At 42.0% G+C, this 131,622-nt stretch overlaps 9 protein-coding genes across 12 annotated transcripts; 5 read left to right on the top strand and 4 right to left on the bottom strand.

Moving 5' to 3' along the window:
- Positions 1–7,368: 7,368 nt before the first annotated feature.
- Positions 7,369–8,475, top strand: LOC308132094 (EF-hand calcium-binding domain-containing protein 10-like; the record flags this gene model as incomplete). Its single annotated transcript, XM_080499054.1, has 3 exons — positions 7,369–7,471; positions 7,975–8,139; positions 8,381–8,475. The coding sequence occupies 3 exons, from the start codon at positions 7,369–7,371 to the stop codon at positions 8,473–8,475; spliced, it is 363 nt and encodes a 120-aa protein (XP_080355180.1).
- Positions 8,476–9,524: 1,049 nt separating this feature from the next.
- Positions 9,525–14,027, top strand: imp4 (IMP U3 small nucleolar ribonucleoprotein 4). The gene is made up of 9 exons (XM_080499030.1): positions 9,525–9,580; positions 10,723–10,831; positions 10,920–11,003; positions 11,091–11,200; positions 11,908–12,040; positions 12,393–12,547; positions 12,632–12,726; positions 12,846–12,919; positions 13,760–14,027. The coding sequence occupies exons 1-9, from the start codon at positions 9,578–9,580 to the stop codon at positions 13,870–13,872; spliced, it is 876 nt and encodes a 291-aa protein (XP_080355156.1). The 5' UTR covers positions 9,525–9,577; the 3' UTR covers positions 13,873–14,027.
- Positions 14,028–16,485: 2,458 nt separating this feature from the next.
- On the top strand, positions 16,486–32,071 carry araf (A-Raf proto-oncogene, serine/threonine kinase). 2 transcript variants are annotated; one of them, XM_080500052.1, is made up of 16 exons: positions 16,486–16,505; positions 20,956–21,175; positions 21,828–21,931; positions 22,729–22,831; positions 22,939–23,093; positions 24,441–24,539; positions 25,040–25,184; positions 25,259–25,286; positions 25,375–25,505; positions 26,152–26,354; positions 26,545–26,721; positions 27,772–27,818; positions 28,479–28,597; positions 28,738–28,869; positions 30,398–30,532; positions 31,833–32,071. In XM_080500052.1, the coding sequence occupies exons 2-16, from the start codon at positions 21,065–21,067 to the stop codon at positions 31,971–31,973; spliced, it is 1,830 nt and encodes a 609-aa protein (XP_080356178.1). In that variant the 5' UTR covers positions 16,486–16,505; positions 20,956–21,064; the 3' UTR covers positions 31,974–32,071. The 2 variants fall into 2 exon arrangements, with proteins under 2 accessions (XP_080356178.1, XP_080356179.1); XM_080500053.1 differs by lacking the exon at positions 24,441–24,539.
- Positions 32,072–37,788: 5,717 nt separating this feature from the next.
- LOC308132967 (leukocyte surface antigen CD53-like) lies at positions 37,789–43,951 on the bottom strand. The gene is made up of 8 exons (XM_080500201.1): positions 43,888–43,951; positions 42,436–42,521; positions 41,667–41,855; positions 41,017–41,091; positions 40,454–40,561; positions 40,263–40,367; positions 40,088–40,171; positions 37,789–39,653 (listed from the first exon to the last, which is right to left on the bottom strand). Exons 2-8 carry the CDS (start codon positions 42,496–42,498, stop codon positions 39,582–39,584), a joined length of 696 nt encoding a protein of 231 aa, XP_080356327.1. The 5' UTR covers positions 42,499–42,521; positions 43,888–43,951; the 3' UTR covers positions 37,789–39,581.
- A 2,246-nt stretch (positions 43,952–46,197) lies between these two features.
- Positions 46,198–74,577, bottom strand: pnpla7b (patatin-like phospholipase domain containing 7b). The gene is made up of 34 exons (XM_080499579.1): positions 74,388–74,577; positions 72,964–73,004; positions 72,727–72,801; positions 70,915–71,002; positions 70,759–70,838; positions 69,720–69,814; positions 69,418–69,558; positions 68,284–68,443; positions 67,343–67,423; positions 66,465–66,593; positions 65,659–65,739; positions 63,416–63,536; positions 63,236–63,313; positions 62,448–62,554; positions 62,222–62,371; positions 62,042–62,119; positions 60,326–60,531; positions 60,108–60,239; positions 56,496–56,809; positions 55,524–55,673; positions 55,081–55,144; positions 53,784–53,952; positions 53,499–53,681; positions 53,283–53,401; positions 51,176–51,332; positions 50,955–51,071; positions 50,526–50,595; positions 49,557–49,673; positions 49,216–49,364; positions 48,976–49,128; positions 48,071–48,187; positions 47,492–47,576; positions 47,236–47,366; positions 46,198–46,434 (listed from the first exon to the last, which is right to left on the bottom strand). Exons 2-34 carry the CDS (start codon positions 73,000–73,002, stop codon positions 46,375–46,377), a joined length of 3,996 nt encoding a protein of 1,331 aa, XP_080355705.1. The 5' UTR covers positions 73,003–73,004; positions 74,388–74,577; the 3' UTR covers positions 46,198–46,374.
- Positions 74,578–75,856: 1,279 nt separating this feature from the next.
- mrpl41 (mitochondrial ribosomal protein L41) lies at positions 75,857–77,865 on the top strand. The gene is made up of 2 exons (XM_080499704.1): positions 75,857–75,939; positions 77,452–77,865. The coding sequence occupies exon 2, from the start codon at positions 77,453–77,455 to the stop codon at positions 77,858–77,860; it is 408 nt and encodes a 135-aa protein (XP_080355830.1). The 5' UTR covers positions 75,857–75,939; position 77,452; the 3' UTR covers positions 77,861–77,865.
- A 53-nt stretch (positions 77,866–77,918) lies between these two features.
- On the bottom strand, positions 77,919–82,812 carry dph7 (diphthamide biosynthesis 7). 2 transcript variants are annotated; one of them, XM_080499873.1, is made up of 10 exons: positions 82,776–82,812; positions 82,343–82,512; positions 81,693–81,826; positions 81,485–81,572; positions 80,900–80,994; positions 80,651–80,808; positions 80,412–80,484; positions 80,246–80,311; positions 79,977–80,149; positions 77,919–79,891 (listed from the first exon to the last, which is right to left on the bottom strand). In XM_080499873.1, the coding sequence occupies exons 2-10, from the start codon at positions 82,472–82,474 to the stop codon at positions 79,491–79,493; spliced, it is 1,320 nt and encodes a 439-aa protein (XP_080355999.1). In that variant the 5' UTR covers positions 82,475–82,512; positions 82,776–82,812; the 3' UTR covers positions 77,919–79,490. The 2 variants fall into 2 exon arrangements, with proteins under 2 accessions (XP_080355999.1, XP_080356000.1); XM_080499874.1 differs by having other exon boundaries at positions 80,651–80,805.
- Positions 82,813–83,168: 356 nt separating this feature from the next.
- sh3glb2a (SH3-domain GRB2-like endophilin B2a) lies at positions 83,169–105,128 on the top strand. 2 transcript variants are annotated; one of them, XM_080499587.1, is made up of 12 exons: positions 83,169–83,285; positions 84,578–84,719; positions 87,514–87,642; positions 90,485–90,618; positions 92,087–92,179; positions 92,303–92,314; positions 94,942–95,004; positions 97,350–97,373; positions 98,284–98,373; positions 99,445–99,545; positions 102,843–103,035; positions 104,557–105,128. In XM_080499587.1, the coding sequence occupies exons 1-12, from the start codon at positions 83,223–83,225 to the stop codon at positions 104,662–104,664; spliced, it is 1,152 nt and encodes a 383-aa protein (XP_080355713.1). In that variant the 5' UTR covers positions 83,169–83,222; the 3' UTR covers positions 104,665–105,128. The 2 variants fall into 2 exon arrangements, with proteins under 2 accessions (XP_080355713.1, XP_080355714.1); XM_080499588.1 differs by lacking the exon at positions 92,303–92,314.
- A 19,331-nt stretch (positions 105,129–124,459) lies between these two features.
- Positions 124,460–127,390, bottom strand: LOC308132744 (lymphotoxin-alpha; the record flags this gene model as incomplete). Its single annotated transcript, XM_080499926.1, has 4 exons — positions 124,460–124,872; positions 125,985–126,053; positions 126,158–126,188; positions 127,130–127,390. 4 exons carry the CDS (start codon positions 127,388–127,390, stop codon positions 124,460–124,462), a joined length of 774 nt encoding a protein of 257 aa, XP_080356052.1.
- Between the last annotated feature and the right edge of the window lie 4,232 nt (positions 127,391–131,622).

Below are 131,622 nucleotides of genomic sequence, written 5' to 3'. Positions count from 1 at the left end.
CTGTTTCGCCTTAACGTAGGTCAAAGGTCAACGCGTGGGGAAGAACCATGTGACGTGTTCTTACTGGGAACCTCTCAGGCAGCTCGGTGGGGTCTCACTGTGGTCTCGGACCCCCGTCGGGGGTGGGGGCGAGGGGGGGTGGGTTCTGTGTTGCTCTTTAAACCTGATGTACGATTGCAGTGAATCGGCACGTTTGTCTAATATTACTTGTTCCATTCTGGCGGGGGAGGGGAGAGGAAATGAGTTATGTTGATATTTCTCTGTAAAGTTTCCTCCATGACTTATTTATTGCTTCCTTTGTTTGCAAAGTGTCCGCGTTGTGTCTTTTTGCGTGTTTCGTTTTTGGATTTTGTTTCTCCATCCCAATGGGTCATCTCATTTCTCCCGCAGCCCAGCGCCTCGGCCTCTTTCTCGAAAGCTTACAGATACAATATGGATCTGTTGTCAGTGTTTGAATGTGCGAATGCTATCGGGACGTTGGCGCGAGAACTTCAGCGGATTTTTTTATTTTTGTTTGTTTTTTTTTTTTTGTGACCTCACCAGGTATTTGGGCTTGTAATACCACTTTGTGCCACAGGATGGTGCAGTGAGTCGCTCCCTTCTACATGAGCCTGAGGTAAATGGGGGGAAAATAGCCAACATTTAAACATGAAAACATCATCTGACAGAAATATACCCACGTGATAAAGCTAGCCAGCTAGCGTGATCTATCTTTTAATACCATTTTGTTTTTTGCCACAAGATGGCGATGTGAGTAAAACGGCTTTAAGTTTAAACCTTAAACATCATAGCTTGAGAGTTAACTGTCCAGCAAAGCCCAGGAATCTTGTAATACCGTTTTGTACCTCAAGAGGGTGCGGTGAGTCGGCGTGAATTAGCAGGTAATTTTGTAGACTGTTCACTGCTCGAAAGCAGTCTTGCAATACCGTGTTTGAACACAAGATGGTCCAGTGAGTCAGTTTGACTCTTCCTGAAAAGAAGAAGCAGCAGATTTTAACTCCGGCAAATAACAAGCAACTGCAACAAAAAGAGACTGAGGTTAAAAAAAAAAAGTGACTCATTGCTGCCACCCGGTGCACAAAAGTGGTATTACTGAAATCTTATGTACTGTACCTTTTTGAAAACATGAAAAATCTTCACGGCTTCGGTTTTTAAAGACGTTTTGGTTTCATACATCTCAGACACACACACACACACACGGTTTACAAAGAAAACACTGTTTGATATTCCAAAGTTGAAACTATGCAGCATTGATCCTGAATACTGTTTCCTGTTTACGGTTTCTTTCTTTCTTTTTCTTTCCGTCTCGTGTCGTCGTGACGACGCGGCGACGTGTCAGAGCCACGTTAGAAAAATGTGTATTTTTCCATCCGCTGTTTAAAGTTGACGTGATGCAATAATGGCAAATATTTTTCCATATTTTTATTTTTTTTTTTGTATTCCGGCGTCATTAACAAAAATGATCTTTTTGTCTTTGTTAAAGACAAAAAGTTGTTTGTTAAAGTTCTCCTTGACGTTAACTTTATTCCTCTCATCTTGTCCTCAATATTTCAACATTAGTTCCAATTGGTTTATATTTTTTTTTGTATTTCTGGTGATTTTTTTTCTTCTTTTTGATCAGAAAAGAAAAAAAAATTGATCAATTTAAAAAAAAAAAAAAGTAAAAAAAAAAACGTTTCTCCTGATTTGTCATCTTTGTTGTTGTTTTACTCGATTTTTTTTTAAACCTGATTAATCTTTTTTTTTTTTTACACTTTATTCTCAATATTTACACTTTTTTTTTTCTAACATCAACTTATTTTTTAACCTGAATTCACAATATCAGGTCCTCTCTCATAATTCTTTGATTTCAGTCATATCACAAGTTTTTTTGTTTGTTTTTGTTTTATAATTTTGACTGCTTCCTCCAAATTTCAACTCTAATGTGAGTTATTTTTGACGGTATTGTATATAATTCTTCGTCTTTATCCTGTTTTCTCCACATTTCGACTGTCTTCTTACTTTTTTGACTTTGTTCTAAATGTAGTTTTTTTGTTTTGTTTTGTTTTTGTGGCCTTGAACACGTCGTCGTGCATTGAGGATGAATGCTGACAGCACAGTTTCAAAGCAAAAGCACGAGACTTTAAATGTACAGCAGGAATACAGAATGTATAAAGAAACTTTAAAAAAAAGAAAAGAAATGAATCTATATAACTGAAGAGCTCCGTTCCAACGTCGCGTGAAGTCTCCTGGAACGAAGGTTTATTTTTCACCCCATGACATGCTCCATCTTTACACTGTGTGTGAGTTTGCCGACGTTTTGGTCTGTCCAATAAACGCAAACTTATTTCTTCATAAAAACACTTTCGAGAGGCTTTTCTTGTTTTTCTTGTCGTCGTCGTGCGTCAGCGACGTGGTTCCGCTCTGCTCGCCGACACGTCGTTCAAATCCTGGGGGAAAGTTAAATAACAAACTATACAAATACTTTAATGGAAACCAGACTAGAAATGCAATTTAATTTTTTTATTTACCTTGCTAGGGGATTTTGCTGCGACTGTGAAACAAGAAAAAATGGAAGACGATTTACACGACGATTCACTATGATGGATCTAAAATCTCATTTCACTGGTGTTTTTGGCTCATTTTAGGAAAATTAATTAGGTTTCATAATTAAAAAAAAAAAAAAAAGTTTGGGTATTTTTTTTACTACTTTCAAATATCAAAACGGGTCAAATTTAACTCAAAGATACAAATGTATGTTTCCTGGAGAAACTATCAAGACGCCATGTTCCATTGAGCCGATTTTAAAAAGGTTCGTAAAAAAGTAGAACAATTAAAAAAAAAAAAAAAAAATGTCAACCTACTCCGGGAGTAGATGCAGTTCATCAAGATGACCATGAGGGGCAGCAGAGGCAGCAGACTCCAGCGGGCCATGCTCCACAGGTAAGATCCGCGCGCTGCGGGAGGCGACATATGTAGCAACATCTGTAATTTGCAGGTTTCCCCTACTGATCTCAGCGTTTCCATGACGACAATTTACTGTTTCCGTACAAGCATTTTCGAAAAGTTCCACCTTGGGAGCCATTTTTAGCGGCTGCAGGGCCGCCAGACCACCGAGAGTTTCGCGTTCTCACTTGAAAATCATTGTCGCTTAAACGAGTCCTTTAGCTGCTTTATGTGCCGAATGTTGAGACTTAGATTGGAAACAGACGGCAAGTCGTTCCCTAAAACACGGTTTTTGATTAAAAAAACAAGCTACAAATAAATGAAAAGACGAGACAAACGAGTGCTAAAAAAAAATTCTAGTATAAAAAGGCTTTCCGAGACACAGGGGCCGATTGGGCCGGCACTTCTCCCTGGTTTCCATGGCGATAAGTGGGTGAGACGCCGGTCCATCGCAGGTTACCGGCGTATGAAATGTAGACTGGAACCTTGCTCAAGGGCACAAAAAAAAAGAAAGACCAGGAATTGAACTAACAACCCCCAAGTTATAAGTCAGACACACTAACCGTAATGTAATGAGTCACTATGTGAAAAGAATAATTTCACTGCTCTATAAATAAAGTTGAGTTGAATAGTGTAATAAGATATATGTAAGTTAAATATAATTCGTAATTACATTAAAGTGGCCTTTGATGCAATGATGTTTCTTGGAAATCAAAGGGGGTTTTTTGTAAGTTTTGTGCAATTTATTGATTCAAACTAGTCTGATATTCGTCATATTCACACCTTAAGGATAAAAATCTCTGCAACACTCAGTTGTGCTTATAAAAAAACAAAACACGGTTGTATTATATTATAGGGAAATAGTTGCATTAATGGCTTTATTAGTGTGAATGCATGGCATTCACACTCTTGAGATTCAAATCTTTATTCTGTTTATTCTGCACGTTTTTCAAATCGCTTCTACGCTGGCAATCTTCACCCATTCGTAATCATTCAAATATCAAATCGTGCAACTGTTTTGGCACTTTCCGGCTAAGTTCTAGCTTTGTGAAATCTCGTCAACTTTTTGAAATATTTCAACTTTTGTGCAACTTTTTTCCAATGTTAACGGATGGAGACATTTTTACACTCGCAAATCTTAACCGATTTTAACCATTCAACTTTTAAACTGTTCCACTTTTCCAACTTTATCAACTGTTTCAACTTTTTGAAACTTGTGCAACTTGTTGAAACTTTTTCAACTTTTTGAAACTTTTTCAACTGTTTGACACTTTTTCAACTTGTTCAACTTTTTGACACTTTTTCAACTTGTTCAACTTTTTGACACTTTTTCAACTGTTTCAACTTTTTCAACTGTTTCAACTTTTTGAAACTTGTTCAACTTTTTGAAACTTTTTCAACTGTTTGACACTTTTTCAACGTATCAAAAAGTTGCAGTTTTCAAAAAGTTGCACAAGTTTAAACTCTCACTCCAGACCAGAGACGGGCCGGCAGGACAAAACATTACAGTTTACCTGCCGCAGTTAGCATTACAGTTTGCCAGCAGCATTCACACTATCATGCATTTGCCATGGGAAATTGAAGCTTCCACTCACAGCTGTAGATGTATCGTTGGGCCAGCTTGACGATGGTGCCGTTCCCTCCCGCCCGGCCGCACCAGTACAGCCCCTCCCTGGGGTTTGGCTCCAGAATCTCCACGGTGAAGGCGTCCGGGTGGCGGCTCACGCTCAGCCGGCCCCCGTCCAGCAGGGCGGCGCCGGGGCTGAAGGAGACCCCGCGGCAGCAGTCCCAGGAGGTCCGGCGGCACCAGACCACCCGGAGGCCCCGGTGCTGCCGCCCCCCCTCCCCCTTCAGAGGACACGTCAGCGTCCGCCAGGCCTCGGCGCCACCAAGCCCTGGGAACAAAAACATTTTTGTCCCACCCGGCGGCACAGGTTTTTTACTCTACGTCCGACAAATTATAGGTTTAAAATTTTTGTGTTCACACGCTAATTTGCGAAAGGATTCTTAACTCTTGGCTAAAATGGAATTTAAAAATAGGTGCGAATAAATCTGTGGTGGGAAAAAAATAGCTAAAACCACAAGAAATGGGGGCGGGTGGTAAAACTTCTTTTAAAAAAAAGAAAAAAAAACATGAATTGATTGCTATTTTTTTTAAAAATTATTAAATGAGGGGAGAGAAATGTGTAAAAATGGTTGAAATAGAAATGAGCTGAAAACGAGGAGCGGAGCTGCTAAAATCCGGCGCAAAAACAAGTCAAATGTAAAGAAATACTGACCGTCCTGAACTAAATGTTCAAGAATACAACATCTGAAACTTTATAAGGCGTGTTTGCCGTATTTTAAAAGTTCAACGTGTTTTGCTCAGTTTTGTGGGCAAATTCACAAAAATGTCTGTTTTGGACATAAAAGGTCTTTTTCACTTCTTCATTTAATTATTAAAACGTCCCCCAACAATGTGTTGAAATCATTAACGTGTATTTATCTGTCTCCACGGACTTTATGGAACTTTTCACCACAGACAAAAGGAGGATTTGCACTCGGAGGAGAGAAACATGAAGAACGTTGTTCGGGAAATCAACGTTTCTGTTCCGGTCGTGAATTTTAGAAAAAAGTTGCAAAATGTTCATCCCGGCCATTTCTTCATTTCTTTACTCGGGTCAAAATGAGGAAACTTTCTTTTTTTCCCTGAGTCCAGGTCAACCTTTGGTGGACGTCAGAAATCTATGACCGATTTTGTTATTTAGTTAGTTAGTTAGTTAGTTATGTATTTAGTTAATGATTTGTGTATTTGTTTGTTTATGTATTTATTTAATTATGCGGGTAGCTATTCATTTATTTATGTAGTTGGTTAGTTGGTTATGGATTTAATTAATTATTCATGTATGTGTTTGTTTATTAATGCATTTATTTAATTATGCAGTTATTCATTTGTTTATGTATTTAGTTAGTTGGTTGGTTAGTTAGTTATTTATTCATTTATTTGTTTATTTATGTATTTATTTATGCAGTTAGTTATTTGTTTATTTATGTATTATTTACTTCATTATTTATTTATTCGTGCAGTTAGTTATTCATTTATTTATGTATTTAGTTAGTTAGTCGTCTATTTATGTATTATTTAGTTATTTATTTATTTATTTGTTCATGCAGTTAGTTATTCATTTATGTATGTATTTAGTTAGTCATTTATTTATGTATTTATGTATTCCTTTAGTTAGTTTGTTCCTCAGTTAATCATTTTATTTATTTATTTCTTGCTTTATCTCAGAACTTGTATAGAAAAAGAAACAAAGAGACTGAAATAACGACAAACATCCACATAAGTAATCTGGCGTTCGCACGACTCCAATTTTACAACATGTGTGTTACACGTCTGAAAAAGTGGAGCGTGAAGAAGGATAACTTATTTAATCCTGCTCCTTTTACATCTTTATCATTGCGTCACGCCATAAACAATGTTTTCCCCCTTAATTTTCATCAGTGTTGTTATATCCTACGTCCAAATAACAAAAAAATGACAATTTATAGAGACAAATTAAATCAAAATCAAACTAAACGTGTCGCGTCCCCTGGAAAAATGTTCCTCCTCTGAGTTTGATTCAAGCTGCTTCAAACACACAACCGAATAATGAAGAATCGTTGCACTTGTTTGTTTGTTTTTTTCCAATAACTTATATCACAATATTTCACAATAAGAGTCGTACTGCTTTTGTTGAAGCTTTCAAACACGTTTTGTTCAGTTCTCAACACGCTCACACTTACCCGCAGCCAAAAGAAGCACTGAGACGATAAACAGCATAGTCCAAAAGTGTTTGAAGGCTCCTGGAGCCTGACACATTTGAAGAGGAAAACAGAGTGAATTGTGGGTAGTTGGCTTCCGGCAGCGACTGCCCACAGAGAAGATCTGATATCAGGCTGATCGAATCTAAAGCGTCAGAAACCTGCAGCGCCTGCAAACATGTTTCACGCTTTAATCGAAGCAGTCCACGAAAGGACGTGGATTTGTTTTAGTTTTTAATAGTTTAATCCATGTCTTCTCCTCTGTTAGAGACTTAAAAGCAGCTAATTGTCCCTATTAATATATAAAAAATATAGGATATTTGTTGATTTATGACTACATTGGATTATGCGATATTAATTAATTGGACAATATAGGCGGACCTGCGCTGCTCTGCCATCACTGTTTCACTTCGTCATTCCTCACTTAAAGAAGAAGTTAAAGAAGATCTTCTTTAGCTTTATATTTTCCATCGGTTTGTTTTGAGGCTGTTTCCCACGTGCGAATGCATTTTGTGTTAACTTAAAGACGGATCTCAGTACCTGCCTCGGCGCTGCTTGTCCGTGGATCTCAGGTGAGATCTCAGGACCGACGCGTCCCACCGGTGTGTGACGTCACCGTATCGTAGCAACGGGTCTGTCTACTCTACACAAACGTCCACGATGTCGACGCAGAGGGAGAAAGACGCCGCCGATTATCTGCAGAAGCACAAAATATTGGAGTTGATGGAAACCCTGACCAGCAGCCTCTTCTTCCACAGGCCTGGTTAGATCCACCTTCACCCTCCGGTCGCTCTCTGTGCTGGTTTGGACTGTTTTATTGTCAATATAGTTCCACTATCAGTCCTAATTTCTTTAGTTTTGTTTTGCAAATTGGCTGACTGGATGATTATTTGTGTAGTCGCCTACGTTGTGTTTTATTATAACGTGTTATAAGTTAACTGTTTAGGGTTTTTTTCTTTGAGTCATTTTGTGTCATTTTCATAACTCATATTGTCCTTTACTTTTAATGTATATGAATAATACGACAACTTATGTGACTTGTGTTTGATAGATTATCTCTATTATGAACATACTGGCACTGCTGTTCATCCCACAAATGCACAGTTTTAAAGATAAAATAAAAAAGAGATTTCCTTTTCAAAGTTTTACACTTATTCACAGGAAAAAAATAGAAAGAAATAATCTACCAAATTTAAATGTTTTTATTATTATTATTTATTTATCTTTCTCTCTCTCTCTGAGCACCATGTGTTTCGTTTCCTGCAGACGATCCCAGAGAGTTTCTCATTGAGCAGCTGGAGCTGTTGAAAAAGGCTCGGCAGGACGGTTGTGAAGCACCAAATCTGTTCGACCACTCCAACCTGGACGCCATATTCGGGATTCTTGACGTCGCCGATCAGAAATACATCACGTTCGCCCAGTATCAGCAGGGTGAGCACCGAATTACACTGCCTGTATTTTTAATGTAAATTAATAAAAGTCCAAACTCACAGGCGACCACGAGCATGTGAGCATCTAATGTTGTTAAAGGATGTATTTTCACAGTCATCTATTCTTGTTCTTTTTGGTAGAACCATGGATCATATGATAGTCTAAACATAGTTGTTGGTACTTTTATTTTACTTAAATAAGATGACAAATGGGACTTGTATTTTGTGTTTTACACCTTCAGCTCTGGCCACCCTGGGAATAAAAGACATCAACGAATGTCCTGAAGGTGTAAATGAAGACAGAATATCTCGTGAGACGTTCAAACAAGAAGCGTAAGACTTGTTTAAAAACAGTCCAATCGTAAAAGCAATATTTAAATATCTTCATGAATGATTTGTGTTTGTTGCAGGATGCGAGGCCTGAAGAAGATCTCAGCAACATACGCAACCCTCTGAACTTTGATATTTACTGTTAAACATGATTTTGGCATACGTTGTGTTTATTTTTACTCACCAAATCCCAGGTATTTCACATTGGGGGTTTTTTTCCCCCCAAGTGATTCTTCTGAATATTCTGAGTTATTCAATGCATCTATACCCTCTATTGTTCATTTTCTATCCCTGTTTTTCATTGCATTAAAAACTAAAATAGAAAAGGAAAAAAAAGTTGTTTGTGTTTCTATCTTCTTCAAGTAATGGATTTAAGTATGGAATAAATCTTTCATGTCTGCATAAGGAACTTCTCTGGGATCGATTTTTCTTTTTGTGATTGTTCTCTACGTTTTTGGATATTTGCTTTGCTTTGTAGGAGATTGCATGGACTTTAGGTGTCCTTGTGGTTGATTGGTTCTTTTTTGAAATTCTTTTTTGTTGCTTTTTCATATATTTATGATCATTTCGCATTACTTTCGAGTTGGACTTGTATGCCTTTGTGGTAATCTGTCATCCCATTTGAGTTGTTTTGTGTCTTTTTTTTTCTGATTTTGCAAATCTATGTATTTGTTTTCTTGCAGCTTTGACCCACTTTTATTCCATTTGTGCTTAATTTGAGTTCCTTTGTGGTGATTTGGCCGGATTAATTCAGTTTATCATTGTAGTTAATTGAGTCTCTTTATACTCATTTTGCATTACGAGACATTTAATTTGTGTGTCTTTGTAATGATTTTGCACAACCATACGGTTGATTTCTGACTTTTTTTTGTTTAATTTGCATTCTTTTACTATTCGGAAATCAATATTTACAACTTGTCATCGTCGAGCTTTTATATTGAAATCCAGCAATGGTTCCGTCAGCACGGACCGCTCTGATTGGCCAGAAGCCTCCATTCACGGAGTGCTCTGATTCGTCCGTTCTTCGGCCAGTCAGAGACGCTCTTGTAGGCCGGCTGGTTTGTCTACATGTGAGTTAGCCACTAGCTGCACGGAGCTAACAGAGAAACATGGTGAGTAAATCGATTACGTGCAACGTTACAATAAGCGTTCATTGTCCGTGTGGCTTGGCTAACAACGTACAAAAGTAATTTATTTACCACCCAAGTTAATATTAGATGTTTGTACGGTTATAGCTCTTGTTTCTACCTCCTCGTGTTAGCCTTCAATGGGCTAATTGCTAATTCTTCCGAGTCTGCTTGCAATGTTTGGTTCTAGCGATTACTTACACAATTTTCCATCAGTATATATTTAATCCCCAATGACCTCTGAATGTGTACTTTAATTAGTACGTGTTGTACATCTCAGCAAAAGTGACTTTGGATCCACACTTCGTCTGTTAACAAACCAAAACAAACGTGGGAATCTGCTAAAAACAGCTAAATGCCACAAAATAAACCATCAACTCCTTTAACAGTTAAATTCCACACATTAGGGCTTTCACATTGTTCCCAATGTTGTGTTTATAGAGTAATTGTTTGTAACGTGATCGTTAGACCTTGTACACCGTGAATCCAATCACACAGCTCACTTTCTGTCGGTTTTAGTCCATTTCGCCAACTTTATAGCCATTTTATCGTCACTTTGGACGTCTTGTATCCGTTTCACTGGTCTGTATTTTAAACATTGGTTACTGTTTCAATTTCCTTCTGTGTTCCCAAATTATTGAATATGTCTGTCTGTGTCTAACTCGTCAACGTCAAAGTAAAGTACCTGAAGAACTTATACCCACAAATATTAAACTGTGTATTCTTTCCTATTCATTTTACATCTAAGTTTAATGTTTTTATTTTTATTCATCACCTTTAGTCTTTTTGAATCATTTCATATTAGTTCTCAGTCATTTTGTATAAATTCTGAGCTACGTTTTAATAGTTTTGAGGCAGTTTGATTTAAATTTGAGTCATTTTTTAAAATTATTTCAGGTAATTTTATTATTTTGAGTCATTTTGCAATCATTTCATAGTGTTATTGCATTTGTTGACATTGCTTTTGGGCCTGTATCCCGTTGCTCGTTGGCCATTTTAAATTCTTCGTCACATTTCATTACGGATCTTTAAGAGCATTTCACTGTGTTCTTTTTTAAGTTACAGTGGAGCCTGCATGTCATTGTTTTGAGTGATTTTTGATCACTGTGATTTTTGGTGTTTTCCAGCTGCGTCGGGAGGTGAGGTTGAGGCGGGAGTACCTGTACAGGAAAGCCCAGGAGGACCGACTCCGGACGATCGAGGAAAAGAAGCAAAAGATTAAGGGAGCGCTTGATGGTGAGACGCCCCACTTAAACACAAAAAAACATCATTTTTAAATCCATGTGCAACATCTAACTCAGCCTGTTTCCTTCTCCTTTTGTAGAAAATCGCCTTCTTCCCACCGAGGTGCGTAAAGACGCCCTGCAGCTCCAGAAGCTTCTCGAATATGACGACGAGGGAGCGGAAGGCACGTCTCCACGAATCCCCGCGGTCAGCAGCTTTTACATTTGTGTTTTACCGCTGCTTATTAAGCGTTGTGTCCGTGGCTCTGCAGGCGTCAGCTCGCACATGGACGACGAGTACAAATGGGCCGGAGTGGAGGATCCTAAAGTCATGGTCACTACGTCCAGGGACCCCAGCTCCAGGCTCAAGATGTTCGCTAAGGTTAGCCCGCTTCCTCTTGGGTCTCAGGCCAGGAAAAGGATTGAAGTGATCCAGGCGAAGATCTCGCTTACAGCTCTTTGTTTGGGAAAAATGTGGAAGGAAACACGAGGTTTCAAGTGAAAAACGCATCATTTTTGCATGCGAGCTCTGAGACTTGGTCCAGCCGCTGGCAGCAGTTTACGGTTCAGTGTCTTGCTCAAGGACACTTTGATGTGTGGACAGGGGGGAGATGGGGAATCGAACCTGAGACCACCACTCTACCAACCGAAGCAACACATCCCAAAGACAAAGGTTCAAATCTAACCGCAGGCTACCGGAGCCTAACTTTCAGTGTTTCTGGCGTTTCTGTATAAACGGACGACGTTTTCAAAACATTGACGTTTAAACAAAAATGATGCGTTTTCGCTTGAAATGTTGTCCCGTAGAGGATTCCAAAACTTTCATATCTATGAGGTGAAAATTAATGACAAAGAAGGCTTTATTTCCTTATGTGGGAAACTGTTCAAACTATCTGCATATATGTGCCTCTAATTTAGAAACTTGTCTTTGGGCAGTGGAGCTTCAGGGTTGGATGCTGTGTCACTTTAAAAAAAGATTTTAACTCGTAAGAGGACAGTTGTTGTTTGTTGATTCCCACAAGAAGTCAGTGTTTCTTCTTATTTTTATTTGAATATTAATTAATGTGAGGCACGCCTGTGCTCCTCCAGGAGGTGAAGCTGATGTTCCCCGGCGCTCAGCGCATGAACCGAGGCAACCACGAGATCAACGCGCTGGTCGGCGCCTGCAAAGCCAACAACGTCACAGACCTGGTCATCGTGCACGAAACACGAGGGCAGCCCGGTACGCACGCTTTGCCATGCTGGGATTCCTCACTAATCCAGGCTGGATGTCGGATTAACTCCACTCTTCCCACGGCCGTCAAATTCACCGTTAGTCTTCACAGGGGAATCGGGACCAATGTGCAGCACATTTTCAGATGAGCTTCAAAAAACGCACAGTGTCATCAGTAAAATCAAAAAATATACAGTAAAAAATAAAAAAAACGGGATTGAAATTGCAGATTATTTGACAGTTCTGCAGCCAGAACATTAAAATAAATCCAGGAGTCTATGTTATTAAAGTGCTTTCAGAGATCTGGTGACCCACTCTTGTTATTTTCTCTCTGTGTGTGTGTGTGTGTGTGTGTGTGCAGATGGCCTGGTGGTCTGCCACTTGCCGTTCGGCCCCACGGCGTATTTCACGCTCTACAACGTGGTGATGAGGCACGACGTTCCCGACATCGGCACCATGTCCGAGGCCTTCCCGCACCTCATCTTCCACAACTTCTCCTCCCGGCTCGGCAAGAGGGTGAGCCGGCGTCCCGCACGGCGGCCATGTTGGCCTTTCGCCACGCGCGAGTCTGCTCCGAGCTAATTATTCCTGCTCACACAGGTGTCGAATATCCTCAAGTATCTGTTTCCCGTCCCGAAAGACGACAGTCGCAGAGTCATCACGTTCGCCAATGAGGAAGACTTCATCTCCTTCAGGTGTGTGAGTCTACCTGCGTGTGCGTGCGTGCGTGTGTGTGTGTGTGTGTGTGTGTGTGTGTGTGTGTGTGTGTGTGTGTGTGTGTCAGTCACTCAGTTATTTCCTGTGTTTCTTCCAGACATCACACCTACAAGAAAACAGACCATAAAAACGTGGAGCTGACAGAAGTGGGTCCTCGGTTTGAGATGAAGCGTGAGTCCAGATCTATTTCACCTTCTTACAATTTTGAGATTAAAGTTTTCTTCTGGTGAATATTTGCTAAATCTCCAAACCAGACATCTGTTAAATACTGAATCTTCTGCATTGTAAGCCACACTTTCTTTTTCTTTTTTTAATTTATTTGTTTGACCAATCATTTCAGTTTTGTATAACAAAATATTTGATGCATACCATGGTGGACCACTAGAGGTCACTGTGACACTATTGTAGCCTCTTGATCAGTTGGTAATCTTCTGTGCTCGTTTGTGGAGGGACAGTGGTCATATTTCATTACAACGCTTTGAAATGCAAAGTTTCCATTGTGTTGTGAGGGCTCTGGTCAAACAACGTGCCCAATGCCAACTTTTCAAAAACAGTGGAGGTGGAAGTTTTTCTCCTGGGACTTGGTAGCTTCCTTTTGACGGTCGCCATAACAACAATGGAACCTGGTCGCCAGCCCATACGAATGTCTGTGTGTCTCCCAGTGTTGATGTTTATAGTGTATTGTTCTCTGCTGCATGCGAGTGTGGCTTCATTACAAACAGAAACGGCGCCGACTTGTGTCCCATCATGTCAATTACATCGTTTTCAGTGTTTCTGTAAGTGTTTTTCAAAATGTTGCTGTATAAATGCAAAACTTTTCTGAAACAAAAACGTGGCGTTTGTCACTCTAAACATCGTCGTGGAAACGATTCCTCAAAGTCCCCAGTTCACGTCGCTGATCACATGCCGTAGTGTTCTGTGCAGAGAGTCGAGGGGAATACGTGCTTAGTAAAATTAATAATAAGCCCTCGTGAACCCGACGGGACTGAATAGATTTCTCGTCTTTTCCAGTGTACATGATCAAACTGGGCACGCTGGACAACGAGAGCACGGCGGACGTGGAGTGGCGTCACCACGCCTACACTCGCACGGCCAAGAAGAGAAGGTTCCTGAGCGTGCAATAAGAGACCAAACCCAACCGGACCTGCAGCTTCTGTACTGATGAACGTCGACAATCCGTCACGTCTGGAACCAAACAGAAACATTCTACAAAATGAGCGACACACACCAAACGCTCATGTAATACTCGGTGTATAACAGCTGTTATTGTATTTCCTAATAAAAGTGTTTATACTGACATCTAATGGCTTTTCATATTCGTCTAACATTGGGTAATGAGATTAAAGACTAAATACGTCCTTAGAGACTAAATTGTTTTAACTAGAAGCAGATACCTGAAATTCTGACATGTCAACAAAAACATTCAAAATGTAGATATACTGTATATAAAAAGGAAATCTATATTTCTTTCCATTCATATATTATACTTTAATTTTTTTCCAAACGGTTAATCATATTTTTTTACCAGTTGTTTTGCTGGTCTTATTGAAGTGATTGTATATCCAAAACACCATATATGACCACTAAATATCACTGTGTGACAGCAGAAAGCTGCTACAGTACCAGAAAAACCTCAGTTACTACTGTATTTAACTGACAAGGTGAAAAGAAAATTGGTTAATTTACACAGCAGTGTTTGACAGAATGAGTGAAAAATAGTCTGACGTTTTCCTCTTCAAATACTTATCCATTGCTTTCTTTTTTTTCTTTTTTTTTTGTTAATATTTTTATTAGGAGGTAAGGCACAAATTAGAACAGAAACCAATGTTGTAATTACATTGAGTATCGCAACATAACTGTATCACAATTGAAAATGTAAACATATCGATACGGTAGAAATACTGTGCATTCTGATGAAGAGCAAGACATACAGTCTGCCTCCTAGGGTGTTTTCTTGTTTAATATGTATAGCCCAACAGGAACATATTCGGGCAACAAACAAATAGTGTACAAAAAAAAAAAAACACAAACAAATATATAATAATAAAATATATAAAAATAAAATAAGCAAATAAATAATAATAATGCTAAGATAAGAAGAGAAGGAAAGAAAGGAGGTTGGGGTCCATCAATCAGGAGGTATAGCCTGAAGAGAGCGAAAGAATGTTAAAAAGGGAAGCCACTTATTATAAAATTTATCAGAGTTACCTTGCACCGAATATCTAATCTTCTCCAGCTTTAGAAAAGACATGGTGTCATTGAGCCACTGAGTGTTAGATGGAGCTTTAGTTGACTTCCAATGAAGAAGGAGCTGGCGCCTTGCCAGTAAGGAGGTAAAGGCTAAAATATCTAATTGGTTAACGGTAAACCGGTTGTGGTCTTCTGGGAGCCCGAATATGGCGACATGGGGGGAGACTTTTATAGTCAATAAAAATATTTTTGACATGGTATCAAAATAATTCTGCCAGAAACGAGAAAGTGACGAACAAGAGTAAAACATATGAGTTAAGTTGCAAGGTGAAGCATGGCATTTGTCGCAATTGTCGGTGATACTGGGATAGATTTGTGACAGTCAAGTTTTGGAATAATGGACTCTAAACAATACTTTAAACTGTATAAGTGTGAGACGAGCGCAGGCTGAGCTAGTGTGAATTTTCTTAAGAGCAGAGTCCCACCAGTCATCTCCCAGATGTAGACCCAGTTCTTGTTCCCAGTCAGTCTTAACTTTGGTAACTGGTGAACAATCAAAAGACAGAATTTCATTATAAACTTTAGAGATGAGTGACTTCTGAAGTGGATCATGGGATAGAAGGTCCTCCCACTGTAGACTTGGTGGTAAAGAGGGAAAAACTGGAAACAAAGCATTAGCACTATGTCTAACTTGAAAGTAACGAAAGAGATGAGAGGGTGGGAGATGAAATTCTCCTGAGAGATCTGAAAAACTGCAAAAAATACCATCCTTGTAAAGGTCTTTAAAACATTTCAGGCCCTTATTATGCCATGCAAAAAAGGTTGAGTCTGTAAATGCAGGTTTAAATAAATGATTTCTCAATAAAGGAGCTAAGGTAGATGCTGACTTAAACTTGAAGTGCCTTCTGAATTGATACCAAATTTTAAGCGTGGAGCGAACCACTTGGTTATTTGTAAAGCCAGAGGGGTTGGATGGAATAGAAGAGGTAAGTAAAGCAGTTAGGGAGGATGAAAATCCATTGCTTTCTTATCACTGCATCCTCTCCTGTGTGTCACTTCTTCTTTTAGTAGCTGGCGTGCTCACTGTTGCACTCCTCACTCATTTTATTGTCTTAAATCAACAGGGTCGGTATTAAAGTGCTACTTCCTGCAACCTGCTGGCAAGGAACGGTGTGTAAATTATTTTTACATTATTCACAGACACTCAACAATATCAAATCAATGCCAGTGACACTGCACTTTTTTAACAATTAAATGAAATTGGATAATTTTTCACGGCACACCTGATCTGATATAGACATTAATAAATGGCCGAGGGGGGCTTATCGGGGCCCCCTGGCCTTGTCTCTGTTCTCACCGCTCCTGGGTACTGTTGTAAAACGCAGCCGTTCATTTACGTGACAGAACCCTCACAGTCCCCACCCTCTTTCACCAAGCGGTCCAATCACAGTGGGCCTCCGATCGCCTCATCCAATCAGAGCAACGCATTCGAAAGGTTTTTCCGCCTTCCTCGAACTTCTTGACAGATCCGACTTCAGATTGAGAGAATTCAAGATGGCTGCTACAGGTAAGAGTTGAACTTTTATCCCCAAAAAACTGCTTAAAAATTCCCCTTCGCGAAGCTCCCAGCGCTTCCGCGACGGGTAACCGGACCGACCCGCGAAGAGAGTGCCGTTTTAATGCGCGTAAAGACAGCAGAAGTAGCTTTTGACTGTGAAGTCAGCTAAAGTGAGTTAGCCGCATAATCTCCTCTCCCACTGCAGCTAGCCCCGTTAGCACCGCGAGCTAATGGCTTTTCACCCCAGCTTCACTAACTTCCAGCGCCGCTGTTTTCCTGACACCTCTCCGCGCTTCGCCCGCCGCCGAGAACTGTCCCAGCAAGAACTAAACAAGTCCCCGCGAAGTCGGTTAAAGTGGCAGCTCCCGTTGGAAAACATGGCCTCCCCGAAAATGTCATGCAAATCCCGAGCTAACGTCAGCTAGCGTTAGCCTCCAAATGTCAGCTCCGTGTGAACACACACGCACACACACACACACACACACACACACACCTCTGTTTCTGTCACTTTTACACTTCTTCAATCTAGTTTTTTATTCAATTAGATATTCAGGCACAGCTGTGACTTGGGTTTGTGATGCAGAAATTTGCAGATGAAGTATTTTTTTTTGCTTCTGGTGGATTTAAGGATCGACTGAGGTCAATAACTGCAGAAGTGTGTATATTAATGAATTGGTTTGTGAAGAATGTATCACTGAAATTCAAACAAAACTAAAGTGGGAATTTTTGTTTTTTATAGTAATACTATTGCAATAACACACAGATGGGTTTGACGTTGTTAAAACTCAAATTTCTCAAATCAAATTTCTCAGGGTAATTGTGGATGAAAAAAAAGCTGTAAATCTCAAGCGTGTACTATAACTGTCACGAAGCATTTTGATATTTGGTGACACTCTGCACTGCAGTTGGCTCCACATTCTCTACTGTACACTCATTTTGCCATATTTAAATGACTGTGCAGATACTTGGAGTAATACCAACACATGGTGTCAATATTTACTGCCTGTACTGCAAAAAAGGGGCCATAAGGATAATTTAAAACACTTGTTACAGAAATCACACTAATCCACTATTCTTACAGTCCAAATAATAGGAGAATTCACTGATCTGGTTTGTTTTCAAACAGCACAAACTTTGCAAGTTATTTCGAGGGCGCATTCAGAAATTGGTGGATATAAATTAAGGGAAAGGGGGGGAGAATTTACACGGAGCAAAAAACTGTGATATTGTAATATATTTAGGCTTTTCGTTTACATGTAAATAAAGCTACAAGTCATTGCAAATGATTACAAATGAAAACTCTGGCCAAAGTAGAGGTTTTTAAAAAAAAAACCCTTGTCCTAAATTTTGCATGTCGACACCAAGGGAGTTTCACATCACAGTATGCATCATATGTGTGATCTGTGTTTACATTTTCCCAGGGCTCTGATTGGCTAGTATGTCTATATGCTTATACTGCTGCCCTTAAGTATCCACAGTAGCTCTGAACCAGGTTTTTGCATGGCTTTGTGGGAATATGATTTTTATACATACACATATAAAGGGAAAAATATCTGTTTTTATGAAAACCGGGCTCTGTGTAAACGTGGCCTCAGACGTCCATGTGCAGGCAAAACCTGGAACAAACTTTAGTGTTTCAATCTGTGGAGGGAAAGTGTGGAACAGACCGTCTGGGAGCTCGGGCAACGTCCAACCATCAACCAGTTCAAACACTGGTACAGGGAAGAAAAAGGCCGAACGTGCACTTGGTATTTATATTTCTTACATTCTGTTTATGTACTTGCTGGTTTTTTGTTTTGGGATTATTTAAGTTTATGAAAGGTCATGAGATTGTGAATAGCTGAAAAGGTTGAGCACTGACTGACTGGAGAGGGGAGAGGATTTTATATACTTCTGCTTCTTCCTACTCTGTTAAGTTTGATTTTCATTGTATTTGTTTTAGAAATAAAATTTAAAGAACATGAGCTAACATTAATAACTGTCAAACGGCCCAATACATGTTCTCAATACTACAAAAAAGTATATTTCTAATGTTTACACTTATTATAATACTGAACTGATGTCATGCATATTAATAAGTTGGGGAAAGTAATAGTCAGTTTATTGTGATTTTGTTCCTTTTGTTGGTAATAATTGTTGACTGTGTTAGTATTTACTTTGAATAATGCAGTTGGTTTGCATCCAAGTGGTCAGTTGCTTTTACCTCTGAGCAGTTTGACCCATTTTCTGTCATTTTCAGCTTTTTGTGGTTATTTCATTTTCCCACATTAAACAGGACCATTTGCATTTACTTTTGGTCGGTTTAGCGCAGTTTTAGTAGTTTTGTATTATCCAGTGCTTGTTACTGGAGCCAATAACATCTAACACTGGGCAAAGGCTTGGTGCCTGCTGGACACCTCTTTTGCACTGGATTGAGCTAATTCCCATTTTTTGGGTCTTCATGTTTGGATATATTTAACCTAGTTTTATCATTGTGTATGTTTTTTGTGTTAATTTAGGCTTTTTTTGACAATTTTGTTTTGATGAGTCTTCATTTCACCAGCCTAGCAGTTAAACGTGGTTTAGGGTAAGATTTAATCATGATAAATTTGTGCTTTGAGATTTTAAAGTTACTCTACCGGAATCCAAATGGGGAAAATGCAAAATTTAGGGCCCAGTTTTAGTTGTGGTTTTTTAACACTATTCTATTCTCGCAGCTTGAAAACTCTTTCTTTGAGAAAGTCCTGCCTTTTTTCGAGCTCAGTGAACAATTAAGTGATCTTGTATTTGTTTATTCTTTGTGCAGAAGTGAGACCTTTTGTTGAAGTATATTTTAAAGATTCTTTTCTGGTAGTGTCACTTTAACCACCCAGAATGTTGGGTTTTTTTGTTTGTTGTTTTTTTTTAGAATTGCGGCAGTTGTTCACCTTGTTTTAAGTAATTTTTCCTCATTTTTGTGCTGCTGACTTCTGGCCTATTATAGCCTCTGATGTAATCTTGAAAAAATGACATGAAATACAGCCGGGCTTCATCTGATTAGTCAGATATGTTGACATGCAGAGCCTGACTGCTCAGTACGAGGAAAGTCTATTTCTTTCCTCTTCAGTCAGCTCTACAATATGCATATTGCAATTGTTGATATTGGGACAAAAATGCGTCGTCCTGCTCTCCAGATAATTTCACACCACCTGCTTCAGCACTTTCCCATCTCCGAGCCACTTTTGATGGAACCTGAAATCCTCAGTTGTCCAGTTCAAAATCAAAATCCGGTTCCACCTCCTACTCCCATAGAATGCCACTGAGATGCAGAGTTCTGTAATGTTGGACTGGCACTTATGACTTGCTTGTTGTACCTCCATTATAATCATTAAGGCCCCATTCATTGTGCACACCTTTGTCTGGCTCATTCAGGTTTCACATCCAACACGTTGCTCTCATTCCCGAGAACTCAGACCTGAATAATCGCACGCCATTTATAAGATCACTCCAGTTTATCAGGCCCATTTTATAACTTTGAAACTGATGCATTATTTAATACACATTTTACAGCACAAGTGCCTTTTTTACTATTGCAGGAACAAAGCATCAGTGGTGTGAAACTAATCCGTCTCACAACAAAATCTAATACAATGATCGGAAGAGCCGACATGGACGGACCAGAAAGCAACCTCGCTATGAACGCCTGGCCACCACAAGCCAGTTGATCTCTGTGGTAACTTCTCTGAGTCCTTTTTTTTTTTTTTTTATTTTACTGTTGAATACACCCAACGAGGAAATGAAAACCGTAAACAGAAATTTAGCTGCCAGAGGCTGCTGGTCGCTTGTGTAAAGGGGAAACACGGGCAACCCGGACAACTGCGCCCCACGTATTCATACTGCAAATCAAGATCGAGTGAGCTTTTTGTCCTTCAGCTCCACGGCAGGTTTCTGTCCTTGCCTCAGGTCACCTGCGTTTGACAAGTGTCCTGCCCCAAGTCCAACTCCCCACCTGCCACCGTTGGGGCAAAAGACACTCGACTCACCGTAGGGCCCGGCCTTTGCAATGACCTTTCAAAGTATTCAAATATCAATGTATTTTTCCCGATGAAACTGACGTCATAAGGGCCGATTTATATCGTTATGCCCAAATAATATTGTTAATAAAGTTTAATTCGGGCCAAAAGCTTTATCAAAGAGATTAAAGTGAGTGATGTGGTGACAAAAGCCCTGTAAGGCTACTTGGCGTGCATCGAACCACTCTGGTCCAGTGGCGGAATCCTTGCTTGCCGCGCTGGAGGCCGATTCCCAATCGATACGACAGTTATTCCAGGAATCCATTCAGTTATTTTTACTTGATTTATTTATTTATTAACTATCCCAGTAGGCGCCTCCTCCTCGTCAGTGTCTTGTACGTGACGGTCCAGGACGGAGCGGGTCTTTTTTCACCAGCTTGTTCCACTCGCCGCCGTAAAGTTGTGTCCTTGCGCTCGCTGTGCTGCAGGTTCTGAGTAAAGCGCCAACTCCTCCGGATCACGCGCTGCATGAAGCTCTCCTGAGGCGGTTGCCGGCGTCTACGTGCTGCGTCCTCCAGCTCCCTCCCGTCTCCCATCATGTCCTCCACCTCCTCCTCCTACTCCTCCTCGGGGGAGACCAGCCCGGAGGATGTGCCCCGGGGTGGGGGTACCATCCGAGTCTACCTCCCCAACAAGCAGAGGACGGTGGTAAGACACTCCGCTCTTCGCCTTTACAGTCAGAGGACGATGACACGTTGGCCAGTTTCACGAGCAGCGGTCACAAATCGTCGCCTCCGTCATGAAGTCATGTGATCGCTGCCGTTTTGTAAGTGTGACTCTTCACACAGACTCTGACATGTTGTTAGCGACTCTTTTGATCTTCTTCCCATCCGACCTGACACCTTTTCTTCAGTTGAAGAAATGGTGGCTGATCTGTTCTGATACTTGATCACCGTGTCTCATTAGGGCTCGTCGTGATTGTGGAACCTCCTTCCAATTCGTTCATGAAGAACTGTAAAGTTTATGTGTTTATTCCAGTGAGATCTGCTCTGACGTCTTCAGGCGTTTAAAGAAAATGACTGTGTGGTTGTCATTAGTTGAACTTGGGACCGTTTTCAGATTATTGCTGTACGACTTGAATTAAATAACACTTGATAGGTGAAGTTGATGTTAAGAAAAGTAACTCATATTGATGTTTCCTGTTCAGTTGATTCTTAAAAGTGATTTTTTTTGGCACTTTTAATTTGCCTTTTAAATGCTTTCCCCCACCTTTTATCCTCCTATGATCTTCCCAAAGAAATCCTTGATGTAACTTCTTAGTTTCTCCCCGGCCCGATCAGACACGTGGTTTGTGTTGCAGGTGAACGTCCGCCAGGGGCAGACGGTGCACGAGAGTCTGGACAAGGCGCTCAAAGTGAGAGGGCTGAGCCAGGACTGCTGCGCCGTGTTCCGCCTCCTCGAAGGGTAAGGCTGCAGTGGTGTCCGCCGGCCGTCCGTACCCCCCCCCCCCCCTCCCCCGCCAACCCATACGATGGATTGAAGGGAGACGCCGAGCAATTATCATGAGGCTTGTTTTCATGACATACACACTCATGAGAAGTAGCAGGCATTTCATAGATTTAATCTTGAAAAGTTCATGTTAAAAGTTGGACGAGTTTGAATGATTTACATGCAATGGCGGAACAAAAGTTTTTCGACATCCTTAAAATTTTACTGTATCTCAAATATTTGTGGAAAAACTTTTTGTGTTTCACAAGGAAAAGAGGAAGGATCATATTTTATAACTTATTTTTAAGAAAAATATGAATAATTAAACCCAGACAATCCATCCACCATGGAGATTTTTCACGATATTGCAAAACATCTTTTTGTTCTTTCCTGCATAGGAAATCAAGTTTGTTCTGGCTTTTCATTGTACTTTAAAAATGAAAGAGCTTGAGAAACATGCTTTTTATTTACTGTGTGAGTGCATTTCAAAAACTACTTGATGCGTGATTTTATTTGTATTTTGTCAGTTGATTGTACTTCCAAATGTTAATTTGGCCTTCTATTATTAAAAGATGACCATCCGATTGTATTTAATATTTAAAGATATTGTATTTTTTGTTTTCATAACTAAACTATAATGAAAAACTTTAGCTATTTGGAAATAAGCTAGAGTTTCACTTTTCGAGTTAAATTATCAAGGAAAAACATTTTCCCCGACAGTTAATATTTTTTTTCCTGTGTTTTTAATGTCGTCATTGTTCCTTCCTCTGTAGTCGTAAGAGGCTGACGGACTGGGACACGGACATCACCCCTCTGGTTGGAGAGGAGCTTTTAGTGGAGGTGCTGGATGATATTCCTCTCACCATGCACAACTTTGTAAGTAGGAATCCTCCTTTTCTCCCTTAAAACACCTCGTATTTCGACGTTTGCGCTGCAGAAGTGACCAGCACAGACTCTCATTCATTCTGCGACTCTCTGTGCAGGTACGGAAAACCTTCTTCAAGCTGGCGTACTGTGATTTCTGCCACAAGTTTCTTTTTTACGGCTTCAGATGTCAGACGTGCGGCTACAAGTTTCACCAGCACTGCAGCAGCAAGGTCCCGACCGTGTGCGTGGACATGGACACTGTGAGCAAACGGTGAGTCTCGGCAGGCACGGCTCCAATACGGCCGCCTCCACCCGGTACTGGAGTTTTATTACTATTGCTTAGCCCGGGGGTGTCAAACATGCGGCCCGGGGGCCAGAAGCGGCCCGCCAGAGGATCTAATCCGGCCCGACGTGTGATTTATTTATTTTTTTTTAACTTTATTTTTATTTATTTTTTTTATAATAAACATGAACATGAGAAATCACATTACAGAACCTTCCTCGACAGCAAGAAGGCATATACATGACAATGTAAGAAAAATAACAATAATAATACTATGACAACAGAACCGATATGAGACAAATACATAAAAAGATGGGCAATTAAGACATTACCGTGTCGTGTAGGTGACCATTCAGTTCGACAGGTATTTATCTGTAGGGAACCATTTTCTCATGAAGATCTCAGACTTCAACTGCAGTTTTGCCGTTAAAGCCTCCATTCCATACGCCTCTCTCACTTTTTGTTTCCATTGTCCCGCTGCTGGTGGCTGTGAATTCCTCCACTTTATTCCACCGTGTGATTTTTATTTTTTTTAAAGTATAAATATGAAAACTGACAGAGGCTGATCTAAAAACACTCGATTGGCAAAAAAATGACATTCAAAATTGCCCTTGGTCAGAATTTATTAATGCAATCTGTGGAGGTCACATGACGCAACACCTTTCACAATAAAACAATGAGTCCAACTTATGTGAAGTGACACTTTAGACACGTAAACTCAAAAAACTTTCCAGATGATGACAAATTGTTTTAATCCTGAATAAAAATACGATATCCAGATACAGGTATTGTGTTTCCTTTTTGCAAATATAATAATATCTGATAAACTTTAATATTTAAATTTCAGAATAGACTGGCAAATTCTTGCAAAAGGATCAAAAGAAGGAAAGACTTCGACATTTGTCCATATCTGCAGTTTAATATGTTCTGTTTGACTTGTTGGGCCCTCCAGATGTCAGATTAGGGTGGATGTGGCCCCTCAACTGAAATCAGTTTGACACCCCTGGCTTAGCCTGTCATGCTAGCATCCACCACTAGTTGGAGCCACAAAGTAAACTGCACTCTGAAAATGGCTTGGTAGGGATTTGGAGAGATCTTCTAAAAAAAAAATCTGTCTTCAAATATCAATTCTGACGTGACAAAGTGGCTTCTCCCTGTCAAGTGTGAGCGCTGAGGTGTTGCGTGTGCAAACGCCAAGAGGAAACCGTTTCGCCGCTCCGTTTCAGTCGTCTCGCTACGATTCCTCCCTGAAACGGGTGAACTTGACGAGGCAGAGTTTGAAAATCATGACTCACGGCTCTTCTTCTTCTTCCTTGCGTGTTGTGTTTTGTCCAGGTGCGATTCCAATCCCTGCACAGACGAATACCCTCGGATACTATTGCCGGAAAATTCCCCGTCACAGAGCAACCTAGCCTTAACCCCGGAGCCTGCTGGGTAATCCCGCCAAACTACAAGCGACATTTCGATAAAAAAAAAACAAAAAAAAACCACATCTGTGAAAGTAGGGCTGTGCAATTTGACCGAGAAAAAAAAAACCAAAAAATTTTTAAAGAAAAATTCGGGTTCTGATTTTTTTTTTTTTTTTTTTTTTTTTTTTTGTCAATGCACTTAAAAATTATTGCAGGTATCTTGTCAGAAGTGCAACTTTATTACTGTGATTGTCCTCGGAGTTGAAATGCATATCAACAACCCCAAAAATTCAACAAATTCGAGCTTTAACCCAGGTTTAAGTGCTAACTTAACTATGGAAATCCACAAGGAACGGTGGAATGGAATGCGAAAAAGGCCAAAAAACTTGCATTTTCAAAATAAAATTCTTCTTTTTTTAGCTACAAATTCGATTAAACTATTAAGTCAGATTTTTAATAAATTTTTCTGCCCAGCCCTATGTGAAAGTGATGCTGAAACTCCACGTGCGACTCTTTTCCCCTCAGCATGGACCTCCTGTCGCCCACCTCCACCTTCCACTTCCCCATGTCGGGCGGAGACGGCCAGTCTCTCCAGAGGCATCGCTCCACCTCCACGCCCAACGTCCACATGGTCAGCACAGTGGGGCCGGCGAGCGTCAGCATGATCGAGGTCAGTGGCCGGCGGAGAAACGTTGTGAGTTTTTAATCGCCTCGTCCTTCAACCGTGTCTCTCCTCTCTTTCAGGAAGCACTAAAGTTCAACAACACAATGGGTACCGCTGCCATTCCCCTCCCTCCCGTTAAATAGTCTCACTTCGTATTTTCCCTCGGTTTCACCGTCCCGTGGCTGCTTTCTTCCAGGTCCTGAGCCGTCACCGAAGCCCTCCACCAGCCCGCCCTCCTCCCTCGGCTCTCCGGGACGGAGGCCGCCCAAATCCCCTTCAGAGCACAAGGAGCGCAAGCCGTCCTCATCCGACGATAAGAAGAAAGTGGTGAGAACCTTTTTCTTAACCAGTGGTGACAAATATAAGACCGATTGGCAGAAACAAGTTTCTTACACTGGTGGACACGACACTCTTGTGATGCTGCCATGCAAACTAGCATTAGCCTTGTTTATTTTCAGATTCAGATTCAGAATGACTTTATTAATCCCTTGGGATGATTCCCTCAGGGAAATTCAAGTTCTAGCAGCTTTTAACAGGACAGGAAAAGCACATGGAGAGCAAAGAATAAAGAATAAATAAAATAGGATAGGATAAGGCTAAAATCAAATAAATAATTATGTATAATATTATATAGACTCTTCACTAACTTTTACTAAATAGAAATAGCAAAAAAAGAATAAAAACTTCAATTAAAATATAAAGTGACAGGTGATGTTAAAAATGCACTGTGGTTACAGACGGGGTTATGAGTTGGGTTCATTTTAGGCCGTTGTTGCCAAATTCATCGTCTGCTAAATATCTAATTAATTCAGAGAACAACTGACCTATGAAGGCTGCACGATTTAAAAAAAAAAACAAACAAAAAAAAACAAAAAACAATTAGTAAAGTCATGTTATCGAATGTCTAAAACGGTGATTTTCAAACCGTGAGTTGACTTGTCGTTGATTGTTCAAACCGTTCGGCGTGTCCCAGCACCGAGGACCCTACAGAGACTCCAGCTACTACTGGGAGGTCCACTCCAGAGAGGTCAACATCCAGAAGAGGATAGGCACCGGCTCCTTCGGGACGGTGTTCAAGGGCAAGTGGCACGGAGACGTGGCCATCAAGATCCTCAAGGTGAAGGAGCCCACTCCCGAGCAGCTGCAGGCCTTCAAGAATGAAATGCAGGTCTTACGGTGAGCATGTTCGCAACTTCTACAACACAGGTCAGTGATTGGCGCAGTACGTTTTGAATTGAACTCCGCAGGCTTTACTTGCCTCACATTGTCATGGCGCCGTAATCTGAAGCTGGTGTGTAACCTGACCTTAATCTGATAGCAGATGCGATAAGGCCGCTATCTTAACGGCTCCGCCGTCTCTCTGCAGGAAGACCCGCCACGTCAACATCCTGCTGTTCATGGGCTACATGACTAAGCCCAACTTCGCCATCATCACGCAGTGGTGCGAAGGCAGCAGCCTGTACCGCCACCTGCACGTCACGGAAACCAAGTTTGACACCATGCGGCGCATCGACGTGGCCAGACAGACGGCGCAGGGCATGGAGTAAGACCGTCACTCAACACCACACTGCGAGAAGAATCTCCCCCCCAAAAAAACCTCCTTGAGATACATTCAATGTTTCTAAGTTTTGAAGACACTCAGATTAGTTCAGATTATATTAAACCGTGACCATTTCTGTGTAGTTGCTTTTCAGTAAAACGTTCCCAGGAAGAAAGTGTTTTAGAGAGCTCATACCGCCCCCTAGTGGAACAGCAGCTTTCACCTCATCGTGATACATGCAGTATTTACACTGATGTATCTCCGTCCTACAAACGTTCTTCTGGATCTTTTATCCAGAATGTCGTCTCAGTCGCTCTCAAGATTTCTTCTGTGACACATTAATTTCATTTAAAAAATATAGGGAAGTTATGTGTGGACACATTTTGTCTTCTTGATGCAGATCATTACGCAAATTCTATCACTTCTTCTAACTTTGCGTTAAGAAAAAGATATTTCCTTGCAGCCCTGAAGGTTAAATTAAATGAAACGGCCTGAACTGAAAAAGGCAATTGTTTAAGAGTTAAAACTTCTTCCACATTTTCTATACTTGCTTGAAAATGTTGTCGTGTAAACGAGCTTCAGGTTGTTAATACCTGAACAAATGAGAACCAACGTGTGTTCAGGATAATTATTTGTCGCAATTTCTCTTGCGTATGACAACAGTCATGTCATATAATCTGTTAATTTCAATTAAAAAAAAATCGTATGCTATAGAAAATTCCATTTTGAAATGTAAATGTTCACATTTTACTCTAATGAATTTCGTTAAGTCAATTATTTGATCCTTTGAAAGTTATGATATTGAGCTGAACCTGTATTTTGAAGGCGCTCATGCATCGGCAGCTAAACACACAGTTGTCTTCCTGAAGTTAGTGAAGTGAAAACAGTTTATTTGTATTTATATTCCCTTCAATATCCAGCATATGGCAGCAGGGACCTTCTCAGTGTAATAGAAACGCTTCAATAATCCCATGAATCTGAGCTTTGATCTGAAACCCTCCTTGAAACCGTTGTGTTGTTGTCACTGATGATGTTCTCTCCTCTCTCTTCCAGTTATCTTCATGCCAAGAACATAATTCACCGAGATCTGAAATCAAACAGTATCCTTTACCCAGCAGAGTGCGTGAGAAGTGGCGGCGGTGGAATCACCCCGTCACCGTAGAGGCTATTCTGAACGTCACGTTCTGTTTCTCTCCGAGGTTCAACCGCCTCGTTACACTGAGGTACAAAGAGCTGATGTTATTACTGTGGAAACTGAAGCTCTCGACACTTATCGTCAGTTTCATGCACAACTTGGAGTCAGAATTCAAATTGAGTGCACCTCCGCCACAACATTATAACCACCGATTGTGTCTTTATCGGAGCCTCGACGAGAGCGTGAGTTAACATTGTGTGCTTGAAGTCGATGTGTTTGAAGCTGTTGTGAATTATATTTACCTTTTTTGGGCGGACGTTTCGATGGATTTTGCACCAGGAAGTGCCATTAAAATTGGCTTTATGCTGCGATTGTAGTCATTTTGTTAAAATGATGAATTTTTCCAAACTTGTTCTCGACACCACAGCAAACAAGAACTTGAAAGTAAAGGTTATTATAAATAGTTTTAGCGGTTCGGGCCACTGGACACCCCTGCTTTAGTGGGTCAGTTGTGTTTGGAAACATAAACTTTTGTCTTTCTCTCTTAATTCTCATGATTTTAAGACTTTTATTTCCGAAGGTTTTAATTTTTATGGGTGTAGCGTTTCCTGAACTCTGCTGCCAGATATTTTTCTCCACGAGGGCTGGACCGTTAAGATCGGTGACTTCGGTTTGGCCACGGTGAAGTCTCGATGGAGCGGCTCTCAACAGGTGGAGCAGCCCAGTGGATCCATCCTCTGGATGGTAAAAAAAACCTTTCTTTATACTGGATGTGGTGACTGGATTTAGTCAAAACGAATGTCGTCAGCATAGATTTCCTTTCGTTTCAATGGTGCAGCTTCTTAATAAGCTCCGGTGGAAACTCTCATTCTGTCTCCTCTCAGGCTCCCGAGGTGATCCGGATGCAGGACACCAACCCGTACACGTTCCAGTCGGACGTCTACGGCTACGGAGTCGTGCTGTTTGAGCTGATGTCAGGGACCCTGCCTTACTCCAATATCAACAACAGAGACCAGGTTTCATTTTTTTTTTTTTTTTTTTCGTTTCTTGATTTATTCAACCATGTTCACATTTGACTTAACAGGGTCACACATTAATGTGAACGTGGTGAAAAGGAGCACGATGGAGACGTCGTCTTATTGTTCATGCCCCTTTGAATATGTACAGAACAATCAATGACCATAAACGGCGGTGATCCGTTCGACAAAACTGTAACACACTTTACTGTGTTTAAAAATCAACCGTTTGAACAATTTTAGAAAACAAAACAAATTTCCCCATTGCAACGTGCAAGTTACATTTTTTTTTATATTCCTCCATCTGCATCTCCTTAAACATATTTTTAAATGTATTTATTGTTTGAGAACATTTGAATGTGTTCTTTAGTGAATTCCATAATCTAACCCCAGTAACTAAGAAACCCCTCTGTCTCATGGAGGTTCGGGAGAAAGATACACAAAAATGTCCTTTTCGTCTTGTGTCGTCTGTGATCAAGGTCAATTTCATGTAAATATGTTCCAACTTGTGCTTAATTTTCCACATGGTCAGTAAAAATTGTAATTTTCATCACACTGCTTCTCTTTGTGGCCGTTTAAAGTGTCTGATTATTCACATTCATACCTCTGAAAGCAGGAAGATTACTTTGCATGTATAATAGTCCTCATCTACACGTCTTATTGCTGCTGCATATTTGCTACACAGTCGTATATTTTAGGCCTAAAATATGTTTGAAAGCAGGTCAGAAATTAAGATTTTAGTCATAATTTTGCTTTTTTTTTTATTATACTTTTACTTGTTTGTTTTCCATCAACATCAAGAGTCTTTATAATCAAAAGCCTTTTTCCCCCCTTCCCATTAAATGTCTATTGCACCACTCACAAAGTTTAATCTTGAAAATTAGACTCACGATGTTTCAGTGCTGAGAGGCTGACAGCCTGACTTTCCAGGTTTTTTTACCAAATCCAATCCTCTTTATTTATATAGCACATTTAAACAACAAAGCCTTTCCAAAGTGCTGCACATGAGACTGCACTTAAAAACAATAAAACTAAAACGATGCAAATTAGCTCCAACGTGTATAAAACCATAAATAAAAATAAAAACAGATTAAAACCTACAAACACATTAAAAAACTACAAATAAGAATAAAACAATTTAAAAGAATAAATAGAAATATAAAAATGCTTAAAAAGCAATCAAATAAATAAGAACAATAAAATAAATAAGACACAGGGGACCACATGACTCACGCGGTGAATAAAAGTGGGTTTTAAGACGCGATTTAAAACAGTCCAATAACCTCCAGATTCTCTAAAATCTGCAACATGAATGCAGCTCTTAGAACCTCTGACTGCTTTTGGTTCATGCTAATTCCCCACAGCTACTGGGGATACACGCTGATGCTAACTGTGTCCACATGCCTCTGGAGGTTCAGATTTTTTTTTTTTTATTCATAGTTTGAACGAACGCTGGTCGTATGCATGTTGGCAAAGCCGTCGTCGACCCGAATCACTGACCGTTCCTCTTCTCCGGGTTTCCCCTCAGATAATCTTCATGGTTGGACGCGGTTACTTGTCCCCGGACCTCAGTAAGCTGTCTAGTACCTCACCCAAGTCAATGAAAAGGCTCATCGTTGACTGCCTGAAGTTCAAGCGTGACGAGAGGCCGCTGTTCCCACAGGTCGGTGCTGCAGCGCTCACCACGGCGCCATGACACTGGCAATGACATCATCAAGTGGAGTTTCTGTTGCTGTCAATAGTTTCTGGCAGCGTTGCCTTTAGTGCACGGTCTGAATATGTGACTTCAATCAAGGGATTTTATTTTTAACATGGCTTTTTGTAACCATCCCAGTTTTATTTTGGATGCTTACATTATTTTACTTTGCACAAATGAATTCACAAAAACCACGGTCACAATTATTGGCCCCCCCGTGATGCTAATAGTCTGCTGTGTTTCCTTGTTGCTTTATAAACCGATGCAATCCTCTGTTGGAGTTTGTAACGAGTCTCTGACACTCTCTTCGATTTTCTTGATGGCTTGGAATCACTGTTATAACACTTTATATCCTTCTGCTTTGTAAACATCAACGATTCCTTTTCTCAAGTCTAGACTGAGGTTCTTTCTCAAGAGACGACTCAAACCCTTCATGAGGTTTATGTACTGTGTTTAGAGTGTCAAAAAAATACAACTCAGTTTTAACTTGATTGCTGAATTGCATGTTGTGAGCGTTACAACCTTAAAGCACGTGGTTGTGCTGCTTTGGCTCAGTTTAAAAAAGCCAGTTTATAAAGAGGCTGATAGATTTTCCTCTGGTAGTTTTTGTAAAACAACTTTGTTTGTACGTGCAGAGTAAAATAATGTTAAGCGTCCAAAATGAAGCCAAGATGTTTGGAAAAGTTGCGTTAAAAATGCGTTGGATCTGTTCATCAGTTGGGAATGTTTTGAAAAATGTTTTTTATAATTTCAGAGTGTGTGTGTGTGTGTGTGTGTGTGTGTGTGTGTGTGTGTGTGTGTGTGTGTGTGTGTGTGTGTGTGTGTGTGTGTGTGTGTGTGTGTGTGTGTGTGTGTGTGTGTGCGCGTGTGTGCGTGTATATATATACACAGAGCACCCGGATGCTGATCTGTTTGCGATGTAGGGGTACCGATACCACTTTTTTAAAGATGAGTAGAAATAAAAGTATACAATCACTAACTCTTTGAAGACACCAAGTACCGATACGAGTACTCATTAAATACCATAAAGCCTAATTCATACTCTATAAGCAAACACTGTGAGAAGGCTGTGTGATCCACCAGGCTTCACTCACCTCCAGCAGCCATGACGGCTCCATTATTCACCTGCAGCTCCGTGACTCAGTCACACTTCACTCATGTTTTATCCGCAGCGTGTTGTGAAGTCGCCCCGCATTTCTCGCAACTTACTCGCGGTGAAGATCAGCACTTCGCCGCCCCTCTTTCACGTCGCCGTCTCTCTCCTCAGATCCTGGTCGCCATCGAGCAGGTCCAGGACCTGCTGCCAAAAATCGAGCGGAGCCGCTCTGAGCCGTCGCTGCACCGGGCCGTCCACGCCGAAGACCTGAACCCCCTCCTGTTCCACACCACCAGGCTGATGCCTCTCTGAGCCCCCCACCCCCTCCCTCCCCTCCCCCCTTCCACACAGCTGGCTGTCCTGGACACCCCCCTCCTCCCTCCTCCTCCCCTCCTCCCAAAACCCTCAGCCTGCAGGAAACAAACTGTAGAGATGACCTAAAGACTGTTTGGTTTCATAGTGAATCTTCTTCTCTTTCACACACGAGCCCATCAGGTGAAAAGAACGAAAGCACAAGTATGTCAGAACGTCGGAGAGAGAGAGAGAGAGAATCCACCGCCCCGCTCCGCTTGCACTCGTCACCTGCTGGGAGGTATGTTCAGCTCCTCTGGAGACGCTGTGTGTTTTGTTTTTTTTTAAAGTAAAATAGTCTTACTCGCACTTTTTTTTTTTTTTTTATAAAGAAGCACGGTGATCACAGCCGGACGCTTCATTCGGTGTGTCGCCGAGCTCAGATCATGAAAGTGAGGCTGACGTGGGCAAACGTGGTGATTTTGAAGGTTGAGATTATACAGATGATTAAATAAATCCCAAAAAAATGAGCGACGGTGGTAAATTAAAGCAAAGAAACACTGCTGTCGATGCTAAATTCACCTGAAGACGTCTTATTACACGTCCAGCGAGTCCAAATAATCCCCTGAACTCCTGATGATCGTTCGTTTTGGTCCAACATTTTAGATTTGGATCTGAAAATATTCATTTTCAACAATCCCTTCCACTCGTCAACTCGTCCGGTGTCGCCGCCTGCTCTCCCTCAAATCACCACATTTACCCGCTTTACTCTTTTGTTGGTGCAGCGGCACGATTGAACAAAGCGGTGACTCTGGGGGGAAAAAACAAACAAACTGTCTGTCGATCCAAACGGAAGCGTTCGTCTGCAAGGGGGGGGGATGTTTCGTCCTCCGATTAGTCTTAATGAGCACAACAGGATGCGTGTTGAAAATATAGGAAACGTCGCCGAAGCGCGACGGAAGAATTTCACCCTTACTTTTCTAGACTCCACTGTGATCGTCTTTGTAATCAGGAACCGATAGTTTTGTATTCAGAGTTTTGAGATTTATAAACGCGACACGGGCTTGTGTCCACGTCGTGTTTTTGTTTTTTGTTTTTTTGTTTTTCTTAAACCCGACTGGATTCTGCAAAGTGCTCGTGACCATGAACTAAACATCAGGCGTCTCTCAAGTTGGCTTAAAAAAAGAGGAACACACTCTTTGCCACAACGTCAGATCAGGATATTTGATCTGGTTTATTTCCATTCGCCGAAAGGGGGAGAGTCCTTTCGCTTGTTATTGGGCAATAACAAAAGAAAAAATCTTAAAATTTATCTGTGTTGAGTTTTCCTGGTAGGATCAGGAAAACGGAAACTCAATGTTACTGTAAGACGCCGGTACCTCTGTGGACACAAGCCCTTCGTTTTCATAGTCGTTTAAAATGCAGATTTCCTTCATCCACTGAACACCAGCATCGTGCGTCGGAACATTAGAATACGGTGGAAAAAGTTCAATGTCATTGAATTACAATGATGAAACGATATAGATTATATCAGGATATTTAACAAAGTCAGATGTTTTGTCCATGTTGTTTTTTTCCTCAGCTGGAGAGCACAGCTACCACAATCAAATTTAGAGAGAAAATAAAAAAGGCCTATGAATGTAGAAATAATTCACAAAACAATGAACTTTTCCATGATATTCTAGTTTCTGGAGGTGCAAAAAAAAAAACTCTTATTGAAAATATGAGTTGTAGCATCAAGGGCTCGATGTTTAATCCTGTGCAAGTAAAGTCGGCACAAAAAAAGAGGAGGAACGTGTGTTTTTGGTCGATTTGCTTGTCGTGACGCAGCTTCTTGGCGAAAATCCCATCAAATCCCGCTCGTCCCACAAATGTATCTTCTATTCTCTCTACGCCATTTAAAAAAAAAAGGGAATGAACCTTCCAACGGTGTGAGATCTCTTGCCAAAGAAGAATCCACCACACACACACACACACACGCACACACACACACACACACAGTTCCTCGGTTTTTGTGCTGTTTACGTGTCGGGATCAGCAAAAACACACTAAGGCAGAAACATGTACAATTCAGCTCTCGGCACTGAGAAAGTTCAGGGAAAATCTCCGTGGTCACACATTTTTTTTTCTTCTTCTTCGTTTCAGTCGCGGGGGTGTGGGGGAGGGGGGGGGGGGGGGGTGAGCGGGGCAATAAGATAATTTTTCACCCCGTGTGAGAGGCAGTGGGAGCGCAGCGAGGTGCAGCCTTCGGTCCCGTTCACAGGTTTTTCCAAGTGAAAATGAAAAAAAAGCTTTTGCAGATCCGTTTACATGACGGAGCCACTGAAAACGCAGCTTTTTGAAAACGATCGGCGAGGTGGAACTTTTCGCAAAATGCTCTGCGGGAACGCGTTTTTCAGCGTTTCTGCCGTTGCCATGGAAACAAACTTTTTTTTTTTTTTTTTTTTTCTTCCCGTGTGCTTTCCTGTAAAGCAAAACACGGTAAGAAAGACGGTTTGCGTTTTCACTTGAAACGTCGCCGCGTCAGCGGGATCTTCAACGGTTCTTTTCCAGTCTCGTCTTTTTTTGTCAAATTTTCTTCTTCATGCTCTTAAATGCTGCAACACATGACCCGACCCCCCCCCCCACACACACACACACACACACACACCCATACGGATTTATACAGCTGCTGCTGACATCAGGCCTCCATCAACTCCCCGAGTGACTCGATTCCTCGCTTCGAATCTGCTGCGAATAATTGACCCCCTGCAAACGACGGTACACAAAGTCCCGTCGTCCTCGATCCGTCCTCCTCCTGCACCGAATGTCCACCATCGTCCTTCACTCCTTCACACCAGGAAATGCAGGTCAAATCCAGCTGCCTTAACGCTGCTGCTGAAAAAGCCGCCGGTGGTTTTGTGTCACAGCCACTTTCCCCACGTTGGACCGAGACGTGATCAGAAACACTAAACACCAGTGTGGAGAGTCGCCGTGTTCCACTTTGAACCACGACCCAGCGCTGCTTCGTCTCCGTGACCCGACACCAGCTGGTCTCGCAGACGAGGCCGACGCGTTCGAATCATCATCTGGCTTTTATAAACTGACACGAGTCTCCAGTTCTTTACTTTGAGACGCCGTCCTCGCCGTTCAGCTTTCATCTTTACCGAGCAGGTTTACTCTTTTCCTCATCGAGCAATAGCAAGTTAATGGATCAAAGATTGTCTGGGTGGCATTTTAAGAATTTATTATATTATGGCAATTAATTTGCTTTAAAATTGTCAGTCTTTACAAACCACTGTGTTTCACCAATTAAGTATCACTTAAACGGCCCCAAATTTTGTAAAGAATGTGAAATACGATGATCAGGTGAACTGTCGATCACAAAAGAAAACTTCTGGAAGGAAAACCAAATTGTTGGATTTATTTGTACATGCAGTAAATGCATCACGTGACGGAATAGCTTGGAATTAAAAAAAAAAAAAGAAAAAAGATTTTAAACATTTGAAAAAGTGACGATTCAGGTTGACAGAGTGTCTGTATCTCAAAGGGTTTTGCCCGACGACGGGGGAGATCAAAGAACCTGGCGAAGCTTGAGAAATTTTGTGGAGTTTTTAGACCTGCATGTGGAAATCGTCTGTAAAGCTGTAAACCTTTGATTGACATGCAGCCGCCGCCATCTTGTCTTGGCTTTTGGTGACCGCGGAGGTCCGTCGTCCGTCTCCACAATCCTTTCACTGGACTTCTTCTGCTCCTCTTTCCCGGCGGCTCCATCCTTCCCCCTCCCCCCCTTCATCTACGATGCGCCCCCCTGGTCCAGACCTCGGGCTGCTGTACGGTAAAGAGGATTCTTAATTTCCAGCACAAATGTACCGGTGAGCCATCCCGTTCGGCGTCTCTTTATTTACTGTACGTCAATAATTCCCAACGCGGGTCCAAGACGTCTTCGCCCCCGAGGCTTCGTCTGCTCGGAGGTTCTCAAAGAACCGGAATTCGACATCGGAACCTGCTCAAGGCTTTCATTTATACATTCAAAGGTTATTTCACGGTGATGTTCGGGGTGGGGGGGGGCGGGCGTTGGCGGCTCCACAGCCGTTGGAGGCAACAGGAAGTTGGGAGGTGCTGGTGACCTCGATGTGACTGAAACTTTACCGCTAGCGTCGGTCGGTCGCCGACGTCTGACTGCAGTTTGGTGTTTTTTAGTGTTGAATCTTAGGGGCTGGGTACCCTAACTGCTCTGACTCATTCCAGATGTATCGGTGGGGGTTAAGGATCGGGGGTTAAGGATCGGGGGGTTCCGGGCGGGATCCGTTGATTGACGTGGTTTTAAAATCAGCAACGGGTCGGGTTCAAGAAAGACTCTGGTTTTTCCCCCCCCGTCTTTCTTTTATTTATTTGACGTCTTAGCGGACGCTCTCGTCCTGCGACCGCGGCTCTTCACGCGTTTACCCAGAATGCTTTGGTCTCTTCACGCCCTGGCGTGACGCCCCCCCCCCCTCCATCCAACACCAATGTTTATCGGCACGGTACTGTCTGCTCCTACCAGGGACACTTACTCTCAAACTGCGGAGGAATGTGTGGAGGAATTCACTACAACAGAATTTGTTGGCGATATTTCGAGATAAACTGTAAATGTAACTTGTTTTGTGGCAGGAAATGTGTTTAAATTGCAAGATTATGTATAAAGATGGACAAAGCTTCGATGTTCTTCTTCAAATATGTCAAATTCAAGCCAAAATATCTTAAACGTGTATTTTATTTAAATGTAATTCGAATCCTATTTTCTTGATTCATTGCCTTTTAGACAGTTCAATCCTGCAATACGAGTTTGAACCACAAGGTGGTGTATTGAACTACTTATGTTTAAAAGAAAAATCCTTCAATTGGCGGAGGTATAATTTAAACAATTACCACCAAAAATCAACTTTCTAACCATGATCTTCCACAAGTAGTTTTACTTTGTTTTTGGTCAAATTAGCTGATATGCATTTTTTTTTTATTTTTTTAAATTTTGGCTCCATGTGTCACAGCTGTGGTCCATCTTTTAACCAAAGTCTGTGGTTTAAACTATAAAATCAATTTTCTGCCTAAAAAAATTCAGTATAAAGTTTGGGATGAGGAAGTGCTTCACACTGATGAGGGTTTTTTTTTTTTTTTTTTTTTTTGGTTTTCCTCGTGTTGAATCTCGAACTGAAGACGATGGAAAATCAACAAAAAGTGCCGCACTGTAAAGGAAAGAAAAAAAAAATCCAACACGCAGAGTCACTGTGGAGCCTCACGGGGGCGCCAGAGGGCTGAACAGGAAGGGAGAGAGAGCACTGTATCAAGAGTATGTAATGTTTTCCTCTTTTCATATCTGTAGGTGAATTGCAATACTTGTCTCTAGTTTCTGAGGTGTCAGGGGTGTTCAGTTTGCAATAAATGGTATATTCTGCTGTGTACAGTTACATTTTGTTTTTGTTTTTTTAATTACGGAAAAAAAAATTGTACTTGTTTCTATTTTTTGTGTGTGATGGTTTCAAAAAGAACAAAATTATTTTAAAGTTTAAAGGAAATCTTAGTATTTTTTTAGTTTTTTTTGTCTTAAAATATTGATGCAGGAATTATTCTTTAAATAAATTTGTCTGTGTTTAATCTCTCGTGTTGTTTGTTTTTCTTTAAAACCCGCCGCAGCTCTTTAAGTGTGTCAGAGTGTGAGTTTTTAGGGGAACTGGGCAGTTTTGAGAGGAAGTGGGTATTTTTAAAGCTCCGCCACAGAACACGTCAAACAGGAAGCGGATCATGTGACGGCGTCATGAGAGTTCACAAACTGCAGCTCCTCGCACTGGAAGTCACACTTTATTGTGGTAATCGACATTATTATTACCCAAAGAGTAAAAACACAACAAAAAAGTTTTAAACAGTGAAAGTGGCAGAAAACCACAGGATATAAACAAAAGTTTACGAACACAGAAATAAATGAAATATTAACTCACGGTCATGTTTCACACCTTCACACTAGTGGGGCTTCATTTGAAACGCCCTGCAGATCAGATGTATTTATAAATGACAAAGTTTTTTTTTTTTTTTTTTTACATCAGTCTGAACATTTCCGGAGATACGATGCCTCTGAGCTCGTTTGCACAACAACGTTTGTTTTGGGGTTTTTTTAAGTGAAAAATGAAAAACTTTCGCTGCGTTCGGCGCTTGGAGCCACTGAAAACGCAACTTTTCGAAAATGCTCTGGTTTCCTCCGTCATGTCCCGACTCCCAGTCCCACATTTCTCCTGGGACTTGGTAGTTAGTGTGAATGCAAGACTTTCACACTCTTGAGATTCTGTTTTTCGAATCGCTAAAACTCTGGCAATCTTCACCTGTTCGTCACCATTCAAATATCAAATCGTGCAGCTTTTTCTGCACTTTCCGGCTAAGTTCTAGCTTTTTGAAATCTCGTCAACTTTTTAAAATATTTCAACTTTTGTGCCACTGTTTTTTTCCAATGTTAACGGATGGAAACATTTTTAACTAGCTATAACTTCTTCAAATCTTAACCGATTTCAACCATTCAACTTTTAAACTGTTCAACTGTTTCAACTTTTAGTAACTCGTGCAACTTTTTGAAACTTTTTCAACTTTTAGAAACTTTTACAACTGACGCTTTTTCAACTGACACTTTTTCAACTTTTTGAAACTTGTTCAACTTTTTGAAACTAGCTCAACTTTTTGAAACTTTTTCAACTTTTCGAAACTTTTACAACTGACACTTGTTCAACTGTTTGACACTTTTTCAACTTTTTGAAACTTGTTCAACTTTTTGAAACTTTTTCAACTTTTCGAAACTTTTACAACTGACACTTTTTCAACTTTTTGAAACTTGTTCAACTTTTTGAAACTTTTTCAGCTTTTTGAAACTTTTTCAGCTTTTTCAACTTATTGAAACTTTTTCAACTTTTTCCCACTTTTTCAAAGCATTCCAGTCTACCTGCCGCAGGCAGCAAAAAGCATTACAGTTTGCATTCACACTATCATGCATTTGCCGCGGGAAATGCAGATCATCTAGTTTTAGTTTGACATTCACCGTAATGACAATCCAACTCGGTCGTCTGTCCACTGGAATGTCCGCGTGCGCCCACCGTTAATGTTTATAGCTTATTTTTCTCTCCATGCATGTGTGTGTGTGTGGGGTTTCATTACTTTTCTGAAACGACAACGGAAAATTTGAGTTCTTCACTTGAAACGTTGTCATGTAAACAAGGTTCAGGTACGATCTGTATCAGCCTTTATGTACAACAATCAAAATTAGAATAGTTTTATTTTGGGGGTCATTTTATAAGACGGCAATTTTAGACCAAAGAAAAAAGTAGATTTTGTGTATTTTCATCACAATCGAATACGAAAACGGGTCGATTTTAAAGACGCACTGTGTGAATCTGTTCAACTGGGCTCGTTCCTGTTCTACATTAGAGTCGCAGTACCAGCAGGAGCCTTCAGGGGGCAGTGTTGATTGGAAGTGAAGAACAAATACTGCAAGTTCACAGTGTTCCACGGCCTCACGATTAGCCTCAGACACGCGTTTGGACAACAGAAACAAATGGTTTTCCTTTGGATGTGTGATTTCTCTCGCTTTACAGACAGGAATGTTCGATACCTCTAAAGAAAATAAACAGTTTTTTAAAGTTTGTAGCCAAGTCCGGATCTGCTGATGTGGCAGAAGAGCGTCATGGAGAAACACATCCCCAACACCTGCGAACACAGAGAGAGAAATTACCTCCCAACGTCGTCGTCATGGTTACCGTGAAGGGACAGACACAATAATCAGCTTTATTCCTTTGTTTTAAACGATTAAACTTCTCAGCAATACATCTTAAACAGCTGCTAAGCATTTTTTTTATTTTCCCTTTTAAATGGAGCCACAATTGTACGTTTTAAAAACCCATTTCCACGATAAGTTTTCAAGTGAAAATGCATCATTTTACGCGGCAACGTTTTGAAAACGATGTCCGTTTACACTGAAAACCGTGGAGTCGGCATGCCAGGCCACGAGTTGGCGCCGTCGCTCGTCTTTGAAGATGAAACCGTAACGCCGTGGACATTAAAAGCTGCGAAAGTTTTCCGTGTGAACGTTTCCCCAACTCCGGAGTGACATTGAAGCGGGAGCAGAATTTGCGTTCGCTCACCTCGATGACACAGAGGACGATGACGGAGATTCCCACGGTTAGAAAGTTTTCCTCGAACCAGTTCTTCAACTTCTCCAAACATCCCTGTAAAACGGGTAAATGTGGAGGAAAATTTTTTTTTTTTTTTGCTGCGTGACCTTTGACCTGGATGCTACATGCTACATGCTACACGTACCTTCTCCCTGTAATGAGGCCGCGGGCCGACACACTGGTCCGGGCAGCAGGAATTGGGCACCTGGTTCCCCCAGTCGGACGCGTTCTTGACTCCGCAGCAGTCGAACTGGAAGCAGGAAGTGGAACGTTAGTGGGCGGAGCAAGCGGCCCGGTAACACCCCCCCCCCTCCCTCATTAACACGACGATCTCACCGTCGTCTGGATGCCGTTCCAGATCTCCATCGCTTCCGTCGTGCTCGCGTTCGGCTTTTTGGCTTCGTCCAATAACTTGACGAGCGTATTATCTACCTCCCCGGCGATCTGCGGTGGTGGAAGACGATTTACGTCACAAACTCGATGGATTCGATGGTTCTCGTCGTTTGACATGCATGATATATAAACTCAGGCCACGTTTACAAAAAACCCCCGGATATTTCTCTATTACTCGCGACAGAGGAAGTCTGGAAAAACCTGTTTACATCTAAAAGGTGGGTATTTAAATCACAATTAGTGATTTATTTATTTTTTCCCAAGGATTCTGATTGGCTATTATGGCTTTATGCTTCTGTTACACTGCCCTCTACAGGTTTGACAAAGTCATAGCAGCTCTGAAACAGGTGTATGTGTGGGTCCGTGTCGCTGAAGATTTTTTTTTTTGTAAACGTAAAGAAGGAAATATCCCTTTTTGTAAAAACATAGGGACGTGTATACATGGCCTTAAATTCTTCATTAAAAAAAAAATAAATCCAGAAAGTAAGTGTTTTGCTTGTGGTTACCTTGCTGTCGTACACCAGCAGCAGACACGCAGCCGTCAGCTGCACCAGCATCAGGAGGAAGAGCAGCAGGAAAAACTAAACAGTGTAAAGAACAGGTATTTCGTTTACTGCGATTTAAGGGGCAACAAATACCCGAAATCACAAATGACTGACACTCTGACTCGTCCCTGAACGCCTCGCATGCAGCAATAAATTATAACCTGGAGCATTTAAAAAAAAAAAAAAATTTAACTCATCATAAAATATTTGCTTGCCTGTGAACTCTTCCAACAGCCGACGAGGGAAGTTTTCTTAAATTGCACTTTTTGAATTGTTGCATTTCTAACTTTTTTTTTTATCTCGAGATGCGTTGCTTCATTTTTCTAGACCTTCTTCCCAGTCTTTATATCTTTAAACTACAAATTGCCGGCGATTACGCCTCTTCAGTCCATCTTCCGTATCAAACCCCGTAACGTCTAACGTCTGTACCAAATGACCCGGGGGCTCCGGAGCAGCAGTCAAAAGTCCCCCACTGGGCGCAGTGTGACGGTTTAAACAGGAAACCAACGTGACTCAGCACTTCCTGATAAATGACTCAAACCGTGGATTTGATGAGCCCCGCCCCTCCACCTCCACCCCCCGCGTGGGAGCGAGCGTTTGTGTTTGGTTACCGTCAGCAGGAGGCAGCGGTTCTCCTTCAGCGCTCCCAGGAAGCCGAGGAAGGCCACGCAGGTGATGATGATGCCGCCGACGAGCAGCATGTTGGCGATGCTCAGAATGGACACGCTGGTCTTGACGTCCACCGTCTTGAACTTCGTGGCCATGTAGATGCCCAAGCCGAGCACGACCACGCCGCCGATCTGGAAAAACGCCAAGAGGACAGTGAGCGGCGGCGGCGGCGGCCTGAACGGTACTGAACATTTGAAAATCGCCACGAGTGGAATGAAGCAGAAGTTTGCTTAGAAAGTTTCCGCACGACGCCGTGAAAACTCGTCATAAAGATGTAGTACATATGTCGGGCCTACAGGCGGCGCTGTAGCAGAAATACACAGAAATACACCAAAAATTGAGAATAAAACACGGAAGCATGCAAAAACCCTCGAGTTCAACAACTAAAGCATCTAGCCTTATCAAAGTAGCTAGCGTCGGTAGCTTCTGCAGGCGCGATCCGGAGCAGGTTGTCCGCCATTGTTGCTGTGAGGTCAGCATGATGACATCATCGTAGCGTCTCGCTACACACTAAACTGACACATCAAGAATACTAATCTAAGGTAGAAAAGAATATGTGTCGTCAAGAACAAAGTAGACGAGGAGAGAAAACCAGGGCAGCGACATAGATCCGCATATAATAGAAACAAAGTGGTAGAATTGATTTGGTAGACTTGACAAACACACATGAAATGACCTCTGAACACACACACACACACTCGTACTACGTACAAAACAGAGGAAGTTGGCGACACACATGGTGTACTTCAGACACTTGAGGCAGCCTTGAGCCATGATGAAACTTCCTCCAATCAGACCTGCAACAACAAACACCTTCATTCATCAGTTCTTCTCCCCTTATGGCCAGAGGGGGCGCCACTGAGAGACTCTGCTTATATTTACTCCGTTTCCGCCACATCTGTTTACCGGCCGGAAATAAAAAAAAAAAAAAGAAGGCCACATCTCGTTTCCTCTCAGTTTACACGCAGAAGGAAATGTTTGGTCTGGCATTTTAACATGTTTACCAATACATTGAAGATTGTTTGTGTAAATAACACAATATTTTCTGTTAATAAATGCAATCCTTTGGGTGGTTAAAATCCTAATTTACACCTATTTTTTTATTTCTCTATGTTTGATGACAACTTCATTCATTATTCTATATATTTTTAAGATTACATTTTAAAAAACAGACCATTCTCTTGAGTTTTTTTGCTTTTTTGTTTTTTTTACAGTGGCATTTGAATTGTATTCATTTTCCATATATTTATATTGTTTACGATATTCAAAATAGAATCGTATTTGAGGATTACTGCTCCATTCTATTAGATTAAAAGTAACAGATGACGTTAAATATTTTATACTTCTTTATTTTAAGGTGTTTTTTAGAAAAATAATTCCTCAAACTGAATTTTATTTATTTTCAAACTTTATATTTGTCTAATTTCAAGGATTTAATTACATTATTTCTTATAATTTTGGGGTTTTCTGCTGTAAGAATGAGCCACTAAAACTGCTGACACGTCTTTATATTCTTCAAATGTTTACAGAATAAAGTACTTTATTAATCGCAGAGGGAAATTTTAAAAAACATTTCATAATTCCTTACTTGAGAAAAACAATCTATAAGTTTATATTCATAGTTTCTATATTATATAGGATAGTTTCTTTACCGTTTTAATTATTCATGACAATTTTTGATAAATTATATTATAAAAATATCACTTTATCAAAGTTAATATATTTGATTTATTTTACATTTTAGAGGTTTTTAAGAAATAGTATTAACTTTCCAAGTATCTTTGCCATGATGGTTATTAAAACACAAGATATTATGCAATTATATACCTCAGATTTTGTCTTTTCTTTTTATCTGGATTCATCATTAAAAAAAACTTAATATTCTTCCAGATTTATTTAATTTTATATAAAACATTTTGCTTCAACTTTTGTCCAATATCTATAGATCAAAGGTCAGATTGAGACGATTCATCGAAGCAAATCTTGTCATTTTTTTCTTCACATTTTCAATTCTATGATCATTTAACGGCCACAGATCAACTGAAATGTAATTATTTGACATATTGGAAACTTCTTCTTTAATTCCTTCTCATTCTGTAACGATTGAGATTGAGATTTCTCTTCCAGAGGTTTAAAACCCGCTAACAAACTCCCGGCTCTTACCTTGTGTTGATAGTTGTTGATCGGCTCGGCGCTCAGTGAAACTCTTCACGCTTCCTCTTCTCGCGTCGCTGCAGAGGACAAAAGAGGCTTGGCGGGGCTTTCGGCAACTCTGCTCACTTCCTCTTTCGAAACTCGCAGTGAGGTGGGATGGAAAAAAAAAAAAGAAAAGGTGCAGCGGAGGACGTCTGTGACACACGCCGCTTAAATTTAGACGAGACGGGCCCACGACGGACTCTTCAGCGACTCGCTGGGCGTTAAAGAGGGAAGATGCTCTATAAGCTTCTGTGTACAACAACGGACATCGACAACAACAAAAATTGAGGAAGAGCTCCTCTATACACATAAACTTTTAAACTCACGTTGTTTCCAGTGAAACCGCACTCGTCATCGAGTCACAAACCAGAAATGTAAAAAAAAAAACTAATCAAAAAAATGCTCAGAACCAAAATACACACAGGTTTCGGGTTTCAGTAGTTTTATTTTCACCTTCGCTCTCACCCGTTCACACGCCGCCTAATAAATTAATCCTACATGGTTTCATATCAAATACATGTGAAGGAAAGGAAAATACACAAAGACATTCAGGGGTCAAGCACGAACGTAGTGGCGTCTGCCCTCTTTAAACTCTAAACAATATTAAATCAATAGCAATACTAATACGCTCAAAACTTACAGCTATTTTCCCTTTCGGTCAAGTTATAAAGAGTTTACATTCTAATAATCAGTTCATGAACATAATTCAAATTCTAATATTTCAACATTCTGTATTTTTATTTTTTGATGATTTCGACGTTGTATTCTAATTACTTGAGCTGAAGTGCTCGTTTAACCCTTCATGGTCACCGACGATTATCGAAGAGTCGACCCTGATGAGTTCTTCATGGTCACAGGAAACAGGCGCGTTAACCGTTACGTGCTGTTCAGGTGAAAAATCAACACGCTTTGACATTTCAGTCAAAACACCATAAATGTAATTATAGTGCCTTAAAAATGTCATGACATTCCCTTAAAGTGAGACCAAAATACAGAGAAATGTATGCTAGATTTCAATAAAACATGTTTTTGTCCTGGAAATTTTTTTTTTAATCCAGAATATAAGTCTTGCTCTGTCGCTCTTTCTCAAAAAAAAAAAAAGAAGCTTTACAAAGGGATCAATCATTCATTTATGCGCCGATACAGATGCCGGTATCAGGTCCAATACTGCACGGAATACTTGTACTTGTAAATAATCCCAGAAACAAGCCGCCGAGTACTACGTGACGTCACGCGTCAGCAACTTCGCCCGCGGGAACGCAAAAGAGGACGGTTTGGAGATTCTTTAAAACTAATATAACAAAAATAACCGTGAAATGTTCTGCCAGAACATCAAGAGGAGGAGGAGGAACAGTTCGTACAACATCAGCAACTTCGTCACCAGAGACGTTTGGACCAACAGAGTTGCTCTGTAATTTAGCTGCTCGGCATGTCACGCTGTAGCCATGCTACATGCTACATGCTAAAGAGTTTCGGGTAGTGATGGTCAAATGTAGCTTCACGGAGCACTTTCTTTATTTTCTGTCCCCACCGGGTGGCACTGTTGGTTTGAATATAGAGACAGAAATGTAGTGTGTTTTTAAACAACAGTTGAACAGACGGCGCCATCTAGTGGCTTTAAAAAATAAAGAGAGTGATTCATGAAGCTTCATTTGGCCGTCACTCGTATCCAGGGGGTCACACTTGCGATGCTACATGTTTCGTGGCTCACACGCTAGCGATGCCACATGCTGAAGAGTTTCGGGGCTCGCACGCTAGCGATGCTACATGCTAAACATGACTGATACACTCATGCACAGCGAGCTGGAGCGTGTGGCGGCACACAGCTAGCTCGGTCCCAGGCGACAGTACACATAGCACACTGCGTAGCTAGCTACTGAAAGCACAACTTTGCGAAAATGTGTCTGTGGTAACCGGTGAAAACGAGATTAAAACGCCACTACTGCACATGCTCACCACAGCCATGGAAAACAGCTCCTCTGCACATCCTCAGTAGATAAGACAAGAACAACAATGTTCTATAGCCGACAGTCACTGTGACAACGACCCAACTTGTCCACCAGAACGCCCGCGTACTTTCCAGCGTTTTCACTTGGAACGCGGCACAAATGGGGTTTTGGCAGAACAGCGCGAGTTACAGACCACATGTGAAGACTTGCTACACTAGCAAGGCCTCCAGTTTGAGTGCAGGTGAGGCCTTTGGGTGGCTTTTCTGTGTGGAGACTGCATGTTCTCCCTGAACCAGAGTACCCCCCCCCCCCCCCCCCCCCTCCCGTTTGAGGCCAATTCAAGACATCTTCAACCTGAGGCGACACAAAACTTTTTTTTTTTCCTAACTGGACACTTCTGGTTGATGTCAGACGAAGAGGGAGAGAAGATGGCGCCGGGCCGTGGCTGAACTTTGACCTCTCGGCTGCTCGCGGCCTGAAGGCAGTGTGAGTCGTCCTGCCGAGGTCAGAGGTCAACAGGACGCCTCTTCGGCCGGCTTCGATGTCGGACCTGAACGTCTTCATCCTGCCCAGGAAGACGTCACAAATACGTATGTTTGATCTTTTCCGATTCTATACTTCGGATCATTTTGAGACACAAAGTTCCTTATATGACTCATATTTCCTCTGTGGGAAGCTATATGAGGGATTTACTGAAAGGAGAAAATATAAACATGTTCTTGTGTATTTAAGCTCCTAAAAGTAGGACAACTTTATTAAAAATCTGTATTACTGGAAGTGCCCGGTACATTTGAATAGTTTAACCACTGAATCTGCATTTGTTTCCAATCAGGAAGTGAAACTTTTAAAATCTCATTCTCTTCTTTTTAAAAATAGAAATAAAAACCCCACAAGACTCTTTTCAAAGAAACAGACTGAAACTATTGATTTATTTGTTGTTATTGTGAATTTCTAATCACAAGAGTCAGGCAATAATACTCAAAAGAGTAATAATAGTAGTTTCTGTGAATTAAATTAGACCTTTTTTCAATGGAGTCTGGTGTTTTTAAACAGTTTATCAGGAAAATATGAATGGAAATTAAGCACTGCCTCTTATTGTGACAGAGCCAATGGTTATAACAAAATGATTTTCAGACTAAAACACCCTAGTGATAATGATAAGTACATTTTACCATTATCGTCATCTCCCAGCACCTTTGTCTTGTAAACAAACACCCAAAACACTATTTTCGCAAGAAAATTCTCAGTACGAGAATAAATAAGTGGAAATAAGTAAAAAAAAAGAAAGAGAATGAATATGCTAAATAATAAACAAACATCTCAATAAATTCTAAACGGGTCGAAACATGAAGCCGTCGTCACGCACCGTTTCAGCCGTGTCGGCCGTCTCCTCGCCCTCCGTGTACTCGCCGCCCTGCGCGAACGCCTCGAAGTCCGACAGCGCGCTCTCCACCGCCTCCTCGTCGTAATCCGTCTGGTACTCGTCGGAAAGCTCCTCTGGGGGGAGACGGAGAGAACGGCAGCGCCGAGGGCCTCAGTATGTCTCGACGTTGGTACTTCACGATATACAAAGTACAATTTTTTAAAAAGTGGCGTCGGTTGCTGACGTGTTGTGAACTGACCGTTGACGACGGCCGCCTTGACGGGTTCGATCCTCGACACGATCTCCGCCAGGTCAGTGAAGGAGGCGTTGGGACACGTGACCACCTGAAAGACACAGTCCGTCAAAAGATTAAAGCTTCGGCTTCATCCTTTTCGGATACAGCATAATTGTACTTATTTTTACATATTTGAGACTAATTTCCCAAACTTAAACATCTTTACAAATGATTATGTTGCGGTTGTTTCCCCAGATATGCTCCTGCCTCACTTGTTTTGTGGCTAAAGTTCAATTTACTTCAACTCGGCTCAAATTTTTTTGACCAATTTTCTTTAAAAAAAAAAACAACTCCATTTTCACTCCTTATAACGCTTCACCTTTACCTTTTAGACAATCCGTCCATGACTTGAAGGGCATTCAAATAACTGAATCAGTTGAATTCTCTGCTGAACAAATTGTTTTACTGTGTGGAATTACGTGCTTCAATTTAAGTTTTTATTAAGTCATAATTAAATGATTCGTGGTTTGGCATGCCCGCTATATCCTGTTCTGCTGTTCCTGTGGAAGTGTGCGAGATGTCGTCGTCGCCGTATGCACTCACGTGGCCGGTCCTGGTCTTGTGGAACTCCTCCTGGTGGCGGTCCTTCAGCATGCTGTCCACCACGCCGCTGCGCTGCCACACTTCGAACAGCGTCTTCCCGTGTTGGTATCCCACCTCCTGCGCCAGAGAGCCGCACGGTCGGTGAGCTCAGACAGAGGTCGGGCTACCTGCTAATTTATACTCTTGCTTGAAAATCATGTTACTGTCATGATAGAGCTGCTCAGGCTGGTTTAATCTCGAAAATCATGTTACTGTCTAGATAGAGCTGCTCAGGCTGGTTTAATCTAGAAAAGCATGTTACTGTCTAGATAGAGCTGCTCAGGCTGGTTTAATCTAGAAAATCATGTTACTGTCTAGATAGAGCTGCTCAGGCTGGTTTAATCTAGAAAAGCATGTTACTGTCTAGATAGAGCTGCTCAGGCTGGTTTAATCTAGAAAATCATGTTACTGTCTAGATAGAGCTGCTCAGGCTGGTTTAATCTAGAAAATCATGTTACTGTCTAGATAGAGCTGCTCAGGCTGGTTTAATCTAGAAAATCACGTTACTGTCATGATAGAGCTGCTCAGGCTGGTTTAATCTAGGAAATCATGTTACTGTCTAGATAGAGCTGCTCAGGCTGGTTTAATCTAGGAAATCATGTTACTGTCGAGATAGAGCTGCTCAGGCTGGTGTCATCTACAAAATCATGTTACTGTCTAGATAGAGCTGTTCAGGCTGGTTTCATCTAGAAAATCATATTACTGTCTAGATAGAGCTGCTCAGGCTGGTTTAATCTAGAAAATAATGTTACTGTTGAGATAGAGCTGCTCAGGCTGGTTTAATCTAGAAAATCATGTTACTGTCTAGATAGAGCTGCTCAGGCTGGGTTAGGGGCCAGAATGGGGGCAGCGGAGGTTTATCTCACAGCGATCTCGTCGAACTTGCCAAACTCCAGCGTGCCGTAGCGGTCGATGGGCGGCCGGATGTACTCGCAGTACTCGCAGTCTCGGACCAGCTCCAGCTGTCGCACGCAGCACACGTAGGCCAGCCGGTTCTGGATCTCGGCCATGTTCAGGACCTGGATGGGAGGCGACGGAGAGAGAGCGTCACGGAACCCCCGCCGCCACCGAGGGGGCGTCGGGGGTCCGTGACGGAGTCGCCGTACCTTGACTTTCTCGGCCAGCGGGTTCAGCCTCTTCCACAGCAGCCACCAGCCGTTCAGGTGGTCGCCGTAGTTGGTCAGGTTGGTCTCGTCCCGGCTGCCGACGTCGATGGCGATCACCACCTTGGCGCCCATGGAGCGAGCCACGTCGGCTGGAGAGAAAACGAACCACGATCTTCCTCTTACACAGCTTCCGATCATCGCTCAGCAGACGGATCGAGAATCAACTCATAATAGATGATCAAGTTCGATCATCTCTAGATTCTATTTCTCATCGCTCTGCGATCGAACTCAGCACGGAGCACCGAGCATTTTCACAAAGTTCCGCCTGCGCGTTGCCTCACCTGGAAGGTTGTTGATGTACCCGCCGTCCATCAGCAAATGTCCGTCTTTGGGGTCGCAGAGCGGCGGCAGGTAGCCGGACAGAGACATGCTGGCCCGGACGTACCGCCACAGCGACCCTGCACATGAAGACCTGAACCATGAACCATCTTGACTCATAATCTGGAGACACTTTTCAGACCTCGCATTGCCAGATTTGGTCGTCCAGGAGATTATAGCAGCTCCGACCAGATGGATGTTATCGCTTTCACTTCATTATGATTAAGACGGCACTTTCTTCTTCAGTCTAAATACTCCACTGGCTCAGGAATGTTGTCTTTCTTAAAAATAGAAACAATTACGGTAAATGGCAGTCCGTCATATTTTTCTTAAATCACTTCCATTCTTTTCTTGTAATTGATGAATAAATTTTATACTTTATATTTAAATTTTAACATTTCTCTTTTATTTTTCCTTAAAATAAAAAAAAAATAGATTTAATTCTACTATTTTTTTTCATTAATTAATTAATTAATTAATTAATGTAGATTTCCTCACCTTTTGTATAAACTGTGTTAAACGGGGGGAAAACGCAAAATTTGGCTCTATTTGATTTTTTTGTGACATTTCTTTGTCATATTTTTACTGCCTGAAAAATTCTGTCTTTGATGTGCTGTATATAATATTTTCTATAATATCATTGCTAAATTTTTTTTAGCAATAAACCGTGATCTAGTATTTGCTGTTGCTGTGAGAGAACATATGGAGAGCTGGGGGGGGGTGCAATGTGGTACAAGTCCTGCAGGGGGAGCTCCTCTCACCACATTCTGAATGAAAGCTTCCGTGAAGAAAAAGGATGAATATACTTAAAATACTCCAAGACAGAAACGTCTGCGACTGCTACAGATGACAGAGTGTCATTCACTCGCTGAACTCAGGCTTCATGATGAAAGTGTCTGAATGTGGAGGGAATAAAAACGCCGTCGTCGCACCGTAGGTGTGGACCCTCATGGAGAACGCGCTGATGTCCGTCGTGATGTTGAAGTACGGCAGCCACAGGTCCTGCAGAGGCGACCAGAACAGAGACGACGAGACGTTAGGACACCATCTGGTGGCTCGTATCGGATTAACAGACTCTTTAAAGGTTTTAATCAACCACCTGCTCACACTTTTAAATGTAAATATAATGACTCAAGCAGCCCAAGCTTAATAGAACTAAAGTGATAAATTCAGTAAATTCTGACTATTATTACGACACTAAAAAATACATAACAGTATTTCAATACTGTCATGTTTTCTGTAATATTCTTCTTAACCCAATAGATTAAAAAAAAAAAAAAAAAAACAGGAACTTGTAACATTAATGCTTATTTGTGTCTTCCTGAAGAGAAGGCGTTTTTTCCGATGGCCCCTGAACGCACCTCGATCTGTTTGTCCTTGAAGATGGAGTTGATGCCGGAGTTGAAGGAGGCTCCGGAGAACATGGAGGTGACGGGGTAGGTCAGGTCCAGGATCTTCTTGAAGAGGGAGGTCATGTCCTGAAGAACAGCTTGGATTATTTCAAGAAAGAGAGAGAGAGAGAGAGAGCGAGAGAGAGAGAGAGAGAGAAAGAGTGTTTCCATGGTGAACCACTTCCACCCACCATGGCCCACTCTCGAGCCCGGACCCTCATGCGGCTGTTGCTCTTCTCCTCGGCGTACAGCGCCCCCATGAAGGAGCCGATGGAGGTTCCCCCCACCAGGTCGACGGGGATCCCCGACTCCTTCAGCGCCCGCAGGATGCCCACCTGAGAGCAGCCCCTGTACGGAAGAGTGGTGGGGGGGGAGAGGTAGGGTTAATAGTAGCTCTCCAACATCTTCTGGAGTCTTTTACGTATTTGCTGTTCGTATTCGGTACTGCAGGAGCTCAGCGTGTTCTCAGGATCAGCCTACCTTCACTAGAGCTCCAGGACGAGACAGAGCAGTGAGAAATCAATCACAGAGAAACACTTGTTACATCCAACGCACAAAAATACACAAACATTAGTGTTATTTAAAAAAAAAAAAACACACAAGCAAATGTGTCCAACATAAGATCCGTGGGCTAATGGAGGCTAAACTGCAATCAGTGAATAAATCCAGCAACGTCAGGAAACTTTATGGAAAAAAAGACACAGTGAACGTCTTTTTAGTGACTTTTACTGTGAAAATATTTGAGAGCCATGCTTTAAATGGTGTGACTGCATCATGGGTGAAATAGTTCAGTGTGCATTTAAAGAAACTTAAAGTGGAACGTCGTCCCACACCGTGACTCTACCTGGCGCCTCCTCCTCCCACACCCTGACTCTACCTGGCGCCTCCTCCTCCCACACCCTGACTCTACCTGGCGCCTCCTCCTCCCACACCGTGACTCTACCTGGCGCCTCCTCCTCTCACACCGTGACTCTACCTGGTGCCTCCTCCTCCCACACCCTGACTCTACCTGGCGCCTCCTCCTCCCACACCGTGACTCTACCTGGCGCCTCCTCCTCTCTACCTGGCGCCTCCTCCTCCTCCCACACCGTGACTCTACCTGGCACCTCCTCCTCTCTACCTGGCGCCTCCTCCTCCTCCCACACCGTGACTCTACCTGGCGCCTCCTCCTCCCACACCGTGACTCTACCCGGCACCTCCTCCTCCCACACCCTGACTCTACCCGGCGCCTCCTCCTCTCTACCTGGCACCTCCTCCTGCCACACCGTGACTCTACCTGGCGCCTCCTCCTCCCACACCGTGACTCTACCTGGCGCCTCCTCCTCCCACACCCTGACTCTACCTGGCGCCTCCTCCTCTCTACCTGGCGCCTCCTCCTCCTCCCAGAACCGTGACTCTACCTGGTGCCTCCTCCTCCCACACCGTGACTCTACCTGGCGCCTCCTCCTCCTCCCACACCCTGACTCTACCTGGCGCCTCCTCCTCCCACACCATGACTCTACCTGGTGCCTCCTCCTCCTCCCACACCGTGACTCTACCTGGTGCCTCCTCCTCCTCCCACACCGTGACTCTACCTGGCGCCTCCTCCTCCCACACCATGACTCTACCTGGTGCCTCCTCCTCCTCCCACACCATGACTCTACCTGGTGCCTCCTCCTCCTCCCACACCGTGACTCTACCTGGCGCCTCCTCCTCCCACACCATGACTCTACCTGGTGCCTCCTCCTCCTCCCACACCATGACTCTACCTGGTGCCTCCTCCTCCTCCCACACCATGACTCTACCTGGTGCCTCCTCCTCCTCCCACACCGTGACTCTACCTGGCGCCTCCTCCTCCCACACCGTGACTCTACCTGGCGCCTCCTCCTCCTCCCACACCGTGACTCTACCTGGCGCCTCCTCCTCCCACACCGTGACTCTACCTGGCGCCTCCTCCTCCCACACCCTGACTCTACCTGGCGCCTCCTCCTCCCACACTGTGACTATACCTGGCGCCTCCTCCTCCCACACCGTGACTCTACCCGGCACCTCCTCCTCCCACACCCTGACTCTACCCGGCGCCTCCTCCTCGCTACCTGGCACCTCCTCCTGCCACACCGTGACTCTACCTGGCGCCTCCTCCTCCCACACTGTGACTCTACCTGGCGCCTCCTCCTCTCTACCTGGCGCCTCCTCCTCCTCCCAGAACCGTGACTCTACCTGGCGCCTCCTCCTCCCACACCGTGACTCTACCTGGCGCCTCCTCCTCCCACACCGTGACTCTACCTGGCGCCTCCTCCTCCCACACCGTGACTCTACCTGGCGCCTCCTCCTCCCAGCACCAGGGCGATGCTGTTCCCCGTCAGGATCCTGGCCAGCCGGGAGAAATCGGAGTGACGGTCTGGACACTTTTCAAACACCCGCTGGTACAGCTCCCTCTGGAAACACACACACACGCACATGACATGAGGCGTCTCGTGGAGCCGGTGGGGGGGGGGGGGGGGGGGTGTAGTAGTTTCTCCGCCTCCGACGCACCAGCTTGGGGAGACTCCTCCGGGAGAAGACTCTGCGGGGGCAGGACAGGTGGTGGTGTCTGCAGATCCAGCTCCGCATGTTGAGCCACTCGGCGGTGCCGCTGGGCGGAGGGCCGTCCTCCCGGTGCAGCAGCACCAGCTGCTTCTGGGCCCGGACCGAGCTGCTCTCCAGCATCCGCTCCAGCTGGAGGAGGAGGAGGAGGAGGAGGAGGAGGAGGAGGAGGAAGAGGAGCCGTTACCTCACGGAGGACACACGCGTACGGACTGGACTGGCGGTCTCACGGACCTCGCCCACGGCGGGCTCCTGCTCGCCCACGCCCACGATGACGATGCAGTCGGCCTGGCGGATGCAGCGCTGCGTCCACGGCGTCAGGCCCGGGTCCGACTGGTACAGGACGATGCGGTGGATGTCCTCCTGCTGGCCCAGCCAGCTGGACAGGCGGTACTCGTGGACACTTTGAGAGACGGAGAGAGAGAGAGAGAGACGACGTTCGCAAGTGAGCAACACGGGTCGGCCACAACGTTACAACCACCCACTGTAATATATTCAGGCCGACAGCAGTTTGGACAAATATTCAATAATACAGACCCACAAGAGTTCAACCTTTAACATCAGATTTGAGGATAAAATGTTCATTTGATGCCTGATGCATAAAACCAACGAGGAAGATGTGGTCATAATGTTACAGCTGGATTTTTTTTGTTTTTTAACCTAAAAAACATTTAACTTCACGTGTAGATTTGACCAGACTGGACTATATTTATCATTTTTGTTATTTTAGCAGCACATTATTGGAAAGAACAGAAACAACTTACAAACCTGTCTCAGATGTGTTGCGTTGCTATTCATTTGCTAATACAAAATCTATGTTTTCTTTGAAATGCTTGCAATTTTCTTGGTGGTTTGGCCAGAATGCAGCATCTTATTCACACTACAACAACGTCCGATTTGTTAGAAAACAGAAGCTATAAACGTAAAATCTTTGCTAACAACAGACATAACTGTACACAAAAGTATGTAAAACACTATAAAACCCTTAAACTCAATCAGATAAATAAGCTTTCAATCTTGCTTTAGTTGTCAAACATGTTGCTGTAAACCTAAAAAGCTTCCAGTTCAATAGAAACTGTATGAATACCAGAAACATTTTAAATTGTGGAATTGTGCAGTGAATAAACTGCTGATGCAGCGCAGCCTTTTCTGTTTTTGCTTCATATATTCTGTCTGAATTCCTAAATTAACTTTATTTCCTGAAAACAAAAAAAGATCAAAAAGAGGAAGTATGCATGTTGAAATCAGCAAAACGAAAATCCAATCAAGTAAAAACTTCTCCACTTACTCATCTCATGTTTTGAGGAAAAGTTTTTGAGTAATATCCCGAGAAAAATGCCTCGATTTCGCCTTTTTTGTTTCGTGTTTACACGTCAATGGCAGAAATATTGGGTTATCGTGAAAAACAGTTACCACGTTGGGCCACTAGGGGTGCTGTCGTTTTGCTTTTGTCGTGAAGCCAAACGCCTGGAGCAGAATGACGCCCTCTGACAAAAAGGCCTCGTCATGCAATTCAGCCTCCGTTCCGTACCTGTCCAGAGCCGCGGCGCCCAGGCGCTGTTTGATGATGTCACTGGTCAGGAGGAGAGTCGGGCCTGAAAACAAAACGGGTTTCAACACGGCGTAAACGTTGCCTCATTATTCATTTATTAATCCTACTTTCATATATGTCTCCCCCCCCCCCCATTTCTATTTTTAATCATTAATATCGTTGTGATATGTGCAAAAAAACTCAACATAGTTCGCAAAAAAGTGCAACAATAAGCCAAATTAATCAAATAAAAAGGTAAATATTTGAATAAATCTATGACGAGGATATAATCACCTCGTATGTTTCCCTAAAAGGAAGAAACCACGTTGAATGTTTCAGCCATTAAAGTGAAATCTGATAATAAATGTTAATAAAAAATGTGTTATTAATGACAATAAACTTATAAAAAAGCTGATCGTGTGTGTGAGTGTGTGTGTGTGTACCGATGCCACTCAGAGCGTGCTGCAGCTCCAGGGTGAAGGCGGTGAGCGGGACGTCGTCGGACACGGGCAGGATGGCCACGGTGGAGAGGTTGGAGGCCGGATTCCCAGAATCCCACTTGCTGGTGGGCGTGTGCAAACCCAGACCGCGGTCTGGAGGCGCAGCGTGCACGAGACGAAAATGGTAATATTCCCACAAACACCAAACAATAACAACAGAAAAGTGACAACAGCAGGGGCGTCAAACTGATTTCAGTTGAGGGGCCTCATCAATCTAATCTGACCTCTGGAGGCCGAACGAGTCAAACTTAACATATTAAACTGCAGATATGGACAAATGCAAAGTCTTTCCTTCTTTTGATTCTTTTGTAACTGCAAGAATTTGCCAGTTTATTCTGAAATATACATATTAAAGGAAATCAGATATTATTATATTTGCAAAAAATCCCTCAGTCACCTGTATCTGGATGTCGTATTTTTATTCAGGATTAAAACAATTCGTCATCATCTGGAAATTGTTTTGAGTTTACGTGTCTAAAGTGTCACTTCACATAAGTTGGACTCATTGTTTTATTGTGAAAGGCGTGGCGTCATGTGACCTCCACAGATTGCATTAATGTCGGGGGTCAAATTCTGACCGAGGGCGGTTTTAAATGTTTCATTTTCATATTTCATTCTATTATTTATTTCATTCATTTAAAACAATGCAACAACAGCATTTCATATGAATGAAAAGGAGCAGAAAGAAGTAAAACTTATAATGTCTGCCCCTTATAAAAATGTCATTTTTGCCAATCGAGTGTTTTTAGATCAGCCTCTTGTCAGTTTTCATTTTTAATACTTCACACTTCAAAAATCACATGGCGACGGATGAGATCGTTTGGCGGGCCGCATGTTTGACACCCGGTGCAAAAGCCCCCCCCCCCCCCCCCCCATCTATTTTGGTTTAACCCTCCATCGATATAAACCAGTTACCTGCCAGAGGCCCGCTGACCTGCTGCATGTTGCCGAGGATCTTCTGGCCCAGCAGGTGGATGAGGCGGGTGACCACCTGCGGGTAGCGCCTCTTGATGGAGTTCAGCGCGCCCTCGGGCAGCTTGGCGAGCTCCGAGTCCCTGACGGCGTGCACGGTGGTGGCTCGGTTCATGTGCGTCAGCGCCTCCACCACGCCGATCAGGTCGCCGCGGCCGTACTCCCCCGCCAGCTCCTTCTTGCCGTCGTCCTTCGCGATGACGGAGCGCAGCCGGCCGCTGAGGACGATGAAGGTGCTGTCCGACTTGTCCCCCTGTCTGGGGACGCCAGAGGACTTTGGTCACGTCCCTTTGTGGGGGGAAGATGCTCTATAATCTGGATGTTAGTGGAGGAAGATGCTCTATAATCTGGATGTTAGAGGGGGAAGATGCTCTATAATCTGGATGTTAGAGAAGGAATATGCTCTATAATCTGATGTTAGTGGAGGAAGATGTTCTATAATCTGGATGTTAGTGGAGGAAGATGCTCTATAATCTGGATGTTAGTAGAGAAAGATGCTCTATGATCTGGATGTTAGTGGAGGAAGATGCTCTATAATCTGGATGTTAGAGGAGGAAGATGCTCTATAATCTGATGTTAGTGGAGGAAGATGCTCTATAATCTGGACGTTAGTGGAGGAAGATGCTCTATAATCTGATGTTAGTGGAGGGAGATGCTCTATAATCTGGATGTTAGTGGAGGAAGATGCTCTATAATCTTGATGTTAGTGGAGGAAGATGCTCTATAATCTTGATGTTAGTAGAGAAAGATGCTCTATGATCTGGATGTTAGTGGAGGAAGATGCTCTATAGTGTGGATGTTAGAGGAGGAAGATGCTCTATAATCTGATGTTAGTGGAGGAAGATGCTCTATAATCTGGACATTAGTGGAGGAAGATGCTCTATAAGCTGGTGTTAGTGGAGGAAGATGCTCTATAATCTGGACGTTAGTGGAGGAAGATGCTCTATAATCTGATGTTAGTGGAGGAAAATGCTCTATAATCTGGATGTTAGTGGAGGAAGATGCTCTATAGTGTGGATGTTAGAGGAGGAAGATGCTCTATAATCTGGATGTTAGTGGAGGAAGATGCTCTATAGTCTGGATGTTAGAGGAGGAAGATGTTCTATAGTCTGGACGTTAGTGGAGGAAGATGCTCTATAATCTGATGTTAGTGGAGGAAGATGCTCTATAATCTGGACGTTAGTGGAGGAAGATGCTCTATAATCTGGACGTTAGTGGAGGAAGATGCTCTATAATCTGATGTTAGTGGAGGAAGATGCTCTATAATCTGATGTTAGTGGAGGAAGATGCTCTATAATCTGATGTTAGTGGAGGACGATGCTCTATAATCTGATGTTAGTGGAGGAAGATGCTCTATAATCTGGATGTTAGTGGAGGAAGATGCTCTATAGTGTGGATGTTAGTGGAGGAAGATGCTCTATAATCTGATGTTAGAGGAGGAAGATGCTCTATAATCTGGATGTTAGTGGAGGAAGATGCTCGATAATCTGGATGTTAGTGGAGGAAGATGCTCTATAATCTGGATGTTAGTGGAGGAAGATGCTCTATAATCTGGATGTTAGTGGAGGAAGATGCTCGATAATCTGGACGTTAGAGGAGGAAGATGCTCTATAATCTGAATGTTAGTGGAGGAAGATGCTCTATAATCTGAATGTTAGTGGAGGAATATGCTCTATAATCTGGACGTTAGAGGAGGAAGATGCTCTATAATCTGGATGTTAGTGGAGGAAGATGCTCTATAATCTGAATGTTAGTGGAGGAATATGCTCTATAATCTGGATGTTAGAGGAGGAAGATGCTCTATAATCTGAATGTTAGTGGAGGAAGATGCTCTATAATCTGGATGTTAGTGGAGGAAGATGCTCTGTAATCTGGATGTTAGTGGAGGAAGATGCTCTATAATCTGGATGTTAGAAGGAGGAAGATGCTCTATAATCTGGTTGTTATTGGATGAAGATGCTCTATAATCTGGATGTTAGCGGAAGATGCTCTATAATCTGGATGTTAGAAGGAGAAAGATGCTCTATAATCTGGGCATTGGTGGAGGAAGATGCTCTATAATCTGATGTTAGTGGAGGAAGATGTTCTATAATCTGGATGTTAGTGGAGGAAGATGCTCTATAATCTGGATGTTAGTAGAGAAAGATGCTCTATGATCTGGATGTTAGTGGAGGAAGATGCTCTATAATCTGGATGTTAGAGGAGGAAGATGCTCTATAATCTGATGTTAGTGGAGGGAGATGCTCTATAATCTGGACGTTAGTGGAGGAAGATGCTCTATAATCTGATGTTAGTGGAGGAAGATGCTCTATAATCTGATGTTAGTGGATGAAGATGCTCTATAATCTGGATGTTAGTGGAGGAAGATGCTCTATAATCTTGATGTTAGTGGAGGAAGATGCTCTATAATCTGGATGTTAGTAGAGAAAGATGCTCTATGATCTGGATGTTAGTGGAGGAAGATGCTCTATAGTGTGGATGTTAGAGGAGGAAGATGCTCTATAATCTGATGTTAGTGGAGGAAGATGCTCTATAATCTGGACATTAGTGGAGGAAGATGCTCTATAAGCTGGTGTTAGTGGAGGAAGATGCTCTATAATCTGGACGTTAGTGGAGGAAGATGCTCTATAATCTGATGTTAGTGGAGGAAGATGCTCTATAATCTGGATGTTAGTGGAGGAAGATGCTCTATAGTGTGGATGTTAGAGGAGGAAGATGCTCTATAATCTGGATGTTAGTGGAGGAAGATGCTCTATAGTCTGGATGTTAGAGGAGGAAGATGTTCTATAGTCTGGACGTTAGTGGAGGAAGATGCTCTATAATCTGATGTTAGTGGAGGAAGATGCTCTATAATCTGGACGTTAGTGGAGGAAGATGCTCTATAATCTGATGTTAGTGGAGGAAGATGCTCTATAATCTGGACGTTAGTGGAGGAAGATGCTCTATAATCTGATGTTAGTGGAGGAAGATGCTCTATAATCTGATGTTAGTGGAGGACGATGCTCTATAATCTGGATGTTAGTGGAGGAAGATGCTCTATAATCTGGATGTTAGTGGAGGAAGATGCTCTATAGTGTGGATGTTAGAGGAGGAAGATGCTCTATAATCTGGATGTTAGTGGAGGAAGATGCTCTATAGTCTGGATGTTAGAGGAGGAAGATGCTCTATAATCTGGACGTTAGTGGAGGAAGGTGCTCTATAATCTGATGTTAGTGGAGGAAGATGCTCTATAATCTGATGTTAGTGGAGGAAGATGCTCTATAATCTGGATGTTAAAGGAGGAAGATGCTCTATAGTCTGGATGTTAGAGGAGGAAGATGATCTATAATCTGGTGTTAGTGGAGGAAGATGCTCTATAATATGGACGCTAGAGGAAGATGTTCTGCAATCTGGATGTTGGAGGAAGATGCTCTATAGTCTGGACGTTCGAGGAGGAAGATGCTCTACAATCTGGATGTTAGCCTAAATTTAATCCAGCAACCAGTTACCAAGCCGTTACTTTACGAACCGTCCGTCCCGACCGGTGGATTAAACCCGTACTCCTCCTGGGATTACCTGTACACGGCTCGCCCGGCCTCCACGGCCATCCAGTCCAGCGCGAAGTCGATCTGCCTGACGAAGGGCGAGACCCTCCTCACCACGGTGTGCGCCACGTTCAGAACCATGCCGGGCTCCTCGCGCATCATCCTGCAGGGGGCGGGGCCAAACGGTTTCACGCGTCAGTGCGGCGGCGGCGGCGGCGAAAACGACTCGCGGTAAAAACGTCGGCGTACTCGTAGAAGTGGGCCTTGGAGATGGAGAGGAAGGTGCAGTCCCTCTGCGCCCGCACGGCGAAGATGAGCGGCTCGCCCGTCAGCACGGCCAGGTGGCCCACCAGCTCGCCCGGGTGCGTCACGAACAGCAGGCTCTCCTCCTCGCGGTCGATCATGCGCTGGTAGACGTGCAGCGAACCCGAGATCACGAACTCCACGTTGGTGTCCTGCCGAGACCCCGACCCCCCGACCCCCCCAGAGTGAAGATGTGGAACCCGCATGCTAAGAAGCAGTTTAAACAATCCAGTGTTTTTCAACCACTGCGCCGCGGCACACTGGTGTTTCCCTGAGATCTAGTCAGGTGAGCCGTGGGAAATTATCCAATTTCACATTTTTTTCTAAAAAAACATTTGCTCTCGACAGTGTGTTGCAGAGTAATCATGTATAAATACTCTTCGCCACTAGAGGGCAGCACAGAACTTTGCCGGTGAAATTGAAACTGACAGACGTCAGTGTGGATAATCTCCACCTCCTGCTACCATCTTGTATCAAAGTACTGTGTCAGTGACAGTGATGGAGAAGTTTTTGAAAAGGAAGAATGTGAACCAGGATTTCAGCTCTTCATCCATCAGGTCCAGGTTTCACACTGAGGGAGTCACTATTAAAAAAAGACATTGAACTCATTTTTGACTCTAAAAAGAGATTATAACGGGATTAAAAAGCTATAACCACACAAAAAGGGAGAAAAAACTGCTAAAACAGCTTTGAAAAACCTAAAATAACTTGGATTTCTAATGAAAAAAAAAAAAAAAGCTAAAAACATCCGAACATACGCCAAATTAAAATACAGTACAAAAATACGGTATTTACACGACATAAGGATGAAGAGGGGGTTTGACTCATGTCAGGTGCTTATAGGAGTGACGGTTTATCTTGTTTATTATGTAATTTATTTATGTGTGTGTGTATATTTTTTTATTTTGTTTTGTTTTGTTTTGTTTTTTAATGCTTGTATAAACACAAATTGAATATTATATAAATAATTAGGAAGCTGGAAATGATCAAATTATGAAACAATAACTGATGGAAAAGGGATTAAATAAGTGTTTGTTCACTTCTTCTCACTCCTGATAAATGTTTTTGCTTTATATGTATGTACGTTTATGTAGATGGATAGATGATAGATAGATAGATAGATAGATAGATAGATAGATAGATAGAGATATAGAGATGGATAGATAGAGAGAGATAGCGAGATAGCTAGAGAGATAGATAGAGAGAGAGATATATAGCGAAAGATAGAGAGATGAGAGAGAGATAGAGAGAGAGAGAGAGAGAGAGAGAGAGAGAAAGACAGAGAGAGAGAGATAGATAGAGAGATAGATAGAGAGAGAGAGATAGATTGATAGATATTTAATATCCATACTTGTTTATTTTACACATTTCAAATAAATCTCAATCAATCAATAATGAAAGAGCCAAAATGGTTAAATTAGCTGTGAAAACTCTAAATCCCGTCCGAAAACAGCTGAAAATGTAATTAAATGTTTGCCATGATAAATTGTATTTGAAACGCCATAAATGCAACATAAACATTTCCTTTATGTTCATACGTCGCCTCATTTTAAAGGTTAAATGTGTTTTGTGGCTCCAGTTAAATCGGATTTGATGGAAAAATAACAGAAGTTGCTCTTTTGGTCAAAATAAATAAAGAACTAAATAAAGAACTAGACCGACCTGGTCTCCCTGACGAGCCACGACGGTCCCGGCTTTGACCTGCCGGAGGGTGACCCTCCCCTCCAGGAGCCTCGGGTTCTGGAAACAAAGAAAAACAACAATAACAAATAAGCAAACTGCATTCCACCGGGTCCTTCGTCCTCCTCACCGGTGCAGGAGCAGCGTTGCATTGTGGGATACCTCGATCTGGATGACCTGCAGCAGGTCCTTCTTGGCGGCCTCGAAGATGGCGTTGACCTTGTTGTAGTGGGCGTTCTCCCCCCCGCCGTCGCTGTAGTGGTACACCGCCGGGGGGGCGCGCTGCATGGTGACCGTCTTCTTCAGGATGGACTGAGGAGACAGGAAGACGTCCCGGTGAGACGCCCGGACGCTCGCCAAAAAACGCTAGAGTGTCGGGGGACGGAACCTTGACGGGACTCTGAGGCGCCGCCGCCGCCGCCGACGCCGCCGCCGCCTCCTCTCTGGAAACTCGAGCTCGTTCGTAAACTCTGTTCAGGTCCAGCGACATTTCGCCTGCAAGACAATCGTCCCCAATTATATCAACCCTGCAAAGATAGTTTCATAATTAAATTTCATATAAGTTCATATCATTTATTCTACACTTGTCAATGTATATATATTTTAATCTACATTGTACATTTGCATTTTAAATTACAAGTATATATAGTTTTTCCTCTCGCTTTCATGACTTTACTGATCACGCCACTAACTAATATGTATTTGTAAATATATTAAATATACGGCCTTTTATTGGTAAAAATTCTGCTTTTTTTCTTGTGTGCACATGCTTCATTTTATATCTATATCAATAAAATCCATAAATGTTTGTGTATGTTTGTATGCATGCATGCGCACGTGTATATTGTGTATATTAGTGTATATCTATAAAATTACGATTCTTTTTTTCCTTTTCGTATGCAACCCGTCGGAAAAAATTACAAATATAATTACTTCGATTAATTAATTTTAATAAATTATTTGTGAAGGACTTTGAATTTCAGATTTATTGATCACACGTGTTAAATTACGACCACATTTTCGTCATTATTGTTAATATTGTTGATTAATGATCAAAGATTCTGCTCAACTTTACAGCTGAAGCATCTTTAATAATAAAAAAAACCTGCATCTGTCCAGCAGCAGAGATTCATTTCAATGTGGATATTTGCAGCAATGCATCATGGGAGTGTTTACTTGTCACGGCCATCGGGGAGGACAGCGAGCGAGACTTCCTGTATTTCATGGACGACATCTCGGGCAGGCTGGACTTTTCTGTCATGGGGGGAAAAAAAAGAAGAAAAAAAAGACGATGAGAGATTAAAAAAAAACACGTGACGGCGAATGGCGTCGCGTCGACGGCGTGGGATTTCTGACCTGCGTCCGCTCTGTCGTACGCCGGGTCGTCGGGGTGCGACTGCTGGCGCCGGAGGTTCTTATGAGGGTGCGTCTCGGCCAGGACGTTCGCCAGCGACACCAGCGAGATGGCCTGACTCTCCTGCGGCACACGAACGCATCGCCGTCAACTTCCTCCACTCGTATTAAAAACCCCACGTTTTTATAAGCAACTTTTTAACCGTGATTTCATTCACGAAAACAAGAAGGTTCACAAAAATATACTGAAATTCTGAAGTTTTACTTCGGTGAAAAGTATGTATATATTTGTGTATATATGTATGTATGTATGTATGTATATATATATATATGTATGTGTATATATATATATATATATATATATATATTTTTTTTTTTAATAAAGCAGAATTAAAACCAACAAAAGAAGCAGTAATGCCAACCATCTGTGAAAAACACAATATGAAAATTAAAAGAAAAAAAAAAAAACTCAAAATATAAAACAGATTCCGAAAATAATAAAAAAATTAAAAAATATACAGAAAAAAAACCCGAATCAACTAATAAAAGAATTATTTAAATGTAATATAATATAAAAAAAATACCCACAAAATGCAGGACAGGAAGGAATTTCAATGATATTATTAATTATGTATATATATATTTTTTTTAATAAAGCAGAATTAAAAATTATAAAAAATAAAAAAACTAATATATATATATTTTTTTAAATAAAGCAGAATTAAAACAAACAAAAAAGAAACCTCAAAATATAAAACAGTAGAATCCAAAAAAAAATAAAAAAATAAAAAAATATATGGAAAAAAACGAATAAACTAATCAAAGAATTATTTAAATGTAATATAATATTAAAAAATACCCTAAAAATGAAAAGACTAAACTAATTAAATCACATTCAAATGAAATTTATTTCCATTTTTGCTCATTGAAATGATAAAATTTACCATATTAAGATTTTCTCCTGCGGCACACGAACGCATCGCCGTCAACTTCCTCCACTCATATTAAAAAAAACCCACGAATATGCAACTTTTTAACCGTGATTTCATTCACGAAAACAAGAAGGTTCACAAAAATATACTGAAATTCTGAAGTTTTACTTCGGTAAAAAGTGACTTTAAGGTGGAATAGTTATGTGACTTCATTACAAGAAAAATAAAAAGTACTGTGTTCCCAAAAAAAGTTAAAAGTACAAAAGTTACCTGCTCAAAAACTATTCAGAAGTACTTTTGAACTACAATTATTTGCTGTAATGCACCTGCATGAAACATCAACATTCAATTCACAATTCTTAAACTATGAAAAATTTCATATTAAATAAAGAATCGCAAAATTTAAAAATTTCTAATTTTAGGTACAAACATGAAGACTGTTGTTCCTCGTTCTTTTTTTTAATATTTTGGTGATGGTAGTGTTGTGAATAATCAAAATAAGCCTGTTTTTGTTCTCCTGCAGTCAGATTTTATTTCTTGTAATTCTGCATTATATTTTTTTTTTTTTTTAATAGAATTAAAAATTAAATAAATAAATAATAAAGAGGTTTAGTTGCAACACACAACACTTCACAATGTGAAATAGGAACAACAAAAGGCGCAATTCTGCCTTTAATGTTCTTTATCTGTAAATAAATCTGAGTGAGGAAAACTACACTTGAGGGTTTTTATTGCCATTTAAAATGGAACCGAGCAGAGAAAACTCACGCTAATTAACATTTGAAGCACATTTTCTATTTCCCTCTGTTTGACAAAGCGAGTCTGTCAAACCTGAGGCACAGAACCGGTTTCTTAAGAATGTTGACAGGTTCATCATGTACTCTGCACCACAACCAAGTAGAACTGGAATGTTGATACGAGTGTCGTCAAATGATTTTTTAAATCGAGAAAGAAATTAATCCGTCTGCATTTAACGTGTTAATCAAACTCTTTTAACAATTCACGCGAACTAAAACGTCCTTTTTCTTTTCCAAAACAAGCATTAAATGGCATTAATGCTCCTGTTACTCCCTTTTTTTCAGCAGCTACTAAGACAAACCAACTTGTTGACATTGTCCAGGTCGCTTCTAATCTAAACTTAAAGGTTATTATGTCGTTATTTTATCTCTGAAGATTAAATGTGGCTCCTGGACTAAAATGAGCTTGACAAGCCCTGCTATAAAGACTTTTATGACTTTACTCTCTGCGCAGCGCCGAGTTACACTGCACGGCGTAATTAAAAGTCACTATTTACAGTGTAAACGTGCACAGTACCGGGTTGAAGAGCTCGGTGGTGAGGCCCAGGTAGTTGTGCAAGGCCAGGAAGGTCACTCTCTGCAAACGCACCATTATTATCTGCAGGACAGGGAGGAATTTTAATGATAATAATAATTAATGGTTGGTTGTTATTACTGCTTTTTTTGCTTGTTTTAATTCTGCTTTATTAAAAAAAAAAATATATATATATATATATATATATAAATAAATAAATAAATGTATATATATATACACACACACATACAGTATATACATATATATATATAAATATACATATGTACATATACACATACATATATATACATATATATACACATATACACACATATACATATATACATACATATACACACATATATGTATATATATATACATATATACACACATATATACTTTTTTTTAATAAAGCAGAATTAAAACAAACAAAAAAAGCAGTAATGACAACCATCTAGGAAAAACACAATATGAAAATAGAAATTAAAAAAAATGTATACCAAAATATAAAACAGAAGCTAAAAAAAAAGTAATAAAATAAATCATATTGAAAAAAAACTAATCAAAGAATTATTTAAATGTAATAAAATATATATATATATATATATATATATATATATATATATAAAAACAACCTCAAAATGAAAAGGCTCAACTCAATAAATCACATTCAAATAAAATTTGTTTCCATTTCTGCTCATTGAAATGATAAAAGTTCCCATATAAAGATTTTCAATCCGTTGTTCCATGCGCGTCACGCCTCGGATGACAAATTAAGAGGCTTTGTAATTCTCCTCCTCCGACGTTACCTGGATGACTCGGATCAGAGTTTCTGGATATTTTTCGAAGACGGCCTGAAACGCCACGGCTGGAAGACGCAGGACGGTGGACGGCACCGCCGCCCTCGCTGACACGGTCTTATACGGCGCCGGGTGACCCTGGAACACCGGAAACACCGTGTGAACAAACGGCGGCGCTTTAATGGAAAAGAAAACCTTTATTTTTTTTTATGAATTTTCTAAATTCCCTCGTGAACTGATTTGTGTTTGAAAATTGCCATATAAACACATTTTCATTGCCGATATTTGTGAGATAGGAGCTCTAAAATATGAGATATAACCTGAAAAATGAAAAATCTATAAATAGAGTCTTGAAAAATTTTTAATATGAGAGATATTAAAGGATAAAAATGCCTCCTGCAACTATTTTTGACTAAACTAAAAATCACTTGGAGGAAATTAAAGATTCTCAGAACAAATAGGAATCATTTTGATATCAGATAAATTAAGATTTAAAAAAGATTAAGATTTTTTTTAAAAAGAGGTTAAATGGGTTTATTTGGAAAGACTTTAACGTTACAACTTACAACAACACAAGACTTCAAAAAAGCTTAAAAATGTCAAAATAGCTTAATAAAATTCAAAAATCTAAAAAGGCCCGAGTTATTCTTAAAAAGGCTGAAGCTTCATTTCATAATTTAGATTGTTTTTTGCTCTGTCACATGCATCCATAAACATTTTCTAAAGGGAACCTTGCCTTTTAATTTAATTTTAAATACATTTCTCTCAATATCGTACCGATAAATTCTACTACAGTCCCTGAACACCACACGCTCCATCCTGCAACTTAAAAAAACCTTTAGTGTGCATCGTCTCGCAGCTGCGAGACAAAGAGGCGGCAGACGTACGGTGATGTTGTCCAGGATGCTGAGCAGACTGTGGACGCTGTCTCCGGTCAGAACCTCCTTCACCACGGCGTCCGTCCCGTCCTGCAGCCAGGAAACAACTGCGGGTTTTTTTCCACTCTATTTTAGCATTTTATTTTATTAAAAAATTTACTTTTTTTTTTAATAACTTTTTGATACTTTTTTTTTTTTTTAATTCTTTTTAAAATAGTTTTGGGGTTAAAAAAAAAATTCCACTCTATTCTAACATTTTATTTTATAAAAAAATTTAATTTTTTTAAGAACTTAAATCTATTTAGGTTTTTTTATTTTTATTTATATATATATTTTTAGTGTTTTCCATTCTATTTTAGCATTTTATTTTATTAAAAAAAATTTCTTTTTTTTTATAACTTTTTGATGCATTTGTTTTTACTTTTTTAAATAGTTTGGGTTTTTTTTTTATTCCACTCTATTTTAGCATTTTATTTGATTAAAAAATTAACTTTCTTTTAATAACTTTTTAATTTATTTAGGTTTGGTTTTTTTTTTACTTTTTTAAAAGTTTTTCCCACTCTACTTTAGCATTTTATTTTATAATTTTTTTTTACATTTTTAAATAACTTTTTACTTTATTTAGTTGTTTATTTTTACATTTTTAATAGGTTTGGGTTTTTTTTTTAAAAGTTTTTTACTCTTGCATTTTAGGCCTTGAAATAGCACAGAAGTGTAATAGCAAAACTTTTATTATAAGACTTTGATCATTAAACATAATATTCTTCAGTGAGTTGAAGTTGTAGCCTTTTCAAAAGGTTGCGTTTTCCCCGTTTACACGGAAATGCTTTATCAAAAAAAACCTTACATTTTCAAAAGGTTTCAGTTGCTCCGAGCCAAACCAGCGTGTAAAAACACAACCTAAAACGTGAGTAAAAAGTTGAACGCTCGTGTCGTGGAGGCGGCCTCACGCTCTCGTGGATGCAGAGCTCCAGGCGGCCGTCCTGCACCACGTAGATGCTGTCGTCGGTGTCTCCGGGTCTGAAGAGCGCCTCCCCCTGGTGCAGCTGGACGACCACCATGTGACGGCACAGCTCCAGGAAGAGGGGCTTCTCGAAGTGGCCGAGCACCCTGGGGGGGGGGGCGGAAGACAATGTTTGGATTTGGATTTGGAAGGAAAACAACAGAGAATAGAAAGAAACAGGTTTCTCTCTGCTAAAGGAAGTTTATTCTTTCCACCGTCTTCCGTTTTTTCTCCAAAGAAGTGCTTTGAAATGACCGTGCTGCATTTGGCGTTAAAGAAATAAATCTGAATTGAATGAAATTGTTAACTGTGAGTTGGAGTCATTAATTAAATTAAATTAATTAAAGGAAATCAGATATTATTATATTTGCAAAAAAAAAAACAACACAAAAAAAACCCCTAAGTCGCCTGTCTCTGGATATCGTATTTTTATTCAGGATTAAAACAATTTGTCATCATCTGGAAACTGTTTTGAGTTTACATGTCTAAAGTGTCACTTCACATAAGTTGGACTCGTTGTTTTATTGTGAAAGGTGTTGCGTTATGTGACCTCCACAGATGCATTAATGTCGGGAGTCAAATTCTGACCAAGGGCGGTTTTGAATGTCATTTTTGCCAATCGAGTGTTTTTAGATCAGCCTCTTGTCAGTTTTCATTTTTATACTTTAAAAAAAAAAAAAATCACATGGCGGGCCGGACTAGATCGTCTGGTGGGCCGGTTCTGGCCCCCGGGCCTCATGTTTGACACCCCTGATCTACTCTGTTCGAGCGGTTTTGCAATTTGCAGACGGTCCCTGCGCATTTTCGTGTGGGCTGAGGGGATGGAAAATATTCCCGTCGTCTTAAGTTTTGTAATTCCACGTGGGAATGAATCATAGGTTGTGCATGTATTTCTATTTCTATGACTTTATGTCATTTCGTGTCTTTTTATAAGAAGCACCGCCGCCTCGGTCGCTGACCGCTGGGCCACCGACGATCCAGACGTTGTTGCGCAAACGTTGAAACTGAGACGGTGGCGGATCGATAAAAGCAATTTCATTTTGGTGGAGGAAGGGTGGAGGGGTGGGGGTGGGGTGCTGACCTGACGTTCTTCAGCATGTACAGCACCTCGGACGGGAGGTGGGAGTTCTGCACGTCGAACTCCGTCAGGTCGGCCTCCAGCAGGCAGGGCGGGGGCTCCTTGGGCTGGAGGGTGGGGGGCTCCCTCCGGATACGCAGGATCCTGACACACACACACACACACACACACACACACACACACGGAATTGTGACGTGCGTGCTGATAATAGCTTATCTCCGGGGATAAAAGTCCAGCGGGGCGAAACCCTGCAGTGAGATTATTGTGACGGTTTCCCTCCGGTGGGTTCAGGAAAACACACTCACTTGCGGGCGATCGACAGGACTTTGGTCCTCTTCCTCACCCGCTGCCGGGACGCCGGGTTGGTGTTGTTCGGAGGACCGGAGGACAAAGTGGAAACCTGAACGGGGCGACACAGCGTCAAACTCATTGGGTTTTGCGATTCAACCTTCACACGCTTTGATAGGAGGCGTTTTTACTTTGATCTTTATTTACCTTCGACAGCTTAGATTGGAGGTGTTTTTACTTTGATCTTGTTTTTACCTTCGACAGCTTTTCTTTGGTCGATTTTACGTCTGAATTTGTAAACGCTTCACATTTAATGCTTGTTAACAGCTCGATTCTCTTTATTCAGTCTTATTTTGGTCGTTTAACACCTCAGTAAAGTTGTTCTAAACCACTTCTGCTCATTTGGTAGAAACTGTGGCTGACTCGTGAATTTTACATCTGATTGTATTAGAATAGAGAAGGAAAGGGAAGGAATAGAACAGAATTACTTTATTAATCCCATAGGGATTCTTCAGAATTACATTTTTTAAAAGCTTTAATTTGCCAAAACACATTTCAGTTCACACGCTAGCGGTGAAATAATGTCACAATAACATTTAAATTTAAACTTTTTCTTTTCATGTAGTGCAGAGTAAAATGTCTATATTCTCAAAAAACGTGAGAAATTTTTTTTTTTCTTGACCCACAGGTCTTATGTTTAACACTCCTGAGCGAATTCACTGCTTGATTCATGGTGTGCGTCTAATTTTAATCGCCACTGAACAAGAATTTAACAGTTTAATATTATAATAAACCCATAAATTCTCCACTTTGGGGTCATTTCAATAGATTCAGGTTCAGTGCGAAAACTAATCATTCATTATTTCTGGAAATTGGCACAAAATACGTGGAACTGGGCCACACATGTGTGACACATGTTCATATAATATATTTTAACAATCCAAAAACACACACACACACCTGCATTCACCGCAGCAGCAGAGCATCATGGGGCACGGTGGAAATGTATTCCCATAAAGAAATGAGCAAACTGTGGTGTTTAGCGAGGACACTGACCTTCCGCATGATCTTCCGGCCGTAGAACATCACTTTGTCCCTCTTCCTGAAGCGATAGTGGGGGCCGCCGGCTGCCGCCTCTGCAAAAAAGCGCCGCAAAACACCTAAATATCTCGTCTCCGCAGGTTGACGGCGAACGCACCGCGTTTCACTCACTGGACGCTTTGTGGCGTCTGTACAGGAGGAAGACGACGACTCCGATGGCAGAAACGGCCACTGCAGCGGCGACCAGCACGGCCGTCCACTACAATAAAAGCAAACAGTTTATTTATTTTTTTTTTTTAAACTCTCAACGCTACAGATATGAATCCAACAACCGCAGGGTGGAACCCGTCACGTATATATCAGACCGGCTCTCCGGAGCATTTCGATTCCGTGGGGTTCCACAGGGCTCCGTGTCGGGACACTATAAGGTTCTACCGTGATGCACTGGGCGCCGGGCAAGTAAACAGTAACGTTAAGTAATTATTGAAATTCACCTCCGACAACAAGCAACAGAAAATATGTGAGTCCTTAAAGTTGCGGGGGAAATTAGGGGAGTTAATTCAATTTAAAGTTATTAGTTCCATCAGATGTTCGCTGATCAGTTAGAGGAGGAAGATGCTCTATAATCTGGATGTTAGAGGAGGAAGATGCTCTATGATCTGGATGTTAGTGGAGGAAGATGCTCTATAATCTGGATGTTAGAGGAGGAAGATGCTCTATAATCTGGATGTTAGAGGAGGAAGATGCTCTATAATCTGGATGTTAAAGGAAGATGCTCTATAATCTGGATGTTAGAGGAGGAAGATGCTCTATAATCTGGGTGTTAGTGGAGGAAGATGCTCTATAATCTGGATGTTAGAGGGGAATGCTCTATAATCTGGATGTTAGAGGAGGAAGATGCTCTATAATCTGGGTGTTAGTGGAGGAAGATGCTCTATAATCTGGATGTTAGAGGAGGACGATGCTCTATAATCTGGATGTTAGTGGAGGAAGATGCTCTATAATCTGGATGTTAGAGGAGGAAGATGCTCTATAATCTGGATGTTAAAGGAAGATGCTCTATAATCTGGATGTTAGAGGAGGAAGATGCTCTATAATCTGGATGTTAGAGGAGGAAGATGCTCTATAATCTGGATGTTAGAGGAGGAAGATGCTCTATAATCTGGGTGTTAGTGGAGGAAGATGCTCTATAATCTGGATGTTAGAGGAGGAAGATGCTCTATAATCTGGATGTTAGTGGAGGAAGATGCTCTATAATCTGGATGTTAGAGGAGGAAGATGCTCTATAATCTGGATGTTAGAGGAGGAAGATGCTCTATAATCTGGATGTTAAAGGAATATGCTCTATAATCTGGATGTTAGAGGAGGAAGATGCTCTATAATCTGGGTGTTAGTGGAGGAAGATGCTCTATAATCTGGATGTTAGAGGAGGAAGATGCTCTATAATCTGGATGTTAGTGGAGGAAGATGCTCTATAATCTGGGTGATAGTGGAGGAAGATGCTCTATAATCTGGATGTTAAAGGAAGATGCTCTATAATCTGGATGTTAGAGGGAAATGCTCTATAATCTGGATGTTAGAGGAGGAAGATGCTCTATAATCTGGGTGTTAGTGGAGGAAGATGCTCTATAATCTGGATGTTAGAGGAGGAAGATGCTCTATAATCTGGATGTTAGTGGAGGAAGATGCTCTATAATCTGGGTGATAGTGGAGGAAGATGCTCTATAATCTGGATGTTAAAGGAAGATGCTCTATAATCTGGATGTTAGAGGAGGAAGATGCTCTATAATCTGGATGTTAAAGGAAGATGCTCTATAATCTGGATGTTAGAGGGAAATGCTCTATAATCTGGATGTTAGCATGTCTTCAACTGTCTAAAAGATCTTGGCATGTCTCAATGGAAAACGTATTTCATAAATGTTTCACATTTTTGAAAAAAACAAACAGTCCAGAAGTTAAAACATAAAGTTGCTCGTCAGTCACCAGATTAGCTTCCGTCCGTTCCTCCACCAGACGCTGCATCTGAGCTCGCAGCTCGCTGCCCAGGTGAACGACGGTCTGAAACACGGAGTCAAACACCCACAGTCAAATCCACAAACAAACAAACAAACAAACAAACAAACAAACAGCATCTTGAAGAGCAGTCAAACTCAACGCAACGTCACGGAGGCCGTAATCTCAGATTACTAGCCCGCTGCTGATGTGAAGTTGAGATGTTACCGGGTAGAGGCTGCAGCGCTCGTCCTCCTCGTCCTCCATGTCTGGAAACACGGAACGGAGAAACTCAACAGGAGGAAGAAGAAACAACATCCTGTGCACGTTTACAATGTCAATAATAACTTTTAATTACGCCATGCAGTGTAACTCGGTGCTGCACAACGGATAAACAGTGCGGAGAATAAACTCATATCAGTCTTTATAGCAGGGCTGTAATAAACTCATTTTAGTCCAGGAGCCACATGCAGCCCAGTTTAATCTTCAGTGATTAAAATAACCTTTAAGTTTAAACTTTTTCTTCGTCGTGGTGAAGAACACACGTTATTAAAATGTCTATAATTTCACAAAACCAAACAATTACTCCAGAAACTCACTACAATCTCAACATGAATCCAATTTTAGTCAAACCCCTGCTTTAGAGGAAAACACAGCTTAAAATGTTAGTTAACATGATTTCCACCACATTCATTCTTCTTTAAACTTATATTTTTACTTTTTCTGATTATAGAGTACAGTTGACCAAGTAATCCACTTTGCATGTGAGATTACGAAATCACCCCTGAATAAATCTACAGTTTGACGGACCGGATTAGAGCCTCTTCTGCACCAGTTTTGTCCCATGAGCCTTATTTTTTTTTTTTTTTTTAATTCATCAGCGTTTGACCTGCAGTGACGTCACGTATATAATCCAACAGTTGAAATGCTTATTAAAAAAAAAAAAAGTAATGTAATAACGTAAAACAATAAAATGATTCATATGTTTTACAATGAAGCATTCAGAAGAAATACATAAACCTTTCAATAATCGATTATGAGCCTATTATTAATGCAGCTTTTTTAAAACGAGACAGTGCGCGCTCCCGCGCAGGGCACGCGACATGCAGAGATCGATTTCGAATGCGTAATCGCGACATTTATCACGCTGGTGGGATTTTTAAGTCCCGAGTCTCTTTCCCCCCCGGGGGGGGGGTCAAACGGGGGTGAGTTTGAAATGTGGGGTAAAGATCAACTGCCCCTCCTGGGGGTCAGTTTGTAACCAGACACGGACACGCGCACGCTCTAAAAACAGACCCGCAGCGGAGCAAAAGCACACGATTCATTCAAGTCAGTTCAACTTTCCCTGTTTGTTGGTAAACCGAGTCTCAAATGTTGTTTTTAGCGCTTGTTGTGATTTTTATTTCAGTTTTTTTTTTTTACGTGTGTGCCAAACCTCATTCACAAAACTAGATTTATTTTGAAGGAGAGTTCAGCGTTCAGACAAGGAGAGGAGCTATAAAGTCCGTTTTAAGTTATTTGTTTTTCCTTAATAAACCAGAGCAGAAACACACAAAAGAGGTTAAAAAAATAGAGGAAACACACCAAGACACAGATTTAACTGCAGTGTGGAGGAACTTGTGTGAAGTTAACTCAACTTGTTTGGTGTTTACCTGAAGCTTCAGTCCAGAGGAGTTAAAAGTTGGAGAGATTCCCTCAAAACAACAAAAAAAGTGGAGGAGGAGGACACCCTCAGTCCTGTGCAAAGTGAAAATGGTGTGTAAACACACACATTGCACACACACGCGCGCGCGCAATGCACAGAACACTGCAAAAGTAAGTCCAGCAAAACGAGCGCCGCCTTTCTCCTTCCAAAGTTAAACGTGTGTAAAGTGTGTGTCTGTGGCTGTGTGAACGCGTTACCAAAGTGTAAACATAGGTGTGTGAGACAAGCTCTGAGCCTCCGGGAGCGCGCACCAAAATAAAATGCAGCCATAGAGCAGGTGCAGAGGCTTTTATTTTGCCACTGACCGACTCCACGTGGTCCCAAACTGAGAGAAAAACCCACACAAAGTGACCACAAATAAATGAAAATCACACACAAGAGACAAAAACAAATAAAAAAAAACTTGAATGGTCATTGAAAAGCCACATATTATCACAAATACCGTAAAAAAGTTACAAAAAAAACCCCAAAACAGTGACTAAAAGACATATTAAAACTGACAATACACAAAATTGGTTTAAAAAAAATAAACACACAGTAATACAGCTCTAACAGAGACACCAAAACCACCACATAGTACGATTAAACTGCCACAACACACATATTCACGCTGATCAAAGACACAAAATGACCACAAAAATGTACTCATCTTTGTGCAACAACCACAAAACTGTGGAGTTAAAAAAAAAGCAATGCCTAAAAGACAAAGTATAACAGTGAATATCCACAAATTTCTTATTAGACAACAAAAACAAGCACAAAATTCCCAAACTACAATCAAGTATGTTGAAGACGGCCACAAACAATCACTAGAACTCTCCTGGACAGTCCAGAAATCCTCCAAAACTGATGCACAAACTGTCACACACACTCAAAAGAACCACAAAGAGATGCAAACATACCACAAAAAGAGAAATTCTAACAGGCAAGAAATTACAAAATGACCATATAGAGACAGAAAAAAAAAAATCTGTAAATGGATGTAAAACTGCCTCAACAACATGAAAAACCTCGACAAAGGGATATTGACTGATAAAAAAAAAAAGATACTGAATAATCACAAAGAGAATCAAACATGTGCAAAAAGACATCAAACAGATGCAAAGTAGCAACACAGACCAAAAAAAAGAAGATATGCGAAGCTGTCAGGGGCATAAAGTGACACACAACCTCATCTAAATTCTCAAGTATAAATATTAAGATACAGTAAAAAGGATGAAAAGTCAAATAACGTCAAAAATAGCAAAACGGCGTCACTAATAGTGTGAAAATGATCCTATATCGAAAAATCCAACCCCAGAAACCCCTCAATTAAAAAAAATATATATATTTGTTTTATTTTGAAGGCATCGTTTGACATATTGCTGTGAAATTGACGTCACTTGACAGACCGCCAATCCTGCGTTCTCATTGGTGGAGGCTTGTTCGCTTTCAGCCAACCGGTGAAGACGTTATTGGAGCGCGAGCCACGTTACGTGCAGCGGACCAAACAGTTCAAGGTGAGTAGAGACGAATTTACCTCTGAAATCATATTATTTTACAATAATTCCACCTGATTGTATATTCAAGGACGATTCAAACTTCATTAAATATTAGACGAGTTTATGTATTTTACTGCGAACCCGGAAATGGCTGCTTGTTTGACGATGCTAAACGGAAAGTGGCTAGCTGGGAAGCTAGTCAGCTCCAACCAGTTTATGTAAACACATTTATTATAGTGTCTCTTTTAATAGAGCCAAACAATAAGGTTAAAAAAAATCCTGATTGAGCTGATTTTCCAGTCGATCCACAATGCATGTGTTGAATGAAATTGAATTGACTGAAGGATAATTAAGTTGACAGTAAGTAATTTTTAAAAATGAATGAAAACCCATAAAAATGCTAATGAAACATTAAACTTAAATCAAGCACAGGTGAGAAAAACACATCATTAAGACTTGTTAAAAGGCCATGTTAAGATTCTAGTAAATTGATCCTGAAACGATCCAGATGTTGGATGTAAAGCAACATAAAATCGAATAAATAACAATTTGTCAAAATGTCTTAAAATAGATGTTAAACAAATTTACGGAGGCAAATGAAACAGCCAAAATCAGGCTGCAAATTGACAGTAATTGTGTATAGTTCCCTTCATGACACACTAAATTACAAAGATGTGATAAATTATTGGTTATAAAATCTAGATATACATAAATAGTGTAATTAAACAGTGAACGTGAATCCATGCAAATTGATCACAAAGAAACACATAATGGTATTAGTGCAAGTACACTAATACCATTTGTATTATTATTATAAGTATGCTATTACTTTTGGTATTATTATTATTATTATTATTATTACTGATATATATATATATATATATATATATATTGTTATTGTTATATTGCTACCATTATTAGTAGTACTATACACGAGTATTATACACTATTACACATTGTTATTATCTGTATTATTGTTATTATATAATGCCTACTTCTAATGGCTCTGCCACTGCACCTTACTATTTATTTATCTTGCTTTTATCTCCTGCTTATTTCTAAGTGCCCATGTTCCGTTCTGTGTTTTACTTTATGTCTTATACCCAGATATTTTTATTTTTTACTTTTATTTCTATTCTATCGTATTTTATAATATTCGTATGTACCAGATTGCTGCAGCAAAAAAATTTCCCTTCGGGGATGAATAAAGTAATTATCTATCTATCTATCTAAACTGACGCGCCGCACAAACACCAGGCGATTGAAATGACAAACTTTGAATGAAAAGAGGAAAAACAGTCGCCTTCCATGAGAGTAGATAGAAAACTTTGATTTTGACTGTTAACGATATCATAAAGTGACGTAAAATAAACAAAATAAATGTAGAATATTCAGAAATGGATCAAAATGAAAAAATGAGATGTGCAGCTGAGCGCTTTGATCTCACCGTCTGCAGACGTTTGCATGAATGCAAGTCGGTAGAATAATATTCCAGCTGATCCGACTCTCCTCGCTCTTCCTTCCCCGCAGCATGGGCGTGTTATCCCGGCTGGCGAGGGGTCTGGTCCGCGGCGCCGACCGGATGTCGGAGTTCACCAGCAAGCGCGGCTCCAAGACGCACCACAAAGGGCGCGGCGCCAGGCCCACCGGCCTGCGGCTCTCCAGCGGCAAGTTCCTGCCCGTCCGGGCCATGGTGCCCGAGCTGGTGGTGCCGCCGCTGCAGGGGTTCAAGCTCAAGCCGTACGTGTCGTACCGCTGCGGCCGGGGAACCGAGCCGCCGCTCACCGCGCAGAGCCTGTTCGACGAGGTGGTGGCGCCGCAGATCAAGAGCGACTTCGAGGAGGGGAAGTTCAGCAAGGGCGACCTGGAGAAGTACGGCTTCGAGCCGTCGCAGGACGGGAAGCTCTTCAAACTCTACCCCAAGAACTATGTGCGTTAAGAGACCTGGGGGGGGGGGGGGGGGGGTTAAATCTACCGAGAGTAAAAAGAGAAAAAGACTGAAAACTATTGAGAAACATGTTTGTTTTTATCGCCTCACCTAATAAAACCTGGTGGATGTGATTCACTACATGGTTTTTAAATCGCGTTAACATGAAACGTTTCCTGAAACACAAATGTTGAAATTCTCTTCCTGCTGAAAGTGTTGCCGCCATCATGTAGACTCTGCGCCACCGCACAGGTTTACATTTAAAAGGTTATTACGGCAATTTTACGGGTCACTCAAGATGAAATTGGACCTCTAAACTAAGACTATAGACTCCCACAGATTGTGGACTGACCTCAGACCTGCTGGGATTCGAACCTTTAGATTGGAGTAGATTAAGTTTATCAGCATAATTAATAAAGCAACATGACATCATAACACACACCTAAAGGTCAAATATGGAAGATTTTTAATGGAAAAAGAACAAAAAAACAACATAAGATGTTTGTATGTTGAACTGCAAGGGATTTCAAACTCAAGTGTAATACCACGTTCTACCACAGGGGGGGGCAGTGAGCACGTGTTGGGTAACATACATTGGTCTTGTTCCTACAAACAACCTTAAATACAAGTTTATAAAAGTTACACTCATGAAAGTTGTTTTTGTTTACTAATTGCATTTGCCTCGGCATGTAGGGGAGGAGACAAGCGTGGAGAGGAGATACATTCTGCTCTGTGTTACTATGTGAAACGAGGTTTTTCCTCCTGCACGGGTGTCAAACATGCGGCCCGGGGGGGGGGCAAAAAACAGCCGAGAAATCATAATGAAGCTTTAAATTCATTCACTGGAGAGCAAATCATTTAGATATAGTGGAGTTGCTAACTTACTTGACGTCGTTTTCTACTTTTTCTGGGTGATTTGTGTAATTTTCCATATCGTCCATGAAGGACAAACGACTCAGCTGACATTCCGAGATAAATAGAATTCGTATGTCATTAAAACTCGGATCACATGAGCAGATTCCTTCACCAGAGATGTCACACACACACACACACAGAGTCTGTGGGTAAAAAGAGGCCAAACCAAGAAAATTATAAAAACTTAAAAGGAAAAAAAATGGTTTTTTTTTAACACATTTCATTCATTTTACTGAATTCTACACCAGAGAGTTCCATTAAAAATGGCTTTCTGTTGAGACGAGTCATTTTCAGTAGTGATTGTTTGGTTTTGGGAGAATATTGACATTTTCATCACAAATATTCTGCACAGTAACAAAGAAAAGCTTTTAAAGTTTAGATTTCTAGGTTATTATGGCACTAGTTTGCCGGTCTGACTCATGCAAGATGAAACTGGTCCCCAGTGTGTTTACACACTAAAAATATATAGAAATAATCCTAAATATTACTAATCCTTGCCAAAATAGTTGCTCTACTACAGATCATATGTCAAACAAAGTGGCCAAATTGGATTTTTAATCATTTAACTGCATTTTGCACCAGGATGTTGATAAAATGACATTTTGATTTTTTTAAAAATGTCACCGTGTTCATATTTTATGAAAAGGTTTTAGATTTTATTTGCCCAATTCAAAGCTGCAGATCAAACCAGCCTGAATTTGGCCCCTCCCCCTCCCCCTCCTTCCAGTCAGCACGGCTCCGCCTCCTCCGGCGTCCAGTCCCAGCGCCACACGTGCAGCATGTGGTCGTAGAAAGAGCAGCTGGCCAGCAGACTGGACACGGAGGGGGCGTCTGTGTCCGGGTGGAGGGGGGGGGCTCCCGTGGTCGGCGGCGGCGGCGGCGGCGCCACCTCCTCGGGGATGTAGCGCCCGGCGTCGTCCTCCAGGGAGGTGTCGAAGCTGGCGGTGGGAGACTCGTACTGAATCCTCAGGTGTCCCGCGCCCTCGCCGAAGGTTTCCTTGGGCGCGGCGGGGGGAGGGGAGCGCGGCGCCGGGTCCTCCAGGGACAGGCGCGACCAGTCGGCGCCGTACGCCAGGGAGTTGTGGAGGATGTAGGAGGCGACGACGGGGCACGCTCCTCCGCCGCCCTCTGAGGTGAGGAAGAATTGAGAAGTTTTGACCACGCGTCCCCCACCCCACCCCAGATTAGCGTCCAATCAGAAAGGAGGACTCACCCAGAGCCTGCTGGCAGTGCAGCACGTGGAAGTCGTTGTGCATGCACGCCGCCAGCAGCAGCTGCCGGTCGCTGGGGTGCCACTTCAGCCGCCACACGCCGCCGCCCAGCGGCGTCTCGCTGAGCGGCTGCTTCATGCTCCGGCCGTCCCACAGCAGCGCCTGCTCGTCGTAGCTACAGGAGGGGAGGAGGGGGGAGGGGCAGAGCGACACGTCACGTGACCCGGCGCCGGGAAACACCCGAAAACGCGCGAGGAGCTGCGTGTTTTACCTCCCCGTGGCCACGACGTGCTCCCGGTGCGGCGAGCTGTGGATGCTGCACACTCCCATCGAGTGTCTTCAACAAGAGGACGGAATGTCTCAAATGAAGTTTGTAAACAACAACAACAACAACAACAAACAAACACCTGACACACACACACGAGCATCAGTCGCACCTTTTACTGGTGAACGTTGGACTGGAAGGACCGACCCTCAGATCCCAACCCTTCAGTTTACAGTCATCGCCACCTGAGAGCACACACACACACACACACACACACACACACACACACACACACACACACACACACACACACACACACACACACACACACACACACACACACACACACAGTAGTGTGACACTATGAATAAGTGTGTGTGTGTGTGTGTGTGTGTGTGTGTGTGTCGTTACCGGAGTAGAGCAGCTGCGTGTCCCAGTAGGAGAAGGCCGAGATCCAGGCCTCGAAGTCGTGAGCTTTCCACTGCGACAGAGTCGTCAGAGCTCCTTCAGCCAGAGAGAGAACGCTGACGCATCCCGCCGAGTCGCTGCAGACCACCCGCACATCACTGCTGCTCACACACACACACACATAGAGGTTTCAGCCCACCACACTGAGTCCAGACCCCCCCCCCCCCCCCCCCCCCGGACAGCAGGGCCCACCTGTCCAGCCTCCCAGTGGACCAGTCCAGGGACAGAGCCAGACGCTCGGCTCCCACCTGCAAACTGCTGAGAGGCTGCAGACCGCGGCCGCCCTCCTACTGGAGACACACACTCATGAGACGTTTCCTTCAGGCAAAGCGACACACACACACACACACACACTCCCCAATGTTGCGTCCGTACCTCCGATTAACCTCATGTTCGTGTTCGAATGACTGTAATGAACGGAAGAGAATCCAGCTGAACTTCAGAAGATCGGTTCAGGTTTGGAAGTCTGTTCTCTTGCGAGCTGGAGACGTTTTGATTGTTTCATTTGCCGATTCGTTATTTTTCACCTGTTTTTCAAAGTAGTTTGACGCATTTTGGGGTTAAAAAAAACAGTCCGAGTGAGTTTAATTTGGTCGCTTGCTGATATAAATATGAATCATGTGCAATCAGCAGTATTTTTATGTAAAAAAAAAAAAAAGAAAGCTTTGTTGTAAAGCACTTTGGGTACCACTGGGTGATTGTAAAGGGCTATACAAATAAAATGTGATTGATTGACTGCATGTAGAGGATTTTGTCCTCCGACGCCTCCTTCCTCACCGGACCTCCAGACAGCGTGTAGAGCTGCAGCTCCCCGGTAGCGGCGGCCATTCCCAGCACGGGCCTGTCGGACACGGGGACGTGGCACCTGAACGACACCAAGCGGGAGGAGAGGGACGCCGACGTGAGCCGCCCACCCGTTTTGCAATGTAATCACATTACTGATGGTCCCTGTAGCCCTGCGGCTGCAAATTGGGGATTACGTTACCATTTCAAGTCCAAAATGGCCGCCGTGTCCATGCGCTGCAGCTCAGTGAGAGGAGGGATCATCGGACCCTCCCGACGAAATTGGAAAAGGTACAAACGGCCGGTCCGGCTCGGGGCGGCATCGTCCTCCCCCACCTGAAGCATGACGGGAGGGGAACAAAACAAAACATGAGCCACAATGTGTTTGCATAAAATCAACATCATATTGATCAAGGATGGCATGGAAAAGTCAAATATTTAGCATCTTCTTTAAACAATTCAATTAAACTGCTATTGTAGGATCCCAACAAAACCTAAAAAAAGAAAACAGGACATGAAATAATCTCAAAGAAGAAGAAAATGCAAACTGAATCAACCAAATTATCATGGAAATAATCCCATGAAGAAGAAACGGTGGCTCGACAGACACAAACTCACACAAATAGATCTAAATAAGACAGAAAGCGACATAAAATAAGTCATGCATCACACACACACACACACCTGAAAGATGCAAATAACAGTCGGACAAACATCATAAAACACAAACAAGAAACGTCACATTTGAAACACACACACACACAGGTTGCAGCTCCACAGAGGAGGTTCTGTGCAGGTGATATGGGGTGAGGGAGGGTGGGGGTGAAAGGGATCCTCTGAATGAACTCTCACCCCTTTGTTCAGCTGATACGTGCCGCAGGCCAGCACGTCGTGGCTGGACGACACGGGACACCACTCCACCGTGTCCGCACTCAGCTCCGTGTCAAACACCTGTAGGCTGCGGGTCCGCGACTTCCAAGCCATGGCCGCTGCCTTCTCTGCATAACGTGACCGACCTGGAGCTGAGGGGAAACAATCCTGCAGTTTTGTTTTCTGTTTTGAACTGTGACAATCAAACTTTAGATTCTGTAAACAAACAGCAGCTAGCAAAAATAATGTCTGGATGTTAGCTAGGATGCTACATTTCACTCCGTGCAGTCACACGAGTACACAAGCCAGACTCTGCGCGAGATCCGCCGACAATCACAATTAACTAATAATAATGATAAAAGTCAAATAAAGTTTTTATTAAACTCGAAACTTCTGCGAAACAAATAAAACTCACATGTGTGCCAGCACCGACTCGACGCTCCGTGCGTGATTACGTCATCAGCACGCAGCGAGCAATGGTGCGTTCAAGAACCAATAGTAAAAATTGGACTAAAGTGTTTGAATACGCGACTGTTCTTCAAAACAAAAAAGACATTTGTAGTTTTCCGGCCTAATTACGACATGATTGAAACATTTCATTTTACAGGCAATGAAATGAAAATCATAAAAAAAATCTAAAAGAAAATTTTCAAAGTACAGTAAAGAACGGCATTTGTCATCAGCGTTCGTGTTTCTGCAGTGACAGTACATGTTGACAACGCAGCTGACGTCATCACGCTTGGCCCTGGACGTGGTCACGTGACTCCTGGCAGTGCACTTTCGGCTTCACCGGGCCGCTACTGTTGACTCCTCCGGGAAAGTGTCATCGCAAAACCGGCCACCGCGCACACTGAGAGCCGCCATGGACTTCAACGTGAAGAAGCTGGCCTCCGGAGCGGGGCTGTTCTTCACCCGGGCCGTGCAGGTAGGAATCCGGGGGCAGCGGCGGCTGCGGCTTCGCTTGCTTCTTCAAGCTTGACAGAGATAACATATGTTCTCCACTGCGGGCCAGTGAAGCGCTCACATCCTGCATTTCACCCCGAAAACAGATCAAATATTGCGAAAATGTGTGTTGATCTGATAGAACTTGGTGAGTTTGAGGGTGACAGAGGAGATGGGACGGTACGGAGGATGACAAGTGGGGTCACGCGGGGAGCACGATTATTTCCCCCATGACGTCACGGCCTCGCCTTCAGCCTCTTCTTCTTATTTTTTAATTTCTATTTTTAAGTATTTTTTTTAATTCACACAGGAAGAAACAGGAGCAGCTTCAAAACTGATTCGTCCAAATAAACGTGATTTGTATTATAAAATTTGACTCATTTAATATTTCCAAGCAGTTTAGCGTTTTCAAAAAGTTGCACATTTCCACGGAGGTGGAGTCTGAGAATTTTAAAATATTCCACCTTGGGAGCCGGTTTCAAAAAGTTGCTTTTTCAGGCCCTGTCCACAGGAGGTCATTTCATGTAATCGCATGATGCACCATTTCTGAAAACGGCTTCCAGACTGGAGAAGTTTGAAATTGCGCCTTCGGTTTTGACGTGTGGATCGACAAGATACACATTTTCTGAAATGTTTGCATGCTCTGAGTTTTCTCCTGTCTTTTGTGTGTGTCTGTGACAGCGCTGCAGTGCCACCTATAGGCCTGGCATAGGTATGACATCGCATTTGAGTAGTTTTGAGAGAAAAAAGATCATTTCACGCAAAGTTTTGTGTTTTAATTTGAAAATGTTGTGGTTAAACCACCCCAAATAATTACAAACAAGTAGCATGAAGCACAAATAAACATTATTTAAGTTTAAAGAAGCTAAATTACAAATATTATCACATAAACAAGTTTGTTTTTGTTTTTTTTAACCTCGAAATTAAGATTTTTTTTTTTTTTTCCCCATTTGAACAGTTTCTAACTTCTCCTTTCTGACAAGTGGATTAAGGGTTGGCCACACTGAACATCCTCATAGCGACTCGGATGATTCTTAACTTGTTCCTGGTTTGATAAAAACCGACCAAAACTCCTCAACAACAGAAGAATGTACTGTTTTAACTCAAAATGACATTAACCATTAATTACACTGAGCTGAGATGCTTTCTAAGTCGATGGCGTTCCAGATGTTTTGACCCCAATGAAGAAGATCCACAAACGCGGCCGCTGTGACACAAAACCCCGTTTACAGACGATCCAACGTCTTTTTGACGTTTGCGTGTGACGCCTGTCAGTTCACAGAGGAGAAGCTGGGCCAGGCGGAGAAGACGGAGCTGGACGCTCACTTCGAGAACCTGATGAGCCGGGCCGACTGCACCAAGCTGTGGACGGAGAAGATCTTCCGGCAGACCGAAGTCCTGCTGCAGCCCAACCCAAGTACGACGTGACCTCAGTAATCCTGAGATGACAGGGCGGACGAGTCGCGCTCACACTGTCATCATGAAGCTTCGCAACCGAGTCGACCGTCGTTTACTTCATTGCCGGTCTTTCATTTCTAAATGCATAATTTCAGTGTAAAGTTACAGACTACACTTATGCCCACAGACGATTTCTCTGTATTCTGACAGCTACTAAAAAGTTTGTGCTATTTCCCTAAAATAAAACAGATTTCTTATTGTTTTATAGGTGCTCATAGTACTTTTGTTGATTTGTAAAATAATAGATTTGTTAAATTAAACTATGATCCTCCACTTATTTTATAATCTTGCAGGATCTGCACACTTTAAAAAGGCATTCTGCAGAAGATAGAATATAATAACGAATAGTTTTATCACAGGAAGTCCATTATAAGAAGAGTAATATAAAAAAAAACATACATTTTATGCAGAAATCCACGTGACCTTATGTAAAAACCCGGATATGTTGTTTGTGGCGATCATATCCAGACTCTATGTTGCATACTAACCCAATATACTGGTCCAGGGCAGATAATGCTGTTTATAAGTGACTTTTACGGGTTTATAGTGTAATAGAAAGACGTGACTAATAGATGCCGCTAACTTTTAATGATAGAGACAAAATAAAACTCTTTACTAATAATAAGTCACAAGTTTCACTCTAATATGATGAAAATTGAACATATTTTCTGCAAATACATGCAATTTTATTCATATTATGCATCATTTGCAATAGAATAACACTTCAAAGACGTCAGGATGCCAGAAGTGACACTATTATTGTTCTTAAAAGGCAAAAACGTTCACCTGCTGGCACGTTGACGTATCATAACAAGTAGAACTGGTCTCGCGCTCATCTGTATCGGTTTCGCGCTGTTCTAGGATGACTTGTGCACCATTAGGAACCTCTAACTTGTACTTTTTGATTCTCCATGCCACAGTTGACCACACTGGTGAGTATCCTGTATCCTCCCTCCCTCTGCAGCGCCCTGCTGCCCAAACCTTTCCATGCCTTTTGAGTTTTCCCCTCGCAGAGATCAAATCGGCACATTCCTCCGCTGGTACTGAGATCAAAAGAGGGTTTCAAATAGTTTTTACAATCCAGATGCCTGACCCCTTTTTTTTTTTAAGATACTGGTGAGATAGTGTTGTTTCTCTTATGAGGACGGTTTATGTCAGACTGAGTGTTTTTTATAATTTATTTATTTATTTATAGGGACGTACTGATACCACTTTTTTAGTACAAGCACTAACCTAACTAACTTGCCGATACCAAGTACTGATATAAGTACTTATTAAATACTATAAAGCCCAGTTAGGGCTGGGTGACTTGGCCCCCAATTTTTATTTATTTTTTTAATGTAAAATATGAGTTTTGATTAGATTTTCGATTTATTTTCTCAATCCACTTTAAAAAAATGACTACTGACATCAGATATATTTCCAAAAGTTCATCTTTTTGCTGTGATTGTCCTCGGAGTTGAAATGCGAAGAAAAAAATAATCCCAAAATAAAAAGTAAAAGAGGCCTTGTCATTCAACAAGTTCAAACTTTAACCCCGGTTTAAACAAAAGTGCAACAGCAACTACAGAAACTCACAAGGAGGCAGAAGGGAACGCGGACAAATGTTTGCGAAATATAAATAGATTTTACCTGCAAATTTGATAAATCGTTTAAATCAACTTTTTTTTTTTTTTTTGCCCAGCCTGGTTCACATCGTTTGGTGCGTCTCTATTTTTTTTCTTCTTTTTCTTAAAAATCTATGGCTCCAAACAGACATTAAATACGATATTTTATAAAGGAAGTCTGCGTGAGACTGAACAAGTGTGAAAATCTGAACTTATCTAACTTAATTAAAAAACGACTGCAGCCTCGAACATTTGCCATCTGCTTCATCTTCTCTTCATTTCCTCCAGCTTCTTTTCAAAGTGTGTTTCTGTGACTTTTTTCCTGCAGATTTCTACCATCGGTTGAGTTTTCCACAAGTATGAACCACGTCAGATACTGTACTGCCCTGCAGCGTCGTAGCTGATCGGAGCGGCCGTAGTATTTATTTAAGATAAATATTAGTTTCCTCGGGGAGAATCCGGTCTTCAACACTCCCCCTCATTAAAGTGTACTTGTGGAAAACGTGTCATTTCATTGACGTTTTCATCAGGATGAACTGCTTCCATGTTATTCCCTGTAACTAACGTTGTTGTTTTTCAGGCCGTCACACTTTATATTAGCTTGATTTAGAATAAAAGCCTCTTATGTACACTTTAACCCGCATTGCCTCATGGGAATAAAAAAACACGTTTTTTTTCTGTGTACATACACAGAAAATATGCAGTGTAAACGTTTTACAATTAGTATATTGGTAAAATTAGTTTTTTTTTTTGATATATTTAAATATTTGTATGCTTCATGCTTAAAAAATATTTTAATCTGGATGTACGGAAGAAACATTTAAATACACCACGATGCATTGTTAATGTTTATAGCGGATTGTTCTCTGCTGCATGCGCGGGTGTGGTTTCATTACCAAAACAAACAAAAGCACCCTCTAGTGGCCCGACAGGGGAACTACGTCGTTTCCAGCGTTTCTGCCATTTCCGTGTAAACGGACATTTGTTTTTTTACAACGTTGTCGTATAAATGAAAAACTCATTTTCACTTGAGACGCTGTCGTGTTAACGGGGGGTCTACGTTTAATTTAAAAATGGACGTTTGATCGGCTTTCTAATTTAAATTTTTAAGTGGATAACGGAAGCGCCTGTGGTCGTCCTCTGCAGGCGCCAGGATCGAGGAGTTCCTGTACGAGAAGCTGGACATGAAGGCTCCGTCCAGGGCGACCAACGGCGAGCTGCTGGGTCAGTACATGCAGGACGCCGGGAAGGAGTTCGGCGCCGGGACTCCGTACGGTGAGTGACCCATGTTTGTTGTTTTTTAATCGTCGCCGTCACTCCATTCACAATAATACTGTGAGAAGTAGGGACGTCACTTATTTCTTTGGAAAACTCTGGAGGCACACCACCGCCACCCGAAAATGTTAAAATGTGAAACTCTGTAGCCTCTATTAACAAAATAAAGTCATTCTCATCAAAGTTTTATCAACAGGGATCAAATAAATACAGAAAAAAAGTATTTCCCAATTTCTTTTTTTTTTTTAATTTTGACTCCCTCAGTGTGAAACCTGGACCTGATGGATGAAGAGCTGAGATCCTGGTTCACATTCTTCCTTTTCAAACTTTGACCTTTTCTAGTCTAGACTATTCTAGTCCAGTCTAGTCTAGTCTATTGTATTCTAGTCTAGACTATTCTAGTCAAGTCTAGTCTATTGTATTCTAGTCTAGAGTATTCTAGTCTAGACTGTTCTAGTCGAGTCTAATCTAGTCTAGTTTAGTCATTGTATTCTAGTTTAGACTAGTCTAGTCTAGTCTAGTCTATTGTATTCTAGTCTCGACTATTCTAGTCGAGTCGAGTCTAGTCTAGTTTAGTCTATTGTATTCTAGACTATTCTAGTCTAGTCTATTGTATTCTAGTCTAGACTAGTCTAGTCTATTGTATTCTAGTCTATTGTATTCTAGTCTAGATTACTCTAGTCTAGTCTATTGTATTCTAGTCTAGATTGCTCTAGTCTAGTCTAGTCTATTGTATTCTAGTCTAGACTACTCTAGTCTAGTCTATTGTATTCTAGTCTCGGCTATTCTAGTCTATTGTATTCTAGACTATTCTAGTCTAGTCTATTGTATTCTAGTCTATTGTATTCTAGACTATTCTAGTCTAGTCTATTGTATTCTAGTCTATTGTATTCTAGACTATTCTAGTCTATTGTATTCTAGACTATTCTAGTCTATTGTATTCTAGACTATTCTAGTCTAGTCTATTGTATTCTAGTCTAGTCTAGTCTAGTCTATTCCTATAGCGCTCAATACAACACAGTAACTTCAAAGCACTTTCCCAGAGAAGAACCAACAACTCCACCTCAGCAAGCAGAAAACGCGGTGGGAAGAGAAAAGTAAATATCCCCTTTAACAGTTAGAAACCTGCAGAACCAGTCAGTGGAGGAGACCTGGTGCAGATCCAGTCGCTTTAGGAGATCGAAAGAGAAAAAGATAGGACTGACTGACTGACTGACTGACTGACTGACTGAGGGGGAAGAATTCAAACCGTGGTTCTGGCCGGGATTCACTGTGGAATTAAACAGACATAAATCTACTTGCTGCTGACTTCTGTAGCAAACGGAGAAGAAATTTTAAATTCATTATTTTTTGTGCCTCAACAGCTTCACTACTTTTGAAACACCGTAGTGTGAAAACAGGCCCAAAGTTTTTGCATTTCACAGTGTCAGAACCGATTAAGTAACAAAATAAATTCAGCCTTTTCAATGTAAGAAAAAAAGTCCATAACACAATAATATATTACATCTAATATTTGATGATTAAAATGATTCAAGTTGCATTTTCATTTTCAAAATATCCCAATGGCAGCCAGTCGTACACAAACAATACCTACATCAATTATTTTGGTAAATAAATACATTAAACGTGCTTTTATGAAGTTCCTACAGGTTTATTTTAATCATAGTGGAAACAGAGTTGGTTTGGTTTGTGTCAAATCTACAAATACAAAAACTTTATAATCAAACACCAAGGACATTTTAATTTAATTGTAAAAACTCAACATTATATTAACCCGTAAGGATAATATAACATTGATATAACAAAGTCCTGCACACACAGAACCATCAGATCCACTATAATAACATAACAACTCCGTATTGATTTTCATCAGTAAGGAGTGATTTAAAGTCTTTTTATATAATTTAAATGAGTGTTTTTGGGCTTTTTTTCACGCGATTTAATGAAGGGGAATTGTTGGTGGTGAAATCCTTTGTGTGTGTGTGTGTGTGTGTGTGTGTGTGTGTGTGTTGTCTCTCTCGGTGCTCACAGACAGAAATGTCCAGCTGATTTCCTCTGTGAGCATCGATCCTGCTCTGAATCAGCCCTCGGGACGCGGCCTCACATCGATCAATACTTGGTTCAATAACGCCGCAGAAAAATGAGATTCACGCCAGAGTGTGACGACTTTGCCGAGCGACCTTTACAGAAACTGTGTGGAGTTTTAATTATTGTAGTTTCTGTCTGTTTAGTCTCTTTTTTTTTCTTTTCTTTTTTTTCCGGCTTCCACTGTGGAAAAAAGCCCTGAGTTCTGACTTTTTTTTTCTTCAAAATTCAGAATTTTTTCCTCAGAATTCTGACTTTTTTTTTTCCGAATTCTGACTTTTAAACTCCAAATTCTGAGTTTAAAGTCAGAATTCTGACTTTTTTCTCAGAATTCTGACTTTCAGACTCAGAATTCTGACTTCAAACTCCGAATTCTGACTTTTAAACTCAGAATTCTTACTTTTAAACTCAGAATTCTGACTTTTTTCTCAGAATTCTGACTTTCAGACTAAGAATTCTGACTTTTAAACACAAAATTCTTACTTTTAAACTCACAATTCTGAGTTGAAAGTCAGAATTCTCAGAATTCTGCCTTTTTTTTCAAAATTCTGCCTTTTTTTCTCAGAATTCTGACTTTCAAACTCAGAATTCTGACTTTAAACTCAGTGAAGAAGACACACTTTAAATGCATTAGGCCGACGTCCCTCGTGAGTTTGGACTGAAACCGATGATTCACTGACGGCTGTGGATCAGAGTTGCTGAGTCATGTCCTGAGACGCCGCGGTAACGGCGGCCGGATCTCTGCTCCCTCCTGCAGGCAACACGTTGATGATCGTGGGCGAGTGCGAGAGCAGGCTGGGGGCGGCGGAGAGGGAGTTCCTCCAGACGTCGGCCATCAGCTTCCTCGCCCCCCTCAGGAACTTTCTGGAAGGCGACTGGAGGACCATTTCAGTAAGTCAGACACAAAAGTTTGATATCATTTACACTGAAAATGATGTCGTTAGCATGTTTGGCCACTAGGGGCTGCTGTTTGTTTTTTGTTTTTTTAATGTTACCACACATACAATAGATCAGTGTTTTTCAACCTTTTTTGAGCCAAGGAACACTTTTGTTTTTGGAAAAATCTGGAGGCACACCACCACCCGAAAATGTTAAAATGTGAAACTCTGTAGCCTCTATTAACAATATAAAGTCTTTCTCATCAAAGTTTTATCAACAGGAATCAAATTTTTAAAAAAAACGGATTTCCCAATTTCTTTTTTTAATAGTGACTCCCTCAGTGTGAAACCTGGACCTGATGGATGAAGAGCTGAGATCCTGGTTCACATTCTTCCTTTTCAAAAACTTCTCCATCACTGTCACTGACACAGTACTTTGATACAAGATGGTAGCAGGAGGTGGAGATGAACCACACTGACGTCTGTCAGTTTCAATTTCACCGGCAAAGTTCTGTGCTGCCATCTAGTGGTGAAGAGTATTTATACATGATTACTCTGCAACACACTGTCAGCTGTGAGAGCAAATTTTATTTTTAGAAAAAAATGTGAAATTGGATAATTTCCCACGGCCCACCTGACGAGATCTCGCGGAAACACCAAGTGTGCCGCGGCGCAGTGGTTGAAGAACACTGCAATAGAGAACAATACCCTATAAACATCAAAAAAATGGGAGTACACAGACATTCGTATGGATAGATAGCTTGATCGTTATTACTGTGACCGTCAAAATAAAATGACCCAAGTCCCAGGAGAATATGGACCGGGAGTCACGACGCGACGGAGGAAAGCCTCCACTGAGCATGTGCACAACGACTCGTTACTACGGCCGTGGTGCAAATGAGCCGAAGCGGCGTTTCCGTGGAGACGGGAGTCGGGAGTCGGGAGCAGTTTCCAAAACACTCAACATTTTCAAAAAGATGTGTGTTTTTCAGTGGCTCCGACCTCCGTCCTCGTGTAAACGGACATCCGAGCCACAGGGAAAATGTTTTTGCCTTTTTCACTTGAAAATGTCGTGAGATTTTCGTGAGGTAAACCAAACGGAACCGGATTTCAAAATAAAGGGTTTGAATCCAAAGAAAGGAGGGAGAGCACAGTGGGAAAATGGACTTTTCATGTTTAGTCACATTGACTAAAATATTTCTATGTTGTCATCGCGGACACTTTGAGTCGTCGAAGGAACGGAGATGAGAATCGAACCTCCTACTTTTCGGGATCAAACTATTACCGACTCGACTCGACTCAAATCGAATCGAAACGAATCGAATCGAATCGGCGTCTCATCAGGAACAGAGATGAGAATCGAACCTCCTACTTTTCGGGGTAAAACTATGACCGCCTCGAATCGAATTGACTCGAATTGACTCGACTCGAATCGAATCGAATCGGCGTCTCATCAATCCGGTTCCTGTGTTTCGGTGCAGAAGGAGAGACGCCTGCTGGAGAATCTGCGGCTGGACTTGGACGCCTGTAAAGCTCGTGTGAAGAAGGCGAAGATGGCCGAGGCCAAGGCTGCGGTGAGTGGACGTCCACCCCCTACCCAACCCCCCCGCACCCGCACCCCCCCCCCCCCCAATGAATTACTTGGACTAACTCCCATGAAAACATGACTAACGGTGTGTGTGTCTGAACCTTTGCAGTGCGAGGGCGAAGTGAGTACCCTTCAAGCATTTCATCCTCAAACACACCTCCGGGTCGTTCTTTTTCTGCCTCGCTCGCTTTTATTTTCTAAATTCAACTTGGAGAAACTGCTAATAATGTAAAAAAAAAAAAATACAAATATTTAATCTGGCAAAAGCAGTGGACAGAAAAACAAAACGACCTTCACCTGTGTGGAAAAAGCTTGCATCTTATACTGTCTGACAGGAAGTTCAGTGACATATTGACATCTGACCTTTAATCTACTTTTATTCTGAAGCTTATGTCCTCGATGTGGGTTTAGCATCACTATAATCTCCATTTTAACCGTCTCATTCTGGGTTTTTGTTGTGTTTTTTTTTTTGAAACTCCAACATTTTGTTTTGAATAATACAAACTGAACACTGATAGTGTTTTTTTTCAGTTGGCAACATTTCTTTTTAATTCATATTGTTAGAAACCTCACCTGCTTTTATTTATCTGCAGAAGGCAAAAGATATCAATTCTTTGCCTTTGAACTAGTCAGAAGATAACTTTCACCCAGCAGAGGGCGCTACAAGACAGTTTGTATATTCAAGTAATTGTTTTTTCTTTCAAAAAGTTTTACTGACTGTTAAAATCCTGCTATTATAAGATTGACACTTTTTTAGCTTGACAAAATGTAATAAAAAATAAATAAATTGTTTTGATTTTTAATTAAAAAAAAGTGCTTTATACTAAATAAATAAATCTAGAAATATCTAGTTTAATATACACAATACAAAACAAATTTTGAGTTTGCTTCCTTTGAAATAATATAATTTGAATGCTTAATTATTTGCATAAATGTTTTGTTTGTTGATCACAAAGTGCATTACAAGTAAAGATAAACGCAAAAACGATGCGTCTTCCCCTTGAAGCGTTGCGGCGTAAATGAGGCGTTACGGTTCTCGTTATTCCTCGAATATAAAGCTGTTATTTCCTGGTTTGACCCAACTTTGAGATCAAATCGCCCTGCATGTGGCGCCCCAAGTTAATTGAGTTGGAAGTGATGGTTTTATGCCATGAATGTTCTGTAACTTAAATTAAATAATAATAATAAAAAAAAAAAAAAACACTTTTAGGCAATGTAATTTAATGTAATGATTCATCTATGAGAGCTGTGCAAGTTTCAAAGCCTGGAAAATATTGCGTCAAGTTCAACTTTCTGAATTAAAATTTCAGGTATTTTCAGTCCGTTACGTCATCACATTGGCCGTTTTACAGTGTCGTGTCATTCAGGCTGGGCGCCTGAAGCACATTCCGGCTTTTGCACATTCCATTGTGGCCTTTGAATGAATGAATGAATGAAAGGATGGATGGTTGAATGAAACCTTGTGATCTTCTGGGTTTTTTTTTTTGTTTCTTTGTTTGGCTGCAGAATTTTTCTTTTTTCTTTTAAGCCGAATGAGGCAAACTCTGCATGTCTGCACGTGCATGACGAGGCCCAGCCCAGCCGCGTCAGGCTTCATAGCCTATTAGTAATAATAACAATGATTATGAAAACGATAATGATAATAATAATAATAAAGGTGTGTGAGGGTCTCCTCCTCCGTGAATTAGTCAGATGAGTGGAGGCGGAGAATCTCACTCTGCGGTTGTTTATATGAGGCCGAGTTGCATCACTTCCTGTGTGAGAACTCACCTCGTGTGAAAGTGTGTGCACACACACACACACACACACACACACACGCCCATACACATGCCCGTCATCTTCACCCACGTCTAAAGATCGACTCATCGACTCACAACGGCGACCCACCTTTTGAGATATCTATGTAACCCTTTATTAGTTTCATTCAATATTGCATCACAACGTCAAATGTCCCCAACAGTTGTGTAATCTAAACACCTTGCGTTATAATAATTGATTGAAATGAAGAAACGAAACGTAAAATTATAGCTTGAGTCATATTTTAACTTTTCAAAAATTTATATTTTATTCGCCCGAAACATAGGTGTGGCTGTGTGTGTACATAAAAAAAAAAAAAAAAAAATGTGGTTGTAGAACTTTCACACCCAAACTGATGTAATCCATAAATTATGAAAATTCAAAGCACTTTTCAGTTAATGAAATCTAGATTTTTAGACGTAGAACTTTTTAATAACGAATTTTAATTTCAATTTAAATCTGACATTGTGACATTAATGAAAAATTGAATGACATTTAAAAAAAAACAACTTTTGGGGGCAAAGAGAAAACTGAATCCTTAAATGGGCAAACCCCAAAAAATATATGCTTTTTTTTTTTGCCTGTTCGGCAGCTTGGGCAGACAATATTAGATTCGATATTTTTCTATTGAGCGCAGGTGTAAATAAAAAAATACATTTTTCCCCCTAATTAAAAACCAAAAAAATAAACCTAACAGAACATTAGCAAATCAAACCAGACGCTTCAGTCGGTGTGAATGAAACGGGAAGATAAGTGGGGTTTAACACAGATTACATAACTTTATCATGATCAGATGACAATCGTGGGTACGACGATACGACGACGGGGAAACCCTTTCCTCCCGTGTTTCTTTCTGTTGTGGGTGTTTTTGCTTTTGTTTTCTTCTTCTCTTTCTTGTGAATCCTCCTCACCAAACTGCTCAGACGTTGACGAGGTTTCCTCTTCCTGCAGACGGCTCCAGATTTTCAGGACACCAGACCCCGAAACTATGTGCTGTCCGCCAGCGCCTCCGCGGTGAGATGATAAAAATCAGTGTGTGTGTGTGTGTGTGTGTGTGTGTGAGACTTGATGTGTCACTGATCTAACCTGCTCCTGAGTGTTTACTTGGAATAACTTTGATTTAACTTAGGGTTAAATCAAAGTTATTCCAAGTAAACACTCAACATGTGGGTTGTGTTAAAAATAGCCCAGTGCAGGTTAGAGCAAGAGCGAAACCACAAATTGTACCTTGCCTGTTGAAAGAGGGGGAACACGTCATAGCGCGTTCAACAATAGACCATGCAACAATTTGGATTATTGCCTTTTAAACAGGAGATTGGAGCTTTAATATCTCACGGTCCTGGACACGTTTACCATCCAACAGGATGAATTAAGTCACAGAATCAGCCGTCTTGAAGAAAAAAGTGAAAACGCAGTTTGGATGATTGATTGTTTTTATAATGATCAGACAAAAAAGAAATGCAGCCATAACCTTGAAATCAAAAAAGCGTTTTTGCTGACGCATTTTAATTTCCAAATTTAGCGAATCAGGCTATTTGCTGGGGCAAAATATTAAACTAAATCTCAGTCGCCATTTTCTTTTTCGTTTTTAATGAAGTCACTGAATAAGCAGTCTTGAAGAAGAAAATGAAAATGCAGTTTGAATCGTTGATCGATTTTATTTACCAGTCAAAAAAACCCAAACAAACTTGAAATGCGGTTTTATTCTGAAAATGAAAAGGCATTTCTGTTGATTTTTGATCCATATTATTCCATATGTTCCACCTTAATTATATATGAATAACTTGTTTTCCCTGTATAACATTTCAAAACATGTTTTACTACTATGGTACAATAGTGCAATGATTTATCATCACTTTTTTATTAAGCAAACTGCACAAAACTGCAAAAAAAAAATGTTTTTTTACTTTAATTAGGACTTTTAAAAAAATAAAATAAAAATGCTACTTCCATAATGTAACAATTTCTTGTTGTTGTCACAGACAGAGTAATATTTATAAAGTTATTAACAGTGGACATAAATGACCGGATGCCTTTTCCTATGTTTAAATAGAGACCATGATTTTGCACACAAACCTACAGAATGTGGAACCTTTTACTATTTATTGTGGGAACGTCCTTTAATTCAGACGTACCTTAGGATTCACGTTGTTATCTTGTTACAGTATTTAACATTTTTCTATTTCAAAGCAGGCATGATTGGGTGTGTGAGTGCATATTTTGTAAATCTAATACAGAAAATCTATATGTATATATTAGATGACATTCTTCATTATTATATATACCATATATATATGTATATAGTCATACATTATGTAGTTTTACATTCATACCTAAATTAGTGGGTTTGGTATATTGATCTAGATATTTACTCTCATAAACCTTGAAAATACAGTTAATAGTGCCATTTAAAAGAAAGTAATTGAAGTAGGGCAAAAGGAGGAGTGTGTTTTTCGCTGACGAATCAGTTTGTCTGCATCGTTGCCCTATTTTGATGAGCTTCCTTTTAAAACGTGATTTCCTGGTTTGTTTGGACGTCTCCTTCCTCTCACCTGCCGAGTGACTTTATCATGCTTCCCCATCGAACACATGGCGGCACCGTGCCCTCGTGTCTGTCGTCTGGTTTGCAACAATCTGTTGTGTCTGCGCGAGAACAGCGCTTTTAAAATGACGCCGAGATTATTGACTCGTCAGATTAAAAAGTTAATCATCCAGAGATTCTTCTTTCGGATCAAAGTGATCATTTTATGCATATAATTTTTTGTTGTTGTTGTTTTTGGTTCATTTTAACTGCTTATTTTCAATTTTTAATCAGATTTTAGGGCATATTTTCCATTTTCTTACATTTTTATTTGTCATGCAGTGACTCGGAACATAAACTACTACAACAACTTCTACCAATAATGACAATAATGATAGTAATTATTAACATTCGGGCTTTTGAGATCTGCATGTTGTGCATGCTAATATTGCAGTAACAGCGTTACATGTACTATTAATTTATAGTCGTTAAATCATACATTTGTATACGTTTTGAAAATGGCTCCTAGGGTAGGACTTTTATTTAATAATTTTTTGTCTTAATATTCAATCCAAAATGTTATTAGATTTTTTTTAACCTTTCTTTCCTGGACAACCCTTCTTCTCTTCTCGCTGAAGATTTTCATTAATAACAATGACAGAAAAAAAAACATAATTATATTAAGTCCAGTGTTTGATTGAAACAATTGATTATGTTTTAATTATTCTTTTATTTACGAGTAAATCATGTTCTACGTGGAATTTTTTTTTTTTCGTTCATGCGAGGACCCTTAATAGTTTTTGCGTAACGTCATGTTTCTCTTCTTCTCGTCTTTCAGCTCTGGACTGAGGAAGTGGAAAAAGTACGTATAACGCAGTGGCAGTCAGTCCTCATTTGACCTCACCGTTTATTTCACGTCCACGACGGTAGACGCTAACGCAAAACGCTACGTTAGCGTCTACCCACCTGGGATTTACTACATCGTCTATTAAGTATTTATTGATGTTTTATCATAAAGTTCACACTGATACTGTTTGTAAGCAGATAAAATATCTGAGGTCATAATTCGTGCTGTAATAACGTCCGCTAAAGTCACGCCAATGCTGTGTTTGTGTTTGTTTCCTGCTCACGGGCTAACTTAGCTTAGCATTTGGGTTTTTTTTTTGTGTGTGTCTTGATTCAATTTCACTAAACTCCTGTTTACTGGAGGAGGAGCCCCCCCCCCGTTGGCCCTGAACTAACTCGGTCCTCCTGGCATGATCGTCTGTAAGTAACTTTAGCAATAGCCGGCGTCCACGGTGGCGGCGATTAGCATTAGCGACGCTAATTAGATAGGTAGCTTCACGTTCTAGGAGCCGTTTGTGTTTGTCTGCGTGTTTTTGTTTTTATTTTTAACCATCCGCTTCATCATCACTTTACACCGGAAAATACTACACCTCTTATATTAGTTTGTGAAATCGTGAGTGATGATTCATGATTATTCAGTCGAACGCTCCACTCCCACGCAGTTTTGGCCTGGATCCGGAGTGATGAAGCATCACGCCACTGCTTTGAACCGTGAACACTTGAGCAACACCTCGCCAATGATGCCTTTAGCGTGTTGCTCTCACATAACCACATCTTTTCATTAATTAGTAATCTAACGCATTGCTATTTCTAAACCAGTAATCAGATTAAAGTTACTCCTCCAAGTCACTCTGTTGCAGCAGGACGAGTTTCTCGTCTAACGAAAACACAAACACAAAAACATGCTTCTGTCTTCTTGCCTCCAGGCGGAACACGAGCTCCGAGTGGCCCAGACGGAGTTCGACCGGCAGGCCGAGGTCACGCGGCTGCTTCTGGAGGGCATCAGCAGCACGCATGTACGCCACCTCTGAACTACTCGGTGCCGTTCGGTCACTCCTGAACCAACACTTAAAGTCCTAGTGAAATGTAAAACACTACTTTGCAAAAAAAACGTATAGTTGGGGTACTACTTCTGAGGTTCCTCCGACTCTGCCCCACCACTGTTGTCGCATAACAAAGTTATTTGAATTTTGAATCTCCAGCCGAGGAAGTCGGGGGAATCCTTCTTCGTGGGCGTGACGTCAGGAGTTCTGCAGATCTCGATCTGTTGTGTTTATATTGGCTTGGTTCCCTCTTAAATATCCACGTTTTTACAGTGTTTTGAAGTTATAGTCGGCGTTTTATGAGCCTTGACGAAAGATTGAGCCTGGAAGAGACCGAGAGAGGAGAAAAGGAGCTCGGGCGGCTAGCGGCTAGTAGACGATCAAGTAATACCTGGACTCATCTTCGGTGATTCCGCAGTCGGAAAAGCGCTTCGACATGATCCACGGAGCCGGGTCGTTCTGCCAAAAGTCAGGAGCCTCAAAGCCTCAAAGGTGAAAACTGGCGGCTGCTGAGGAGACGAGGACGAATGGAGGACGAAGCGTCTTCTGCTTCCTCAAACATTTTCAAAACGGGGTCACCGATGGCAGAACGACCCTTCTTTGTCTTCTTCATCAATCACTGGATTTGAAATGCCCGATGATGATGAAATATCGTTAAATTCAGCCTCTTCGTGGTCAAAACTCTGATCCTCCATAATGTAAACACAACTTGGGCGTGTGCACAACTCGTGATGTCACTCTATTAATGTCAGAAGCTCCGCCCAGCAGCGGAAATACCGCCGTTTATCAGCTATGTTCTCGCAGATTGCCGTGTTTTAGCATTTTACCCTTCAGCCAGTTAGCATAAAAAATATCCCTCGAAGCGACAGCCAGAGTGTTTTGGAGGTCGAATTTTCATTTCACTAGGACTTTAATACTTTTTGAAGCAGAGCCGTTAGAAGTCTCGCTTACTTCCACGGTGCTCGACGGTATCGTCGCTTTACCTTCGCGGAGTCAATCGTCTCTCCCTGCTGACGGCCGCCGCCGCCGCTTTGTTTTCTGCAGGTGAACCACCTCCGCTGCCTGCACGAGTTTGTGGAGGCGCAAGCAGCTTTTTATAAGCACTGCCATCACCACATGCAGGAGCTGCAGAAGGAGCTGTCCAGGTGAGCTTCTGCACTCGGTTTGTACAGATGCAAGACGATGACCTCAAGGCACCAAACTCTACGGCTGCAGCCATTATTTTACTTATAGAGGGTTCCAGTGGCGATTAATTGAGTAACCGGACAAGAAGAGGTAATTTAATTACATTGAATAACTTGCACTTTAATTTGATGCTTGACAGATAATACTAAAAAGTCAGTTAATAATAATAATAATCAATAATCATAATAACTTTATTTGTTTAGCTCTTTTTTAAACATTGTTACAAAGTGGTTTTTAGGGTGGTGCAAACACGCTTCAAAAGAGACACGGGCTTCACAACAAAGGGTAAAAAACGGTAAAAAACCCGGAAGAATGAGAGAAAAGAGACAAACCCCAGTATCGAGAGAAATGACTGTCAAAACAAATATTTTCTTGCGCAAGGGCAGAGAAATTGATTCACCTCACAGCTCGATCATCGACCTGCAAAGTTCCCTCTCGCCACCGCCCAGTGTCATTCAAACCCTTGCAGTAGGCGTTTACATTTGCATGAAGCAGCAGAGATGCAATAAAGATAAAGTTAAAACTGGTTCACAGGCAAGTGAGAGTGAATCTGCCCGTGTGAGCAAAGTTGAGAGGAATGTTTATGAGAGGGTCGTCTTCTGGCCGAGGCGGCCAAAGACCTTGGAGACGTCGCAGAGTAGCCACAAAAAAACGCTCTTCAAAAGAGAAACGCGCTAACAAGAGAGACTCCAGGCCACTAGGTGGCAGAGCTGAGTTTCACCACGGAGCGAATGAATGAGAAAGTTGTCGACTTTTTAAAGCTGAGGGAAAAACCCTTATTCCGTGGAAACCTCGTAGAAAAATTATTGGGAGTTGCGAAAAGTTTCCCACGGGACAGAGATTTTCCTCCGCTTTAAAATGACGTATTATTTGTGTTGCTACGTGGACTAGTGAGCAAGATACGAACGTTTTGGTGGATTTTCAAGCCTGGGATCTTGAGGTTCAGCGCAAGCGGGTAGACCTCCCCAAGATGGCGGCGCCGTCGACGCGTCGCGTCAACAGGTGCTGAAAGGCCGTGGCGCAATCGCGTGTTTTATATCTGTGCCTCCAAGGACAACTTTCTCGTTCATTCGCTCCGTTCACGGCGTTTCTGTTTTGAAGTGCGCTTGCGCTTGTCGGCCACCGTCGCTTTTACGTTAAAAACACAATAACAAAATACAGAGAATTTTCATTTCTTATAAAAGCCAAGCGATGAAAGTGAGTTTCAAGACCAGACTTGAAACGTGGTAGCGGGTTGTCCTCTCTGAACTCCTCCGGCGTTCCAGAGCCGAGGAGCAGCTAAATAAACAACCAGTTCGCTTCCACGTAAATTATGAGTTTGTGTTGGCAGGCTATGTCGGTCTTTGACATGTTTGAGGCTCACTTTGACAACAGCATGGAAAAAAAAAATTAACAAATACAAAAAGTCAGCCGCGGGGCTCACACAGGAGCGAGGCTACGTGCTAACCATGATCAGAATACGACTGATACGGTCACCGGCGAGCTGGAATGGGACAGGCGGCGCCGAGGTTGCGGCGGCGACAAAAAAGTCGGCCCGGACGATTGGCACACAAGCCGAAACCATTTTATAAATTTTTTTTCAGTTGAATCCCGAAGCCCACGCCTCCTCCACTCGCGTCCGAGCCCAACGCAACTTGACCTTGACCTTGACAATAGTGACGATAATGATTATTCTGATTCTGAATAAGTGATAAGTGATGAATTGTATTTCCATCATTCATGTTTGCACAAGCTCGTCGCGTGTGTGGAGCGACGACGGAGTCGCCTGCTGGTCTGGTTCCAATCGCTCCGAGGAAGTGTTGTCGTGTTGCTCCATGACGCGTTTGATTGAGTTAAATCAGAATTCTGTCAAATTATCTATTTGCGATATGCTGTCCTGGCACGCTCACACACAGTTGAGTCTTGGGGGGGGGGGAGTGCTACTTATGTGCTCTGAATCACAGCTGTCTTCTCGTTGCCTCATGCTTTCAGCGCCGACGAGGACGTGTGAGTACCAGCAGTGTGTTTCTGCCTGTGTGTGTTGCAAACGTTACAGAGAACTGTCACGACGCTGCAAACTCCAAATGAAGTCATTTTCTTGGGATTCCCGCACCCCCGTGTTGAACTGCATTACGTCACCTGGAAATTACGACAGACACACACACACACACACACACACACACACACACACACACACACACACGCACACTTCTGTCACCCTGATTTGCAGATGTTAGATTTCATTGATCTAAAAGTGCCGTTTAAAAATCTGTTGTTCTTATTTAGCTTATCTAATCATTCGCTTGTGCAAAATCCTGGCCGGCACGTCTCGGCTGGTCGAGCGGTCCTCCTCCAATCGGAAGGTTCGATTCCCATCTCCACCTGTCCAAGTGTCTTTTTTAGCAAGGCACCGAACCAAATAGCTCCCATTGGAGTGACGGCGCCTTGCAGCCTCCATTGGGAACCTTTTAACCGTCCGGCTAATTTTGCAATCAAAGCTTGAATTTTTTTTTTTTTGTCGTGTTTTTACGTCGGAGCTATCAAAAAGTTTACACCGAGCTGCTTTTGGCTGCAACGTTCCGATTGCCACGTGAAGAATGAACAGATTTTGTTGGAGTGCGTGAGCTTCCGGGCAGGATGTACAGGGGAGCAGGTATGGAGAGGAAGCGGCCGTCAGCTCGGAACAAAGGGAGCTCAAAGAGGTGAATCGAGGCTTTAGCCGCAGTTCAGTACGTCAGAATTCAACTTTTGGGGAAGAGTGGTGGGGAAAAAACGTCTCCCAGCGATGGATCAGAATCACCAATTTACGTCAAATCACCGCGGCACCATGTTTCTTTTCTGCCTGTGAACACTGAACTCTGGTATCTTTGAAGGATCTAGACTAAAACTCAGTGTAACTTTGAAACTTCTGGTTGTTTCGTCCACTGAGTAAAGTGACAACGATGGCGTTTAAAAATCCTCCTGGATCCACTGAGGAGTTGAGCCAATGAGTCATTCTAAAGCTCATGTGGAAGATTTTCATCTCATCAAAAAGGTGTCAGATGAGTCTTGAAAGAGTACTTACAACAACATACAACATCTTAGAGTGAAAACAAATGTACATGTATTTCCATGTCCACATTTCTCACATTTACACATTGACAATCGGGCCTCTGTGCGTTCTTCTTTCCCGGCGTATCCAGAAATCCTTAGCGAGGAACCTTCCGTCCTGTGTTTCCTCCGACCACTGGTGTGTTCCCGGAGGCTAATGCCGTCGTGTTCTACCTCCCGTCCCGCAGGTTTCCCAACGCCTTCACCCTGAACTCTGCCGCCGCCGCCGCCCCGGCTTCAGACGGAGCCGGCAGCCCCGCCGACGGCGACACGCTGAAGATAGAGGAAGTTCAAGCTCCGGCGACCGGAACCCGCAAGGCCAAGGTCCTGTACGATTACGACGCCGCCGACTCCAGCGAGCTCTCGCTGCTCGCCGATGAGGTGAGGCTCCTCATCTTGTCTTCCCACATGTCGGATACAACTAATCAAGAAAGATGGAAAAAGAACTAAGGTTTTCAATACAAAACAACTCATTTCAAGTGTACTTTTATTCCTGCACCTTCTTTGTGTTCGCTTCAACATTCATAGGAAGGAGAAATATGACCCAGTGATAGAAAGGTGGTTCAATCAACACTGTAATGTGTAACTGTCAAAACAGAAAATAATGAAGTTATGCTTTGATTCCCCTGATTATTATTATTGTACCCTCTGGAGAATGGCTCCTCATTTCTTCTGTTTGCCTGGTCATGCGACTTTTATATCGAAATAGACATCGGTACGTACCTCCAGATGTCATTTGAATTAAGTTGCTATCGAAACCCCATACCGATGCACGATACGATAGGCCCCAAACTGAAACACACCTTTCCTCAGAAGCAGAAGAATATGGACTTGTTTTAATATCGTACACACTGCCGACTCCCACGAGCCCTCAACTGGAACATCCTGGGTTGCGCCTCTTGTTGCGCCACGTTCGCTGTCAAAACAGCCCCGAGGTTGAGACTCCATGACACCCGTGAAGGCGATGCGCTTGTATGTGGCGCCCAAACGTTGGCAAGCAAGATCCTTCAACTCATGGAAGTGAAACGGTGACGCATTCGTAGATCAGTAGCTCAGCCTTCGCCGGTTCACTGCTTTCCCTCCGACTACGACTGGACTGTTGACACACACACACGAATTGTTTCTGTCCGTAAATGGAACATTAAAAAAAAAAAAAAAAGAACTGCTGCTACAGCCGTTTGCAAGGTCAATCTGTAATAAATTCAAATATACACGTCAGTGTTTTCGACAACGATGTCTGTTTACATTGGAAACGATGTAGTTGGCGTGCCGGGCCACTAGTCGGAGCTGTTGGTAGTTTTTGTAGTGACGCCACACGTAGTTTGGACGTCCTCAGCTGTTGATCCTGCAGGTTTCCTTTCCAAATAAGTATCGATAAGAGAATACAAAAAATTAAAAAATGAAATCGGAATCATAAAAACGTTTTCGAAAACTTGCATTTCCCGTGTCACCGAACCACCGAAACGCAAAGTAACGTTTTTCTGTTTTCACTGAAATCGTTGTCGCGGAAACGAGGCCCGAGGGCCATAGGTGGGGGAAGAGATCCGACTTGTGACTTGACTCACTCGACCAGATTTTGACGACCAACGTGCACACGGGGGGCCGCAGGTCCAGTCGGGACCGCCGTGTTTCCACGACGACGTTTGATCGCATTCTTTCTGCCTGGGAAGTTCCATTATTGTCGTGGGATGAAATGCCGTCTAAAACAGATTCCATCTGGAGAATCCTACTGGAAAAGTTCCCCCTGATATGCGATGTCGGGATTTCCCTGGACGACACCCACTCCCCCGCCCCGCCCCGCCCCCTCCCACCCGAGATCGGGACTGCGTTTTACATTTACAGATCTCAGACCAGCGATAATCACCTGGCTGATCGGAGCCTGTTTGTCTGTTTGCCTTGCAGCTCATCACTGTTTTCACCGTGCCGGGAATGGACTCCGACTGGCTGATCGGCGAGCGAGGGAACCAGAGAGGGAAAGTGCCTGTGACATACCTGGAGCTGCTGAGTTAGACGAAACACACGCGCAAAACAAACGTCCGTGTGTGTGTGTGTGTGTGTGTGTGTGTGTGTGTGTGTGTGCTGACATTACTGAAGCTCTTTTTGCTTTGATTTTGCACGTATAACACTAAGCTTCTATAACACTCCTCCAGACACACTCACACACACACACACACACACATGCCACCATTTCCGTTAGTGCTTCTCAGATATGTATCTTCACGCCGCGCTGACACCAGCCAGACATCGTGACGTGAAGCCCAGGAAAATCCCCCTCCGCCCAGTGCGACAGCTGACATTCCTCCCGCGTTACGTTGGCATTCGTCACTTTTTTGTTGTTGTATTTATTGGCGTGCGCTCTAACGGACTTCATTTCTTCTTATTCCCAAGTGTCATTTCTGTGTTTTAAAATCCTTCCCGGTTCATCAACTCACCACTGAAATATGGATATTTTACGGACATCTGAGTCAGATCACTATAACCACATGTGGATCGGAAGTTTTTTTTTTTTTTTTTTTTACTTGCAGCTGCACTGATGCAACAACCGTGCAAAAACAAATGTTTTTCTTTTTCTCCGCCCCCCCCCCCCCCCCCAAGCATAAACTCTTTTACACTAGATAGAAATTTAAATTCACCTTTATTTATAAAGCACCAAATACAACACAGTCTGTGGAAAAGAAAAAAACAAATAAAAAAGTGTGCCTGCTCACGCTCCTCGACATCAGACGTTGATCTTGATAAGTAATAAAACATGTGCGTACGCCCGGGAGGGGGGAGGAGGGGGGGGGTCAAACACAAGGCTTTAAAAAAAAATTATAATAATTGAGGCCTGCAGACTCATTTTAAAGCTCAAAGCCAAGCTGACAGTCGGAGTTTTGTCAAAACGCCCATATCCATCATTTCACTCATTATCGTCACTTTCGTTCGCAATTTTGTTTTGTGAAGACGTGACTAAAACGTTTTAGTCACGTCTGCTCTGCAACCACGACACAAAGAAGAACTTTAGATTTAAAGCTTATTATGGCACCGGTTCACTGAATTAAACTGTGCTTGACTACCCCCCTCCTGGGTGTACGCATTCATAAATGTCATGACACATGCAACAATATATATGCTATAAAAAATAAAAATAAAAAAGCAAATAATCTTGGATGGATTTCTCCATCTTTGTAATAAATCCTGCCTTAACACAGCTCGTTGAAGTGAATGTAACACAGGCGTTAATTCAACACTGGGCAGCTTTTCCCTAATCGGCTTCTCGCCCTACCAACCCTCCGAACTCCCCCCCCCACCCCTTCTCCCCAACCCCAGACTGCCTTAAGACCGTCTACTGCAGACCAGAGAATACCCCCCCCCCCCCCCCCCCCCCCCCCAGTCCTCCCCGCCACTCCGTCCACTCAGACTTTCTCGGCATGCGAGACGCCACGCCGCCGACCTTCCACTTTGAAAAGTGTCTTTTCGTCTCTGTGCTGCATGTGCTACAGTCGGTAGCTTGTCCTGCTCGACCTGTTTGTTTGTTTGTTTGTTTGTTTGTTTGTGGTGCAGCAGTCTGTCCGTGTGGGATCTGAGCACGTTCGTATACAGAGAAACACTTGGCGTGCGCTCGCTCTCGCCTCCAGCGTGTGTGTGTGTGCATGCGTTTAGTTTGTGAAATGAGCACAATTCATCCACTCGCAGGAAAGGAGCCGACACACACACACACAAAAAAAAATGGCCGAACTGTCATGAATTGTCAAGAAAATGCATGAAAAAATAAAAGGTTGAAATCTCTTTAAAATCAGATTTAAAGAAAAAAGAAGTCATCCTACATTGTAATCAAAGCTAAATAAATGCAACTTAAGACACAGTTTATGTTCAAATAATGAATATATGAAAGTCTAAGAGCAGCGTCGGCCTCATTTTCACAGCAAAAGACGACATTTTTAAGCTTTTCCACTCAATTTAAATAGCGTCTTTTCTTTTTTTTTTTTTTTTAATGTCGTGTGAATAAATGAATAAAGAAGCTCAAATGGCCTTAAGAGTAATGTTATAATTATGTGAGTTGTCTTTTTGATTTAACATTTTATTTAAAAGGATTTAAAAAAAAATTGAAAAAAGATTGAGGATCGACTAAATATTACAAAAAGTTTTTAGTGTCGTATCATTAGACGTGCGATATCGCCCAGCATTAATCTCAGGCTGGTTAGAAAGAAAACTTCTGTTACTGTCGCAGTAAATCTTCAAGTAAGTTCTATTATTTTTATCTTTTTTTAACTTGCATTTTTTTTTTCCCTATTTCCATTTTTTTGGTGGCTTTTATTTGTGCTCATTTCACAAATTACAGATTTAAATTTTTCCATTGGAAATGTTTTTCTCACTGCAGTTTTTTGTGCCTCTGTTTTTACCTCACCGTGTATTATCTTTATTATTATGAATAATATAGTTTTATCTGAATGTTACTGCCTGTTCCCTGCTGAATGAACGAAACTGTTTGATTTAATAAAAACTCAATAAAAAAAACAAAAAACAACATTTGAATCTTCTTCTTTTTTTGAATGTGTGAATGGAGACGACGAGACAAACCGCCGTGGTCGGGAGTCGATGTCGATGTAGAAGTGCGCCAAGTTGCAGTTCCTCAAATCCATCAATCCGCCGGATTTCCTACGAGCTCACGGTGCGATCGGCGAGATTGAGGCTGGAAAGGAGAAGTTCGGCCGGCGTCTGTCGCTCTTCTTGTGGTCGGCGCTGAATTTCTTGCGGTGACGCGACGGAAATGCCTGCGTCACGATGAAACCGGCAAAATTCAGATTTTATAGCTTCGAGAGGTCCGTGTCTCCTTTTTGACATTAAAAATGTTTCGCGCTGACGGTTAGCGAGCGCTGGCGGTTAGCGAGCGCTGGCGGTTAGCGAGCGCTGACGGTTAGCAAGCGCTGGCGGTTCACGTCTCTGGACGCTGACGTGATTTTATCTCAAGCGAAAACATCGGCGATGGCGAAATCGGTATCGGTGCATTTCAACATTTAGTTCTTCCGTTTGGATGATTGACATTTGCGTTACAGTGTGTTACAGTGTATTACAGTGTTACAGTGTTAGTGTGTTACAGTGTTAGTTTATTACAATGTTGGTGTATTACAGTGTTAGTGTGTTACAGTGTTACAGTGTGTTACAGTATTAAAGTGTTACAGTGTATTACAGTGTTACAGTGTTAGTGTATTACAGTGTTACAGTGTGCTACAGTGTTCGATGACATGTCTGTTTTTATTGCACACTTCGTTTTATTTATTGACTTTATTTTTCAGGGGCAAATCCAAAAACATTCATCTCAAAGAAAAGATGCTTCGGAGCAGATTTTAGCCGCAGCAAGTTTCCCCGGCAGTTTCACTGTCGTCGTCCAGAAAGTTGAGTTTTGTTTAAGACAAATCAATTAATGAAGAAACTTTATTTAGACGGAGCCTCTCAAGCAGTCGGAAGTGTGAAGTCGTGACGGTAACACACTGTAACACTGTAATACACTGTAACACACTGTAATACACTGTAACACTGTAATACACTGCAACACTGTAATACACTGTAATACACTGTAACACTGCATAACACTGTAATACACTCTAACACTGTAATACACTGTAATACACTGTAACACTATAATACACTGTAACACTGTAATACACTTTTACACTGTAATACACTGTAATACACTGCAACACACTGTAACACTAACACTGTAATACACTGTAACACATTGTAACACACTAACACTGTAACACACTATAACACACTAACATTTTGTAACATATTAACACACACTGTAACACACTAACACGTTGTAACACACTAACACGTAACACACTAACAAGTTATAACACACCAATACACACTGTAACACACTAGCACATTGTAACACACCAACACACACTGTAACACACTAACACGTTGTAACACACCAACACACACTAACACACTAACACGTTGTAACACACCAACACACATTGTAACACACTGTAACACACTGTAACACACTAACATGTTGTAACACACCAACACACACTGTAACACACTAACACGCTGTAACACAACAACACACACTGTAACACACTGTAACACACTAACACACTAACATGTTGTAACACACCAACACACACTGTAACACACTAACACGCTGTAACACACCAACACACGCCGTAACACTGTCCCACAGTAGCAGCTTGTCACTCAGAGAATTGAAATACTCCATGTCACCTGGAACCTCCCCGGGGTTGAGGGTTCGGCACCGCCACACTGGCTTCACTCATATTTCTCACACCGGTTCCACTTTGTTCCTGGTCGGTCCTGAAGCCTCACGTCTTTCAATTTGACGATCTCTTCATTCGGAGATCACGCTTCGTCGTCACGCAGGGTCGGTCCTAAATGCCGGCGCTGCAGGCCGCAGCGATACGCGTAATTTAGTTCCTCGTCACAACCGTTGACTTTTGGTTCCCCATCTGGAACAGATGGCGTGACTGGCGTTACGAGGTGAGATCTGGGATCAGATAAAGCAAGTCGTTGGTGGTGAGAGTGTGTCATCCTGTTGGGAAGGGCCGGTGGTGCGTCGATCACGCAGAGCCAACTGCGTACTCACGGCGCAGTTTGACGTCGTTCCTCGACACCCGCCAGATGTTGAAACTGTCCAGAGATCTCCAGAGATCCAGGCTGAACTACATACAAAAAACATCATAGGTTGTGTTTCATTTGGATGATATTGCCAAACAACATCTGGGTCATGTTTGGGGAAAAAGAAAAAAAAAAAATCCATTGCGGCCCAACAGTCGAAATTCATTTTTTATTTCGGACACGCTCAAAATGGAGGTCAGGTCCACGGTGCACGCCAGATGACCAAAGGTATTTCACCACACAGCCAGTGAATAATTTACCTTCTATTTATAAGATGTTCAATTCATTTCATTATACTAACGGGAAGAACATGATCACTTTTTCCAAAATGGATTCAATTCTTTATTTTTTTTTTTTAACAACAAAATTCTGAACGCAACATCCCGATATGACAAGACGACATTGTCAGATCTTTCTCGGGATGTTCAGTTGGATTCAAGGACCCTCAAGGACCTTCACACGGTCGTCCTTGAAGCCTGGTTTGGCGGTTCGCTTCGGCTTGTCGTACGGCGGTTGGCGTAGTGCAGTGGTTCTCAATTATTTTCTGTCATGCCCCCCCTAGAGGACAAACATTTTTTCAGCCCCCCCCCCCCCCCCCCCGAATTGTACTACCATTGAGAACCTGATAATTTTTTTTTATTGATCTGTATAAACCACTGCATGAGTTGCTGGCACCAGCATTCTGCATACAATCGCCTGATTATCAAAACAAATTAATCAAATGAGCTGGAGGCCCTTTTTTTATCGTTCAAGCATGAATAGAGACACTAATACTGAAAGTCACGCCTGCCTCACGCCCCCCCTGACACCCCACCACGCCCCCCCAGGGGGGCTCGCCCCACCATTTGAGAAGCACTGGCGTAGTGCAACAAGTCTCTCTTTGATGTTTGCCGTGACTCTCGGCGACGCCCACGGCGGCATCAAAGGCAGAGGAATTCGCGGAGAATGCGAGGAACGTTCTCAGTTTTTGTCCTGCCGTTTGCTCAAGAGATGCCGGCCTGGCGGCCAAGAATCGCATTCCACTTTCAGTTTCGAGAGGGTCACGCTGTCAAACACCTCACAGGAGCGTATTTGAGTTATGAACGTGACCTGTTGCACTCGGGAGAATTAAACAGCCGCTTCCTTCCGCTGAACAAGACGTTCTGGCATTGATTTCTTTGAACTGCTCGACTCGTGCCACAGTATCGGTTCAACGGTTTCACCTGCTCTTCCTCTGCTTTCTCCCAGCTCTCCACTGACTGTGTCACATCATCTTCTGTTTGAACGGCTGCTTTTTGTCTTTTATGCTAATGTACGTCTGTATAATTAACTTTTTTTTTTTTGACTTTTTATTTGTCGCATTTTCACATCAGTGGTTAATAATAACAGAAAAGAGAATTAAATTAATAATAGATGGATTTTTATCATAATAATAATAATAATATGGATCAATTAACGCAAAATAACGTGACAAAAAAATAACAGGGTAAGTAACAGACGCAGATCATCTTCAACCGCAGCACCAGATTACAAGAGATTACTGGTTAAATAAAATTAAAAAAATTTTTTAAAAATTAAGAACGTACTTTATTATTCTCCTTGGGGAAATAATATTTACTGCATCGACCCGTCTTTATGTCCGGGATATGTTGGGCAGCTACCTGAAGGCCCTTCCTGGGAACGGATGTGAGTGAGGGTCTTGCTCAGGGGCTCACAAATGGTGACTGTGGGATTCGAACCTGCAAACTTCTGTTCGTTCAGGTTCCACATTCAGCCCAACGTCATCTTGAGTGGGTCAGACTGATGAAATAGTGTCCTATTGACCTTTAGAATGACATTTTAAAGTCTTTCTTTGTTGTTTTCATAAATATTTCATAAAACATTCATATTTTCATAAAAAAAACAGAAATAAAAGTACTATTGAAAATGACTTTTTCACTAAGTAGAAAAAAAAACCAAAAACCTTTTTACCAAAGTCACCAACACAACTGATGATTTGGCATTCATTCCCTGCTGGAAAACAACTTCCACGATGTTTTATAAGAAAGGTTCATTTTACATTTCTCGACATTTTCCTCATCCGCATTCCCTCCCACACATTCCCAAGACTTCCAGTCAGTTTCACCTCCGCTGACATCCTGATTCCATCGTGCATTAAACCCTTTGTTCTACAACCCACACTTTTCTCTTTTCATTTCTCACATATTTGTGGCTTCCTTTGGTTGTTGTCTTCCAGAGAAGGTGAGGTTGTTTTTTTGGGTTGGTTTTCATTTTTCCTGTCTAGCCCGGCGTTGACTGCCTCGGGGTCACGTAGACGTTCCCTCCTCCAGCCGCTCCGATGAAGAACGTCCTCGATGACACAAGCGACTCACGAAAACTGCAGCGTCTACATTTAGCAGACAGACATTTGTGTTGCTATTCATAAATGTCTCGACCGTTTTTTTTTTTTGCATGAGTCAAGACGGGACGACGTCGTTGCATCACTGCACAGGAACGGCCGTTCAGCAAAAACGAAACGGGAGTGAGACGTGACACCGGCGAGCCGGTATCCTGTTATTCTGGTTGGCGGTGGCGGGGAGTGGCGAGTTGCCTCGGTGCGGCTCCTCATCCACCGGCGATTCCAGCAATTATTGTGGGTGTTAATTTTGGGTCGAGGGTCGGCAGACGTTAGGCTGCTTTGAGACGATGCAACGACAGCGCGTAGAGAATCCCCCCTGCATGGGGCCCCTTCTGAGTAGTCACTGCTGGTAGGGCCCCCCCACCCCCGACAGAAGGCAGATATCAGCGACACGACTTGAAGACCCACAAGCAGCAGTTTTAAGAATATTAAACTGCACAAGTAGACTATAGATATAAGACCAACGTGTCACAGCTCTTACTTTCCACTTCAAGTTTTTTTGTTGGCTTGATTGCATTTTAATCATACTTAAAATGTTGCACATTTCAGTTGTGTTTGTTTTTCTGGCGTTTAGATATTGCGTGCAAAGTTTGCATTCAGTTTAGATAGTGATGTGATTTATTATTTATTTTACAAGTTACCTATTAAAGGTATTTCTTTCATGATCCGTTTGTCCTGGACTTTATTCATCATCATTCTGGAGCCGTGAGGCCCCATAGTCCTTCTTGCCTCGGGGCCCCAGAGGGTCTGGAAACGCCCCTGGCCGGAGCTCAACCCATATACCACATGTATATTTTCACCGACATATTAATTTATCTTTCAAGGAAGTTTAGAGTTGTAAAAAGCAAGGCCATTTGTGCATTTCTAAGCTCTCAGATTTTTTTTTTGTCATTAATAAATATGAACATATCTAAAACATTTATAAAAAGAAAATTAACAAACCTGCACACGTTTGATAATATTTTGAACCCGTTCGTGTTTGTGGGCATTTAAAAAGAACTAGAATGGAGAAAGCCTCGGTTACGGTTTAATAAGTCGACGTGAAACGACGCTGATCGGTTTCATTTGTGACACGGCAGAAAACATCAGAACATTTTTCAAAAACAAAGAAAGGTTGTTGTTGTTGGAATGGCTACCTGCATTAGACATTTGATCGTGAACTCAAGGACTAAATGTTGTTATTATACAACAGGAAGCCTGATTCGTAAGTCATATGCAAACCAAATTTAAAAGCCACGTGTTGCTGTGAATCAGCGCCGCTCCCTCTAGTTTCACACTTTGCCCAGACTTTTAACAGTCTGACACTCTAGCTGTATGAGCATTAAGTGGTGAATTTCCTGTACTGGGGCTGATTCAAAATAAATCAGCAAACCATTGAGACTTTCAAAAAAAAAAAAGAAGTTTGTTCCAGTTGAATCATCACCAGCTGTGTCTGGCGCTGTTCGCGGCTCCGGAGGTCTTCGTTAGATATTAATAGACATCACTGTGGGAAGCGGGATTACTGAAATCAAGTACGAATTTTTGGGAAAAACGTTTAAGCTGGCCCATCAATCAGCTGGGCTTCACGGACACGCGTGCAGACTTCAACTCGTTGTGCAATACTGTTCAGTGTCTCTGCAAGTCCTCACCTTGCTCAACATGCTTGACTCACATTTGCTTCCAAGAGTTTTTGGGAACTGGTCATTTCTGTCGACAAACATCTCAATGAGCAAAGTTCTCACATGGTGACATGTATTTAACAATAGATATTAGTCAGCTATGCTTTTTATACACTTGCACGTACACATACATTTCCTAGTCACGAAATGCCAACATTCTCTATGCAGTTTCTACTGGAGCGAAGCACATTTTCATGAAAAAAATTGTTTTGTATATGAAGCCGTGATAAACTCATCTCCACATGAAAGTATGAAATGCATGAATGTATGACTGTATTCTCTCAAAATGCAACTTGAGGTTATTATAAGGTCAGAAAAGGAAACAGTCTTTGGACAAGGTGGGGGGGGGGGTCTGCGTGACGTCACCACCTCGTAATAAACCAGTTATATCTTTAAAACCTCACAATCACTTAATTCTTAGGGAAATTGTTTAGCAAACTGCAATGTTTCCATCTCGAACGCTGCACAAATGATTGGGACTATTTTCAGGGGTTTTTAGCGTGGAGTAGGACGCAGCTCCACGGGGGTGTGAATCGCCTGCTCCCGCGGAGGAGCCGCCGTTCATTGTTTTTGACGTCGGTGCCGTTCGCCTCGGCGAGCTGGCGCTTTAAAACAGCGGCGTCTGGCGGCAGAGCGTCGCCTCGCTTTACGGCGGCTTTGCAAACATCCACGTTGATGCGTTGCGGTGCTTTGAGCGTAAAATACGTCCAAACAGCGAACATGTTATCACGAAAAGATAGATAGCCGCAATGCTAACTTCCCTAGCATCATGCTCGGGAAGGCTGAAAACTGTGGAGTGGATTTCCTGACTCATTACTCCGCGTGTCGTTGAGACCCGCCTCCGTTCAGGAAATCCAGTCCACATTTTGCAGAGTCCCCGATTACTAATGTCTCATCTCTTCTAATTTATCCGTTTGAATAGAGGAATTAGACTGAAAATCTTCAAGGTCTGGTTCAACTTTCTCCATTGTAGTTATCTTTAAATGCACGCAAACATAAATATGTTCAGAATTGTGCAATTTTTAGATGTGCTCATATTTATTAATGACTGAAAATCCAAGTGCTTTAGAAAAAAAAAAAAAAAAGCACAGTTTATTTTGCAAGTGTTGGTTGAAAATATTCCTGAGGTTGACTGTCATGTCAAGTAAACCAGCCCCAAAACACATTCATTTTCTAAAATCGAATAATCAAGCAACTAATTGTTATTTACAAGTAAGTTAAAAGAAAGTGTAATCTTAATAAGTGCTCTTTGTTCAACTATTTGTTTAAAAGTACATCATTGGGGGCTTCCCCTTGTAATGTGATTTATAAATGCAATGTATTAAAGTTAACAAGGGGTGTTATTTAATAATAATGAAGACATTTACCACCGGATGCCGTCGGAGGGCCGAGTTTGTTCAGGATCAATGATTCACTCCTGATTCTGCGTTCTCATCAGAACAGAGAAAGGCCAGCTTCCTCATTCAACACCTTAAACAAAACTCCTGTCAGTGTGTTTATCAGTGGCTTTGTGTCATGAGCCTTTGAGAACCACTTGACTAACCAAACAAACATCAAGGCGTCTTTTACGGTCAGCGATCGTATTTGAATTGCAGGTTTCAGTAATCAGTTGCATTACCACATCACAGGAGTGGCCGTTATCTTTACTGCACTTTCTTTCTGTACTTCATTGTTGATAAGACGTGGCCGTGACCCTGCCGACCCACAGCCGTGTGCTTTGTTTTTATTATTGTCCTGGTTTCCACGTGGGAGGGCGGCGCGGCCGCCAGCTTGTAAATGATCAACTGACCGCCGAGTAAAAATGCGACACCACTGTGGACGAGCGGCGCGGCCGATTCTGTCTTCACGCCACATGCCAGCCATGTATGTGGACAGATTATTAGCTCCGCCCCCGCCCGGCGTTAACCTGCCGTTTCAGGCGATCGGATCACATCCGATCCCGGAAGCGCATGTTGACCGCGGGGTCTGAACGGGCCCCTTGGGGCCAAATGGCTCCAACTTATAGAGACTGGCAGGGTGTCGAGGTAGAGTCAATAATCTAATCTCAGATAAGACGTGAGCCTTCGTTGTGATATGAGGCCTATTCGACACGTTTAAACTCGCAGCCGAGGCCTGAACTAACACCAACAGGTCTCTCCATCGCCTGGATCAACTTACCCAGACATGTGTGACTCTGGCGAGCGTTAATATGAAGCAACGCTGAGATTCAACCCCCGGGAGGAATTTTTCTGTCAGGATCAGCGCTGTGTTCACACAAAAAGGAGAAGTGGTCGCAGTGTCTGACTCGGCGCTCTAATAGTACCATGATGTAACATCACGATATGAAAAAAGAACAAGGTTTGTCTGGAAGTGCACAACACTACAAAGTTGAGAAAACGTGACCAAATACAGAAAGAATTCTGCATCATCCAGGCCAAAGCCAACGCTGCTGTCACAGCCACAGCCCAGGAAAATTTTACTCACACTCACACTCACACAGTGAGCAAAATTGCTCACTGTGTGAATGAGCAACATGACTGTCTGATGTCTCAATTTTGGCCACATTGCTAACACAAAACAATCGGTGGCGAGTTATTTACTCCAGCCGATAATTCGCTCTATCTCGGTGAAAAAAAACTGACGGATTCAGACAAAACCTGACGGTGTCAAGTAGACATGGGCTTCATGCACATATTTTAGACGGCTTTGAGCAACAGGTCCGCTATTTATTTTTTTCTTTCGGCCGTCTTTTCCAAAAATTTACCACGCTGCGTTTCCTTATATGTCGGGTTTACTATTACCGTAAGAACTGCAATAGATGCGCCCCGTCAGTTTTTAAAGACATGACGCTTTGTTTTGGCTGGAGGTGGGTCTGCCGTCCGCCACTTGATGACCCCCCCGAAAGTATCTCTCGTACCGCGTAACTTCACCCCACTGCAATACATCTTTGTCTACTTTTAATGCTCCGGTTTTATGTTTGTCAAATAAATCTCGGTGATATCTTATCTCATAATAAATCAGACTCCAAAGGAGGTAACGGGGCCTTTCAGCCCAGTTCAGTTTTCCAAAAAATGTTATGTAACACAAACATGATTATGGATGATGTCACTGATTTTGCAATTTGTGTCTGGTACTAATATTCACCTGATCGTTTTCCATCGCTCTCGCTCTGACTCCTGCGTGTTCTGTCTCGTGCGGGTGATGGGCGAGGTGTTCCAGTGCGGCGATGCACCCTGAGTTCTGACTTTTTAGTCAGAATTCTGAGTTTAAATTAAGTTTGAATGAAGAGAAGGGAATCTACGGAAGAGGATTAGGGCCACTGTGGAAAAAAAACTCTTTTTTGCTCAGAATTCGGAGTTTAAAGTCAGAATTCGGAGTTTGAAAATCAGAATTCTAAGTTTAATGTCAGAATTCTGAGCAAAAAAGTCCGAATTCTGACTTTAAACTCAGAATTCTGACTTTTAAACTCGGAATTCTGACTTTTTTGCTCAGAATTCTGAGTTTAAAGTCACAATTCTGACTTTTTTGCTCAGAATTCTGAGTTTAAAGTCACAATTCGGAGTTTAAAGTTAGAATTCTGAGCAAAAAAGTCAGAATTCTGACTTTAAACTCAGAATTCTGAGCAAAAAAAGTCTGAACTCAGGGTTTTTTTTTTCCACAGTGGCCCTAATCCTCTTCCGTATAAATCAGAATGAATTTCAGAGCTGAATTTTTCCACTGAGTGAAATACAGTTTGAATCCATTTTATATGGATATCTTTCAATGACGAAAGAGGGCAGGAAAACGACAACAATAACAACAACCAAAGAACCTCAGATCATAAAAGACAAGTGATAAAAATGAGCTTTTAAGACCGGACGTCAAACAGGGCAGTGAGTTTGATTGTCTGAGCTCCTCTGTGAGCCTGGCTTATAGGGAGTGTAGAAGACTCCGATTGTTAAGATTGCTCGTTAACGAACAAAAAAAAAGGTGTACATATGAGAGTATCGCGATCACTGCTTATCCGCGCCCACATCAGTTCATCGCCTCCGTGGCCTGCACGAAAAAGGGCTGCCGGTCGGATACCTTACCCCGCCATGCCGGAAAACAACCCTTTTAATGGCTGCTGAGAAATGGTGAGCATGGTTCGGAGGCGTTGCACTAAAAATCGGATTTCATTATTTTCCAAAACCAAGAAAGCAGAAGTTTGGACGATGCAACTCAAAGGTATTCCCCCCCCCCACCCACCCACCTATCCACACACACTCACACACACACACAGTGGAGGAAGGAAACGTGTCGGATAGCTGTGATGATGTGTTGTTACTTGTTGAACTCAGTCTGATTTCTCTGAACTTCTCCCGGGGTGTCTTTCGGGATTTCCTCGCCACTTGTACAGTCAGGGTATGACATCAGCTGCTCACGACTTGAGCAGGTGCCGCCCAACTGGCAACAAAGAGAGAAATAAATGCTGCTTACATAAATCTTGTCCAGCCTTAAAAAAAAAATTCCCAGTGCTTACGTCCTGTTTGAAGTGGCAACAATTAACCCTTGAGGTGTTTGGCAGGCGGCGCACATATTTTCCAATTGCTCTTTGTGTGTACGTTGAACATAATCGTGCCACGCATGTAATTTTAGTGTGTGATCCATTGATCCATTCAGACCACAAAGGTCTGGATGATATTTAAAGTTTAAACTGAATTCCCCCCAAAATTCCAAGCATTCCAAAAATGATATGCATTCCATTCCATCCATTCCATCCATTCATTCATTCATTCGTGTCTCCGGCTCAACTTCACCCCCGGTCAAACTGCAGTGACTTTCCACAGCCAGAATGAAAGAGCGAATGAAGAGGACATAAAACCCCGGCGGCGTTGCTCACACTGACGACGACGCTCACCTTGTGTGTTCAAACACTGTACAATCGTGTAATCTCACTGTACGACTGCTGCGACTCTGTAGGTCAGTATCACATGACGAAATACCAACCAGTCTGTCTCGCTGTTGAATTCCACTGAAGGAGACTGACGTTTTTTGGCCGATACACCTCTGAATTACTTAAGAGCAGGTGTGATTAAAAAGTGACAATGAAAAGAAAAGACTGGCTCATTGTCTTCAGCGGAAAGTTAAAACTGAGAGCCGCTGACTGACGTCACTGTTCTCTGCCGACTCCGGTTTCCCCCCCAAGACATGTCGGTCAAATTCCCTAAAAATCATCTTTAATATTGACACATTTCTACCTCTGTGCAGGTAAATCTGATCACCTGAGCCGACTCACCACATAATACAGACTGGAGTTGGTCAGAAGAATTTGGGCCTGGAGCCCAAAACGGGGCCAAGATTACATCTTCGACAGGCAAACTGGCTTTTCCGATTAAAAAAACCTTGTTTTTCCTCATCTATACTGTTTTATATTGCACAGCAACGTAATTTAATAAAGTTATTTATTCAAAATTAGTCATTACCGTGTTGCCGCTTTGGCTCCACACTGTTTCTGCGTTCTGAAACAGACCTGGTTTAATAATAATAATAATAATAATAATGATAATAATAATAATAATAATAATAATAATAAGGCTGCTGTCTTTAATCACTTAACCACTCACACACACCGCCTCTAAGACTTAAAGGCCGAGTGAAATGTAAAACACTACTTTGCAAAAAACGATAGTTGGGGTTCTACTTGTAAGGTTTCTCCGACTCTGCCCCACCACTGTTGTCGCAAAACAAAGTTATTTGAATTTTAAATCTCCAGCCGAGGAAGTCGGGGGAATCCTTCTTCGTGAGCGTGACGTCAAGAGTTGTGCAGATCTCCATCTGTTGTGTTTACATTGGCTTGTTTCCCTATGAAAACACCATTGGGAAACAAGCCAATGTAAATATCGAAGTTTTAACAGTGTTTTGAAGTTCTAGTCTGCGTTTTAGGAGCCTTGACGAAAGATTGAGCCTGGAAGAGACCAGAGAGAGGAGAAAAGGAGCACGGGCGGCGGGAGCAGCTAGCTCGCGCGGCTAGCGGCTAGTGGCTAGTGGCTAGTGGCTAGCGGGAGCTGCGAGCTCGGGCGGCTAGTAGACGATCAATTAACACCTGGACTCATCTTCGGTGATTCCGCAGTCGGAAAAGCGCTTCGACATGTTTGATCCAGGAAGCCGGTCGTTCTGACAAAAGTCCGGAGCCTCAAAGCCTCAAAGGTGAAAACTGGCGGCTGCTGAGGCGAGGAGACGAGGACGAATGGAGGACGAAGCGTCTTCTGCTTCCTCAAACATGTTCCAGACGGGGTCACCGATGGCAGAACCACCTTCTGTGTCTTCTTCATCAATCACTGGATTTGAAATGACGATGATGATGAAATATGATTAAATTCAGCCTCTTCGTCGTCAAAACTTTGATCCTCCATAATGTAAACACAACTTGGGCGTGTGCACAACTCGTGATGTCACTCTATTATTGTCAGAAGCTCCGCCGAGCAGCGGAAATACCGCTGTTTATCGGCTATTTTCTCGCAGATTGCCGTGTTTTAACATTTTACCCTCGGACCAGTTAGCATAACAAATGTCCTTAGAAGGGACAGCCAGAGTGTTTTGGAGATCGACTTTTCATTTCACTCGGCCTTTACTGGTTAAATAATGACCATTTTAAGTAATAAACACTTATTTGAGCCTAACTGACGTAATAATCACTTCAAGGACATACTTATTTGGCTTCATTCACGCCAGACATCCTGAAACTGTTTGTGCCAGCTGGACGTGTTGCACAGCAGGAGGTCCTGGTTCGGGGATTCACACCGCGGTCCCTTAAAGCAGCACGGGTTCTCAGAGGTTTAGAGCAGTGGTGGCGGCTGTGTGGCGTCATCGCCTCGGGGGGAGAATGTGCCTCTCCCCCTCTCTACCAGGTCAGCTTCTGTTACTGCGATTAGTGTTATCGGTGGTTTGAGTCAGGACCGATTACTTTTCTCCGGCCATTAACGACTGACGAGAGCACCGACGACACAGATGTGAGTCAGATGTGTGCGATCCGTGTGGAATTGTGTTTTTTTTTTTGACAGCAAATATATTGCAACGTCCGGCCCAGATGTTGAGCACGCCATCAGCAGAACGAGGAAAATTCTATTTTTCACTCCTCGTTCCTGTTGCCTCAGCACAATCGGCCCGCCGCCAACAATACCAGGTGAAATTGTAAATAAAACTGATTTAAAAAAAAAATAGTGTAACAGTTCATGTGTTCTTGATGTTCTGAATTCCGACTGTTCGAGGGGGTCAGTGAATGCATCCCGGAGAGCGGGATTTATTCACTTGTTTCACTTTAGTTCCTCGTCGCCTGGCAGCTTTGTGTTTCTTTGATTTACATTCAAACGTTGTGCAATTTGAGATCATATCAGCGGTGAGAGCCACAGGGGGAAAGTGGTAGAAAGGCTATTTAAAAAAAAAATTTTTGGCCCCTACATTTTCTGAAATTTGCAGTTTTTCCATCCCCTCACAGACCTTCCTGACTTCCTCATACACCACCACAGTTCCTCTTTTGCCACCGTATCATATGATTCCTCCTGCTGACTGATGTGGTTTCTGCTGAATTATAATGGGTGGATCGGTTCCACAGTGCTGACAGTTTATTTAATTCATGTCAACAAAATGAGACATTGTCATATTAATCCGTGCCCCCCCCCCCCCTTCCCTTCCTCGTGGCCCTCCTGGAATTTTCAAAGATGATTTAGTATATGCTAGTATAATCACTTCTTGCCATTACTAACCCTTAGATGCACATGTGAAGCAGTTCCGATGGAATCTTCTATGAAGCTTTAATTCTTAGCAACTCTTTCAGTCCCACTTCCACATGTGATGTCATCTCTCATGTCTGATGCAACTCTGACTGTCAATACTGTCCCACTTACACGTGCGTTACTGGGTAAAAAATAACCTGACATCAGATGTTTAAGTGCGACAGTATTGATAGTCAAAGTTGCATCCGATGTGTCAGTGGGACATTGAGAGTTGCTAAGAATTAAGCTTCATGGAAGATTCCATGGGCACTGCTTGTGGATACAAAAACTGTAATTTCTTAAAATTAATGAAAAAATTTATAAAAATACAAATGGCCTCATGTCACAAACATGTTTCCTGAGGAATACCTAGAATATGAAAATATTGCAACTCTTTGTTTTAAAGATTTTGAAGAATAACAATCCAGTATGTTGCCAAAACGCATTGATTTGAATTGGGGTCATTTTTCACCCCACGTGTGGAAGAGTGTAGGAACTGGGAGGTTGTGCATCCGAGGGTTAAGAATGAACAGCGAATCACGTGCAGCTGTGCAGCGCTGGCCAATGGAAGACCTTCATCCAAGCTGCCGTTCTTTTCAGAAATCCTGGAAAAATGTGTTTTTAAACTCAGTTAACATACTTTCTGAATGTGCTTAAATATCAGCTCTCAAGGCTGATCTAAAAACACTAGAATGGCAAAAATTGAAAACCACCCTTGGTCAGAATTAATTAATGCGTCTGTGGAGGACACACAACGCAACACCTTTCACAATAAAGGTGTACAACTTATGTGAAGTGATACTTTAGACACGTAAACTCAAAAAATATTTCCAGATGATGACAAATTGTTTTAATCCTGAATAAAAATACGATATCCAGATACAGGTGACTGAGGGTTGTTTTTTTTTTTGCATATATAATAATGTCTGATTAACTTTAATATGTATATTTCAGAATAGACTGGCATATTTTTGCAGTTACAAAAGGATTAAAAGAAGGAAAGACTTTGACATGTGTCCATATCTGCAGTTTAATATGTTATGTTTGACTCGTTGGGCCCTCCAGAGGTCAGATCAGGTTGATGTGGCCCCTCAACTAAAATCCGTTTGACGCCCCTGGTTCACGTGGACGACAGCCAAATGTACTGTTCGTACATCTGAGACAGAAGAAGTTATTACTACTGTAACTTTTAACGACACTCATCGTGACTTTGCAGCTCAAGGAGGAGGCCATGTGTCAATAAATTGGTTTTATTTCAGAAACATTTTGAACACAATATGAATATTTCTTGCCAAGTAGAAAAGGTCAGCTCACAGCACCGAGATAAAGTGTTTACAAATAATTAAAACAAACAAACAAAAAACACCAAAAAAAAGCCCCGCGAGCAATACATTAAATATTCTGATAAAGAAAACAAACATCTTTAGGCTTGTTTAACAGCATATTGGTACAGTAGCACCGCACATGTAAATACAATTTAACATAGAAAAGACTTGTGCACATTTTATTGGTAGGCCATTTTTTTTTTTTAATCTTCTTCACATGTGCACGTGAGAGTGCGTTTAAAAAAACAAACACATTCTACCTTTTAGGCAGTGTGATGAATTTGGACGGGACGAAACGGCTTTAAAGTCAGGTGAAATTAAACAACACATTGATGATTAAATACTTAATAAACTGTTGTATTTTTCTGGGGGGGGGGGGCTACTGTGTGAGTGTGGTGAAGGTAAAAAAAGGTAAAAAGGTAAAAAAATATAGCTTGTGTCTCCCTATGGTGTGGACATGTGAGACAGGAGACATGTCCTTGCATGCTTCAGATACTGTTAAAGCTGGACAATCAATGACCGCTGTCAAATCGTGACGACTAAATATTTGAGTTAAATATTCTAGATAATGTAGTACTAATAGGCTCATAAAAAATAAAAAGCCCAGACCTTTATAATAAAGGATTTATAGACTCTCTTGAGTCATGAACTCCTTAAAAAGCGAACTCAAAGCAGTGGCGGTGGAGCAGAGAGGCTGCTGGAGAGACACAGTCAAAACTTAAAAACCCACAGCAGAACCGGGGAAAAGAAAGAAAAAGGATGAATAATGAGCGTCAAAGAGGTCGCAGCGGAGACGCGAGGTTAACGGAGCAGCGAGGTTAAAATGATCCAAACGTGGGGTTAAAATGATCCAAACGTGGAGTCACACTGGAGGGGTGTTACTTTGACCTGCTATTTTTGACCAGGGCTTATCGTTCAATTCACACATTAAACAAATCTGCAGGGCTGCTTTACTTTCTTTCTTTTCTCCATTATCACGTCACACACTAACTCTAACCCATACGACACGGGCTCCTCGGAACCTGGATGAGAATTTAAACTCCTTCTTTGCATTAAAAGACCCTGTTCAGCCAACAACTTTACTTTTGTGTCCATTTGCTGGAGGCAGTCTGGAGGGACTCCAAAAAAAAAAAAAAAAGAAGGTTGGAACTGACTGTTACCTGTATCTGTGCGATTTATGAATGAAATGTCAACAATTCTATAAGAAAATTGTGAAAATGTAGTGAGTATTGACATAAAGTATTAGTATTCAAGGTTCGCCATGAAAAAGTCAAATACAGATCAATAGAGTCGTTTTTTTGCACTTAACAAGGCAGTATTTTGAAAATGTCCGTTTCCACGGAAACGCCAGGAACCCTGAAAACAATGTAGCGTGCATGCCAGGCCACAAGTTGGTGCCGTTGGTTGTTTTTTTTTGTAATGAAGCTACACACGCATGGAGAGAGACGTGTTAAAATAAAACCACCGAGTTCCAGGAGTATCTGGACCGGGAGTCGTGACTCGGTGGAGGAGAACGTCGTCCCCGACGTCCGTCTACTGAGCGCGTGCAGAAGAGTCACTGACGACAACCCGTGGCGTGCGTGCGCGTGTCACGGCGTTTCACAGAAAGTCGCATTTTCTCCTAACGCCTGTGGAGACGGAACTTTTTTTTTCCAAAATGTTGTGTTTTCAGTGGCTCTGAGCTCCGTCGCCGTGGAAACGGAACCTTTTTATTGCTTTTCCCAGATAATTGGCGTCTCAAATCGCGTTTTGTACCGATCACATTGGGACACAGACGGTCCCCACATTCAGTCCACCTCCTCTCTCGCGCGATGAAAACACGACGCCTTCCGGCCCAAACAGAAGTGAAGCTGACGAACCGGACCCCCCCCAACCACCACCACCCCAACCCCCGACGCCCCGGAGGGTCTGAGCGGCTGTGTCGTGTAGGAGTTTGAGATAAAGTTGGACGAAGCAAAGCGAGCGGTTGCCGCTGGTTTCATCGGCGAAGTCTCTTCCCGCCAAGCGAGCGCAGGAAACCCCCCCCCCCCCCCAAAAAAAAAGAAATGGCGGTTATTTTCGGGGAGCACTGCGGGGGTTTCCCCACACCATGACGGGGGGGAGGAATCACTCAACGAACTCTGCGCCGAAGAACACCTGATTCTCATCCAAGGAGACCAGCTTCGGAAAGGTGGAGTTGACCTTCAGCTTGTTTCCGTCGTCCAGTTTCACCAACTTGGACGCGTAGAGGGACTTCCACCAGGGGGCGCTGCGCTCCGCAATGTCCACCATGGACAGGACCACCTTCTCCAGCTGGTAGCTGTCTCGGAAGACGATGACCTCGCCCTTGAGGTTGAGGTCAGCTTTGGGATGCGTCTTGGCGTCGTCGACGCGCCAGGTGATCTGCAGGAAGACCCGGTAGACGCCTGTCCGGGGAACGTGCAGCGCCGAGTCGGTGCAGAGGAACCCTCCCCTGCAGATGACGCCGTGTTGACTCTCCCAGTTCAGACGGTTCCCCAGGAGCGTCCTGGCGCGAGGGGCTGGGGAGAGAGAGAGAGAGCGCAGATATAAAGGTCGGGGGCCGAGAACGTCTGCAGGATCCACGCAGTTCTATGCACCTCACTTCCCAAAAACCTTGACACGCGTTTGTGTTTTAATTCTTCGCTGTGAAAATAAGTATTGACAATCGTGCTCGCTCCACCACCAATCCACGTGTGACTGTGACACTCTAAAGCAGGGGTGTCAAACATGCGGCCCCCGGGGGGGCCAGAACCGGCCCGCCAGACCATCTAATCCGGCGCCATGTGATTTTTTTTTTTTAAAGTATAAATATGAAAACTGACAGAGGCTGATCTAAAAACACTAGATTGGAAAAAATGACATTCAAAACCACCCTTGGTCAGAATTAATTAATGCATCTGTGGAGGTCACATGACGCAACGCCTTTCACAATAAACAGTGAGTCCAACTTATGTGAAGTGACACTTTAGACACGTAAACTCAAAACAATTTCCAGATGATGACAAATTGTTTTAATCCTGAATAAAAATACGATATCCAGGTACAGGTGACTGAGGGTTTTTTTTTTGTGTGTTTTTTTTTTTTGCAGCTCTAATAATATCTGATTTCCTTTCATATGTATATTTCAGAATAGACTGGCAAATTCTTGCAGTTACTTGTTCGGCCCTCCAGAGATCAGACTAGGTGGATGTGGCCCCTCAACTGAAATCAGTCTGACGCCCCCTGCTCGACACGTCTTGCAGATAATAAATAAGATCTAATGTTCGATTAACCACTAATAATAGGCGAAAATAAACTAATTGCACAAGTTCAGTTCACGGGTGCAGACAGAAGCGACGTGAAACTACAGGGGGAATAAACAAGTACATGTAGTGCAAGTTTGGAGTGAAGTGGGTCAGGGAGACGAAGTTATTACCTTAAAAAAGAAAAAAAAAATCTTAACAAAGCAAGAAAATATATTAGATGCATCAGCAAAAAATGTCAAGGAGAAGAGGAAATATATTACTTTTAAGAAGTCACAATGTGGTATTTACTAGTCCAGAATGCATCAGAATGCACCTTTTTCCATCTATTTCTTTTTAAATAGCGTGTGTGTGTGTGTGTGTGTGTGTGTGTGTGTGTGTGTGTGTACCTGTCACAATGGCGAGGGGCCTCTGGCTGTCACCCTGCAGTTTGGACATTTCCGATTTGCCACCAACTTCTGCAACAGAGATTGAACAAGTGTCAGCGTTGCACACGATCGATCACTTTCAGGAGTATGAAAAAACAACAACAACAACAAAACAACAAAAAACATATATTTACCCACTGGACTGCCGCTGAGGTCAGGCCTGACCTGTGAACAAACAACGTGGTTATTCGTCTCCTCCGCACAGTAACAGGCACTTTTACTTTGAAATTTCGTTGGACATTTGTACTCAGGTACAAACACTGTTATACCGTTTAAATTGTACTTAATTACAAGTGAAAGTACAGCTGTTAAATATACTAAGTAGAAGGTACTTTAAAAAAAACAAAAAACTACTCAGTTTACATTTCACGAATCAATTAATTTGTCAATAGCAGAGATGTGCTCAACTACAACTAATTTCATCGCTGGAATTGTTCGCAAATACAAGTGAAAGTACTTCTGTTATATATATATATATAAACTCTCATGTACTCGCATAAATGTATAAAGTATTTTTTTGTAAAAGATTAATCAAAATACTTTAATTGTATCAGTGGAAAAATGTTTTACTCCGTTTCGTGGAGAAAGTTGATAGTTCTAAAAAAAAATGCAGCTACTTTTTAAATGTAGAATAATAGATTACTCGGTGCAAAAAGTATGATTACGTGTGAGTAAATTAGGAAAGAAACTGCTAATCGGTAACGAGAGTATCGGCTGTGCAGGTGAAGAGGATAAAGTACAGCGAACAGAGGCTTTATGTACTAGAATCACTTTCTCTGCGGCTGAACAGCTGAATAAACGCGCGGTGACGCAACCCCCGCGAGCGCATCCTTGCAGCGCGTGACTCCCAGCTGCAAGCGCAGCTGGACCGTTTTTTTTTGTGTGTGTGCAAGAGCTGACGGGATCGGGAAGGCGGCGTGAAGGTGCAGATGAATTCAGACACACAAAAAAACCCCACTGAATCTTGATCCAAATCAAGAAGCGCTAATTCAAGTTTCAGGGGAAGTTGAGACGCACCGGGGGGGGGGGGGGGGGGGGGGGGAGATCCGGAGGAAATAAGCCTAATTTTTTTTTCTTCTTGGAATTAAATATATAACGAGACCCACCTGTCGGTCCTCCTCCTCCTTCGGGACGCATCGGACCTGCAGCCCGACCGCGAAGAGCAGCGCCAGAGAGGCGGCGGTCAGCAGGAGGAGTCCGGCCACCAGCAGCTGGGCGACGCGCAGCAGGCGCGTCTCCTTGCGTGAGGGAGACAGCGCGTGGTGCAGCTCGTATCCAGCCGCGATTCCTCCTCCTCCTCCTCCTCCTCTGCAGCAGCAGCAGCACTGGTCCTGGTGGTGGTGGTGGTGGTGATCTCCTCCCTTCATGTCGGCTCCTTCTTGGATCAGTCGCGTTTGGCTCCAGTCGGGAATCTCCATGTATTTATATCCGCCGGCGTCGCCCACGTGCGTGAAAGTTTCACACTGTCGCTCCAAACGAGTTTCACTGGATGTCTGACGGGGATTTTCTCAGCTCTCTCTCTCTCGCGCTCTCACTCTCTCTCTCTCTCTCTCTCTCTCTCTCTCTCTCGGGGTGTGACCCTGGTCGCGTGGGGGTCAGATCTCACAGCCCTCGCGATCATCCAAAGATCTGCCTCCCGTGACGCGCATGGGTGGCGCGTGAGTAAACAGCGACACACACACACACACACACACACCCTCTGGATGACTTCCAGAGAGGATTCCTGCTGCAACGTAGCCGCCAAGTCACAGCGTAACACACACTCAGCAGGAAGCAGAAGCGAAATGACTCACGTCGCCGGTTTAAACGGGAAAGTAATTTTACTCTCACTTAAAGTGGAGTTTCCTCCTGCAGGGGACGTCACAATCGTAAACATTGGGAGGTCTCGTTCACGCAGTGTTGTCCAGTGCCAAAGTTGCTCGGAGTCACTGAAGAAACGCAACTTTTTGGGACTTGTTCCAACTCCGTCGCCATGGCAACGAGAAAAACGAAACTTTTCGGAAAAAAAAACACTTGGTCTCTAACCTGAACACTGCACATCCTCGCCAAACAAGCAGTGAAAAACTAAACATGCTGCCAGGGTGAGTTTGTAAAATGCTTATAAACTGTATTAATAAATAAATAAATAAATAAATGATGCCCATAAGCAGTATAAGCAACCCCATATAGTCATAATGTCATTTAATTATGGTGGATTTTTTTAAAAATATATGTAACTTCACTTTGAGTTTTGTCACAAATAATTGACAAATCAATTGAGGAAATAAAATATTTGATCAAAAAAACTAACAAAAAAACGTGTTAACCAAGGAGTACTAGTTACTTTTTGGCTGAAATTAAACACAATGACAGTAGCAGTTACATTGAATTGTATTCGATTACTCGTGAAAGTACTGCTGTGAAAAATATTTAAGGAAAAGTACTTTGAGTTTTAATAAAAACTACTTAAGAGTATTATAAACTGCATTAAACTGCAATGTCAGTGTTTGTACTTGAGTACAAACACTGTTACATTGTTTACATTGTACTTAATTACAAGTGAAAGTACAGCTGTTAAAAATACTCACATACAAGTCCTGTACTCCCGTATAATTGAAATAATTTGTCATTATGTGCTCAACCACAACTAGTTTCATCGTTTGAATTGTTCTCAAATACAAGTGAAAGTACTTCCGTGAAGAAATACTCGCATAAATGACTATAGCGCGTCTCCAGTTAACACTTACCCAGAAAAAATTCATAAATAAAATAACTTGACATCTATTGTGTGAAGATTTTAATTAAAAAACACCCACAATGCAACAGTTTTTCACTGTATTTTCCCCCAGAAAGTCAAATTGGCTTCATGTTGCCATTGTAGTTATTTTTCTCAAGTAACTGTTTGGTTTTTGTGAAAATTATAGACATTTTCATCACAACAAAGACAAACTATTCAAATGTAATGCTTATTATGGCACTATTTTACCACTCAAGATTAACTTACACGCCTGAAATTAATAATAATAATAAAAACAGATTTCCACACCCACACGAGACACTCGGACAACAGTTAAACCCATTTTTTTTAATTTTTATTTTATTTGAGAGTTGCACTCTTGACGTCAGTATGTACATCGCTTTTTATTCCTCGCCGTGAGTCCTGGGTGCATTTCCGAGTCCCGCGAGTTGCGTATTTATGGCAAGAGTCCAGTGAGAGTAGGAAATGAAAATACAAAAAAAAAAAGAAAAAAAAGAAAAAGAGAGATGGTCCCACCCTGGAGAGCGAGGAGGAGCGTTGCTGAGTGACGGTGTAACACACAGTATTCTACCTGTACAATTATAGTGCTACTATTCACATTCATCTGTACAATAATAATGATAATAACAATAATAATAATAATAATCCTATTTACAGCGATCACATTAGGGAAAGAGCCAGTACCTGAGGAGTTAGTTCCAAATGTTCGGACAGAAAGAAAAAAAAAAAAACGATATTAGATGTGAATCACTTGTTTTACAGCAGCGGGGGAGGGGAGTGACGCAACTTTACAGTAGGAGATAATAAGAGCATGACTGTGTGTCGTTATTTATCCCCTTCCGGAGGCCGGTTTAGTTCCCGAACGCCGCGAGGACACTGTTTATGTCGCACACCTTGTGTGTGTGTGTGTCCCAGAACCAAACCCCCCCCGGGCTCGTCTCCAAGAAGCTTTGTTTTGTTTTTTTTTTGTTTATTTGCCGAGGGAGGCAGTAAAGAGTGGAATGTGTGATTAAGCGTTGAACCACCCGGGTGGAGCGCCGCTGCCCTGCAGCGGAGTGGCCGTCACACTTCCTCGAGAAAGAAAATAAATTAAATAAAAAAAAGATAATAATAATTAAGGAACACTCCTCTTAGATACTTCAGGTGAGCTGGCACGCGTTAACAAAAAGAACAGGACAACAAACAATAAAAAAATTGAATCAAATCAAATAAATGAGGTCATAAGAAGTCCTTACCAGCAGCAGCTTTACCCGAAACGACTCCCTCTCCAAAACACACAAAACTATACATGAAAACACACCGATGGGGTTTTTACAGCAGCAGAGTGACACGTGTGTGTGTGTGTGTAAAAACTTACACCTGTGCGCACACTGATTTGTGTAATAACAGATATTTAGTTTTAATGTAATAGTCTTACCACCTTTAAATGAATTGATTATCAAATAATTGGAAGCTTTAAAAACCAAATTTAAATAACGCTCCACCTCAAAATGACCTTTCAGTCTTTTTACAATTGGATTTTTTCCCCCCCTCAGTTTGATCTTGCAGGGTTTTATTTATTTTCGGAGGGGGGGGGGGGGGGGGGGGGGGTCAGGCCAGAGATGAGCCTGCGAGTCAATAACCAGGGCACCTGAACCTAAAGAAAAAAACCGAACGTCTCCACCTCAGACTGGCCTTTCAGTTTGTTCACAAGTGGAGGTTTATCCGTTTTTATTTTGGCCCCAGTTTGGACACGCAGGGTTATTTCTTCGTCCTCAACGTCCCCTGTGACGTACGTTTGTCATCACCGGTTTCTACAACTGTGGTATTAAGTCACACAAATATGAAACGCACGCAGCGTAACGGGAATGAGCCTGCGAGTCTATACCGAGGGCAAAATGACCCTGGACAAAACACTGTAAATGTCTTTACCTCCAGTTCAAGAGGTTCTTTAAAGTCCGTCATGTTTTCAGATGGGAATTTTTGTCCTGGTGCGATAGTGTTAATGTGACATTGGGGTTCTACTGCCCTTTGTCGAGACTTGCAGGCTTATTTCTATCCAGCAACATTGGATACGCTTGTAACTGCTGAGGTGTACTTCCAAACAAATGGCGGTACATGGTACCATTAGTGTTATGAAGACAGAAGCCACACCGCATGACGTGAAGGCGCCTCCCAGTTCACACTGAGGGCAAAGAGATCACAGGGACCCCCCAAATTAACGTGTGCAGTTAGATGTGTGTGAATGCATTGCAAAAAAAAAAAAAAATGTGCGCGCCTCGAAGAAGCAGTATGTCTTTTTTTTTTTTTTACAAATTTTACAAAAGATTTAGCCATTTTCATGTTTGAGCCTACCAGTCCGCACTGAGGGCAAAAGAGACTCCTCCTTTCTTATATGGGCACTGATGTTTGTTAGAACCTGCAGGGTTAATTGGGCTTTTTTCTTTTTCTTTTTACATGTGGATTTTGCTTTTCTGTTGCATAATTGATTTGTACATAACTCCGGCCAGAGAAAACGTAGAAACAAAAACAACCCAACATATTTACGGGTTACGAGGTTGCAGACCCATGGGGGGGGGGGGGGGGGGTCCCATGATAATATGATCATTGAGCATCACGACAGAGCTACTTGGCGATATGAAAGACACAAAACACACACACACATACACATCCTGACGAATGGGAGCCTGCCAGTCAGTACTGAGGGTGAAAAAAAAAAATCCAGGGTTCCACTCAAAAGGCAGAAGAGGAAATGCACCTGTAAAAAGATGTCCAAGAGGTGGAGCTGAAGACTTTTACAGGTCCTCGCAGGGGCGCACACACACACACACACACACGCACACACACGCACACACACACGCACACACGCACGCACACACGCAC

The sequence above is a fragment of the Blennius ocellaris genome, assembly GCF_963422515.1.
Source record: "Blennius ocellaris genome assembly, chromosome: 7".
NCBI lineage: Eukaryota > Metazoa > Chordata > Actinopteri > Blenniiformes > Blenniidae > Blennius > Blennius ocellaris.
This window is presented reverse-complemented; position numbering and strand designations above follow the sequence as displayed.

Bases quoted from the DNA above. Each gene is read 5' to 3' on its own strand.
- imp4 (XM_080499030.1), top strand. The intron at 12,727-12,845 runs GTGTGTGAGTCT...TGTTTCTTCCAG, and splicing joins GAAGACTTCATCTCCTTCAG to ACATCACACCTACAAGAAAA. The intron at 12,920-13,759 runs GTGAGTCCAGAT...CGTCTTTTCCAG, and splicing joins TCCTCGGTTTGAGATGAAGC to TGTACATGATCAAACTGGGC.
- araf (XM_080500052.1), top strand. From the start codon at position 21,065: ATGTCCTCCACCTCCTCCTCCTACTCCTCCTCGGGGGAGACCAGCCCG. The intron at 21,176-21,827 runs GTAAGACACTCC...TTTGTGTTGCAG, and splicing joins CCAACAAGCAGAGGACGGTG to GTGAACGTCCGCCAGGGGCA. The intron at 24,540-25,039 runs GTAATCCCGCCA...TTTTCCCCTCAG, and splicing joins TTAACCCCGGAGCCTGCTGG to CATGGACCTCCTGTCGCCCA.
- LOC308132967 (XM_080500201.1), bottom strand. From the start codon at position 42,498: ATGGCTCAAGGCTGCCTCAAGTGTCTGAAGTACACCATGTGTGTCGCC. The intron at 40,562-41,016 runs GTAACCACAAGC...CCACCACCGCAG, and splicing joins TGCTGGTGTACGACAGCAAG to ATCGCCGGGGAGGTAGATAA. The intron at 40,368-40,453 runs GTGAGATCGTCG...TCCTGCTTCCAG, and splicing joins GGAACGGCATCCAGACGACG to TTCGACTGCTGCGGAGTCAA.
- pnpla7b (XM_080499579.1), bottom strand. From the start codon at position 73,002: ATGGAGGACGAGGAGGACGAGCGCTGCAGCCTCTACCCG. The intron at 62,120-62,221 runs GTATCCCACAAT...CTTTGTTTCCAG, and splicing joins TGCAGGTCATCCAGATCGAG to AACCCGAGGCTCCTGGAGGG. The intron at 53,682-53,783 runs GTCCGTGAGACC...CTCCTCCTCCAG, and splicing joins AGGAGCCCGCCGTGGGCGAG to CTGGAGCGGATGCTGGAGAG.
- mrpl41 (XM_080499704.1), top strand. From the start codon at position 77,453: ATGGGCGTGTTATCCCGGCTGGCGAGGGGTCTGGTCCGCGGCGCCGAC.
- dph7 (XM_080499873.1), bottom strand. From the start codon at position 82,474: ATGGCTTGGAAGTCGCGGACCCGCAGCCTACAGGTGTTTGACACGGAG. The intron at 80,150-80,245 runs GTAAAACACGCA...CCCCTCCTGTAG, and splicing joins CACGTCGTGGCCACGGGGAG to CTACGACGAGCAGGCGCTGC. The intron at 79,892-79,976 runs GTGAGTCCTCCT...TCCTCACCTCAG, and splicing joins GCACTGCCAGCAGGCTCTGG to AGGGCGGCGGAGGAGCGTGC.
- sh3glb2a (XM_080499587.1), top strand. From the start codon at position 83,223: ATGGACTTCAACGTGAAGAAGCTGGCCTCCGGAGCGGGGCTGTTCTTC. The intron at 83,286-84,577 runs GTAGGAATCCGG...GACGCCTGTCAG, and splicing joins TCTTCACCCGGGCCGTGCAG to TTCACAGAGGAGAAGCTGGG. The intron at 84,720-87,513 runs GTACGACGTGAC...CGTCCTCTGCAG, and splicing joins CCTGCTGCAGCCCAACCCAA to GCGCCAGGATCGAGGAGTTC.